General features: G+C 38.8%; 3 protein-coding genes, 1 non-coding gene and 1 pseudogene across 7 annotated transcripts; 1 reads left to right on the top strand and 4 right to left on the bottom strand.

Moving 5' to 3' along the window:
• Positions 1-17,053: 17,053 nt before the first annotated feature.
• Positions 17,054-100,150, top strand: Ints8 (integrator complex subunit 8). 2 transcript variants are annotated; one of them, XM_040293845.2, is made up of 27 exons: positions 17,054-17,351; positions 18,693-18,867; positions 20,194-20,334; positions 20,663-20,734; positions 21,617-21,668; positions 23,313-23,495; positions 27,458-27,565; positions 30,401-30,556; positions 33,187-33,287; positions 33,810-33,951; positions 39,918-39,988; positions 40,363-40,538; positions 41,613-41,746; positions 43,614-43,724; positions 46,146-46,347; positions 50,871-50,992; positions 55,639-55,823; positions 56,485-56,518; positions 57,920-57,976; positions 58,299-58,360; positions 60,525-60,643; positions 62,125-62,228; positions 63,367-63,417; positions 66,338-66,411; positions 66,495-66,559; positions 66,714-66,757; positions 99,797-100,150. In XM_040293845.2, the coding sequence occupies exons 1-27, from the start codon at positions 17,222-17,224 to the stop codon at positions 99,827-99,829; spliced, it is 2,904 nt and encodes a 967-aa protein (XP_040149779.1). In that variant the 5' UTR covers positions 17,054-17,221; the 3' UTR covers positions 99,830-100,150. The 2 variants fall into 2 exon arrangements, with proteins under 2 accessions (XP_040149779.1, XP_005328723.1); XM_005328666.5 differs by lacking the exon at positions 99,797-100,150 and adding an exon at positions 72,689-72,886.
• On the bottom strand, positions 26,498-26,570 carry Trnaa-cgc (transfer RNA alanine (anticodon CGC)). Its single transcript has one exon. It is a non-coding gene; the product is annotated as a tRNA-Ala (tRNA).
• Positions 53,458-53,553, bottom strand: LOC120883843 (small nucleolar RNA U13; annotated as a pseudogene).
• Ccne2 (cyclin E2) lies at positions 72,813-86,004 on the bottom strand. 2 transcript variants are annotated; one of them, XM_040293847.2, is made up of 12 exons: positions 85,666-86,004; positions 84,509-84,546; positions 84,321-84,417; positions 84,181-84,234; positions 83,160-83,311; positions 82,224-82,359; positions 79,199-79,345; positions 77,805-77,900; positions 77,448-77,582; positions 75,471-75,582; positions 74,755-74,912; positions 72,813-74,219 (listed from the first exon to the last, which is right to left on the bottom strand). In XM_040293847.2, the coding sequence occupies exons 2-12, from the start codon at positions 84,520-84,522 to the stop codon at positions 74,106-74,108; spliced, it is 1,215 nt and encodes a 404-aa protein (XP_040149781.1). In that variant the 5' UTR covers positions 84,523-84,546; positions 85,666-86,004; the 3' UTR covers positions 72,813-74,105. The 2 variants fall into 2 exon arrangements, with proteins under 2 accessions (XP_040149781.1, XP_005328721.1); XM_005328664.4 differs by lacking the exon at positions 85,666-86,004 and adding an exon at positions 85,480-85,567.
• Positions 100,151-114,388: 14,238 nt separating the features above from the next.
• Positions 114,389-132,357, bottom strand: Tp53inp1 (tumor protein p53 inducible nuclear protein 1). 2 transcript variants are annotated; one of them, XM_078016894.1, is made up of 5 exons: positions 132,141-132,357; positions 124,458-124,718; positions 123,395-123,752; positions 120,815-120,852; positions 119,118-119,282 (listed from the first exon to the last, which is right to left on the bottom strand). In XM_078016894.1, exons 2-4 carry the CDS (start codon positions 124,567-124,569, stop codon positions 120,831-120,833), a joined length of 492 nt encoding a protein of 163 aa, XP_077873020.1. In that variant the 5' UTR covers positions 124,570-124,718; positions 132,141-132,357; the 3' UTR covers positions 119,118-119,282; positions 120,815-120,830. The 2 variants fall into 2 exon arrangements, with proteins under 2 accessions (XP_077873019.1, XP_077873020.1); XM_078016893.1 differs by lacking the exon at positions 120,815-120,852 and having other exon boundaries at positions 114,389-119,282; positions 132,141-132,356.
• Between the last annotated feature and the right edge of the window lie 1,234 nt (positions 132,358-133,591).

Below are 133,591 nucleotides of genomic sequence, written 5' to 3'. Positions count from 1 at the left end.
CTTATTTTGTTTCTGTAATTAGATTCCTTTATTCATACATGAATTTTTTTCACACTTTTATAGAAATATAATTCATTTACAGTTCACCCACTTGAAAGTGTACAATGCAGTGGTTTTTAGTACATTCACAGAGTTATGCAATTATCACAATCAATTTTAAGATGTTTTTATCACCCCCAGAAGAAAGATCATACCCTTTGGCTACCACTCCATCTTCCTTAGCTTTATACAACTCCTACTAATCTATATATTATCTCTATATTTGCCTATTCTGGACATTTCATACAAATGCAATCATATAACAGATGTTCTTTGTAATGGCCTCATTTTCCTATCCTAACATTTTCAAGGTTCATACACGTTGTAGCATATATCATTCCTTTTTAGTGCCAAATGACATTCCATTATATGAATGTTCTGTTTTCTTTATCCATTCATCAGTTGATGAGCATTTTGAGTTGTTTCATGGAAACATATTTTTGTTTCTCTTGGATATATAAATGGGAGTAGAATCCCTGGGTCAAATTTTGAAGAACTGCCTGACTAGTTTCCAATCTGACTGTACCATTTTACAATCCCTCCAACAATGTATGAGGGTTCCCACTTCTCCACATCCTTGCCAACACTCTTTGCTCCTGATTTCAGCCATCCCATTGGGTAAGAAGTGGTATCTCATTATGATTTGTTTGTTTGTTTTTTGTTTTTGTTTTGTTTTGTTTTGTTTTTGTTTGTGTGGTTGGCTGGTTGGTTGGTTGGGGGGATACCAGGGATTGAACTCAGGTGCACTCAACCACTGAGCTACATCCCCAGCCCTATTTTGTATTTTATTTAGAGACAGGGTCTCACTGAGTTGCTTAGTGCCTTGCTTTGGCTGAGGCTGGCTTTGAACTCAGGATCCTCTTGTCTCAGCCTCCCAAGCTGCTGGGATTACAGGCATGCACCATCACACCCTGCTCCCACTTTGGGTTTTTTTTTTTTTTTAAGTTGTTACTCTAGGGCTTGTCATATGCATCTTACTAATCACTTTAGATTTATACTAAATCCAGTGTGATATAGAAACATTGGTCTTAAAATGCTCCATTCCCTCTTCTGCTTTGGTACTATTATTATACTGCATTTACATGGTATAAATCCAGGAAGTTGAAAGGGGGGGGGAGAACATGTTTTTAGTATTTGTTGTAAGTCTTATTTACCATTTTTGTTCTCTATGGTTCCTATGATACAATCTAGTGTCATTTTCTTACTGCAATACAGCTTTGTTCCTATTCACCTCCTTTATACTGTTAAATACAAATAGTTCCCAATAGTATAGTCCTTATGGTATAGTTATATACAGATTGTTTCATACAATTGTTCTAATCAGAATTTTTTTTTTTTTTGGTATTGGGGATTGAACCCCAAAGACACTTAGCCACTGAGCCATATCCCCAGCCCTTTTCTTTATCTTGAGACATTCTTTCTAAATTGCCCAACTAGCCTTGAATTTGTGATTCTCCTACCTACCTCAGCCTCCTGAGTATTTGGGAATACAAGTGTGGGCCACCTCCCACCCAGTTCGGTAGTTGCCCTTTGACCGATAATTTTGTCTATTTGACTGGATTAAGGACTACCCAGAAACCTGGTAAAACATTATTTTCGGGGAGAGTTGTAAAAGGGTTTCCAGAGGTTACCAGCATGAATCTGAATGAACCAATATTGGGTGGGCACCAACAATTAGGGTCCAGGAGAGAAAACAGAAAACGCAGATGTGTCTGCCTGTAATCCCAGCAGCTTGGAAGGCGAGTTCAGAGCTAACCTCAGCAAAAAGTGAGATGCTAAGTAACTCAGTGAGGCCCTGTCTCTAAATAAAATACAAAATAGGGTTGGGGACATGACTGAGTGGTTGAGTGCCACGGAATTCAATCCCCCTACTCCAAAAAATAAATAAATAAAAACAATTGTATCTATCTCTGGAGCTGGGATACACTTTTTAAAAATATATATGTATATTTTTAGTTGTAGATGGACACGTTACATTTTTATTTATTTTTATATGGTGTTGAGGATCGAACCCAGGGCTTCACACATGCCAGGAGAGCACTCTACCACTGAGCCATAATCCCAGCCTTGGGATACACTTTTCATCCCCTTTCCTTGGACATCAGAACCCCATGTTTCCCAGACCATGAAGTTATAGAACCAGCACCTTCCCCTGGTTCTGAGATCTTCACTTTGGACTGAAGCTGCCGACATTACAGGATCTCCAGCTTGTTGACCCTGTCATTTGACCTCTAGAAAACCTTAATACTGGGCCCAAATGTGTACTAAATAAGTCTTCAGACAGCTAGCTATTCCCTTGTAGGAGCTAAATCTGGTTTCTTTTTTCTTTTATTGGTACCAGGGATTGAACCCAAGGGCACTTAAACACTGAGCCACATCCCCAGCTTCCCCCACACACACTTATTTTTTTTTTTATTGGTTGTTCAAAACATTACAAAGCTCATGATATATCATCTTTCATACATTTGACTCAAGTGGGTTATGAACTCCCATTTTTACCCCAAATACAAATTGCAGAATCACATCGGTTACACACATTTTTACCTAATGGCATATTAGTGACTGTTGTATTCTGCTACCTTTCCTATCCCCTACTATCCCCCCTCCCCTCCCCTCCTATCTTCCCTCTCTACCTCATCTGCTGTTGTTCAATTCTCTCCCTTGTTCCCCCCCCTTCCCCTCACAACCTCTTATATGTAATTTTGTGTATCATTGAGGGTCTCCTACCATTTCCATATGATTTCCCTTCACACTTATTTTTGGAGACAGGGTCTTGCTAAGTTGCTTATGGCCTCCATAAATTGCGAGGCTGGCTTTGAACTTACGCTCCTCCTGCCTCTGCCTCTGGAGCCACATAAATCACCACTCCTTGCTCAATCTGGTTTCTTATCTCTGATTTTTTTTTTTTAGCATGGCTGCTCTATTCTCTCTTCCTATATTTACAAATATCTATGTCTAGCTAGGTGTGATGATGATGCATGTTTGTAGTTTGAGGGACTGAGGAGGTTGAGGCAGGAGGATCTCAAGTTCTAAGCTAGCCTCAACAACTCATGAAGGTCCTAAGCAATAAAATAAAAATGGCTGAGGATGAAAGTGGTAAAACACCCCCAACTTCTGGCCCCTAGTACTCATCTTCCAATGCCCATGCAAGTTAGCCTCAGCTCCGGAATTCATCTGATGAAAACTTGTGGCCAAAATTGTAGACTGCTGGCCAACCAGTGAACTTCCTGCCTTTGAGTCAGATGACTTCCTGGTTCTCCCAAGGAGCTCTTGGGAGGCAGCAAGCTCTAAGCTGCCAGTGTGGCAATCTCACAAATGACCCATGTCTACTCACAGCACAGATGTAGATACCCAAATAAGTAAATCTTTGTTCCTAGTTAGCCAAGAGCAAGGTTATGCGTTTATTTGCAAAAGAGCTCTTGGTAGTCAGTAATGTTGAGTCTGAGTCATTGCAGCATCCAGGTCTCCTGTTTTCCCTCTAGTGACTCAAGCCCTGTGTTTCTTTCCCATAATATGGGTTCTGTGTGTGATGCGCAGCTGGGATGGAAGAACTCTCTTTTGTGTGTGTGTGTTTGTGTGTTTGTACGCGTGCGCGCGCGCACACACACACGTGCAAGTACATACTGGGGTTTGAACCTAGGGCCTGATGCAAGCTAGGCAAGTGCTCTAACACTGAGCTACACCCTCAGAAGACCTCAATCTCTTTACAGTAAGAATTTGGAGTTTGCTGTGATCTTGTGCAGATGGAACATCACATCTGATTCCTACTCTTCAGCCTATCCGCTACACTGTTAGGATTCTTTTTGCTGTGTGCACTTATGGCAGCAGTGTAAGTGCAGAAACGCAGGGCATGCTCTTTCCTTCCTCTCTGCCAGCCAGGATTGAACCCAGTCTCCAGACCAAGTTAATATAATTCCCAAAGAAGTCTATGAAGGGATTGTATCAGTTTCTGTTTTTTTGCTAAAATGACAATTACTTTTTCCCATAGAAATCCTTCATAGATTTTGTTGTTTACTGGGTATGAGGAACTTCAGCTTTGTTAAGTGTGGCTGAGAATTTCTTTCCCAAATCTTAAGACAGTGTTCCTAACTATGATGAAGATTCTATTTTGCTTTGTATTTCGTTATCCAATTTGTTGCAGACTGATAGGTGGTCCTATTGTTTAGGACTAGTTCACAGCTCATACTGCATGTTGAACTCACTACCCAAGTTACCCGACACCTAAACTTTTCTATATTAGACATGACCATTGATCATTCACTTGGATGTGAGGGCAATGCAAAATTGCTATAAGAATTTTTAAATTCATACTCTCAATACCAGTACTTTAACTTGACCCAGACCAGTAACTAACAAGTTACAGGTTGACACTAGTTTGTAAACAATACTTAAAATATCTCTATCCTCTGATTTTGTGTATGTGTTCTAAAACTTTTATTTTTCTGTTTTGATTTTTCTGTTTTGTTGTTGTTTTGCAGTATTGGAGATTGAGCTCAGAGCATCTCACATGTTAGGCAAGCACTCTAAGTTATTTTTTCAAGATTATTTATTAAAGAAGTCACTTTATTTGCTGGTACATTCTCATGTGTGCTAATACTGAAATTGTAAGTGGGGCAGGGGCGGCTGTAGCTCAGTGGTAGAGGGCTTGCCTAGCACATGTAAGGCGCTGGGTTCAATCCTTAGCACCACATAAAAATAAACAAATAAAGACATTCTGTCCATCTACAGCTACAATAAAATAAAATAAAAACCTTTAAATAAAGAAATTTGTATGGCTAATACTTTGAAATCCAGCATGTCCCATAGCTTGATAAGAACAGTGTATCTGCCTTAGACAATTGTGATTTTTCTTTTTTTTAACAGCATGGAGAAATAGAGACCGAAGTAGAGGATGTGTGTCGCGGTACTCTTAATAATTACTCTGAGGCATATATTCAACCACACCAATCATCAAATATAAACAGTTAATGCAAAAAGTGATGGATGTGTGGGAGCACTCCAACTAGCATTCAATGCACACTAATTAACACTATAAGCAAATCACACAATGCTAGGGCAACCATGAGCCCTAAAATACCTCCAATGCCACTTGACTTCTCTTAGCCCAAAGAGCAGATGTTGCCCTTGTCTGATGGTTCTCTCCAGCCAATGAATGGATGTCAGGGAATGGTGGAGTTGGTCCAGGGATGGACAGCAAGGCAGCCAGTCTCACTGATGGCCTTAGAGCAAAACTCTTCAATGTGGCAGGAGCAGTAATTTAAATACAGTTCCACATTGGTGTTGTATATTGGTGATTGGTTACACCCAGTGAAAGTCAATGTCCATTGGTTATGTCCATCGAGGTGATGTAATTGCAGCCTGCATGTTCTTTGTGCATGTCCATGGAGCTGTGCTCCCTATTAGTTGTAACCAGTCATTGCTAAGCATGCCTATGGCTAGTGCCCCTTATAGCTCTTTATCAATTGCAAGCAGACATAACTAAGCAGTACAATGGCTGCTGTTCCTTATGGCTACCAACTTAGTGAGTCCCAGCATGTCCCAGCATGTCTATGGCAGATGCTGCTTACATTTTGGTATACAAATGATATATTAATGTGCCAATATTTCTCTAGCCACTGAGAACATAAGTCCCAAAATCAAATTCTAAAAGCACACCTTGAATTTTTCTCCTATCTGTATGCAGAGTGGGTTTTTTTAAAGATTTTATTTTTCTTTATTTATTATGTGGTGCTGAGGATTGAACCCAGTGCCTCACACATGCTGGGCAGGCGCTCTACCACTGAGCCCCAGCCCCAGCCCTGCAGAGTGGCTTTTATGTTTAAAAAATCTCTAACGTAAAAGTATAGTACTTGGGGCTAGGGATGTGGCTCAAGCGGTAGCGCGCTCGCCTGGCATGCGTGCGGCCTGGGTTCGATCCTCAGCACCACATACCAACAAAGATGTTGTGTCCGCCGAGAACTAAAAAATAAATATTAAAAATTCTCTCTCTCTCTCTCTCTCTCTCTCTCTCCTCTCTCACTCTCTCTTTAAAAAAAAAAAGTATAGTACTTGGAAATAAAAGCAAAAAGAGAGACAAATCCAAGTTTGTGAGTTTTGTTTTCCAGATGCCTGGCTGACAGAATGAAAGTGATAAACATACTCTCAGCCAGTTGGAAAGAATTTACTCTTTCCCCTGAGACCCCTGGCAATGCAAAATGGAGGCACCTGTCTGCCCCAGCTTACTGTAGAGGGTCTCCATACTGGAGATTGAACTCAGGGGTGCTCTACCAGTGTTGTACATCTCCAGCCCTTTTTATTTTAGTTTGTGACAGGGTCTTGCTAAGTTTTCCAGGCTGGCCTGGAACTTTCAATCCTCTGCCCCATCCTCCCAAGTTTCTGGAATTACAGGCTTACACCACCAAGCCGGGCATGCCACTGTAGAGGGTTTATAAAGGAAGGTGGTAGAAGGTCACCATGTGAAAACAAATGACCTCAGAGACTCAGCACTGGCTCCATCATGACAACCAGCATATGACTGTTGTACTTCTTAGGCAAATTCTTCATTCAGTAAAAAGAACTACTCTTTGTCATCCATTCAGCTAGACACTGTATGAGTAGCAGAGACAGATATTTGCTGAGTGTAGTGGCACACACCTGTAATCCCGATCCTGGTGGCTCAGGAGGCTGAGGCAGGAAGAGTTCAAAGCCAGCCTCAGCAATTTAGCGAGGCCTAAAGCAACACAGTAAGACCCTGTCTCTAAATAAAATATAAATAAGGGCTGGGGATATTGTAAAGACAAATGACACACACATGAAACAGAAAACCTCAGATCAGCAGGCTTTTCTTTATTCAGTATTTAGGGGCAGAGTCAATTGGTATAACCCTGGTGTGGCTCATTTTCTGGGCAGAAAATGGTGATGAGCTGAAACAAGGATCTGGGTTATATAAGCTTCATTTAGAGTGGGACAGGTGGGCAATTCCTGGGGTTCATTATATTGGAACTGGCTGACCCATTAGGTCCTTCCCCTACCTTCCCCAAGTCTCCATGCCAATAGTTTAGACCCCACAAAAGAAGTTAGACAGTTCCATAGGTAATTACAAGGGGGAGAAGAGGGCCACAACAGGGATGCCCAGTGCTATGAGAACAGACAGCAGGGTGACTGGTCAAGGAGGCAAAGAAGGTTGCAGAGAAAGTTAATATAAATAATAAGAAAATAATTTTGATAACTGTAGGACTCACTACCTCTTGAAAGATCTGTTTTGGGAAATACTAACATGTGACTTAGTTAGATATTGAAGAATAGCTTATACAGAAAATAGATACTTCAACAATAAGCCTCATGTCATATTCATTTTTTGCTTGTTTGGTTTTTTGGTACTGGGGGTTGAACTCAGGGGCATGTGACCACTGAGCCACATCCCCAACCTTATTTTGTATTTTATTTAGAGACAGGGTCTCACTGAGTTGCTTAGTGCCTCTCTTTTGCTGAGGCTGGCTTTGAACTCACAATCCTCCTGCCTCAGCCTCCCCAGCTGCTGGTATGACAGGCATGCGCCACTGCACTCAGCTTAGATCCTATTCTTATACCGGGAAGAGGTGATTTTGTCTAATCTTTGCTACTGGTAGATACGAACACTACCCCAAGAGGCCACAAGATGGCAATGTAATCAGCATAGTTCCCTCCCCCAAAATATTAAATAAAATTTCAAATTCTCTGTTGATAACAATTCTATTTCTTTTTCTTTTCTTTTTTAGAACTCCCAAAAAGGGCTAGGGATATGGCTCAGTTGGTAGAGTGATTGACTTGCATACACAAGGCCCTGGGCTCAATCCCCAGTACCACCAAAAAAAATTCTCAAAGAAATGAAATGAATCCAAATTTATTTTTTTATGTGATTCTCAGGGAACTTTTATGTTTTAGAATGCAGAAAAGTAAAATTATGCATTGCATACTTGCATTTTGTTTTTCCATGGTAATTCTTCTGGTTTCCTATACTGTGTGTTGGCAGTGTGAGAGGTCCACATTTCAGAAGGAAGAATTTATGCCCTAACAGAAGGAAAAGAAATCTGGGAAGATGTAAAAGAGAACATTTTAAACTATCATGAAGAAAGAGGAGGACAAAATGATTAGTTACTACAGTTTATTATCAACATAAAAACATATACATATAAAATATAAAACATAAAAATGTTTGCTAGAATTTCATTTATTCGTGTGTGTGTGTGTGTGTGTGTGTGTGTGTGTGTGTGTGTGTGTTACTAGTAATTGAACCCAGGGATGCCCTTCCACTGAGCTACATACATCCTGAGCTCATTTTTCATTTTAAGACAGGTCTCACTAAATCTTGAGGCGGGCCTCAAATTCGCAATCCTCCTGCCTGACTCTCTGGAGTCACTGGGATTACATATGTGCACCACCATGCCCAGCACATTTATTCCTATATTCCTATATCTGGTACCATCTCATTTGTGAAATTTTCCTTGATCTGAGCCCAGTAGTTCTACATGCTTTTTGTTGTATCTGGTGGTACTGAGAATTGAACCCAGGGCTTCATGCATGCTAGGCAACTGCTGTACCTCTAAGCTACATCCCCCAACCCTTGAGCCCAGGATTTCTAGGCCAGCCTGGCAACATAGAGAGACCTCAACTCAAAAATAAAACAAAGCCAAGCACTTTAGTACCTTTCAGGTCTTACGTCATCTTTCAGTACATCTTACAAACTAATAGTTAACAATAACCTTCCCTTCCCATCTTCTTTTACCTTCTCATCATCTTCTCCATGTAGAGACATTGGCTCTCAGCATTGGGGCACAGTGAGCAGATGCTGCTGCATAGGCAGCATGCCAGGTGTTAAGGTTTGCCTCAAACTGAGGAGATTACTGATGTGTTGGACTTTCAGTTTTAAACTTAGGTAAGTCCTGGCTAAGTCAAGATGAGTCAATATTATGTTTTGAATTTTTTGGTCCCTTCAAAATTCATATGTTGCAATCTTAATCCCCAATGTATCCTAATGGGAGGCATTTAGATCATGAAGGCCTTGTCCTCCTGAATGAATTAATATCACTATGAAAAGGGTTGGGGCTGGGTATGCTGATGCAAGTCTCGAATCCCAGTGGCTCACGAGGTTGAGGCAGGAGGATCCCAAGTTCAAAGCCAGCCTCAGTGGTTTTAGCGAGGTGCTAAGCAACTCAGTGAGACCCTATCTCTAAATAAAATACAAAATAGGGCTAGGGATGTGGTTCAATGATCAAGTGCTCCTGAGTTCAATCGAGTTGCTTAGGGCCTCCTTGAGTTGCTGAGGCTGACTTTGAATTTGGGATCCTTTTGTTGCAGTCTCCAAAGTTGCTGGAATTTATAGGTGTGTCACAATGCCTGGCACACACCTATAAGTGAAAATTTGAAATGAAAAATTTGGGGGGGGGTACCAGGGACTGAACTCAGGGGTACTCAACCATTTCAGCCACATACTCAGCCCTATTTTATATTTTATTTAGAGACAGAGTTTTATATTTTATTTAGAATTGCTTAGCCCTTAAGCCATTACTGAGACTGGCTTTAAACTTGTGATCCTCATGTCTCAGCATCTGAAGCCACTAGGATTACAGGTGTGCACCACCATGCCTGGCTCTGAAATGAAATTTTTAAAAAAAATATTATTTTAGTTGTAGATGGATACAATACCTTTATTTATTTTTATGTGGTACTGAGGATCGAACCTAGTGCCTCACATGTGCCAGGCAGGCATTCTACCACTGAGCTATAGCCCCAGCTCCTGAAATGAAATTTTTTAAATGAAAAATTTAAAAAGTTTATTTGCCCATTGTTTCAGAAAGTCTTTGATATAGGCAAGTTAAGTCTCTTCTTTGGACATTCAGGGGACATCTTTAGAGAACACTCATCTCATTCTAGGATTGTCTCACAATCACAGAACGCTGCTAACAGAAGCCAAACACATCAAACTTAGGGGAAAAAATGTGGCCAGTGGTGGGATTCCATACTTCACAGAATATGTGTCTTGCATCAGATCAGAAACAGATTATGGGGCTGGGGATGTGGCTCAAGCGGTAGCACGCTTGCCTGGCATGCATGCGGCCCGGGTTCGATCCTTAGCACCACATACAAAGATATTGTGTCCGCTGGAAACTAAAAAATAAATATTAAAAAATTCTCTCTCTCTCTCTTTCTCTTTCTCTCTCTCTCTCTCTCTCTCTCTCTCTCTCTCTCTCTCTCTCTCTCTCTCCCCTCTCTCACTCTCTCTTTAAAAAAAAAAAACAGATTATGATTTCTAGGGTTTTTTCAATGGACACCTTCCACATGTATTGCTCAAAGGGACAAGGGTCCCTTGCTAGAAGCTTGGGTCCAGTAGACTCCTCCAACATTGACAAAGACTTCAAGTGATCATCTCTACAAGCAGAGCTCAAAGTTTGATAAACATCAAAATATTTGTGAGTCAGGCTTGGTAGTACATACCTGTAATCCCAGCAGTTTGAGAGGGTAAAGCCGGAGATTGTGAGTTCAAAGCCAGCCTCAGCAACTTAGGGAGGCCCTAGGCAACTCAGCAGTGAGACCCTGTCTGTAAATAAAATATAAAGAAGGGCTGGGGATGTGGCTCAGTAGTTAAGCACCTCTAGGTTAAGCACCCCTGGTACCAAAAATAAACATAACAACTCTCATTGTCATTTTCATATCTGTAACAATTATTTAATTGTCAAAATCTAAAGTTAATCTGTACTGAGTTCTTAAACTTTAATGATACAAAAGATTATTATTATCTGAACATACTTATTTTATATAGACCACAATGAATAGCTATAAATTTCATGGACTTCCATGATTTTTTCATTTTTTGTAGGGCTAAGGGTTAAACCCAAGGCTTTACACATGCTAGGCAAGTACTATATGATACAGTTACAACCACAGAACTATACTCTGTTTCTTTTCTTTTTTTTAAATTTTTTAGATGTTGATGTACCTTTATTTTGTTCATTTCTTTGTATGTGGTGCTGAGAATTGAACCCAGTGCCTCACACATGCTAGGCAAGCGCTCTACCACTGAGCCACAACTCCAGCCCCTACTCTGGTTTTAATTTATATTATTATCCTATCATCATTATTATTTTCAATGCCAGGGACCAAACCCAGAGCCTTGCACATAATAGGCAAGGATTTTACCATCAACATACATCCTCAGCTCTCCTTTGATATATTTTTTAATTAACTTTGTGACTTCTTGTTCTTTTTCCAGTGGATAGAGTTTTCAAAGTTTGGGCATTTGGGAACCATCTTGTCATAATAGTACATTAGCAGTTATGAATAGTCATTTGTTCTAGCTGGGCATGGTGGCACATTCCTGTAACCCCAGTTATTCAAGAGGTTGAGACAGGAGGATCAGAAGTTTGAGGTCAGGGACTGTAGCTGTGACTCAATGGCAGAGCGCTTGCCTGGCATGTGCGAGGCACTGGGTTTGATCCTTAGCATCATATACAAATAACATAAAGGCATTCTGTCCATCTACAACTAAAAGAATTTTTTTTTTAAAAAAAAGAAGTTTGAGGTCAGTATGGCCAATTTAGTGAGACACTGTCTCAGAAAAAAAAAATCAGAGCAAAAAATCATAACTCAGTGGTTGAGTACCCCTCCCCCTGCAAAATCACTTATTACTTGTTAGCTGTTTTACCTAATGGTGATATAGAAACTCTTCCACCTGAGCTTTGTCTGAGCACAGTTTGAATCATTCCTGTTTTAGCGCTCATTTTGTTATTAAATATTTTTCTGAAGACTTGAGGAAAAAGACCTTCAAAATTGTGGCACATAGTCCTTCCTTCCTTCCTTCCTTCCTTCCTTCCTTCCTTCCTTCCTTCCTTCCTTCCTTCCTCCCTCCCTCCCTCCCTCCCTTCCTTTCTTCCTCCCTCCCTCCCTCCCTCCCTTCCTTCCTTCCTTCCATTTGTTGATTCCTTTCTTTTTTCAATGGAGGAAACCTGTAGAGATGAGGTGAGACACTATTCCCTGGAAGGGAAGATCATTCATAGGCATTGGCAAAATGTCATGATCAAGGACATGAAGAAGAGGGCTGGGGGCCCTTAGAAAAAGGGCTTATTTTGAGAAAACAGAATCCATAAGAAGGGACACTCAGCTACCCTTCAGCTAAGTGAATAGCCTTCCTGAATCTAGATGCTTCCTTTCTACTCCAGGGAAGACACATCCCTTCAGTTAATAGCAGCCTCCTGGCTTGGTAGACCATCTTCTCACCCTTTTTTGCCTTTCAACTGTTCCCTCTCTCCTGGATCTTTACCATCCACAAATATTTCCTAGTAAACAAGAAAAATAAGAAGACAAAGAAGAAAAAAAAGAAAACAAAAAAAATCCCTTAACCTCATAAATTGTTCTTTTTTTCGGGGGGGGGGGGTACCGGGGATTGAACTCAGGGGCACTCAACCACTAAGCCACATTCCTAGCCCTATTTTGTATTTGATCAAGGTACCTGTCTTAAACTACTTACTCTTTTTTTGGTACTAGGGATTTAACCCAGGAGCGGTTAACCACTGAGCCACATCCCTCCAGCCTACCCCACCCTTTTTTAAATTTAGAAACAAGATTTTGCTAAATTGCTGAGGCTGATTTGATCCACCTTCTTCAGACTCCTAAACCTCTGGGATTACAGGTGGGCACCACTACCTTTGCTTTTGGTACTGGAGATTGAACTCATGGACACTCAACCACATCTCCAGCCCTATTTTGTATTTTATTTAGAGACAGGCCTCATTATTGTGGAGGCTGGCTTTGAACCCTTGATCCTCCTGTCTCAACCTCCCAAACTGACGGGATTACAGATGTGTGCCACCGCCCAGCTCAAAACTTTTTTTTTTTTTAACATTTTAATTTTATTTATTTTATTTTATTTAGAGACAAAGTCTCACTGAGTTGCTTAGCACCTTGCTTTTGCTAAGGCTGGCTTTGAACTTGAAAGGACACTTTCAGAGTGCACATGAAGTTCCAGGACCACACCACACACACAGAAGATTTATTGTCAGTAACAGGAAGCATACCCACAAGGCTGTCCCTCCAAGGAGAGCAGCATCCTGTGGGCACTTACAGAGCAGCTTTATAGCCTGCAAGAGGAATCTCATAAGCTGTTCAGGAGTTTAAACTGAGGTGAGGTTGATCGTTTTATAGGCACACGTTCTTAATGAGAAGTTAAGCAGCACTGCCTCAGAATCAAAACTTTGGAACCTCTAGATAAAATGGCTCCTGATCTAAAATGGCAAATCCAATGACAATATTGATCTGATGTCAATAGAACTCGAGATTCTCCTCCCTCAGCCTCCTGAGCCACTGGGATATAGGCATGTGCCACTGCCTGGCTCATACCTTTTTTTTTTCTTTTAGTTGTAGATGGACACAGTACCTTTATTTTATTTATTTTTATGTGGTACTGAGGATTGAACCCAGTGCCTCACATGTGCTAGGCAAATACTCTATAACTGAGCCACAACTCCAGCCCCATAACTACCTATTCTTAACACATTCTAATTCATTGTTTAAAGAGGAACCCAAGACTGGTTGGTTAGTCATGGTGCTAGCCTGCAATCCCTGCTATTCAGTAGACTGAGGCAGGAAGATTGTAAATTCAAGGCCAGCCTTAGCAATTTAGCCAAGACCTGTCCAAATAAATAAATAAACAAATAAATAAATAAAATAGGACTGGAGATGTAGCTCTGAGATAGAGTACCCCTGGGTTCAACCCATTACAAAAAAGAAAAGAAGAAAAAAAAAACAGAGTGTGCAATTTAAAAGATTAATTTTATCTTGTCATTTCTTTCTTTAAAACATTCCAGGGCTGGGGTTGTGGCTCAGTGGTAGAGTGCTCTCCTAGCATGCATGGGGCACTGGGTTCAATCCTCAGCACCACATAAATGTAAAATAAAGATATTGTATCCACCTAAAACTTAAAAAAAAAAATTCCAAAGGCTTCCTGCTCACTATAAATAAGCCCTGCAGAATTAGCTCTCTCCTTCTACCTTGTCTTTTCTCTCCCTGTGAGTTTCAGTGTACCACTGCCTCATCTGTTTCTGGAACTTACCAGAACCTTTTTCACTTTTACTCTTCCCTAACTTGTTCTTAATATAAGTCTATTAAGTCTATTAAGTCAGCCATAATAGACTTAAAAAAAATAAAAAAAAAAAGTCCAATATCTTAACATGGCCTATCTTGGCCTCAGAAAATTTAGTCCTTACTGACCTCTCTATTCTTTCCCCATTCCATGCTCTTTATTTCCATGGTCTGATTGTATCTGAATTATTTTATTTTATTGGTGCTGGGGATTGAACTCAGGGGCACTCAACCACTGAGCCACATCCCCAGCCCTATTTTGTATTTTATTAAGAGACAGGGTCTCACTGAGTTGCTTAGCACCTTGCTTTTTTGCTGAGGCTGGCTTTGAACTTGAGATCTTCCTGCCTGAACCTCCCAAACTGCTGGGATTACAGGCATGTGTATTCAAATTATTTTGATTATTCTAACAGTTCAGGCTTTTGCCTACCCGAGCCTCTATACCCAAGCCTCTATAAATTTTACTGCATACACCCCTATCCCAGAAGAAAGCTCTTTCAGTTTAGGTAATTTCCACTCATTTTTCAAATTTCTTTTTAAACTTCCACACTCATCATTTCCACTCCTCAGATCTAATTGTTTTAGTTAATATAACATCCTGGGCTTCCTCTTTATTAGAACTTCACAACTTCAGATTCATTTCAAATGACTGGCTTTCCCATTACATTGTGAGCTCTATGATGGAGGGATCCCATCGACCATATTATTTATCATCTACATGGTGCCTCACCCAGAGTAGCTGCTCTATCTCACCTTTTGTTGATGAATTGATCCTTCTAATGCCCAATATATAAAAAAATAAGCTATGATTGAAACCGAGGGGAGTTAGCCTACAGTACATCACTGTATGCACATGTTCTTCCAGACACAGTTTTTTTCCTCCTCTAGAGGGCCTCCAAGGAATCCACTGGCTCTAAATAACAGAGTTTGGAAAACATGAATTAGACTCTCAAAATTTGAAGAGCCTAAATTAACAAAATACCAGTAGGGAGATTAAATTGTTATTTTATCTGTGGAAGATTTGGCATCTTTTATTCCTCAACTAGGCATAAAAAGTGACAGGAAGATGACACTCATGTTTCTGACTCCAGTAACAGAATAGATTATAGGAACATATTGTAGTACAGAGAATATCTAAGGGACAGATTTGAAACTCATTTTATAAATGTTGAGTATATGCCACCTATGAGATGGTGAAGTGGAAATATCCAGAAATCCTTTGTTTTTTTCATTGGTTAAAAGGCGTATAACAATTTTGCTTAAAGGACAGAATTAGAATACCGTATATGAAAATGATTTGCAAATACAAGAGTTTTATATATTAGCTATTACTTACCAATTTTTTTTTCTAGGAAACAGCCTCTGTATAAAAAGCTTCCCTGTTGGGCTGGGGTTGTGGCTCAGTGGTGGAGCATTCAACTAGCACGTGTGAGGCACTGGGTTTGATTCTCAGCACTGCATACAAATAAATAAAATAAAGGTATTAGGTCACTGGGGTACTGCCCTCAGATGGGATTATGGAATGAGTTTTATAAATGAATTTTCACAAGAACAAGTTATTACAAAAAGGCCAAACAAGACCCCTGAATCTCTCTGGCTTCCTATTTCCTGTGATATCTTCTCCATAGGTCCTGCCATCTTGGTGTCATCTTCCATGAGACTGTCACTGGGAGTCAAACTAATAGTCATCAGATCTTAGACTTTCAGCTTCCAAAACTGTGAGTTAACTAAAAATCTTTTAAGTACCCAATTTTGGGTATCTTGTTATAGCAACAGAAAACTGATTAACACATGGGTAGTATCATTTACCTGTATTTCCCTTAAGTTTGACCTCTCTTAATTCTGTTATCAACCCTGACTTATGCACTATCATTATTCCTGCTTTCAAATGTGGAAACTAAGGTGTGGAGAGGTTAAATCTCTTATCTCAAGTGTTAGCCAGGCGTTTTGGCACATTCTTGTAATCCCAGCTACTAGGGGACTGAGGCTGGAAGACTGTTAGTTGGAACCAATCAACTAGGCAAATTAGTTAGACGCTGTCTTAAAAAAAAAAAAAAAGAATAAAAGACAGGCTTGATGATGCACTCCTGTAATCCCATCGGCTCAGGAGGCTGAGACAGGACGATTTTGAGTTCAAAGCCATCCTCAGCAAAAGTGAGGCCCTTAGCAACTCAGTGAGACCCTGTTTCTAAATAAAATACAAAATAGAGCTGGGGATGTGGCTCAGTGGTCGAGTGCCCTGAGTCCAATCCCCAGTACCAAAAAAAAAAAAAGTTTTAGAATGGTAGAGTGTGGTCAGTACACTCTAAATCAGTCTACGATCTATGATTAATTGTCTTCGATTTGTACAGCTTGTTAATAAAATATATAGAAACATTACAGAAAGGAGTAAATGTAAAATGGGTTTACCTTAACCTCTAGTGGGGATATCAAGAGGATTAGCCCTGAGGCGCTAAATACTGAAAGCTAGTCATGAGAAGTAGTAGAAAATTTTGATCTCACTGTATACCGTCATCCCTCCTGGAAGATGTCGCGGGCTGGACGGGGGGCGGGTGGGATGGGGTGGGGTGGGGTGGTAAGGGGAGCGGTGCCTAAGGTAGTAGGGGACATCTGCAGAACAGAGGTAGATGGGAGGAAATCTGAGAAATGGAAAGCACCAAATGTAACTTTCCTGAGTCACAACTAGAAACTGTCCTCTTCGTGTTTACGAGAACATTGAGGCCCACTGCACCCCCAGACTAGGTTGCTAGCTGAGGAATTTCCATAGAACTGGGAAAGCGCCTCCGCTACCTAGCGTCAAACTGAGCCGTCTCTCTGGGCAACCCAAAAAAGGCGTGGCTTGAGGATTAGTCCCTCCCCCTTATCACCAACTTAGAAGACGATTGGTCCGGAGGTGGGTGGCGCCTCAGGGAGGCGGATCTAGGAGCTCAGTTCCGGCTCGCGCCGCCATTTTGGCTTGTGTGAGCTTTTTGGACGTTCTGATTGTGTCCTCTCTCTGGGTTGGTTCTGCAGACCACAGGCTCGGGGCCCGCGTTCGAGTGTCAGGTTGGAGCCGGGAAACGCCCCTAGTGGTAGCGGCGGCGGGGGCAGGATGAGCGCGGAGGCGGCGGACCGGGAGGCGGCCACCTCCAGTCGGCCCTGCACCCCGCCGCAGACCTGCTGGTTCGAGTTCCTGCTGGAGGAGTCGTTGTTGGAGAAGCATCTGCGCAAGCCCTGCCCGGGTAAGCGTGGCACCTGCAGCCCTGGGGGGCGGGACACGCCCCGGCCTCCCTCCACTCAGGTTTTCTGGGCCCCCCGAAGCTTGTCAGGGCCTGTAGCTAACCCCCTTATATTAAATATCCCTGGGCCGGGGTGCCGCCGTGGGGCGTCGCAGAGGCCCTTTCGCCCTCTGTAGGTCCTTTTTTACTGTTTGGGGTTTTAGTACGGGTCTGGCGGTGCTTTGGGTCGGGGATGCTGGCCGGAACCCCCCACCCGCGGTGCTGGAGGTTGAACCTAGGGGCGCTCAACTCACTGAGCTACGTCCCCAGCCCTGTTTTGGGATAGGTTGTCACTGTTTCCCAGACCGGCCTCGAACTTCTGATCCTCTTGCCTCAGCTCCCCGAGAAACTGGGTTAAGGGGTGCGACACCGCACTAGGAACCCGAACCCTCTTTACGAAACCTAGGGCGGTATAAATTCAGGGAGGTGGAGAGGAATCCGTTTTGATGCTGAGCCCGACGCTAGTTATTATCTTGGGTTCTTCTTTAACTCTTGTTCTTCAGTGAGAGAATTTTATATTCCAAAGCTGGCTGCGGGTTAAAAATCTTTGAAAGCAGGTACTGCTACATAGTTACAAGGTGGTTATTACATAGTGATGATAATGCTTAATATCCCACTTAAATGGGCTTTATGGGAGAAGGAGAAAAACTTCAGGCATTTCTGGAAAGAGGTATTGGTATGAAAACCTAAGTTTCTTCCCTTAGTTCAAATCCAAATATAGATTGAATCTAACAGGCAGTCCTTAACTAAAGGTCGTCTTCAGAGACTAGTCTGAGAAATTAGTGTACTTTATATAGGCAGACTGTGCTATGTCTTTTTTAGTTCATTCCATTTGACAAAATTGCTTCCCAGAAGCCAGGCACCGTGCTTAATTCTTTATATGTGTCATCTGGGTTAATTCAGTCTTCAGAATAATCCTGCCAGGTAGGTGGTATTATTCTTTTTTTTGCATTGGAGGGAGCAGGTGCTGAGAGGTAACTTGATGGAGATTCCTCTAATTGTCAACTCATTAGTTTACAGCCTGCACCTCTTTCCTCTAATTGGCATTGGTCATTTGCTGAACTGGGAATAACTACTAGGTTCTTACCTGTGAAGTGTTCTTCTGTACTAATGTTCCTTGCCCATTCTTCTAGATCATCTCCTTTAGCCCTCAGATGTATTTCTTATATATTGTATTCCTTAGTCTTTATAGTTGTACAGTTGTTTGGATTCCTTTTATGGCATAACAAAACAGTACAGTGAATTCTTTTTGTGTATCCATAATTAAAACTTAAATTTAAAAATTTATTTTCTTTTAAATCCTAGATCCTGCACCAGTTCAACTTATAGTTCAGTTTTTGGAACAGGCTTCCAAACCTTCAGTTAATGAACAAAACCAGGTTCAACCTCCACCTGATAACAAGAGAAATCGTATTTTAAAACTTCTTGCTCTTAAAGTTGCTGCACATTTGAAGTGGGACTTGGACATATTAGAGAAAAGGTATAAAGATCTACATGAAATTTCATTTGGAGTACTATTTTGATACTTTTGTTTATTTCTGTGTATGTATTTAGGATATTGGCTTTTAAAATGAAAATTTTCTTCCTGTATTTTCTTGGTAAAATATGCAGGTATTTTTCAGAAAGTACGAAATATATTTAAAGTAGGGTGTGTATTGAGTCCCAGCATTTGGAGGCTAAGGTGGGAGGACCAGAAAAAAACCAAAATTATTTTCTTTCATCCCCTTCTTCTCAGTTTAAAAGAAATACTTTATAGGAAATAGGGAAAAGTTCAGGAAAGAAAGAATTCTAGAGAGAAGTACTTTTTAACATTTTTCTTGTTCTTTGTATGTTTTTGTTTTATCAGTGCTGGAAATTGAACTCCAAGCATGTTAGGCAAGTGGTTTAAACTACACCACGCCCTAGCCCTTTATATTTTTCTCTTTTTGGTACTGAGGATACCCAGAGACACTTTACCACTGAGCTACATCTTCAACTCTTTTTTGAGACAGAGTCTCTCTAAGTTGCTTAGGGCCTCACTCTGTTGCTGAGGCTGACTTTGAATTTATAATCCTCCTGCCTCAGTTTTCCAATCTCTGGGATTACAGGAATGCACCACTGCGCTCAGCTCCCATTTTCGTTTTTGTGATTATATTTTGTGTACTGTTTTTTTTTTTTTCACTTAACATATCATTAACTGTTTCTTCATTGACATTCATTTTGTTTGTTTCTAGTTTTTCACTAATATAAATCCCAAGCCCTTAAATATCTGTGCCCACAAACTTTATCTGTATTTTGAGTTATTTTTTAGGATTTTAAATTGCTTGATCATGTGATATAGCCACCCCCCCCCCTTCTAGAGATCAAACCTAAGGCCTCTCTTGTGCTAGGCAAGTATTCTATCACTGCATACAACCCCAGCCCTCCAGACAAGATAGTTGGATTGTTGATGATAATAAGCAAATTTAAAATATTTAGATGTGGAATTTGTACAGTGATTTTGTTAAAAGTTCATTTTTCTGAGATATAATCTAAAATATTTACAATTTGGGAAGTGGAAATTAGAGTAGAAATGAAACATGATGGTCTTTAGTTGATAATTGTGGAAAGTGGATGATGCAGATTCATTTTATTCTACTTTATGTGTATGTTTCTTTTTTTTTTCCTAATAATTTAAAGTTTAAAAAGTTATTTTGAAATGTGATAGATTTGACCTTTTGGAACAATGTAATTAATCATCACTTTATTTTTAGTGATGATTTAGAATTGTGTATTTGTTGCTTCTTAAGCACTAACATGCAAACATGTATCTTTTGCTTCTTTTAAGTTTGTCTGTTCCAGTATTGAATATGTTACTTAATGAACTGCTCTGCATCAGTAAAGTTCCTCCTGGGACAAAGCATGTAGACATGGATCTGGCCACGTTACCCCCAACCACTGCCATGGCTATACTTCTCTACAATAGATGGTAAATTATTTCATAAACCCAAAATGTTCTGGGAAACCTCTGTTTAATTGCACTCTGGCTTTCAGGCGTGTCTTTTTAAGGTTCTCCTGCCCTAGGGGATTCTCAGAGGATTTTTGGAGCTATGAGTATAGAGCAAATTTGTGAATGTGTATATTAAAAGCATGCTGCTTAAAATGTGTGTGTGTGTGTGTGTGTGTGTGTGTGTGTGTGAACATAAATAACATGTCAAAACTTCAGAGAATTTATGCTACAAATCTTCTAAGTAGTATTTGAAACAATTGAAGTGACATTTATTGGTATATTAAATTTTATTTTTTCTTGTCTTCAGGGCAATTAGGACAATTGTTCAAAGTAGTTTTCCTGTCAAACAAGCAAAACCTGGACCCCCTCAGTTAAGTGTGTAAGTTGGCGTATATGACCTTTGTTTGACATTTTTTAAATCAGAATTTTAAAAAATTTAGCAAGTTTTAAATAACCTGTGTTATAGAGGAAGAGGAGCAGAGGGCCTGCATAAAGGTTTATTTGGAAGAGTTAGAAGGTTGGAGAATCAAATAGTGCTCTAGAAATCTAGGATAGAGAGCTCTACAGAGCATTTTAAGAATGCCATTCATCAGAAAGTAGTGTTTATTTTTTTGTCAAATTCAAAGCTTATTACAAAAATTTGAACATGAAGTTTTAATTCTTAAGTTTCAGGTAGCAGTTTATCCTCATTTACTGATCTAAAGCACAGTTTCTAACTTTACAGAAATGAACTTTTGTTAGTAAGTTTTGTCTTGAAAGTTTTTTTAAAAAATTTTTTAAATATATTTTTATTTATTTATTTATTTATTTATTTTTATGTGGTGCTGAGGATCGAACCCAGGGCCTTGCACCCAGGGCCTTGCACCTAGGGCCTTGCACTCACCTATGCCGCTGAGCCATAACCCCAGCCCCGTTGTTTTAAATAAATATTTTTTAGTTGTAGTTGACACATTACCTTTATTTATTTTTATGTGATGCTGAGGATCGAAACCAGGGCCTCGAACATGCTAGGTAAGCGCTCTACCGCTAAACCACGACCCCAGCCCCTTGAGAAAGTTTTGTTATTCAAGACAAATGAGAAAATACTGGTAAATTAATGAGCTTCCATAAGAGAAAGTATTTTTTTTTGTGTGTTTTTTTAAGCATGAAAAGTAGTAGCATTAAAATACTTAAACTTACCTTAAAGAATGATGCTTTTCAATTCAGAATTTTTCAGTCTTGAGAGTAACATTTGAATGATTTTCCATCATTTCTCTTTTAGTATGAATCAGATGCAACAGGAGAAAGAGTTAACAGAAAACATTTTGAAAGTGGTAAGTATTGGCATTAGTTACATTGTAACAGTAGTGGAACACATTTTTAGCATGTATAGATGCATCTTCTAAGGTATGTGAGAGTTGTCAAGGTCTAGGTGCATTGACAGAAATTTTTACTGCCAGAATATAGGTAATATTGCACTATAAATTAAACAAGTTTTCAACTCTAGTGGTAGAGTACTTTTATCACCAGTTCTATTGTTGAATATTTCATGATACTAGAAATCAGTGTTTTAGGTGATATATTTATATTGTGTTTTCTAAAAATTCCACAAGAAATATATATAACTTGTATTTTAAAATTATTCAATAATCAGAAAACTATTATTATTATTATTATTATTATTTATTTTTTTTTTTTTTGAGATGCTGAGAATTGAACCCAGGGCTTCACTCATGGTAGGCAGGCACTTTACCACTGAACTATACCCCCAGTTCAGACTATTTATTTTTAAGATGACCTACAGAAGGATTTCCTGTAATTTAAATATTATCTCTACTTTTTAATACCTACAATATCCCAGAAATGTCATGTAAGGTACAGGGGATGGTGGGGAAATGGACAGTAAATAACCTGTATCTATATAAAAGAAATGTGCTGTAGTATTTTGAATATTGGAAACAAAAACCCTGAGTCATTTTATTGTTATCTAGTGTCTAGTAAAGTGACTGGCACATAGAGGCATACAGATATTTCTTGAATAAATCAAAGTGGAGCAATGCAAATTTGTATTTATTTTTTTATTTTTGGTACTAGGGACTGAACCCAGGGGTGTTTCCCACTTAGCCACATCCCCAACCATTTTTTATATTTTATTTAGAGACAGGGTCTTTCTGAGTTGTTTAGGGTCTCACTGAGTTGCTGAGTCTGGCTTTGAATTTTGCCTCAGCCTCTTGAGCTCTCTGGGATTATAGGCATGCTCTACTGCACTGGCTGCAAATTTTTATTTTTAATTTTTTTTTTTGTATTGTGGATTGAACCTGGCGTGCTTTACTACTGACCTACATTCCCAGCCATTAAAAATTATTATTTTTTAAAGTTTTGAGACAGGGTCTTACTAAGTTGCTTAGAGCCTCTCTAAATTGCTGAGGCTGATCTCAAACTTGGAATCCTGCCTCAGCCTCCTGAGTCTCTGGGGTTATAGACATACACCACCATACTCGGCAGTGCAAATTTTAAAATAATTTTTATTAACTTTTTATGAAAAAAATCAGTTTCTGATTTCGAAGTAGGAACTTAAGTTTTTTCTTGGTGATTTTTAAATTCTTCTTTTTTCCTTTAAGATAACTTCATTTCAACAAATTTAATTGTACTTTTGCTGCGTAGGAAGTTTTTTATTTTTTTATTTTTTATTTTTTTTAAAGAGTGAGAGAGGGGAGAGAGAGAGAGAGAGAATTTTTAATATTTATTTTTTAGTTCTCGGCGGACACTACATCTTTGTTGGTATGTGGTGCTGTGGATTGAACCCGGGCCGCACGCATGCCAGGCGAGCGCGCCACCGCTTGAGCCACATCCCCAGCCCCAGTTTTTTATTTTTGTAACGAGTTCAATACACTAAGCTACTAAGTATCATGTAAATATTTTTTGGCTAATATAATTGCTATTTTTGCATTTTAATTCATTTATTGTATTTTTTGTAGCTGAAAGAACAAGCTGCTGATTCTATTTTAGTACTAGAGGCAGCCCTAAAATTAAACAAGGATCTTTATGTCCATACAATGAGAACTCTAGATTTATTGGCTGTGGAACCAGGCATGGTAAATGGAGAGACTGAGAGTTCTACTGCGGGATTGAAAATCAAAACTGAGGAAATGCAATGCCAGGTATTTATTTCTGTATTTATTACTGCATGGCAAAATGTTTTGTTTCATAGAGATCATTCTGATACTTTTAATTGAATTTATTTCTGCCTTTTCTCTTTGGTTTTGAGTTAAGATGTTATTAAGTTTGCATTTATATTTTACAAATTTTATAAGACTTCACTTGAGATTTTTCTAAAAAGGAAAATATCATGTGATCTATTGTATCTGAAATAGTTTTCCAGTTGAATTTAGAAGACAGTTTAAATATAGAGAATGCAATGAGTATACAGTTGATTTGCGGTTTATTCATGTCATTAGAAGTCTTAATTGGATCAAAACCAAACAAAACCCTCAACTACTATTGTGTTATACTGAAAACTAGACTCCTAGAGAAAATATCTACTTTTTGTTGTTGATGGAATACAGGGGTGCTCTACCTCTGAGCTATATCCCAAGCCCTTTTTATTTAAAAAAAAAAATTGTTTTTGGTACTAGGGATTGAACCCAGAGGTGCTTTACCACAGAACTACATCCCCAGTCCTTTTTATTTTATTTTTTTAATTTTAAGACAGAGTTTTGCTAAATTGTTGAGGCTGTCCTTGAACTTGTGATACTCCTGCCTTAGCCTCTTGAGTCACTTGGATTACAGCGTTCACTACCTTGCCTGGCTTCTGCATTTTACTAACACAGAACCTTGAGTACAATAGAAATTTTAAAGTGTTCATTGAGTATTACCTAAAGAGGTCCATTAGATTAGTACATTTAACCTATATTCTTTGTGTAAATTGGGTGACTTTTTTCATCACCAATTCTGGAAAAGGGCAGAAATAGTTAACATAGTGTTTGAAAGGGGATTTTCAGATTTACTGACTACACAGTTGAAGATAATAAGTTTTTCAAAACCTGGTGAGATAAGAGTTCATAGGGAAAAAAATTGCAGTAGTAAGATATTGATACTTGGTAACCTTTTAAAATCATTGATGAAACTTGCATGTGAGAGTATTTCTAGTGCTGTGTATCTCATAGTATTTCAGTCTTTTTTAAAAGCTTTTGCTGGTGTGGTGGCTCACGCTTGTGATCCCAGTGACTCAGGAAGCTGAGGTTGGAAGATCGAAGGTTCAAAGCCAGCCTCAGCAACTCAGCAACCTAAGCAATTTAGTGAGACCCTGTCTCAAAATAAAAAGTAAAAAAGGCCAGGGATGTAGCCCAAAGGTATAAGTGCCTCTGGATTCAGTCCCATAAAAAAACAAAAACACAAAGCTGTTGACAGCACTTCTGGTCTAATCTTCATAACATGGTGGTTGACATAACCTGAAAAACAAGAGTATAAAACACTTAGATGTGCTAAGTTAGCTTTATCAGATATTCTTTTATACATAGCTGAGTTATAATTCCTGTTTTCTGAGGAATCTGTTGGCTAAGTTTGGTTTGGCAAATTAGTGGTAATACTTATTTTGGGACATGACAATGTTTAAAGTACATCATTATTAAATTACATTTACATTACTAAAATTCACCTAAGACTCAAAAGTATTTACATCATTTACCATAAAACCAAGTGTTGCTGAACTTAGTGGTGCACATCTGTAATCCTCGCTACTCAGGAGATTTAGGCAGGATTGCAAGTTTGAGGCCAGCAAGAAGCAGCTTCAACTTTAATATGTATGAGGTCCTGAGTTTAATCCCCAGTATTACTGGGGTGTGTGTGGGGGAATGTGTTACTGTCCAATGCAAAAAGTTGGTTTCATTATCTCATTTTTTTGTTTTTCAGTCCATTGACCACCTTTTAACTGTAGAATGTTAACTCATTTTAATGGCTTGTCAGTTACTGTAATAAAACTTGAAAAAAACCTTAATTTTTTGTATTTGCCTGGGAAGGAGAATTACATATAACTATATACGTGTATGTGTGTGTGTGTGTGTGTGTGTGTGTGCATGTATGTTTTTTAATTGTTAGTATCCTTCACTCCAGATGTAATGAACTCTCTCTATAATGAAAATCAGCCAGAAATTTAGTGTGGGCTAAATGGTGCAAAGCAGAGGCTGATGAGAATCAATCTTGATTCACTGAACAGGATAAACTATATAAAACATAACGATAAAGTGAGGTTCAGTAATGAGTACCAAATACTATTATAGCTTAGGTATTTGAAAGAAGAATAAGCATCTGTTGGCTAAGTTTGGTTTGGTGTAAATGGAAATAAAGTGTGTAGAATGAAGTTCACTCATTTCTGGGATACCATGTGAATGGGAAATTGAGAAGACTGGTGTGATTAGAGGAAAAGTAAAGACACTTTGAGAGAAAAATTAAGATGTTGGAATTCTTAAAGATTGGGTCAGTGAGATTGTACTTTTTCCTATTTGGAGAGAATAATTGATGAATTTTTTTTTGAAGATATTTTTTAGTTGTTGTTGGACCTTTATTTATTTGTATGTGTTGCCGAGAATCGAACCCAGTGCCTCACGCATGCTAGGCAAGCGTGTTACCACTGAGCCACAACCCCAGTCCCTAATTGATGAATTTTTAAGTCAGCTCAAGTAGACTTATTTGGGAACGGGTAAGCTCAGTGGTAGAGTACATGCAAAGCACTGGCTTCATTCTCTAGCACCAAAACAACTGCTTTCTTAGCCATGTGTAGAATAAATGTGCTGCATAGGAGTCTTCTTCCTAGATCTGAGTTTAAGCCTGGCTCTGCCAGTGTTTGGTTCTGTGTTTTTCATCTCACTTTCTGGAACCTAGTATTCTTGTTTTGGTATTGGAATTTGAATCCAGGGCCCTTTATCACTGTGCTACATCCTGGTCCTTTTTATTTTTTATTTTGAGAAAACATCTTGCCAAATTGCTGGCTTTAAAATTTGTAATCCTCCTGCTTCAGCCTCCAGACTCACTGGGATTACAGTTGAGTGCCACTGCTCCTGGCAGGATCTTAGTATACTTTCTTTTTTTTCCCCTAATATTTAAAAAAAAATTTTTTTTAATTGTAGATGGACACAGTATCTTTCTTTTTTATTTATTTGTTTTTATGTGGTGCTGGGGATCGAACCCAGGGCCTCATGCGTGCGAGGCAAGCACTCTACCACTGAGCCACAACCCCAGCCCAGGACCTTAGTATTCTTTAAATGGCCAACCTGAGTAAATCTGAGTTGACTTTTGATTTGTGTATTCAGTGAATCTGGGCATCAATCTAAAAAAAAGTTCTTGGAAAAATGTAGAAATTCTGCCTTTAGAAAAAGACAGTTGAAGAAGTAGTGTCAATTTTGGCCATCAATTCAAATTCCTCAGTTTATTTAGTCTATTATGATAGATTTTTGCTTTCTTCCCCATTTGGGGGGGATCCCCAACATCTGTTCTCCTCTTCTATGTTAGAATTCCTTACCTTTGGGGCTTGGTGGAAAGCACACCCTTCTCAGAGTAGAAACTCAAAACTAAAATGTGGCTGTGTTAAGCCTCTTCCAGCTTGAGGGTAGACATATCACAGGTGAATACAGGTATTTAAACTGAATTAGCATCCTATAGGTCAAAGTGGGACTGATAGAGAATCTGTTATGGTGGTGGTTAGTAGCAATATCAACAGTTAAATTTAGTTTCCAGGGGCAGTATTTGGGGAATGCAGCTGTTGCTTTGGTGTTAATTACTGGTGGTTGCAGGTGACATAAGTTGTGGTATCTAGTGTTGAGATGGGCTATAGTGGTACCTGCACCAGTTTTGGATCTTGTCCTTACTACCTGCCCTTGCCTCTCTTGTTTTCCTCATCTTATTCGTTGGCCTTCACAATAGTTTTATAGGCTATCTGAAATCTTATCATTAAATGGTTTTCTGCTTAAGTGAGTTGGAGTTGGTTTCTATTTTATTGTTCATCAAAAATTTTTTTTAACCTCATTTTTTCCCCTTTGTTTTCCTGACATAAAGATCATTTTGAATTCTATCAACTCTAAAGTCCATGGAAAATTATTAAACAACTTTGGTATTCATTCCATTTTAGGTATGTTATGATTTGGGGGCAGCATACTTCCAGCAAGGCTCCACAAATTCAGCAGCTTATGAAAATGCCAGAGAAAAATTTTTTAGAACCAAAGAACTAATTGCAGAGGTAAATACAATCATAAATCTATACAGTTTTTTGGCTTTAATTTTTCTGAAGGTTAAAAAAACACTATTTTTGGGGAAAGGGATTGTAGCTCAGTGGTATAAGGCATATGTAGTATGGGGAAGGGCCCTGGGTTCAGCCCCCAGCAATACCACTAACAAAAAACACAAATGTGTTCATTGCACTAGATTTGGAAAGTTCAAAAAGTACTAAAAACTGGTTTTAAAAAAAATCTACATTGGTGGTGTTAGAGAGTGGTGTCAGTGGTGAAGCCTCGCACGTGAGGCACTGGGTTCGATCCAAAGCACCACATAAAATATATAAATAAAAGTACTGTGTCCAACTACTACTAAAAAAATTAAAAAATTTAAAAAATCTGTATTACTACTACTTGGAATTAACTTCTTTTACTTTTTGATCATATTTTCTTTCTGTATATTCTTAAACAGTTCAGCTCATACATACTATTTTGTATCTTGCTTAAGTCTTTGAGTAGGCATTTAAATTTATCATTCTATTATGTGGGTATCCTTTTTTTTTTTTCTTTTTCTTTTGGTACCAGAGATTGAACTCGGGGGCACTTAACCACTGAGCCACATCCCCAGCTTTTTTTTGTATTTTATTTAGATAGGAACTCACTGAATTGCAGTTGCTGAGGCTGGCCGCTGGGATTATAGGTGTGTGCCACCTTACCCAATTTTGTGGATACTCTTTGATTGACTTTTTTTCTTTTATATTTGGGCACTTAGGTTATTTAATCTCTATTTTTTTTTTTGTATTTGGGGTTAAACCCAGCAGTGCTCTACTACTGAGCTACATCCCCAGCCCTTTTTAAATTTTTGTTTGTTTTTGAGACAGGGTTTTACTAAGTTGGCCAGGCTAGTCTTAAACTTATGATTCTCCTGACTCAGCCTCTCAAATTGCTGGGATTATAGGTGTGCACCACCACACCTGGCTAGGTTATCTACTCTTTATTATACTAGTAGTATTATTATACTACTCTTTATTATACTATATTACTAGGTTATTTACTCTTTATTTATTATATTTTATATGTAGCTTTATTATAAAGCTATATTTATGTCTTAAGAATGAACTTCTGTTCAGACTTTAGAACCTTTTAACTACTATAGACTCATGTCATTTACTATTATTATTTAATTTTTTAGTTGTTGATGGACCTTTATTTTATTCATTTATATATATGTGGTGCTGAGAATTGAACCTAGTACCTCACATATATGAGGCTACAACTGCAGCACAGTTATTACTTTTTAAAGGCAATAAATTTATAAAACCAAATTGCTTTCTAGCTTTATTTTTCTGATCAGTAGTGTTTTACTCTGTATTTACTTGAACTGGTGTATTTAATCAGTGGTATTTAAAAAAAATAATTTTTTTTATTTTGTTAATATGATGGGTGAAATACAGTATCTTTAAAATTTACCTTAATTCCTACTAAGGACAAACTTTTAAAAATTCTGATTCTTGCTGGGCATGGTGACATATGCATATAGTCCTAGAGACTGGGAGGCTGGGGCACGAAGATCAAAAATTCAGGACCAGACTTTGCATGTTAGCAAGTTCTCAGCACCTCAAGGAGACTCAAAATCAAAAGGAATGGGATATAGCTTAGGGGTAAAGTGTACCAGCGTTCAATCCTCAGTAGTAGAGCTCTTGCCTAGCATGTATGAGACATTTTGCAGTATTGATTCAGGTGTCTAAATTTTAAGGTTTATACCTAGGTTTTTGATTGCCATTTGCTGGAAACATCCCCGCTTCAATTTCTTCTTTCCTTTAAGAAATTAAGTGACTTAGAAATTTAATTTAGTTTATTCTTTTTTTCTTTTTGTGTGTGTGGTACTGGAAATTGAACTCAGGGCCTCATGCCTGCTAGGCTAACGGTCTCAGACTAGATCTATTACAGATCTATTAGGAATTCCAATTTAACTTTGCCCAAGGAACTCTTCAGATTTCTGATTTCATTGTGTTTTTAAGTATGGTAAAGTAAAACTCTTTCTCAATTGTGTCGTTTAAAAAAAATCTTTTTGGTAGGAGCATTTTTTTTCTTCCTAATTGAAGATTCAGAGTTTTCTAATATTATCTCCTTTAAATTTCTGACTGATATATGTATTTTAAAATGTTTAAGTTTTTTTTTTTAACACTGTTCACTCTTTATTAATGTCTTACTTGTCATATCTAGATAGAAAGATAATAATGTTTATCTTTTGTAATTTGACCCAAAAACTTTAAACCAGGGATTGGCAAAAATATTTTTTTTTGTCAGGAGGTAAAGGGCCAGGTAGTAAATACATTAGACTTTGTGTTCCATATTCAGTTTTTTTTTAACTTTATTATTTTAGTTGCTGATAGAACTTTATTTTTATTTATTTATATGTTGTTGTGTTGAGAATCAAACCTAGTGCCTCACACATGCTAGGCAAGCGCTCTACCTCTGAGCCACCACCCCAGCCCCCAATATTTATTTTTTTCTGATATTCTTTTTGTTATAATTTATAGTTCTAAAAATTGTTTTTGAAACAATAGATAATAGGCTTTATTTGTCCTATAAACAATAGTTTGCTAACCCTTTCTTTAAATACATAACCTTTTCATTTAATGTGGTGCTGGGGATTGAACCCCGGTCCTTGTGCATGCGAGGCAAGCACTCTACCAACTGAGCTATATCTCCAGCCCCAAACCTTTTCATTTTTTTATGATTCCTCTAGATTTGAATTTTCTGTTATCATTTTCTTGTACTGTTAAATACATTATGGGGTACTAGATTATTGTTTATATTACATTAATGGATAATGATATATAACTCTTACTTTACAGATAGGTTCATTATCTCTTCATTGTACCATAGATGAGAAGCGGTTAGCTGGTTATTGTCAAGCATGTGATGTTCTTGTACCTTCTTCTGATAGTACCTCTCAACAGTTGACTCCATATAGTCAAGTCCACATTTGTTTGAGATCTGGCAACTATCAGGTAAGATATATGATGGGAATGCACTGATGTAGCTGAAAAGTTTTGGAAGCCAGACAACACTGAGTTCTAGTCCTGGTTCTGCCGTTTACCAGTTGTACGATTTGGGCATATGACTTAAACTCACCAGCTGGCCTAAAAAAGTAGTGGTAATGGTTGTCACGTTTCAAAAGATTCTTGTAAGAATCAAGTGAGATACACAGATATTCTTTATTATTGATACTATCCTTTTTGACCCAGTAGAATTTGCCCATCATAAATTGGTTATAGGTAGATAGCTTTTACTTTTATGGATCCTGAAGTTTTTAATTCATTTTGAAAGTATATCCTTGTATCATGGCTTTGTTCATCTTTGTAAATATTACAGCAGGAGGAGAATGTGAAATAAGTGGTTTTGTTAGGTTGTGATGCTCATTTGCAAAACACTCTTTGCTACTGAGCTTGGTTATCAACTCAGGATGTTGAGATGTCTTACACCTCAGTGCTTGTCTTTAGCTTTGTAATGAAATCACTGGTAATTAGAGTGTGTACTTTTAAGTATTTATTGGAAAACTTCGATTCTTGAGAGTACACCGTGCCTTCATGTTATTTAACTCACAATTGAAATCATGAAACAACAAAGGTGTAATTTACTTTCAGTTTTGTGTTTCCATAGATGAGGGAGGAGACGATGCTTTGTTCCCTTGTCCCTGACTATTTTTCTAATATTGCTTTCCCTTATGTTAGAAAATTAAATTTTTATTTTTTGTTTTTGGTGCTGGAATTGAACTCAGGGATGATTAACCACTGTGCCACCTCCCCAGCCGTTTTTATTTTTTGAGACTGGGTCTTGGTAAATTGCTTAGGGCCTCATTAAGTTGCTGAGACTGGCTTTGAATTCTCCATCCTCCTACTTGAGCCTCCTGAACCTGAGGGATTATAGGTCTGTGCCACCGAGTCTGGCAGGAAATTAAATTTTCCTGAACATGAATTATAGATATAGGAGAATTTATTTAAGTCTAGAGATCTTTCAGTTAACCACTCCTTAGAACAGGCTTATAGGTGAGGGTCCATAAGGTAAATACACAGAATTCTTTTTTCTCTCTGGGGATCATTGAACCAGGGCCTCACACATGGTAGGCAAGCGATGTACCACTGAACTACAACCCCAGCCTTCCCCACCCCAAAAGTCTTTTTTGTTTTGTTTTGTTTTGTTTTTGGAGACAGGTCTTAGTTGTTTAGGCTGGTTTTGAACCTGTGATCCTCCTGCCTGAGTCTCTCATGTAACTGGAATTTTAGGTGTGTATTGCTGTTTTTGGCACATATAGATGCTTAAGAAGCTTCTGGAAACCACGTATGGTGGTACATGTCTGTAGTCCCAGCTGCTCAGGAGGATAGCAAATTTGAGGCCAGCCTGGGCAAGTTAGCAAGACCCTGTCTCAAAAAATAAAAGGAAGAGCTGGGATATAGCTCAGTTGTAGAGTGTCCTAGCTTTATACCACAAAGGGAAAAAAAAGAAAGAAATCATGTTTAGCCTTTATTTGAATAGATTCCCTTTATATGAACTGTTTCATTTTGTTTTGTGTTGGTGAAGCCTTAAACAGCTGTAACTGTCTTCTCACACTTGGAAAGTGGTAGACTTGATCTTGAGGAGCCTTAGGACATTCATTGTTCATATTTTGCTGTAGAGGAAAACAGTAGTTGGCTATGTAGTTTATTTTTGTTGGTACAGGAGATTAAATCCAGGGCCTATAGTATGATAAGCAGATGTTCTACCAATAAGCTACATTCCTAGCCTTTATTTTATTTTTAGAAGGGCTCTTGCTGAGTTGCCCAGGCTGACCTCAAATTTGCTCTCCTCCTTTCTCATCCTTCCCAGTGTTAGAACTATAGGTGAGTGCTGGGATTATAAGCATGTGCCACCATGCCCAGTGGTTCTACAGTTTTGAAACCACTTTCATCAGCACTTTTGTGGTAGTGGCTGATTACCTTTGTTTTCAGAAATCCTCTTCCCATCTTCCCTCCCCCCTCACCCATTCTTTCTTGTTTTCCATTGCTTGACAAGACTGAGAAAAAAAAAATCTGTAATAATGTGGATGTTTTTGTAATTCACTTAAGTAACACATTTTAAAACAAATTTACTATAGTTGTTTCTTAGTATGTTTTTTCTAGCTGATTTATTTAAAAATATTATTTTTTTGAAATTTGTTTTATGAAGGAAACTTAAGTTTGTTTAAAAAACATTTTTTTTAAAAGAGGTTGCATTGCTTCTTACTGATTTTTTTCCCCCAGCTTTCATTTTTTTATTCATTATTTTCAATTTTAGAAGGAGGATGATTTTTTTGGATACAATTTTTTTATTTGTTCTTTTTAGATATACATGACAGTACAGTGTATTTTGATAAACATATATGTAGTATAATTTAGTCTAACTAGGATTCCCTTCTTGTGGTTGTACATGATGGGGAGTTTCAGTGGCAGATGATTTTTATTTTTAATCTAATTTTAGAATTTTAGAAAAAGAATGTTTTCCCAGTAAGGTATTTTTATGATTTTCTTCAATTTGTATTTTCCAAATATAGAAAGACTTTTTTAAAGTAAAAAAAAATTGCCATGATTTTTGAAATGAATATAATTTTATATATATGTTCTAGGAGGTAATACAGATATTCATTGAAGATAACTTAACCTTCAGTTTACCTGTCCAGTTCCGACAATCAGTGCTAAGAGAACTCTTTCAGAAAGCTCAACAAGGGTAAGTAAATTGAAAAATTACTTTCAGGTTTTGAACAAAAGTGCAAGTCCTTTCTGGTTCATCTCCAACTTATCTACAAATCTTTGACATTACTTTCACTTTTGTTAATATAAGGGAAACTAACATAATCAAAGGATACATTATAAAGTGGGTTTTTCTGGTTTATTTTAAAAGTGATTTCAAGGAGAATGTTACACAAAGCAGAATTCATTCTGTTGCCTAATCTGTAACTAAATTATCCCTTGGTAAATTCAAAACCTGTTCCCCTCCCTGCTCCTGACTTGGTATGTGATATTTACTAGTGTGTTTGAATATCCTAAAATCTTTCCAAGTAAGATTGCCTGGACTGGGGATGTAGCTCAGTGGCAGAAGACTACTTGCTTAGCATGTGTAAGACTGAGTTAGATTCCCAGGACTGGAAAGGGAAAGATAAAAATAAATGACTCATTCTTGTGAATTTATTGTTGTAATATACGCCTTTTAAAAAATTATAAAAATAACAGTGGATCTACTTTTTTACAGAAATGAAGCTCTAGATGAAATCTGTTTTAAAGTCTGTGCCTGCAACACAGTCCGTGATATATTGGAAGGCAGAACAATTAGTGTTCAATTTAACCAGCTATTTCTTAGACCTAACAGAGAAAAAATAGACTTTCTTCTTGAGGTAAGATATTGCTCCCCTTTTGATTCATAATTAATTAGTTAATTAATCAATTTGGTACAGGGAATTGAATCCAGAAGCACTTTACCATTGATCCATATACCCACCCCTTTTTATTTTTAGTCGGGGTCTTGCTATGTTGTTTGAGCCTTGCTTAATTGCTGAGGCTGGCCTTGAACTTGTGATCCTCCTGCCTCAGCCTCCCAAGTTTCTAGGATTAAAGGTGTGTACCACCATATCCGGCCATAATTGATAATTTTGCTTTTAAGTTAACCATTGCCCCTTTACTGCCTTTATCAAACTTCCTTTTCTGTGATGGATAGTTGATATTCTTGACAAACAATACCCTTTAACTTCTCTTCATCATAGCTCTTTGAGTACCCCTTCTCCATATTTCTTCTATAGTTTTTATTGGATTTTCTTTGTTCCTGCATTGACTTTTGGCCTCTTTAGTGGTTTGTTTATACAGCTTTCATCCTTGGCTCATTTATCTTCTCAAGCCATATTTTGTTCTCATACAGAGCTTCAGTTACCTGTTGTCATTGTGCACTAGAAACTCTCAAATCATGCCTCTAGTGTGTCATGTGAGCTGCAGAATCCATACGTTTTTGCTGGATTTCTCTACCTCTTCTTTTTTTTGGTATCGGGATTGAATCTGGGGGCATTAATCACTGAGCTACATGCCAGGCCCTTTTTTATTTTTTATTTTTTAATTTTTTATTACCAGGGTATTGAACCCAGGGGCGCTTAACCACTTTGCCATACCCCCAGCCCTTTTTATTTTTTATCTTGGGACAGGGTCTCACTAAGTTGCTTAGGGTCTTGCTAAATTGCTGAGGCCAACTTTGAACTTGAATCCTCCTATCTCAGCTTCCTGAGCCACTGGGATTACAAGTGTGTGTTCCACCATACCTGGCCTACCTTTTTATTTTTTGTTTTGAGACAGGGTCTTACTAAGTTGATGAGGCTGGCCTCAAACTTGAGATTCTCCTGGTTCAGCCTCTGAAGTTGCTGGGATTGCAGGTGTACAGCACCACGCCTGGCTGAATTTCTTTACCTCTTAATGATTTTGATATAATAGGAACTGAGAGAACTCTGTGAAAAATAATACCAATTAATCAAAAACAGAGCATTGCCAACATTCTAGAAGCCCTTCTTATGCGCTTTACCAAACCCTCAGTTTCATCTTGAGGTAACCATTACCCTTTTTTGTGATAATCACTTTCTTGCTGATTTTTGAAAATACTTGAAAGCATATTGTCTACTTTGAACTTCATGTAAATGAAATCGTACAATATGTATTTTTCATCTTTAACTGAACATTAAATTTGTGGGATTTATTCAAGTTGTGTTTAGATAGTTTTGTGTTTGTGTTTTTTTTTTTTTATTCTCGGAAGGTGTTAAAACTTTATATGGACCATGCCATAATTTATTTATCAAACGATGATGGACATTTGTGTTGTTTGAAACATACTTGCACATATACGCAGGTGCACACTTATATCAGTTTGTTACACATTGAGGGAAAGTATGTCTGCAACATTATAATATCAAAGTGATATGTATCATCAGCATTTTATAATTATTCTCATTGGTCAGTATCTTTGCCAACCCTTTATAGTGTGTGATTTGCCTATCAGATGGTTATTTAACAGTATCTCATTGAAATTTTAATTTCTATTTCAATATTGTCGAGATTGGACAACTTTTCATTTGTTTTATTTATTTATTTCCATGGTTCTATTGTCTGAACCCCAGGCCTCTTGCATGATGGGCAAGCATTCTATCAGAGGTGTATCTCCTGTCCTTATTTTTGTTTATATAAATTTTATCTTTTGAGATAGCTGTTCCAAATGTTGTCTTTCATTTTTCTATTAGGTTGTCTTTTTGGAAGGAGGTTTTGTTTCTTGTTTTTTTTTTTTAATTTTTTTTTTTCTTTGTAGGAATTCTTTATTCTCTTTGACCAGTTTTCAGTGTTGCAGGTATCTTCTCTGAGTTTGATTTCTTTCAATCTTAACAATGTTTCAAAATTTTAATATAGTCAGTCTTACCAATCTTTTCCTTTTTGGTAGTGATGTCTGTGTGTTCAAGAAAGCTTTTCTGGGACTGGGCTGTGGCTCGGTGGTAGAATGCTTGCCTAGCACGCATGAGACACTGGGTTTGATCCTCAGCACCACATAAAAATAAATAAAATAAAGGTATTATGTTCATCTACAACTTAGAAAAAAAAAATGGTGTTGAAGTTGTAGCTCAGTGGTAGGGTGCTTACCTAGCACATGTGAGGCCCTGAGTTCAGTCCTCAGGAAAATAAAATTCTAAAACATTTTTTAAAACGATAGCTTTTCCTATCTTAGGGTGTGAAGATAGTCTTCTGTTTTTGTTTTTGTTTTTTTTTCTTTTAAAGAGAGAGAGAGATGAGAGAGAGAGAGAGAGAGAGAGAATTTTTAATATTTATTTTTTAGCTCTCTGCGGACACAACATCTTTGTTGGTATGTGGTGCTGAGGATCGAACCCGGGCCGCACGCATGCCAGGCGAGCGCACTATCGCTTGAGCCACATCCCCAGCCCCTTGTTTTTTTTTAACATATATATTTTTTAGTTGTAGATGGTGCTGAGGATCAAACCCAGTGCCTCAAGAGTGCAAGGCAAGCACTCTACCACTGAGTCCTAGCCCCAGCCCCCCAGTCTTGTATTTTGTCTTCTAAAAACTTGTCATAGATTTCCTTTCACATTTAGGTGTTTTTAATCCAAAAATCTTTGGTTTTTCTGTATCATGTGAAGTCAGAGGTCAGATGTCATTCTTTTCTTTTTTATATGACTACCCATTTGTTCCAGCACAATTTATTATTATTCTGTTTTTATTATTATTATTATTATTATTATTTTTAACTAGTTTTAGGGCCACTTCTGTTCTGTACCAAGTGTGGGTTTGTCATTGAGCTCTCACTTTTTTTTTTTTTTTTCCTGCTGGGGATATAACCCAGGACCTTGTATAAGCGCTCTGCCATTAAGCTATACCTCAGCCTGACTGATTTACTAGTTAATATTTATTGTTAGTTTTTCTTATAATTATTCCTTATCTGATTATGAAAGTTCCTTTGTATCCTTAATTCACTAAGGATTCTTTTAAATTGTGAATGATTTTAGATTTATTAATTACTTTTCCTATGTATATTGAGATGATCACAGTTTTCTAATTTATAGTTTATTTATTAATTTACATGTGTTATATAGATTAGTTCATCTGTTCATGTTTATATATGTATATTTTAAAATTTTTTTAACATTCACGTGTGAGATTGATACATATATTTTTATTTTCCTATTTGATTTAGTGTTAAACAATGTAAATCAGGGCATATATCTTTTTAAAAAATTTTTTTTGTGTGTGTGAGAGAGAATTTTTTTTTAATATTTATTTTAGTTCTCGGAGGACACAACATCTTTGTTGGTATGTGGTGCTGAGGATCGAACCCAGGCCGCACGCATGCTAGGCAAGCGAGCTACCGCTTGAGCCACATTCCCAGCCCGTTTTTTAAAATTTTTTTAAATGGAGTGTATAAAAATGAAGTTGCTGGTTATTTTATTTTTTTCTTCAGTATTAGATAGAATTTACCAGTAAAGCCTGGGCTAAGGACTTTTTGTGATATTTTTGACATTGATTCAATTTCATCAGTGATTGTAGAGCTTTTGCTTTTCTCTTTTTTCTTGGGTTAGTTTTAGGAAGTTATTTTCTAAGAATTTGTTTATTTCATCTAAATTTTAAGCTTATTAACATTTTTATTGTTTATAGCATTTATAGATGTCTGCTAATTCATGTTCTTAAGTAACTTTTAAAAAGTAAGGTAAAATTCTGCCGGGTGGCACACACTTTTAATCTCAGAAGCTCAGGAGGCTGAGGCAGGAAGATTGTGATTTCAAAGCCAACTTCAGCAAAAGGGAGGTACTAAGCAACTCAGTGAGACCCTGTCTCTCAACAAAATAGGGTTGGGGATGTGACTCAGTGGTTGAGTGTCCCTGAGTTCAATCCCTGGTACCTTCAAAAAAAAAAAAAAACAAAATTAAGGTGAAATTATCATACCATATACTTATTTATCATGCATTAAATATTTTCTGTGTCGTTCCATGATACCTGTACAGTACATCTCTGAATGAGACCAATTACAGGTGTGCACCAGTGCCCCCAGCCCCTTTTTATTTTTTCACTTTGAAACATGGTCTTGCTAAATTGTTTAGGGTCTTGCTAAGTTACCGAGGCTTGCTTTGAACTTGCAATACTCCTACCTTATTGGGATTACAAGCATGCAATGCTGTGCCCAGCATGGCCTTGTATTTCTTTCTTTCTTTTTTTTTTTAAAGAGAGAGAGAGAGAGAATTTTTTAATATTTATTTTTTAGTTTTTGACGGACACGACATCTTTGTTTGTATGTGGTCCTGAGGATCGAACCTGGGCCGCATGCATGCCAGGCGAGCGCGCTACCGCTTGAGTCACATCCCCAGCCCGGCCTTGTATTTCTTGACTCAGGCAATCCTCTGCATATAGTTGGCGCTACAGGCAAATACTACCATGGCTTTTGTTATTTTAATAATAGTTTCATTGAGATATAATTCACATACCATGCAGTCCACCTAAAGTGTACAATTCAGTAGTTTTAGTATATTTTTAGGGTTGTGTGACATCACCTTTTTTCTTTACCTCCACCAAACCTCTTACCATTCACTCCTCATTTTTTTCTAAATACCCCAATCTTAGAATCTACTCTCCCTGTTTTTTTTTTTTTTTTTTTGTGGTGCTGGGGATTGAACCCAGGGCCTTGTGCATGAGAAGCAAGCACTGTACCAACTGAGCTATATCCCCAGTTGTCCCCCCCCACTTTTTTTTTTAACCAGTACATCCCAGACCCTTTTTTTTCTTTTAAAAATATTTTTAGTTGTATATGGACACAATACTTTTATTTATTTATTTACGTGGTGCTGAGAATCGAACCCAGTGCCTCACATGTGCTAGGCAAGTGCTTTACCACCAAGCTACAACCCTAGCCTCCCTGGACCCCCACCCTCCCCTTTTTGAGATAGGTTCTCACGAAGTGTCCAAGGCTGGCCTTGAGTGCTATTCTCCTGCCTTAATCTACAAGTTGCTGGCATTACAGGTGTGGTCCACTGTGTATGTCTGTCAGAATCTATTTACTTTATAGATTTGTCCTTATTGGAATTGTCATATAAATTTATTTATATAATAGTTGGTCTTTTTTAATTGGCTTCTTTCACTTAGTTTAACATTCTCATGGTCCATGTTGCAGCCTTTATCACATTCCTTTTTTAATTAAATAATATTCCATTTTTGTTCATTTATCCATTTGTGAGACTTTAGGTTGTTTATTTATTTCAGTTTAAAAATATTTGACACATTGAGGATAGGAGCCCTTATATTATATTTTATTTTGACTTCTTGTAAGTACTATTTCAGGAGAAATCATAATCTATGAAATAAATGTAGAATAACATATTGTGTGTACATAACTAATATCCACTTAATTAGTTTCCATTATTATTTCATTGTTTATATTTTCAGCTGCGGTTATTTTCTTAACTGTTGGTTCTATGGTTCTATATTCATTAGCTGTTACTGATCATTGTTTTCAACTCTCTTTTCTGACAGGAACTGTTGATTCCTAAAGCTTAATCACTTCATGTAATCTGGTCATACACCTTAAAAATTCTGAGAGAATAACACGTTAAATTATTTGTAGTAAATTATTCTTTACAACCTGTATGTACCCGCAGTTATTAGAACATTCACCTTTCTCTAGTGAATTTTTACTCATTAATCTTAGCTCTTGTCTTAATCAGACCTGTCAGTACTATACTGTTGAAACAGGAAAATTTGATTGTTTTAAATCAACACTTTTCAACCTGATCTACCTTTTTTAAAGCACTTATATTCAATTGAAAATTACTCAAATTCCTAGGTATGTTCAAGATCAATAAATTTAGAAAAAGCTTCAGATTGTCTGAAAGGAAATATGGCTGCTTTTCTAAAGTAAGTACATTTTTCTTTTTTTAACCTTTGAACTTAGTCCCATGAGAAGAGTATCTTTTATTACCTTTTTGTATATGTCCTCTATCTCTTATAATCAGGCAGACATATTGGAAAAACTAGTTAAGTTCAAATTGGTGTAGCCAACTGAAACTTTTGGATTATGTAGTTACTTTTCTAGTATATTGTAGCACTGGTATTAAAATTTTAAATAACAATCAAAGGCAAATTTGAAAATCTATTTAAAGATATTGTAATATAATTTATGAAATGATTAGCTTTTTAAATGGTTTATTAATATAAATTGATTCATATGATTTTTTTCCTCAAACTAAATTATACGCTTTTTTGTTTTATAATATTTCTTACTGATCTAGGAATGTGTGTCTGGGGTTGGAAGATCTGCAGTATGTTTTCATGATTTCTTCACATGAGCTTTTCATTACATTGTTGAAAGATGAAGAACGAAAGCTTCTTGTTGATCAGATGAGGAAGAGATCCCCTAGAGTAAATCTGTGCATTAAACCTGTAACTTCATTTTATGATATCCCAGGTTAGCTCTCCAGTCTGCCAGCTAGACTGTTGGCACATTTTGCCCCTCTATTCAAATTAACATTGAAATATATTTAAGGATCCCCTTTTACTTGTTTTGTTTATAATTTATAGATATTTATGTGTGTGCTCTAGTTAGATTTCTGTATGAGTCATTAAGTGCTAGGACTCTGTTGAGTGTATGGTAAATAAACAATCTTTTATTAGGCCAAGATTTTGGATAATTATATAGAATATTTTAGATGGGGAAATAGATCAAGATAACCCTACAGCTAATAAGTTGTTGGAGGTAAAAACAAGAAGGGATGGGGCTGGGATTGTGGCTCAGTGGTAGAATGCTTGCCTAGAACGTGCGGGGCCCTGGCACCACATAAAAGTAAATGAGTGGAATAAAGGTATTGTGCCCAACTACAACTAAAAAATAAATAAATATTAAAAAAAAAAAAGGGAAGGGGAATAGTGAGGGATAGTGGACCCAGAAAGATGAAAATTTTGATTTTAGCCTTTATCATTGTGCTGCTATGTGTTGACTAAACATTCAGCTTTGGCAACATTTTCATTTTTGTTTATTTATTTAATGAATTCTCCAATTTTTGTCCTTATTCGTAAAAAGTGGAAAATACAGTGCTCTTTATTAATAAGAAACATAAGCTTCAAAATTTAGTACAGATGAGACAAAAGAATTCAGTTGATTTAACATAAGCAAAGTTTTATCTACTTTAAGTGCTTTCATTAACACATTATGTTCAAAAATAGGAATCTCTATATGAATTAATTCTTTCCATATATCCTGAATATTCTTTCCATGAACCAGTTATTGACTTTAACTTTGTTTATATCTTCACTGTTTTTCAAATGGATTCACTTACTAAATTCACATGTATTTCAAATTGTGGTAGGTTTTGTGTGAAGATAAAGTTAATAAATAACTTACATTATGTTGAGTGAATCAGTTCTCAAAATGATAGCGGCTTTCAACTTTGAATACTTACAAATATGTTTCAGTTGTCATTCTCGTACGTTTACATATATCTTTGAGTTAAATCATTAAAATGGAACTCTTATCTTTTTTTAGCCTCAGCAAGTGTCAACATTGGTCAGTTGGAACATCAACTTATATTGTCAGTGGATCCCTGGAGGATTCGACAGATTTTAATAGAATTACATGGTATGACTTCAGAGCGACAGTTTTGGACAGTATCTAATAAGGTAAGAAACTCAAGAACAGGTGTGAATTAATTTTCATTTTCTAATTTATTAAAAGGGCTGTTCCCTGGTCTTTTTGAGGAAAAAGGATCCATTTTACTTATAGTCTTCACCCAACCATAATTGTACTTTTATTGTACATTGTCAGAAAAAATTGAAAATGGGGAAAAAAAACCTTTAAATCAGTAACATCTAAAAATGTTATATTGTTTGTTACTGAAGTGTCTACATGCATTTTAAATATAGCTGTAAATATATGTGTAATGTATACTACCTATTAATAATCTTACTCTTCAGGGTCCCTTTCTCTCTGACTAGTCTGGTTATCAAACCCAGGGATTTGCTTTTGCTAGAAAAGCACTCTATCACTGAATTGTACCTTGGGTCTTTGTTTTTACTTTGTTTATTTATTTTTAAATAATTTTTTTAGTTGTAGATGGACATAATACCTTTATTTATCTATTTTTTAATATTTATTTTTTAGTTATAGGTGGACACAATATCTTTATTTTATGTGGGGCTGAGGATCCTACTGCCTCATGCATGTTAGATGAGCGCTCTACCTCTGAGCCACAATCCCAGCCCTTTATTTATCTATTTTTATGCTATATTGAGGATTGAACCCAGTACCTCACATGTGCTATGCAAGTGCTCTACCACTGAACTACAACCCCAGTTCCTTATTTTTACTTTATTGTGTGTGATTTGTATATTGGGGATCAAACCTAGGAGTTCTCTACCTCTGAGCTATATATCCAGCCCTCCATCTTATGATCATGAGTAACTAAAATTACAGGCATTCACCACCTTGTCCAGCTTGGTTTTGCTTCTTAATACTGTCTTCAAATCTAAAGCCTACACCATGGAATCTCAGTGTATTAAAAGTTCTTTTTTTTTTTTTTAATTTTTTGTAGTTGAGTATGGACATCATACCTGTATTTTATTTGTATGTGGTGCTGAGAATCAAACCCAGTGTCTCACACATACTAGGCAAGAGTTCTGTCACTGAGCTACAGCCCAGCCTTAAAAGTTCTTCATAGAACATTTTTTTGCTTTCAATGTTCTTTTAAGGTCCCACCTAATGTATTTACCTATTTCTGAGGTTATCTATTTAAATTTCTTCCATGGAAAGTGTAAGTGAAAATAGCTTTTAAAGTCCCATTTCAGCCATGCGTGGTGTCACACACCTGTAATCCCAGCAGTTTGGGAAGCTGAGGCAGGAAGATTGTGATTTCAAATCTAGCCTCAGCAATTTAGGGAGGCCCTGACGAATTCAGTGAGACTCTGTCTAAAAATATATAAAGGGTCTGGGGATGTGGCCAGTGGTTAAGCGCTCCTGGATTCAATCCCCGGTACCTATAAAACAAAAAAACATAATTTCAGTGAAAAATAGATTAGAGATAAAAGGAAATAAACCATAGATATAGGAGAAGTATGTGGCAGTGCTTTTAATTAACTGCATAGTGCCCTTCCTGCTGAAGTAGTAGTGGAAAAGCAGCCAGAAAAGTCCTTATATAGGACTTAAGCATACTTAATTACAGTGAAATGAAAATTTTTTTTCTTTGAAAAGGATCTGTAAATGATTTTTTTCCCCAAAATGATTTTTTTCCCTCCTGTACTGGGTCTTGAACCTAAGGGTGCTCTACCACTGAAATATATCCTCAACCCTTTTAATTTTATTTTGAGATAGGGTCTTGCTAAATTACAAGTTGCTGAGGCTGGCCTCGAACTTGGAAACCACCTCAGTTGCTGATTACAGGTGTGTGCCTGGTTTATTAATGATTTTTTAAAAAATGTGTTTGAATGTTATTGAAAGATTCTCATCTACATTTGGCTTTCTCTGTGTGTAATGTATTTTTATTTCTTCTAGTGGGAAATACCTTCTGTGTATAGTAGTGTAATCCTGGGAATTAAGGACAGTTTAACAAGAGATTTAGTGTATATTCTCATGGCCAAAGGCTTACACTGCAGTACTGTTAAGGTGAGTAAAAGTGTACATCAGTGCTTGTTATGAATATACTTTAATAATTTTAGCAAGTGACAGGAATTAAAACCTGTTATCTTTTCCTTGTCTTAAAATCAAAGTGTATAGGCCTAAAAAGATTGGCCTAAAAAGCCATTTGAAAAAGCATTTTAGTCAGTTCTTTTTCTTTTGCCTTTATAATTACATCGCATATGGATACCATTCTATACCTTTTTAAAAGTCTAGAAATCAGGCATGGTGGTGTGTGCCTATAGTCCAGCTACTTAGGAGGCTGAAGCAGGAGGGTCACTTGAGTCTAGGAGCTCAGGGTTAGCTTGGATCTAGGAGCTCAGGGTTAGCTTGGACAACATAGTGAGACTCCCATCTCTTGAATGAATGAATTTAGAGAGCATGAAAAGTTATCATTTGTATTCTTTAGGATTTAGTTAATAAAGATTGTATAAAAGGATTAAAAAATTAAAAAATGTTAAAATTACTTTTGTAGTATATTTAATTTTTATTTTATTTTTTTTAGAGAGAGAGATTTAATATTTATTTTTTAGTTTTCGGCAGACACAACATCTTTGGATGTGGTGCTGAGGATCGAACCTGGGGCGCACGCATGCCAGGCGAGCACGCTCCCGCTTGAGCCACATCCCCAGCCTATGTAGTATATTTTATATAAGGAATTTGCAGTCTGGGAAGTTAAGGCATAAGCACAAATCATATAAAAGTGTAATTTTGAAACTAAAAGTTTTTCTGTTCTATAGGAAGCTTAAAGATAGCATTTGGAAGGCAGAACTCCTGAGCTAAAACTGAGGTTTAAATCAGGTAGCTATTTAAAGAAAGTGAAAGATATTGAAGGCAAGAGGATGATACCATGAGGAAAAGTTGGAAGACAAGAAAGGATGGTATATGAGGGGATTGGAAACAGTTGCCTTTGATTATAGCATTGTTAGGTGAGACAGGCAATAAAGCGTTTCTGGGCCAGCATTCCTACCTAAATCGTGCAGCTAGAAGTAGTCTAAGATATAGACATTGTAGTTTAAGAAGCAGTTCCTAGCTTCTCAACTTGATACTCCTTCCTAAATTAGCCTGAAGACACATACACGTACAGTCCACATGTAATGTCAGTTCTCCATTTCCACCTCTGTTTTCACAGGTGTCCTTTTCCTGTTTAGTATACTAAATTGGGTGGGAGAGCAGCATACAAGTTTTGAAACCAAGTGGTTTAAGTCCTCTGATTTTGTTGTATTTGAAAGTTATATTAACTATTATAGGTAACTTGCTTTTTCATGTAAATTTTAGAATCAGCTTTTTAGTGGCTAAATAGTTTGCTATAATTTTGATTCAGATTGTAATAATTATAAGTAAATTTGGAGAAAATGGCTATTTTAATATTGATTCTGTTCATGTACATAGCATACTTGTTTTATTTGTTTTTATACTCATCAGTTTGTAATTTTCATTGTACAAATCTTGCACGTTGTTGGATTTATCTGTAAATGTATGTTTTAAAAAATATAAAGTGCTGGGGTTGGGGCTCAGTGGTATTGCACTTGCCTGGCATGTGTGAGGCACTGGGTTTGATTCTCAGCACCACATATAAATAAATTAAGGTTTATCAACAACTAAAAAAAAAAATTAAAAATATATAAAGTATAATTAATTATTCAAAAGCCAGTATTTTCACTACACCAGGAATAAACCCTTTGCATTTCCTTAAACTTATGCTTAAAGTTCACATTCATATAGTAAATATTTTTTTACAATAGTAGGAAGTGAGCGAAAATAATCAATCTTTTTTTTTTTGTATGGTATTAGGGATTGAATCTAGGGGCTCTTAACCATTGAGCCACATGCAGCCTTTCCCCCCTATCCCCATCCCTTATGAGTTTATTTTTTCAATGTATAATTTGAGGCTGCAATTGGAAACATAATCCTGGAGCCTGGGGAATGGTCTGGACTAGAGATACCATTGTGGGATTCTGGAAGATAACCCAGGAATTCACAGAGTCTGGAGCTCAAGGGAATGCAACATTGGGTCCAAAAACGAATGGTGTAATAGTTACAGGGACCAGATATGGAAAGGGAAAAAAGAATGTTTTTTAAAAACGTAGTGCACAGCACTGGAAGGTAACTGAAAAATGTTTAATTGATTAGAAAATCTTTGGCTTGTCAAAGTTATTTCTTTGTAGTGATGGGAGTACAGCCAGATTGTTAAAACGAATAAGACACTTGGAGAAAAGTAATGCTTGAAGATTAGTCTTTAGGAAATTTGGGATAAATAAATGATAGAGAAAAAGATAATCTGTCCTCACTTTCTGAGATAAGCATTGCTAATCATTTAAATTAATTCTTTGTTCTGTACTGAAGATACATTTTTTTTTTTAACTCTAAGAAAAGATGACTCAGGGTATTCTGTCATTTCTTTTATAGGACTTTTCCCATGCTAAACAGCTATTTGCTGCTTGTTTGGAGTTGGTAACAGAGTTCTCACCAAAACTTCGTCAGGTCATGCTGAATGAGATGTTACTTTTGGATATTCATACACATGAAGCTGGAACAGGGCAGTCAGGGGAGAGACCTCCCTCTGACCTTATCAGTCGGGTGCGAGGATATCTGGAAATGAGGCTTCCTGGTAAGACTGATTCACAAAGTCAAATTCAGAAATTCAGTACTTAAGTGTGGGAAAAACACTAAAAAAAAAATTGACTTTTTAACTGTCTATAAAAATTATTTTTCTAACAGGATTTGGGTTTGGCATTCACTTGAGAACAGTGGGGAAAATGGAGGAAATATTTCCTAGGATTTCTGTAACACAGTACCACAAACTGGGTGATTTTACAACAAAAATTTATTGTTAGGAGCTAGATGTCTGAAATCAAGGTGTATCAGGCCTTTCTTTTAAAGGCACTTTTATCTCTTCCTTATTTCTCGAGGCTCCCAGCAATCTTTGATCTTCCTTGGTTTGTAGCTGCATCCAGTCTCTGCCTTTGTCTTTACATAGCATCCTCTCTTGTTGTTGTTTGTTTATTCTCTTCTTACAAGGATACCAGGCATTGGATTTGGGGCCTGCCTTAAACCAATATGGCCTTATCTCAATTAGTTTTATCTGCAGAGGCCTTGTTTCCAAATAAGGTCACATTCTGAAGTTCCAGGTGGCCATGAATTTTTGTGGCACTATTTAATGTGCTATAAAAGCTACATTGCAGGGTTTTTGTTGTCATTTTGTTTTGGTTTTGAAGAAGGGTCTTGCCATTTTGCCCAGGTTGCCCTGGAACTCCTGGTTTCAAGTGATCTTCCTTCCTTGGCTTAATGAGTAGATAGGACTGCTGGTATGTATTACCAAACCCAGCTTCTACTGTAGTTTCAAGATAGTCTGGTAAAGAATCATAATGTCCTTACGAATACAGGTTGAAGGTTTGTTTCCTCATCACTGCCCTAAAATGTCCTTAAATTGATTGCCAGTGGGTCAGGAGTTCACTTGTGGCCACTTTAGAACAGAGCTTGAGCACTCAGTTTCATTGATAAATATCTTTTAGTGAAAATGGGCATATTAGGCCAGATGTGGTGGTACACACTTGGGAGGCAGAAGCAGGAATATCACAAGTGTTGAGGCCAGCCTGGGCAACTTAGTGAGACCCTGTCTCAAAAAGGGGTGATGTGTAGCTCAGGTGTACCTCAGGTATAGCATGGTTGCCTAGCATGCATAAGACCTGGATTTAGTTTCTCTTCACCTCTCTTTGATTTTTAATTTTATAGGTTTTAAATTTATTTAAAGGAATTAAATCATAATCTACACATTTAATACTATAACTAATAAAATTGAGTTGTAAAGAAACGTACCTATACAGTAACAACTGTTGGCCAACTAGAGGTCTTATGAGTTAATTACATTTTAATTTCCCACAGGGGCCATGTAGTTATGAATCACATTTTTTTTTTTTAGCATTGTAGGTAGAATACCTTTTTTTGTTTTGTTTTTTTGGTGCCAGGGATTGAACCCCAGAGGTGCTTAACCACTGAGATAAATCCCAGCCTATTTTTATATATATATTTTTTTAATTTTTAATATTTATTTTTTAGTTCTCGGCGGACACAACATCTTTGTATGTGGTGCTGAGGATCGAACCCGGGCCGCATGCATGCCAGGCGAGCGTGCTACCGCTTGAGCCACATCCCCAGCCCTATTTTTATATTTTTATTTAGAGACATAGTCTCACTAAGTTGTTGAGTGCTTCACTAAATTGCTGAGACTGGTTTTGAACTTGAAATCCTCCTACCTCAGCCTCCTGAGCTGCTGGGATTAGAGGTGTGTGCCACCACGCAGGCGTAGGTATGATACCTTTGAGACATTTAATGTATCAGTCCTCTTTGATATCATAATTTTATTTTATTTTTTTGGTATTGAGGATTGAACCCAGAGGGGCTTTACCACTGAGCCACATCCCCAGCCCTTTTTATTTTGAAACAGGTCTCACTAAGTTCCTTAGGGCCTTGCTAAGTTGCTGAGGCTGACTTTGAATTTGTTATCCTTCTGCCTCAGCCTCTGGAATTGCTGGGATTGTAGGCATTTGTCACATGCCCAGCAATACCATATTTTTATAAGAATTGATCTAGTATTATGCTGGCATTAAATCTTGATGGACACATGCTTGTTATGAACATGCTTTTTAAAGATAGTTGGTTTTCATACATGATTTTTCTTAATGAAAAGAAGTTTAAAACCTTAACATTTTTTAGTGTTAGCTACATGTCAAGACATTGCTCTTAAGAACTTCAGTTGCATAACTCATTTAGTCCTCATAGCAGCTTTGTGAAGAAGCTACTGTGCATTATCCCCATTGTGTAAATAAAGTAATTGAGGTGCTGAGAGTTTAAAGCATTGCCCCAAATCACAAAGTAAAGAGAGTTAACTGGGTGTGATTTTATTAACCCCTGAGTCCAGTTTCTAAGTCTGTGCTCTTACTCTTTGAAATGGGTGGAAGTGACTTTAATTAGTAGTCTATTGCACTACACTTTTTTGTGGGGGGCTGGCTGGTGATTGAATCCTGGACCTCCCACATGCTAGGCTAACGCTCTGCCATTGAGCCACCCCCCCATTTCCTTATGACTTTTTTTGGGGAGTGGGGGTAATCAGGGATTAAACCCAGGAGTGCTTAACCACTGAAACACAGGCCCAGCCCTTTTTATTTTTTTACTTTGAGACGGGGTCTCATTAAGTTGCTTAGGGCCTCACTAAGTTGCTGAGGCTCTCTTCTGAACTCCTGATCCTCCAGCATCAGCCTCCCAAGCCAATGGGATTACGGGTGTGAGCCACTGCAACTGGTTTCTTCTGAATGACTTTTTTTTTTTTGGTAGTTGTAGATGGATAGCATGCCTTTATTTTATTTTTTTATGTGGTGCTGAGGATCAAACCCAGTGCCTCCCACGTCCAAGGCAAGCACTCTGCCAGTGAGCTACAGCCGCAGCCCCCTGTATGACATTTTTGATTTAACAGTTTGTCAGTCATATCACTTTTTTCCATTTTGTTTCATAAGAGGCTTATCACTCTGCATATAGTTTATGTAATTTCTTAATTTGCTGAATGTTCAGCTTGTCCTATTGCTTGTACTAGTTACCTGAGTTGAGCATAGACTCTGGCCTCTGCTGTTCTAGCTGTGTACCTCAGTGCCAGTGTAAGAGTTGATGTTGATAGGCATGCTTTCTCCAGAGGTCAAGAGAGGGAGAGGAGAAAGTTGTCATCTGCCACCTTCTCTTCACTCCTTTTTAAAGGAAAAGAGGCCAGTTTTGCACAAAGTAGATGCATGCCCTCTATAGAATACAGAGAAGCATTCTTTTACATGGGTTGACCTGCTTTTATTTTAAGGAACAGGAAGTGATCTTAACTGACAACAGATCCAGGCCTTTCAGTTATAGTAGAAATAAGAGGAAGATATTAATTTTTCTAATACTACTAATGTCTTTTGGCAGAGAGCTCTACTTTTCTGTAGCCAAGTAGGTTAGATTTCTATTCCTTTTTGTTTGTCAGCTGCAGCTAAATTGAATGTTAGGGCAACTCTGGCTGTTAAGAGTTTATGACAAAGCACTTGACTTTGCACTTTTAATGAATAATTCTATTGCCAGTACTTTAGGGGAAATTTAATCTCTAAATCACTGACTCTCAAGCTGAATCAGAATCCAGCTCCCTAGGTTTAAGCATCATTCCTCTGGCAAGCCAGTATTACTGATGAAGAGGTCTGAATAAAGGAAGCCTTGGAGCCAAGTCCTCCCTTCAGCAAAATGCATAGAGCAGTAATAGGCATGTATTTGGGGATCTGATTTCACTTTTTTCTTCATTCTATCTTCAGAAGATGATGCAGATAATGTATTTATATTTTATTTTGCTGTCCTTTGCATATTTTTCATCACCTCACATCCTTTTTTGGAATAAAATGTGATAAAAATAGCCATAGACACTGTCCAAGAAATATAAAAAGACTGAGGAATACAGTTATCTAGAAAAGGGGAGCTCATTTTTCCCATATTGTCTTAACATTGTTAGTTAGGATTTAATTTGGTTTCTTTTTCCTTAAGTATCTTAAAATTTGAAATTATGTACTTTAAGCTACAAACTTTTGCAACGTATTAGGGTATATTTAATTATTTCAAAGGAAATATTGTTGAAAATGGCTGATTTTTCTTGCTACTTTTTTACTTGATATTTTTTTGTAGAACAGTAAATGGTTTTTGAATGAGTAAATGACTTTTATGAGTATTACAGTTGAATCAAAAAACTTAAAAAGATAAATAGATTAACAGATTCATCGCTATTTTATATAGTTTACCTATTTTCTGTAAACATGCTAAAAATTTATACTGTACCATTTTGTACTTGTTTTACTTGTATAATTATTTTCTGCTCACTTGAATTATAAGTTTCTATAGGACAGGTATCAACTTTTACACATTTACAGTGGATTTTTGAGCTCTAAGGGATAATTTACCTGATTAATAATAATGGAGACCATGGACATGTATTGTTGGGAGATGTTAAACTTTATTATAGAAAAGTATAAAATATTAGCATTACTTTATTTTTGTTCTGTAGCTTTTTTTATTAATCATTTGAAATCTGAGCAGATATTATGATGGTTATTCCAATCGTTTGTTTTTTTTTAGATATTCCTCTTCGTCAGGTAGTAGCTGAGGAATGTGTTGCTTTTATGTTAAACTGGAGAGAAAATGAATATCTTACACTGCAAGTTCCTGCATTTCTACTTCAGAGTAATCCATATGTAAAGGTAATTAAGGTTTTTAATCTCAACAAAGTGATTATTAGAATGTTGTTGTACCTGTTTTTTAATACTACTTTGGGAATTTGACTAATTTCTGTGATACAGTGTAAGATGGGACAAATGCTTGTAGTTAAAATCATAGTATTTGACAATACATACACTTGACTTTGCCCTATAACTCTTGAAGATACAAATGCAAATAATAATGTTAACAGACAACACTTTGGTATAATCATAGTGTAGTGCGAGGTTTGTTAAGTTTTGCTTTAAGTTCTATGATTAAAATACAGAACCAGTGATGCTTCTGTACATTTTCTATTTGAACATCTTACCTTTTTTTTTTTAATCAGTTTACTGTTCTAAGTTTGATATTCCTGAATCTATATCATCTTTGCTAATTAATAACATGTTTTGTATATACCAATATGAAAGAATTTACTCATCTAGTCATGGTGGCACATACCTGTAATTCCAGCAGCTTGGGAAGGCTGAGGCAGGAGGGTGGCAAGTTCAAGGACAGCCTCAGCAATTTAGTGAGGCCCTAAGTAACTTGGCAAGATCCTGTCTCAAAAAATGAAAAGGATTGGGCATGTGGCTCAGTGGTTAAGTACCCCTGGCTTCAATCCCTGGTCATCCCATGTGGTCTCCCTGCCTGCCTGCCTCCCTTTCCCCCCAAAAAAGTTTGAGGCCAGACTCTGCAACTTAATGAGAGCCTTGGCAACTTAGTGAAACCCTGTATCAAAATTAAAAATTAAAGGGACTAGGGTTGTAGCTCAATGGTAAAATACTCTGTGTTCACTCCCTAATACTAAAACAAAACAAAAACATTGTTATACTTTATCCTTTTCTTAGGAATTTCAGACATTGGATCAGATCTCTCTATTGAGTGAACTTTCTGGGTTATGAATGAGTCCCTGATATTTAGGGTACTGATATGACTATGCTTAACAGTCTATGCTTAATCTTTAATAAACTCTCAAATGAGAGTTGTTCCAGGCTTATTGTCATTTCCACTTAACGTAGTTTGCTTCACAGTGTTAAGGCACTGAGAACTCTGTGGAGTTGTATACTAGAATAGACAGGCAAATGATTTTGTAATGAATATTTGAAGGCCTGTGATATATAAGAATACAAGAAATTGTGTTGTAGGTTAGGTTATCTTGCTGCTTCCTGCACTTCTCTGGTGTGGCCCAAAAGAATGTGTGGTGACTTTGCCAAAAGTAGTTAGAGATGCATCTCATCAAGTCATCTGATGATTGGGTTTTTTATACCTCTTTCCATAGCTGGCTCCTGCCTCTCTGGATAATGTTAAGGCAAGAGAACTCTGAAGTTCAGAGTAAGAAGAGTTTGTTCTTTAAAAGTAATAGGAGAAATTAATAAGTACTATATCTTGGGAAAGCCTGACAGAATAACATATTTTCTTGATATTGGAATATAGGGTAATTTAACCAATTTTTTTCCTGCTTTACATGTTTTCTTATTTATTTTATATATATATATATATATATATATAATTATGTAATCACAGAAAAGAAAGGAAAAATTGTAAGCATGTGACTAAATAATACCCTTTTGCAATAATGCAGAACTGTCTAGTCTGCCCCGTGGATCAGAATGGGAGGCAGTGTGGCTGGTGGTAATAGTAGATATAGTGTGGGATAAATGTCCAGGTTTTTAATATGACCTACAAGACCTTTTAAGGTATAAGTGCTTCTCCTGTAGGTGTGTTTCCCTGCACCTTGCTATGCCCGCACCAGTATCCTTGCGTGATGTTTTCTAATGCTTTTGTGTGTTCTCTGCTGGGCTGTCCTTCCCATTTTTGCCTGTTTATGTAGTTTCTCATAAGCTTTCCTTTCTCCCTAAATAAGTAAATCACTTTCTCCTCTGAATACTAGTATGCGTTGTACTAGTCCTGCTCTTACTATTGTTGACATATTTCTTGTGTTTTTATGCTTTCTTTGTTTTTGTTTTTGTTTTAGTTGTAGATGGACACAATATATTTATTTATTTATTTATTTATTTTTAAAGAGAGAGAGAGAGAGAAGAATTTTAATATTTATTTTTTAGTTTTTGGTGGACACAGCATCTTTGTTTGTATATGGTGCTGAGGATCGAACCCGGGTCGCGCACACGCCAGGCGAGCACGCTACCGCTTGAGCCACATCCCCAGCCCTTTATTTTTATGTGGTGCTGAGAATCAAACCTGGTGCCTCACACATGTAAGGCAGGCACTTTACCACTGAGCTGCAGCCCCAGCCCCCTTTTTTTGTTTTCATACTATATAAAAAATTATTTGTTCACCTGTTTTTTCCTATAAGATAGTGAGTTTCATGGGCAGTAATTTTTATATTTCCATGCCCTACATGGTGCCCCAAAATACTAGTGCTCAAAAAAAAAAAATACTAGTGCTCGAGGAGGTTTGTAGAATTTAGTTGATTTGGGAGACTTAAATCCTCTGAACCCCTGCTCCCCATCAGATCTATAAACATTGTAACAAGGTTTAGATGGAGGCCATCTCACACAACAGCATGAACACCCTATCATCACACTTGTGAACTGAAAATGATCTGAAAGTTCTTACTTTCATTTTTAATTTATATACTTAGTAAATTTAGTGATCTTCAGGTAAGCATATAATCCTTGACAATAGATAATGAATTTGAGATAAGGAACTATAGTAACCCTGGCATGGTATTGCATAAATAGCTTCATGTATTGTGATTCCAGTAATTGGAGAAGAATCTGTGCAGTGGGCATGCAGAATGAACTGTCCTGTGTATGCCTAATATCTATCACATGGTTCAAGCAGGGTTTGTACATCATTTTCACTAGATTTGGAAAGCACCAGTATTTTTCTTTTTTTATTGTTGATGGATCTTTGTTTATATGCGATGCTGAGAATTGAACCTAGTGTCTCACACATGCTAGGCAAGTGCTCTACCACTGAGACACAACCCCAGCACCAGTATTCTTGTTAATTTTCTTCAGTGTAGTGAGAGTTGTGGTTATATAGGACAATGTCCTTGTCTTTAGAAAATGTATATTGATGTATTAGGGTTGAAGTAATAACCTGTAACTTACTAGTTTAATAAAACAGTGTATGTAGATAAAAAGCAAACTGGCATAGTTTTCACAGTGTATCATTTATTGAATTAAAGCACTATTTTTTTCATAATCTGTCCCCTCCTAAGAGAAGCCACCTTAAGCAGTGGGGACCTCATTAGAATACTTTCTAGGTACAGTTTGGTGGGAACTGGGGTTTTCAGATGAACTTGAAATTATTCTTGTCACTGAACCCCTTAAACGGAGCTGTGATATATAAAATTTAATGAGTAAGGACAGAGGGCCCTCTTTTGTTTGAAATTATGGAAAGAAAATGCTGAATTTGATTTAATCTGGTTTTCTCCTCTGTATTTTGGGCCTTTCTCTTCTCTGCCTGTTGCTTTCAACTCTTTCACTATTTTGGAGTTTTTCTTTTGTCTTAGGTCATTAAGGCTGATGTTAATGAGATCAACCACTTTCTGTAATCTGTCCTTTCTTAATTCTGGCTCAGAATAGCAGTAGGTCTATCCCCAAGTGCAACCATTTTTGTTAGAGAAAAGTTGCTCTAAGGGCTGGGGTTATAGCTTAGTGATAGAGGCCCTGGGTTCAGTTCCCAGCATCAAAAAGAAAAGAAGAACAAGTTGCTTATTCCTTTTTCTGCCAACTTCAGTTTCCTTACTCATGAGTAAGGGTAACAAATGTGTAAGCATTATTTTAATGTCAGAACACAATTTACATGACAATTACCATATTTAGAGGTTTGGTTTATGGTGTTCTCTCTCCAGAAGCAAATCCTCACTTTTGGGTGGTACTAGGGATCAACCCCAGGGCCTCCAGCATGCAGGGCAAGTGTTCCACCATTAAGCTACACCCTCATATGATTTTTGATCTCTTTCCAAATACTACTTCCTACTACCTCAAAAAATTGACTTTTTATTCCTTATCTAACATTTAAAGGACAAATCCTTTGGACTTTCACCACAGTTAAGGTCATGGTGTGTGCTTTCCATTATAGACTTTATTATTATTTTTTAAAATTGTGCTGGGGATTGAGCCCAGGGCTTCATGCATACCAGGTAAACACTGCCACTGAACTACATCTCCAGCCTTTTTTGAGACAGGGTCTCATTAAGTTAACCAGGTTGGCCTCAAACTTGGGATCCTCCTGCCTCATCAGGCTCCCAAATAGCTGGGATTACAAGTGTGTGCTACCACTCCCAGCTTCATAAATTTTCTTTAAAAGATGCATCATACTATGTATATTGGGCAGTTTTATCCACACTTAATCACTTATCTTTTTGTATTCATTATCTCATTTTTTGTTCTCATTAGCTTAGTTTCTATTCTCTTAGATTACAATTCTTCAGAAATGATGAGGTTTATAAGGTAGAACTAACGGATACTCTTCCTCAAATTCAGATCTGTCACTATACTGACAGTGAGTTCTGAATTTCTCAGAAGTTTTATTGAATGCATAGCATAAAATAACTGCTTGGTATGTTTGGACAGTTACCATCTTTCTTCAGTATAACCTAATAATAGAACTGTCATGACAGTATGATATAATGGATTATCTTTTGTCTGTTTTCTTTCTGTTTTTCATGTAATAGCTTGGACAGCTTTTAGCAGCTACATGCAAAGAACTTCCTGGCCCTAAAGAAAGTAGACGGACTGCTAAAGACCTTTGGGAAGTTGTTGTTCAGATCTGCAGTGTGTCCAATCAGCACAAACGAGGAAATGATGGCAGAGTTAGTTTAATAAAACAGAGGGAATCTACATTAGGTATAATGTATCGGTATGTGTTGGTATGTTTCTATCAGTTACAAGTTTTTGCATTCTCTTTAATTTATACTATCTGAACATCTACTTTTATTCTGTATATCATAATCTTAAGGAGTCAATGGCTCTCATTTCTGATGGACTTGTTTGCATAGCCACCTTTGAAAATATTTTCTGTTTAAGAGGACAGCCTATCAATAACTGAATAATCAGCTAGAACTCAAAAATCTGAGGCTGGATAGTACTAAATGTCTGATGTTAGATGATATTAAAGAATTCTATGACTGGATTATGAAGCATGGCTTTAATTTTTGCTTGAAAAAATTAGTGTCATTTATTTAATGGTCATAACTTGGGTTTCATTCTTTAAATATTGTAAGAAATTAAAAAGTCAATTTTTGAGGTAATTGGAAGTACTAGTTGGAAAGAGGTCAGAAGTCATGAGGGAAGCTGCAGGTATAAGTCAGTGGTGGAGCACTTCTCTTGCAAGTTAGGATTATATAGATAACTTTGTGTTTCTCTATTAAAATTGGAAGAAATTTTTACTAGGTTATATTCCTTTTCATACATGTAGAATTGAACAGTTAAGAATGAACCTTCCCATATAATTTTCATACTTGAGTTTGTTTTAAAATCTGATATTAATTGTGTATACAAAAAAATATTTGTTTTTGTAGGAGTGAACTGCTTTCTTTTATCAAAAAATTACGGGTAAGTTTTATTAAAATCAATCTAATTACTTTTGTTGATTTTTGTAGAATGCTAAAATACATTGAGTGCCTCAAATGGCCGAATAGTTACTTGTTAATGTGCTCATCTGCAGCACTTCAATTCTTATTAGGGATGAGATAATCTGAATAGAGAAATTCATTTTGAATTTACCATGTTTTAGTAGTAGAGCAGGTGTTTTTTAAATTGTAAAGAACTTTCCAAGTCAGGTGCAATGGCACACACCTATAATCCCAGCAGCTTGGGAGGCTGAGGCAGGAGGATCTTGAGTTCAGAGACAGTCTCAGCAAAGGCGAGGAGCTAAGCAACTCAGACCCTGTCTCTAAATAAAATACAAAATAGGGGTTGGGGGACCACGGTTGTGATCAGTGGTAGAGCGCTTGCCTAGCATGAGTGAGGCACTGGTTCGATCCTTAGCACTACATAAAAATAAATAAATAAAAATAAAGTCATTGTGTCAACCTACAAGTAAAAAAATTAAAAGAAAAAAAATAGGGTTGGGGATGTGGCTCAGTGGTCGAGTGCCCCTGAGTTCAATCCTACAGTAGGGCTTGATGTGTTAAGCCTGGCTTTAACTTTTGCTTGAAGGATTAGGTGTCATATTTATCTAATGGTCATGACCTAGGATTTGTCCTTTAAATGTTAGATAAGGAATAAAAAGTCAATTTTTTGAGGTAGTAGGAAGTAGTATTTGGAAAGAGATCAAAAATCATATGAGGGTGTAGCTTAATGGTGGAACACTTGCCCTGCATGCTGGAGGCCCTGGGGTTGATCCCTAGTACCACCCAAAAGTGAGGATTTGCTTCTGGAGAGAGAACACCATAAACCAAACCTCTAAATATGGTAATTGTCATGTAAATTGTGTTCTGATTTTTTTTGTTTGTGTGTGTGAGATGGTGCTGGGGATTGAACCCAGGGCCTTGTGCATAGGAGGCAAGCACTCTATCAACTGAGCTATATCGCCAACCCCTCTTGATTTTTTTTTTTTTTTTTTTTTGTGAGATTAAAAATAAAGTTGATCTTGGGCTGGGGCTCAGCAGCAGAGTGCTTGCCTAGCACATGCAAGGCCCTGGGTTCGATCCTTAGCACCACATAAAAATAAATAAGTTGTGTTCGACTACAGTTAAAAAATAAATATATATATATATATATATATATATATATATATATAAAGTTGATCTTTAATATACTCTAAAGTAGATGCTAAATTCCAAAAGACAAGGGTCTTTTGAAAAAAAAATACTTGGTGTCCCTGAGATTGATAGGAGAAATATTAAAAAGATTTATGTGTATAGGGTGTGTGTGTGTGTGTGTGTGTGTGTGTATGTGTGTGTTGTGTGAACATATGCACATCATTTTAAGATTTTTTTTTTCCCTTTCTAGGAACCATTGGTTTTGACTATAATTTTATCACTGTTTGTGAAACTTCACAATGTTCGGGTCAGTATTATTTATTTATTTATATGTTTATTTTTGGCGGTGCTGTTCCAAAGCCTTGTGCATTCCCAGCAAGCACTCTATCAACTGAGCTATATTGCCAGTCCTCCAGGGTTAGTATTTTGTAATTTCATGTTTAAAAGTTTTTGAAAGACATTTCTTTTTAAATCATACTTTTTGGGACTGGGATTGTGGTTCAGTGGTAGAGTGCTTTTGCATAAAGCACTGGGTTTGATCTTAAGCACTATAGGAAAAAAAAACAAAGGTATTATACATCTACAACTAAAAAAAAAAAAATCACCCCCCCCCTTTTTTTTTTTTAAAGGAAGACATAGTGAATGATATCACAGCTGAACACATTTCTATTTGGCCGTCCTCCATTCCCAAGTAAGTAATCATTCTGCTTATGATAGATTAAATTAAATTACTTATATGTTTAATGTATATATTGTACATCATACGTATAATATGTATATTTAGTGTATATATTGTACATTAAATTAGTTTAGAAGTCATCCTGAGTTTTATGGATATCCTTAGGTAATTTAATTGAAAGGTACCACTCTGTTAGGATTCTACATACAACTTTGTGTTTCTCTATTATAGTAATTGTCTTTCTAAAAATAGGTAGAAGGCCCTAGATAGAACATCTAAGAAGTTCTGATTTTCAGTGAATAGAATTGGAAAGTCATCTATCCATTTGAAAATCATGTGTTTCATAATTCCTTATAGATCTCTTCTAATACTATGATTATCAAAGGCTTCCAGTCCCTTCAATTGCTATAGGAATTTCTTTAATTACTTTATGAAATCTGTCTTTTATCACCTGAGAATCTCAATAAAATTATGAGATAATTTTTTAGAAGAGAAAATAATTTTCATTTCTCTGAAAGAGTAAGCTTTACATTTTTTTCTTCTTATATGTAGCAACTTTTCATACAGAAGAGTTCATTTGTTTCCTGTCAAAACTTTCTTTCCTTCTCTACCATCCCTCTCAGTTGGCTTACTTTGTACTTGAAGGGTAGGTCCCTCCAGCCTCATTTGATTGCTCTTAATGGCATCTTTGAAGAAAAAAAAATTTTTTTAATATGTAGGTAAGCAGGCAGTATAGTGAACATAAATAATTTGCTTTCATCTCAATCTTAGAGATTGGAAGCAGCTCTAAATCTCATATTGGGATTTGGAGAGTCAGAGTGGGTGAATGTCCGTGCCCTTGACTTAATAAGGGTTCTTTTCCCCCCAAAGGATACCATGCTTCATGAAGCAAATGTGCATGCTCTGTAGCATTCTTGCTGCAAATTCTATCATCGTATCTTTCTAATTTTTGTGTAAGAATCAATATGTTAGATAGCAGTTCAAGAATCAAGTAAAGAGAATTTTGTTTGATATGGGGGTGGGGTACTGGAGATTGAACCCAGGGCCTCACACACACTAGACAAGTACTCTATCACTGAACAACAGCCCTTAGTTGTGCCTTTTTTTTTTTTAATAGTACTGAGAATTGAAGCCAGGGAAATTTTACCTCTGGGCTATACCCCTGGTCCTTTTTATCTTTTATTTTGAAACTGGGTCTCACCAAATTGCTGAGACTGACCTTGAACTTGTGATCCTCTGCCTCAGCTTCTGAATCCTTGGGATGACATATATGCGCCACCATGCCCAGCTGAGAGTCTCTATTGGTTCCAAAAATAGCATTCCAAGAATAATGAGAATGGCATAGGATTAAGTATTAACTATTTTAAAACTAACTGCTGTGTAAATAGAATTCTTAGACTTAACATTTTGTAGATATCTGTAAAATATAATCATAAACTAATCTAACTTATTGTCAGTAAATAGGGATTTGCTGCTAATGCCACATTTTCCCCCCCTATTGGACAGTGGTATTATGGTAAAGTCAAACACTTACGGGCAACAGAAGTACTTTGTCCAAATTTACCTTATATATGATAGAACCGTGACTTGAACCTTTTGTGTGTCTGAATCACTTTTTTTTTTTCCCCTACCACTGAGCCTTACTGCTTCTAGGAGGGAGGAGCCCTCAGCCATGTTTCTGACTTTTATCCTCACTATTCCGTCTTCTGGTTCTGTATTTCCAGATCTCCCCTCTTACCCAGGTTCAAAGTGGCTGACCTATTTCCTACCCTTTTCTTGACTCTTGCTACTACCAAAAGTACCAAAGTGTTATACTTATCACAAAATAGTTTTTCACCCCATTAGGAGCAGTATAACATCTAATCCAGGAATCATTCTCTCACAAGAAGCCATAGGTAGATTTAAGGTTACATGGCAGTACTAGTGTTTGTTTCTTCTAGAAGAAGCCCTAGTTTTTTGTGGCTTCTTCTAGATACTAGAACTTAAAAAGTATTTGGGGAAATTTTATGAGCCTCTCTCTTTTGTTGACTATAAATTATCCTCTAATAGGTAAAGGTAAGGGTTTATCACATTTATGGCCATAGAACTTTAGGCTTTGACTTTTTGTTTTTAGTAGGATATGGTTTTTGAGGTTGACTTTTAAAATAAAGATTAATGTTAAGTATCTTTCCTTTAGCCTTCAGTCTGTGGACTTTGAAGCTGTAGCAATCACAGTGAAAGAACTAGTTCGATATACACTCAGTATAAATCCAAACAACCATTCCTGGTTAATTATTCAGGCAGACATTTATTTTGGTAAGTAAAATGTTTGGTTGCCTATTTTGCTTTGGTAACACTATTAGAAGTAAATGTAAATATATTACACAGTTTATTACAGTATTTATTAAACTCTCTAGGTACTCTTGCTATTATTTGTATTCTTGGAGATAGATTCCCCTCCCCTTGATTATATTGATTATATGCTAAAATTGATTATATTGATTATATGCTAAAATTTTCCAAGTTGATATGAAGTTTTTAGTATTTCTTTTATTGTATAGATTGAATGAAAATTCAGACTGGTATCATTTCAGGATCTTTTTTCTAGAAGTCGATTTTTTAAAAGAGAAAATTCAAAATTTGAAGGTGGAAGGATAGTATAATGAACTCCATTCAGCTTTCATAATTTACTCATGGTCAGTCCTATTTCTTCTGTACCCTTATCTAGATCTTTCCACTCTTCTCCAAATTATTCTAAAGTAAATAATTGCTAACTTTAAAAAAATTATTTATTTTTAGTTGTTGAAGGACCTTGATTTTTTTTATTTATATACAGTGCTGAGTCAAACCCAGTGCCTCACACATTCAAGGCAAGTGGCGCTTTACCACTGAGCCACAACATCAGCCCTAATTGCTGATTTTTAATGTTCATTTTCACCCCAGCCCGCAAAGAGTTTAATCACCAAGACCTTAAATGTTTATTTGCAGAATAAATATATTGATTCTGGGGTCTGCAGTTGTGGCTCAATGGTAGAGTGCTTGCCTAGCATGCATGAGGCAAACTGGATTTGATCCTTCGCACCACATAAAAATAAGGATACTGTGTCCACCTAGAGCTAAAAAATGAATATATATATATAAAATTCTGAACTACCTCAAAAAATTAGGATATGTTTTTTTAGTTTGAATATTTAGGAAATAAATACCTCCAGATACTGAATTCTGTACTAGTAAACTTGGTGAGAAATTGGAAGTAAATTTTTGGTTTATCGGTTTTAGGAGGCAGAGAATCTACTGAATCACTTTTGTTTTGAGTGGTGATGATACTAGAGATTGAACCTAGGTACTCACACATGCTGTACGAGTGTTCTACCACTGAGTTACATCCTTAGCTCTGTGTTTTTTGGGGTACCAAGGATTGAATCCAAGGATGCTTAACTATGCAGCCACATTCCTAGCCTTTTTTAAATTTAGAGACAGAGTCTAAGGTGCCTAGGGTCTTGCTAAGTTTCTAAGGCTGGCTTTAAATTTTCGATCCTCTTGCCTCAGCCTCCCAAACTGCTGGGGTTATGTGTGTGCATCACCACACCCAGCTATTAATATAATTGATTTTTTTAAAATGTGGCTAAAAAAAAGGTTTTCTTGTTATTTTCCTGAATAAGTACAAAATTTTATCCCCAGATCTATCTTTTGAATCTGCTTTTGTTAACTAATGACTCTTCACAAAAGAGACCATTTTTTTTCCCCAATCCTATATCTAATGACAAGTAATTCTTTATCTCTGTTTACTTCTTCAGCAACAAATCAGTATTCGGCAGCTCTTCATTATTACCTTCAGGCAGGAGCTGTGTGTTCTGATTTCTTTAATAAGGCTGTGCCTCCCGATGTTTACACAGACCAGGTAAGTTATTTTGTGTGCTTCCTTTCTTCTTACCTACCTTTACATAGTTTTCTTCCTGGCCTCTTTTTGACTAAATTTAGCCATTTTCATGTACATGATGGTGAACTCCCAAATTGATGGGTCCAGGCCAGATTGCTATTTTTTTTTTAAATTTTTAAATTTAAAAAAAAATTTTTTTTTGCTGTCAATGTTTTCAGTGCCCATATTTCCAGTGCCTATTGGTGTTTTGATTTTCCCCAAACACCTCAAATTTAAATCTATCTACAATTTGGTTGCATTTCTTACTTTACCAGGCTCCTCTCCTAATAAATTCACCTGTCCTTCAAACAAAAAAACCTCTCCAGAATACCAAATACTTTTATTTAAACTTTTGAGACAACTAGGCTCAAATCCTTAGCATTGTCCTTGGCTTTTTTCCTTACTTTCCTTTTACTGATTCTGCCACCAATATCCATTCAGCTTTCAAATCATATTGATTCTCTCCCCTAAATCCCCAATTCTTTCCCTTTTGTGTGTGCTTAAGTCATACAACACGAAATACAGATATATTAGTCAAATCCATTATCTTCCATAGTTATTCCTCCCTATTTGTGCTAAGAGCATCTAAAATCTATTGTATTAGCAGATTTTTAACTATATATTATTATTTTTGTGTGAGTGGTGCTAGGGAGCAAACCCAGGCTTGCATGAGCTAGGTATGTGCTCTACCACTGAGATACATCCCTCCCCCACCAAATGCTATTATATGCCTTATACAGAATATTAGATCTCTAGACTTATTCAGATTGCAAATTTGTGCTGTATTTCTTCCTGTTCCTTGATTCTGTTATCAAATTTTGTTCCTTTTCTTTTAATATGTATTGCTGCTTTTTCTGATTTGGCCATTAGTATACTTGATGAATGTGTTTTTCAGTATTCAGATAGTTTTTGAAATGATTTAGCATTTTTATTAATTTTTGGGTTTTTTATAGCACTTTTATATTATCAACAAAATTGAGTAGAAATTGTAGAATTCCAATATACCTTCTATCTTCTCCACTTGTACAACTTGTCCTCTGTTGACCTCATACCAAAATGGTGCATTTATTATAGTCTGTTATTAATAGTTTTTTAAAGTAATCAGTTTTGATTTTTATAGGTGATAAAACGAATGATCAAGTGTTGTTCTTTGCTGAATTGCCACACACAGGTTAGTTTATAATATGGCATTGGCTTATTTTCATATATATTAGTGTTTATGATAAGTATAAAGCATTGCATTGGGAAGCAGCTTTTTTAAAAATTTCTTTTTAGGGAAGCAGCTTTTATTATATCAGAGTTACTTAATTTTATGGTGTTAGAAATTTTGCATAATTACATTTTTTTAGTTTATAGAATTTTAACTAAAAGTATGAAATAAGAAAATGTTGACTTTTGAAATCTTGTGAATAGAAAGAGAGCATTCTCAAGTATATATTCTTATATTTAAGATTAGATTCATTAGCCATTAGGGAAATGCAATTAAAACCACAATAATAAAATACCACTTCCCACCCACTAGGATGACTGTAATCAAGATATTTGACAATAGCTGTTGGTAAGGTTGTAGAGAAATTAGATTCCTCATGCTGGTAGAAATATAAAGTGGCACAGCCTCTGCAAAAGAGTTTGGCAGTTCCTCAGAATGTTAAATATAGAAGTTGGGTGAGGTGGTGTATGTCTGTAATCCCAGTGACTTGGGGGGCTAAGCCAGGAAGATTGCAAGTTCAAAGCCAGCCTCAGTAACTCAGCAAGAACCTGTCTTGAGGATTAATATTAGAATATATAAAGAACTTAGGTTGGGGATGTGGCTCAGTGGTTAAGTGCCCTGGGGTTGAATTCCTGGTACTACCCCCCCCCCCAAAAAAAGAGAATTTGTAAAGAACTCAAAAATTTTACACCAAAAAAATCAAGTAACCCAATTAATAAATGAGTAAATGAATTAAATCCACACTTCTCAAAAGAAGAAATACAAATGGCCAACAAATGTGTATAAATGTTCAAAATCATTAGCAATTAAGGAAATGCAAATCAAAACTAATACTCAACACCAGTCAGAATGGCAGTCATCAAGAACATAATAATAAATACTGGAGAGGATATGGAGAAAAAGGATCACTTTTACACTGTTGGTGGGATTGTAAATTAGTACAACCACTATGGAAATCAGTATGGAGATTCCTCAAAAGACTAGGCCTGGCACTACCATTTAACTAAGCTATACTACTCCTAGGTATTTATCCTAAATTAAAGCTGTCATAATACAGTGATACTAGCAAACACATGTTTATAGTAGCTCACTTCATGATAGCCAAACTGTGGTACCAGCCTAGGTGTCCATCAACAGACGAATGGATAAAGAAAATGTGGCATATATACAATGGAGTTTTATTCATCCATAAAGAAAAATGAAATTGTCATTTGCAGGAAAATGGATGGAACTAGAGAACATTACATTAAACAAAATAAGTGAAACTCAGAACGTCAAGGGACTATGTTTTTCTTTCATGTGGAATCTAGAGAGGAAAAAGGAAAAGAGGTGGGGTGGATCTCATGGAAATCAAAGGGAGATCAGTAGAGGAAAGGGACCAAGGGGTCAAGGGGGAAAATTGCTTAGAAGTGACATTGGCTTAATTGTTATATTATGTGCATGTAGACATATGTAACAACAAATCCCATTATATGTACAACTATATTGCACCAATAAAAGTGGAGGAAAAAAACCTGTCTCCAAAAAGAAAAAAGGGCTGTGTTTGTAGCTTGGTGGTAGAGCCACTCCTGTGTTCAGCCTTCAGTACAAAAAAAAAAAAAGACATAGAAATGATCACATGACTTTAACACTTGCATTTCTATGTGAATATCTAACAGAATTGAAAACATATGGACTGGGGATGTGGCTCAAGCGGTAGCGTGCTCCCCTGGCATGCGCGAGGCCCGGGTTCGATCCTCAGCACCACATACCAACAAAGATGATGTGTCCGCTGAAAACTAAAAAAGTAAAATAAAAAATAAAATATTAAAAAAAAAAAGAAAACATAAATCCACAGAAAAAGTTGTTTATATGAATGTTCATAATAGCAGTATTTATAGTAGCCAAAAAGTAGAAAAAACCCACAGTGTCCATCAAACAATGAATGGTTTAATAAAATGTGGCATACGATGAAATACTATTCAGCCTATGTATGGCTACATCTTAAAACATGGAGGATTCTTGAAGACTATGCTAAGTGAAAGATACAAAATGCCACATACTGTATGATTGCATTTATATAAAATATCCAGAACAATTTTTTTTTCTTGTACTAGAGATTGAACCCAAGCTACATCCTTAGCCCTTTTAATTTTTCATTTTTGAGACAGTGTCTGGCTAAGTTGCCCAGGCTGGCCTCAAACTTGGCAATCCTTCTTATGCTCCTTACCTGGCAGAATGGGAAGATCTTTAGAGACAGAACATAGATAAAAGATTATCAGAGTCTTGAGGGATGAGAAAATGGAGTTACTGCTCATGAGTGAGGAGTTTTTTTTGGGGGTGGTGGTAATGAAAATATTTTAGAATTAAATAGATAATGGTTGTACAGTTTTATAAATATACTAAAAACTATTGAATTGTCCTTTTAGAGGGTTATTTTTGTGGTATGTGAATAATATCAGAAAAAACTTTTTTTTTTTTTTGAGATGAACATTATGACATATATACCTGATTGAAATGGATGCTTTTTATGTTAAGCAGACTGGCTGTGAAAGGCTTAATTTTGTGTTCTTCATGTCCTTGAATGTCATGACACTTTGACTTAGTAGTTTTCTATCCCCTACGGTTCAGTTTTCTGAACTGGCTTTTTGCCAACTTATTGAAATAGTTATTAGAATTTTGTGAGCTAGGTCACTGATGAAAAAAATGTTTGATAAGACAGACACTTGGGTAAAGGTTTTTGAAATTAAAATGAGATAGAATTAATAAATATGAACTGACCTATTTGGTGTGATCTGCAAGGCTTCTTAAAGAATACGTTCTTCATATAAAAATAATTAAAGGTTATCCTCCAAATCCAGGAGTGTCATTGTTAAATGAAACCATTTTCAAATCTTTGTAGGTAGCAATTTTATGTCAGTTCCTCAGAGAAATTGACTACAAGACAGCCTTTAAGTCACTACAGGAACAAAACAGGTATGAATGATTTTTTTAAATAATAGAAGTTGAAGTTTTTCTGCTTAAGGAAAAAATAATAGTAACTGAATTCTATTTTTTAGTCATGATGCTATGGACTCCTACTATGACTATATTTGGGATGTTACCATCTTGGAATACTTGACCTGTATCCTTCCTTCTACATATTTGATATTAGAAGCCAACTTCTATGGATTGGATTTTCATTTTCTGTATTTTCTAAATAAACTGAAAACCAGATGAGATTCTATGATATTTAATACTATACTATCAGATTTATTATTCTTAACTGATTCACGTAGATCTTCATCATAAGAGAGGAGAAACAGATAAAAGACAAATTGCGGTAAGTTACCTTATGCTTTTCTTCAATGATGTACTTAATTTTCAGAATATTAAATAATTAACATTTATACCACCAACAACAAAAACTTTAGTGTGCCCAATCACTGCCAGAATTTGGTTATCAGTGTTTACTTTTTAAAAGATCTGTCTTTGATATTTTGAGCTATTCCATCTCAGTTTCTTTTTTCTTTTTTTTATTTGGGGGAGTGTGGTATGGAGGATTGAACTAGGGGCACTCAACCATTTGAGTTACATATCCAGCCTTATTTTGTACTTTATTTAGAGACAGGCTGACACTTGAGTTGCTTAGGGTCTTACTTGCTGAGGCTGGCTTTGAACTCATGATCCTCCTGCCTCAGCCTCCTGAGCCACTGGGTTTATAGGCGTATGCCACTGCGCCTGACCTGTTTCTTTTAAAATGTTAGATCATATTATTTCTGTTGGAAATCTTCAAATGGCTTCTCCTATCACACAAAGTCCTTTAGATGGCCTAAAAGGCCACATATAACGTGACCTTCTGCTTACTTAGCTGACTTCCCCCCTTCCTAATTTCTGCCACAGATAACTCTACTGTTCTTTGAACACTGATTCCCTAAAGATCTTTGGAATTTTCTCTTCTAGGAACTGTTAACTTCCCTTATGCCTATCCTTAATTGTCACCTTCTTAGTAGTCATTCTTTACTAATCATCTTATACCATGTCCCTCTTTTTCCCTCTAATTACTTTTATTTTCATTCCCCTCAAGTGTTTCTCTGTAACACTTACCAGTATTTGACATACTATATATTATTGTCTCTTTCCCCATGAGGATAAGGACTTGGTTTGCACATAGTAGAAAACTAGAATGATACGGCCGGCACACAGTAGCTACCCAGTGATTGGTTGGTTTAGATTTTTTTGTCTGTGATAGGAATTGAATCAAGAGGTACTCAGCCACTGAGCTACATATCCCTAGTTCTTATTTATTATTTATTTTGAGACTGAGTCCCACTAAGTTGTCAAGTAGGCCTCAAACTTGGGTTCTTCCTGCCTCCTGAGTAACTGGGACTATGGAGGTACACAGTATACCCAGCATCCAGTGGTTTTTGACTAGATGAATTATTTATTTAAATTTGGCTATGTGCCAAAATATTTTAAATTTAATGCTTTATATTATAACTTGATTGCTGAATCAGTATCACCACAGATAATTTTCTTTGCTCTGACTCATATTAATAAAACTAACTAAGCTATTAGTGTCTTTTAAAGCTTTGTACTTGAACAAAATTGAAACAAAATTGAAACAAAATTGAAACAAAATTGAAAAATTAAAGCTTTGTACTTGAACAAAATTGAAACAAACTGATGATAACATTAAAAATGCCCCCTAGTTTGGGGGCCACTCATGCTGCCATTTCCAGTTTACCTGGGGCTAGAAGACAATATTGAAATGTCCTTAGCTCTCCCTTATTTCCAAGCCATTTCTACTTTTTTTATGTACTGATGATTGAACCCCCTTAGCTCTCCCTTATTTCCAAGCCATTTCTACTTTTTTTATGTACTGATGATTGAACCCAGCAGTGTTTTACCACTGAGCGAGCTACAGCCCCAGTCCTTTTAACTCTCCCTAGGTTTACAGGTTTTTGCCAGCCTCAGTTATATTTATTATCACCTTAACTGTTTGCCAGCCACTCAAACCCATAGCTTGTCTTACTGTTAGCCACAGTTGTTGTATGTGAGGTTTTATACTGAAATCCACTCTGCCTTTATGTCTCTTTTGCTCCTTCCTGAGACGTTCAGGTGTGTGACTAGTTTTTCCTCCACTTTGTTAGCTCTTTGTCTTACCTTCCTTCCCTACTTATCCTCAATACAGCAAATACCAGTCAGTGTTCTCTCAGAGATCCTGATGTAGGCAGTTTGAGGTGGGGCTTGGGAATATAATTTTTAAGTTTCCAGGTAATCTGATGATAAACCAGGTTTGGGAACCCAGCTAACCATTATTGACAGTCAGAACTATTCTTTGGTCATGTTTTTTTTTTTTTTAAAACCAGAGATTGAACTTGAGGGCACTCAACCACTGAACCACATTCCCCACCCCTATTTTGTATTTTATTTAGAGACAGGGTCTCACTAAGTTGCTAAACACCTCGCCATTGCTGAGGCTGGCTTTGAACTTACCATCCTCCAACTTAGCCTCCCGAGCCTCTAGGATTACAGGCATGCAACCTGCACCCGGTTGATCATGGTTTTTATTAGCTTTAGTACCTCTTCTGGAGAAGTCCTGATCTAAATCTTGGTGGAAGTTTGAGTCCTACAACCATGCCACTACCAAACGATAGTCTCCAGCACTGTCTCCTTAGCTCTTTTTTTTTTCTTTTTTAGAATTTATTTATTTATTTTAGTTCTCGGCGGACACAACATCTTTGTATGTGGTGCTGAGGATCGAACCCGGGCCGCACACATGCCAGGCAAGCGCGCTACCGCTTGAGCCACATCCCCAGCCCCTCCTTAGCTCTTTTAAGTAGTTTACATTCTTTTCAGGACATTCTTTTCAGGAACTGTTTTAGACTTTTCCCATTAAGCCCCTATCCTCTCTACCTTTCCATGCTCAGTAATTTCCTTGGCTCTTATTTGCTTGGGAATAGGCTGGGAAAAAGACCAACTAGACTTCTTCTCATGGAGGTTATAGTTTCTCCACCTTTAAAATAATCTACAACTGGGGCTGGGATGTGGCTCAAGCCGTAAGTAGCACGCTCACCTGGCATGCGTGCGGCCCGGGTTCGATCCTCAGCACCACATACAAACAAAGATGTTGTGTCCGCCAATAACTAAAAAATAAATATTAAGATTCTCTCTCTCTCTCAAAAAAAAAATAATCTACAACTACACTCATCTTTAAGTCCACTCTTCAGTTAGTAGGAGGCCATATTATTCTTTGTTGAAGGCAGATACTTAATGCTTTTAATTCTGTCCCCTTTTAATCATCATTTTTTCCTGGATTGTTAACCTTTTCCATGGTCTATAAACTATTTCATCCTTAATAAATACCTTTCTTGACCCTGCCTCTACCTGGAGCCACATCTCATCCTTCTCTAGTTTTTTGATGCTCTTTAGCTCAGTACAGTTTGACTTTTGCCATCATCACAACTCTTAAAAGTGTTCTTAAGAGTTACCAAATGCAAATGCCAGTCTAAACTTTCTAATCCCTTTCCTACTGTTTGTTTTCTTCCTTCTTGAAATGCTTTATTCCTTTGACATCTCTGACAACTTTTTTATTCAGTTCTTTTTCCTCCTCTTTCTTGTGGACATTTCCTCTCTACTTGTAAATCTTAGTTTTCCCAAGATGTTAGTCTTTGGGTTATTTTCTAATCATCCTTTGTTCTTCCTAGTTAACCCTATCCACTCATGGTATGACTACCACTCACATGAATTGTATTATTTCTCTCAGATATCAGACTTCTATTTCAGCTTCTTATACTTTGGACTTTATAACCAATTATCTTTTGGATATTTTGTTTATTTGAAATTACTTTTTAGTTATATCCCACTACAGTGCCTTTTTTTTTTTTTTTTTTTTTTTTGATACCAGGGATTGAACCCACTGGGGGCTTAACCATGTCCCCAGTCCTTTTTTTAAATTTTCAGACAGGGTCTTGCTAAGTTGCTGAGACTGGCTTTGAACTTGTGATCCTTCTGCCTCAGTCTTCTGAGTTACTGGGATTACCAGCAATCATCACTTTCCCCAGTCCACTAGCAGCTTTTGCAGCACGTCTTCTTTCATATTGAAGTGACATTATCCAGCAATTTCTTTCTTCTTTTTTTCTTGGAATTGAACGCAAGGGCACTCAACCACTGAGCCATATCCCCAGCCTTATTTTGTATCTTATTTAGAGACAGGGACTCACTGAGTTGCTTAGTGCCTCACCATTGCTGAGGCTGGCTTTGAACTCGGGATCCTCGAGTCTCAGCCTCCTGGGCTGCTGGAATTATAAGCGTGTGCCACTGCACCCAGCTTCATCCAGCAATTTCTGTTCCCTAACCTCTCTTACCTACCTGATGATCATTTCTAAATATTCATAGCTCCTTTCAAGCCACCTATGAGAATTCTTTTTTTTTTTTTTTTTTTAAGAGAGGAGAGAGAGAGAGAGAGAGAGAGAGAGAGAGAGAGAGAGAGAGAGAGAGAGAGAGAGAGAGAATTTTTAATATTTATTTTTTAGTTCTTGGCGGACACAACATCTTTGTTGGTATGTGGTGCTGAGGATCGAACCCGGGCCGCACGCATGCCAGGCATGGCGCGCTACCGCTTGAGCCACATCCCCAGCCCCGAGAATTCTTATTATTAGTTTTTGTTTTGTTATTTTAAAATGCAAAAGGTAGGCTTTAAGGTCCAAAAATGTTCTCACTAAATACTCCATAGCAGTAGCATAGCACTCTATGGATATTTAATAGGTTGAAATAGTTCTTTTTAACAGGGAAGTTAAGTCACAGTAGACTTTTATAGTGCTAAGTAACTTGCTATTTTTGCATATTAAAAATGTAAAGCCCTAAAACATGACTTGTGAGTTTCCCAACTATTTTTAGCCCTTTTTTTCTGAGCTATTTATTTTTATTAGAGCTTTATAATTATACATAATAGTTGGATTCATCCCGACAAACTCATACATGCATGGAAATGGGTTTCAGTTCCATGATCCTCCACTTTTCTGTCTTCCATCCCCTCTCCCATTCTCCTATTAGACTTCCTTGTGTTTGTCTACTAATTTGTATTTGGTTCTTTATGTGATCTTATTCTTCCTTCCCCCTTTCCTTTATTTTACTCTAGCTTCCGTATGAGAGGAAACCATTCTACCTTTGAGTTTTGCTTATTTCATTTAGCATGATAGTCCTCATTTCCATCCATTTTCCAGAAAATGCCACGATTTCATTATTTATGTATGAAGTAGAACTCCATTGTCTATATACACACCACAATGTCTTAATCCATTCATCTATTGACCAGCACCTGAGTTGATTCCATAGTTTAGCTGTTGTGCTGCTAATAACGTTGACGTGGTTGTATTACTGTAGAATGCCGATTTTAGATCTTTTGGGAAAATACCAAGGAGTGCGATAGCTGGGTCATATGGTAGTTCCATTTCTAGGTTTTTGAGGAATCTCCATATTGCTTTCCAGAGTAGTTGTATTAGTCTGCAGTCCCACCAACAATGTGACAAGTGTACCTTTTTTAGGAGTCTTAACTATAAATTAAGGTAATCTGATATCAAAATATTGAAGAGAGTTTACATAACCAAACCTGGATTTATGTAATGTAATAAAATGCAACTCAAGATAATTTTATAAACTATGGTGCAACAATCTTTTTCTTTTTGGTACCAGGAACTGAACTCAGGGGCATTCAACCACTGAGTCACATCCCCAATCCTTTTTTTGTATTTTATTTAGAGACAGGGTCTCACTGAGTTGAGTTGCTCAGTGCCTTACAGTTGCTGAGGCTGGCTTTGAACTCAGAATCCTCCTGCCTTAGCCTTCTGAGCTGCTGGGATTACAGGCATCACCACTGGATCTGGCAATCTTTTTTTTTAAGAGAGTGAGACGAGAGAGAGAATTTTTAATATTTATTTTTTTTAGTTTTCAGCGGACACAACATCTTTTTTTGTATGTGGTGCTGAGGATCGAACCCGGGCCGCACGCATACCACGCGAGCGCGCTATCGCTTGAGCCACATCCCCAGCCCGGCAATCTTTTTCTTAAAGAGTGGCTCAAAACAATCATGTTAACTTTTTCTCACAGCTCCTGAGTTTTACAATTAGATTCATTTAGAGATTCAATTAATCATTAAGCTAATTTCATTACTGTTTATATCTAAGTAATTATATATTAGCTAATATGTAAATATTAGCAAGACTTAATATTGACCAGACCTTTAATAATACCATTTTTCTGTTTTGAGAAGATCAAAGCCATTGGCCAGACAGAATTGAATGCAAGCAACCCAGAAGAAGTGTTACAACTGGCAGCACAGAGAAGGAAGAAAAAGTTTCTCCAAGCAATGGCAAAACTTTACTTTTAAGCAGTCAAAGTTTTTTAAACTTTTATTTTTTAAACAATGGGCTAAAAATAAACAGTATTAAAAGATTAAGTTTATATAATACATATGTACACATTTAGTGGTGTTTTCTTTTCAGACAATACAGAAACAAATAGTTTAAAACTATACAAAAGACTTCATACTATAATAGTAACTTTAATTTACAGTTTCTTCAAAGGGAGAAGAGATTCACATTAGGATAATGCTTTAGTAATTAAATCGACTTTTTGAGGCAAAAGCTAATTTAAGGTAAGTAGTAGCTAGTCTATATACAGCAAGTTCTTATGTCTTTTTAATAAATAGACTTGTGGTATACATTTAATATTTTTCTGCCTTAAGAAAATAAGTGTTAATCTTTATCATTTTGACGCTGTCCTTATCTCATAATGTAGGAATTTAAATTGGACCTTAACAGTTTTATAAACATAAATAAAGCCTTAGTCACACTAAATTAAAAAAAAAAAAAAAAGCCTTAGGGATATCTTAGAGTAATAAAGTGACTTTCTCATATAAATAGTTTGAAAAGGTACTTAAGACTTCACCCAAATTGTGATATACAGAAAGGTCATTATAAAGCGACCTATATATCAAGATAAAGCTCCAAGTAGGAGCCACAGCATTTACCTTATTTTTAATTTCTTTGGTACTCCCACTGTTTAGAGCAGTTTAAAACATCCTATTCATTGAAGCCTTATTGGTTAAAGAATATGATGGCAAGGCAATTAAGAAAGTTAAAAAATACATTAAATCTCACCATTTGTAAAAATTCAAGTTTTATAATAGTTTGCTACCACAGGTTTAGATAAATTAGTCACCTTATTACAAAACTAAGTCTTGGTAAACAAGTTTAAATTTTATTTTCAAGAACCAAATTGCACTAGTTAAGAGTATAGGAATTTGAGAATCTAAAGCTAGATTCAGAATATATCAATGTACCCTTTACGGTAGCACCTATCTAGTCCAAAACTGCAATGATAAAATTCCTTGTTTATCAAAATAAACATAGTAACACTGGATCTAAAAATAATTGTGGCTGGCTTCTCTCCAGTAGACTTGTGAATGAAGTCATCTTTGTAAACATGTTCAGCCTTCTTTAATGGCTAGTATAGGAAGTGAATATCTTCTTTAGTGCCAATTTCAAGTGGTTTTTCAAAGAATGGTTGTGTCACTTCTGAATTGCCAAGGATAATCACAGCACTATTTTCCTGTAAAAACTTTAGTTCAGTTGTATGAAATTCTAGCAATACTTGCTCAGTTTCAATTTGTTTGTCAAGTAACTCCTTTAGTGTTTTCCTGGTGGTTTTTCAGTGCTCTTCGGAGGTGTCATAATGCCCCCATTGCACACTGGTGACAGCTGTCCCCCTTTTCTAAAGGTGTTTACATAATTTACTTCATCCTATACATGAAAAGAAATTATATAGTGATTAACAGCTAAGATAAAGCATTGATATAGTAAAACAGTCTAACCAGATTTCTAGTATCTTTTTGAGATTATTCTGACCAAATGCAATGGTCCTTTTATGTCTTTCAACTGTGAATTCATTCTGAAGGTTCAGTAGTTTGAACTGTACTGTGTGTATATGTGAATCTTAAACTCTTTTGACTAAAAAAAAAATGTTCTTGGGTACTAGGGATTTAACTTAGTTTATCATTGAGGTACATCCAAGCCCTTTTTCATTTTTTATTTTGAGATAGGGTATGCTAAGTTGCTAAGGCTGGCCTTGAATTTCTGCTGCTGCTTCTGAGCTGATGGGATTGCAGGCATGCACCACTGTGCCTGGCTAAAATAATTTTATTAACTTCTCTACACTCTGAAAACATGGGGCCCATTACTTTCTCTTTATAACCGCTGAAGTTGCATTCCATAGTATGCTGTCAGTTTCAAGGCTTACTAGATAGCAAAATCAAAACAAAAAACCCACAAGACATACCAGCATAGCCAAATAATTTGTATGTGTCTGGATATTATGTCTGTCTTCCATAGGTATCTTCTTAAAAGTCTTTAGCTTCACTGGACTAGTACTTTTTACTACACTGACAAAAGGCACCATCCAGTCTACGCATTCTGAGATGATGTCCCATTCCAAACCTAGATTGAAAAAGTTGGAAAATTCAAGGCTGTACATCATAAAATTTCTTATATATACCTAAAGTAGTTATTTAAAAAGTCATTTTAAAACAAAATCAGTAGGTCAAAACAGATTATCATGCTCAGACTATTTTTTAATAATATAACTAATCTTAAAGGGACTTCAGATCAATTTTAACCAGTGTCTTCTACATATGAATTTGTAAATTTTTTAAAATTATTTTTTTAAATAGTTTTTAGTTATACATGGACACAATATCTTTATTTTTTTAATGTGGTGCTAAGGATTGAACCCAGTGCCTCACATATGAGAGGCAAGTGCTCTGCCACTGAACCACCACAACCCCAGCCCTGGATTTGAAACTCTTAAATTCCAAAGAACTCAAAAAGCCAAACTATAATTGTGTTGATTCATTTCAAATGGACTTAAATTTTATTTTGCCTTTGTGAGTTGTGGAGACTCAGTATTATAATGTATTTCTAAGAGAGAGATAATCACTAAACTGCTAACTTTGGCAGAAGTTGTGAACAGGTAAGAAGAAAAAAATTGTGTCTTACCTGAGGCTTTCTTAACCACTTCAATGGAGGTAAAATGGCACAAGGCAGCAGCTGCCAGTATTCTGTACTGGAACTCTAAGGAGTCAATGGCTAAAATACACAGATCTAAAAGCTAACAAATGAAAAAAGTATAAATAATTTGGGAGAAGGATGAGTACTACATGTTACTACTAAAATCAGCTAACATTTTTTAGGGTATATTGGACCATATGCCAAGAATTGTTAAATTGCTTAAGGATTAAAAATAATAATAATAATAAGTTACCATCCTGAAGGAAGTCAGGTTTTGGGGTAGTAGGTCAGGGAGTAACTACTAGAGTAGGAAAGGACTGTTGTGCTGCAGTATGATGGGAGAAAGGGCATTTAATCCAGATTGGAAAAGGTAGTAAAGACTTCTGATGCCTTACAAGACTGTCTTAAAGAGGGTAGCTGGGAAGATCTGAGGTAGAATAATGTGACTTGGAACTGAAGTAGTTTGGAAAACCAAAGGTGGAAAGAAATAGGAAGTACTTTTCCTTTATTTCTTATCCAAAAAAGGGGGTAGCTAGAGGTCCAAAGGTGGATAATTAAATCTACTTGAAGACTTTAAGTCACAAAAGTTACATTTCAAGAAAGAAATCTTCAACTGCAGCCAAATGGACTGAATAGAATGCAACACGTTTAAAAGTTACAAAAAGGCACAATCTAGGTAGTAAGAGAACTGAACAAGTAGTGCAATATTTGTTCAGAGGGCTACATTTCAGAGGTTTAAGGTGATATGACAAGTTCAGTAGAATAAAACTTTTAGAAATGAGTTAGAAGTGAAATATCACCACAGACTAAGCACTGGAAGTACTTGGGACCAGAAATGTCTTGAATTTCAGATTTTTTAAAACACATTTCATTTGTTTTATATATAATACCTTATACACACAGCCTGAATTTTTTTAAAATATATTTTTATTTGTAGATGGACACGATACCTTTATTTTATTAGCCTATTTGTATGTGGTGCCAGGGATCAAACAACTCCGGCCCCCATAACCTGAATTTTATGTTTTTGGGGTGCCTACAGTTTACAACCTGCTATGAGGTCACTGTAATTTTCCACTTGACCATGTCAACATTTAAAAAATTGCTAATTAGGAGCATTTCAGATTTTTGGATTAGGGATCTCAATCTCTGTTATGTACCTCTAGATATATCTATCAAAAGGGCTTAGCTACCTATGAAAATCTGAGGTACTGGGAATTGACTAAAAAGTAAGCCTTTCTTAGAAAGTGATAAGAAATAAGCCAATTCCGCCTATATTGGTTATCTAATTTTAGTATTCATAATGTGCTTGTTAGATTTGACACAAAATTTAACCCAGGTAACTCAATACTCATCCCAAATCCACTTTGATTTCTATTCCATAGATAAGATTTTCATATCCTACATAGAATTAAAAAATGATTTTCTTAACTACTGATACTTCAGCCTTAAGATATTATTTTAAGCAATAGGCAAGAAAGAATGGGATACTCCTCTTCTAGTACCTTTGTTAGACTATTTGTTATATGCTGACCTAGGAAATTTAGTTTGCAAGTTTTAGAAAAAGATCCTATAAAATAAGTCTGATGAAATGTAACTTAAATAGATAACATGTGCATTCAAGTATACAGCAAACAAGAGAATCATACAGAATAATTCCAAAATATTATAAAGTTAATGACAACTAGCTGAAAAGTGCTTTTCATCATTTGATATCAAAAAGAAGTATTTAACTCTATTTTGGACTCCTAAAAGAATGAAAGTACTTGTGAAAGTTTAAGAACTTTGTTGTCTAGAATTATTAAACAACAAATATTGGGACATAATTTTACATGTCCAAAATTTTGTTGTAGTCAAGAGTATTTCAATATACCAGTATTTTGTTGTGTAGTCTATTTAAGACTATATATACTTTAAACCTGTAATAAAAGTACCATTAAATATATTCAATAACAGTGTAAATACCTGAGCTATTTGAATGAATGTTTCCTGAGAATACTGAGGTAGAAGAACTTTAGGAGCATCCTTAAGAGCATCAACTTGGAGAAAGAGATTTAACCAGGAGATGACTGTTACAGGACAAAGTTCCCATTTTAAAGCCTGTTAATGAAATTTTAAAATGCCTATTAATGAATGTACATACCTATGCAGAGGTTAAATAAATTTCCCTCCCAGCCACAACTGTTTTGTTTTAATGTATTATTAGAACAAGATGCCTTGTTCTAATCTAATAATACATCTAAAACCTTAGTTTTGACTACTTATAGTATTCTGAAATAGTTACAAAGTCACAACTAGAAATAAGGACATAATTATTATTACCTTTAATATAACGAGTTCCATCCTTAAGATATCCTCTTCACTGCAAGCACCATCAGTGACATAAGCAAACTCTTGGAGTTTTGGAGCATAGATTTCCTTTAAATTAGAATTTTTTATTAGGCCCAATTGAGATTGATATTAAAAGAATTCTATACAAACCACATACAGGCTTCAGTTTTAAGAAATTCACAAAGTGATTATAAATCTTAGTAAAATTACTCTGTAACTCAACCTACCTTAGTTATTTTTCATATCTAGGTATCTAAATTGGTAACTGTTATCAAGATTTATTTTCTTAGAATTCACTTTGAATTTTAGTTGATAAACAACTGGAGTATCTTAACCAGTTGTTTCAGTTAAAAAACAAAATCCTGCTGCACACAATGGTGTATGCCTGTAATCTGAGCTACTTGGGAAGTTTAGGCAGGATGATGACAAGTTAGAGGCCAGCCTTAGCAACTTAAGAAAGATCCCGTTTTAAAACAAAAATAGCTGGGGATGTAGCTCAGTGGTAGAGTTCCCTTGGGTTAAATCACCAGTACCACACATACACAAAGCTAAACTTGTTTTAAGATTGGTCTTATCACACACTTGTGACTTTGTTAGAGCATGCCCAAGCCCTGAATTAAATCCCTAGCACCACAAAACAAAAACAAAAAAAAAAATTGAAATTTGGCTGACAGGTCTTAGCTCAGAGAAGATCTGGAATGATCAAAGGATTAGAAAAGTATCTATTGAGACTTGCAGGTTTGAAGCCAGCCTTGGCAATTTAGTGAAACCATGTCTCAAAAATAAAAAATGAAAATGGGCTGGAGATGTAATTCAGTGGGAAAAAAAGTTGAGATCTGCCATATAGGACAGGTTAAATATCGGGTTTCAGTCTAGAAAGACACCTCAAATAGTGTGATTTCACATAAGAACAAGTTGAGTGATGAGTTGACTACAAACTGATGTGCCAAATTTGGCAGAACTTGGGAATAGCCCTTATGCTCAAAAGAGACAGAAGGAAAATATAGTTCAGGAAATTATATGATCATTTCTTTCATTTGATTGGCTCTTTAGTTTTCAAAGACCATTCTGTTGCAACCAAATGTCATAATTATGTGTATAAAGACAGCATTGATATCTCATTTGGCAGAATAAGCCACAGAACATTTCACCTAGATACTAATCTCAGAGTCTAAATGAGAGACTTAAATAGGCTCAGACACCACAGAAGAACTATGATATATATTTTTTCCAATTCTGTCATAATGTTCAGAAAATGTATTAAAGAACAAAACCATTCACTCTAAAGAGTAAATATAAAAAATTATGGTATTCTCTGGGATTCATGTGTTAACTGGAAAACAAGTTTGGGATCAATATATTGTGGATGAACTTTGAGAACTCACCTCAAGTTTGGAAGCAATGAATAATGAGGTAATTCCAATAAGTTGAAGCATATTTTTGTTTATATCCTTTTGTGTCAACATAAATCTATCAAAAAAATCTTGAGCAAGATAAAATGTTTCCCTATGAAGTGTGTATACTTCACATACCTAGAGAAAGAAAGAGTCCAAACATTTCATTGTTACTCTCATATTTTCTCCAATTTAGAAAGTCATCTCAGCATACCAGACTGTAGAATGTTTTTAAGCCACATTTTGCTTTTTAGTACCAAAGATAGAGAAAAATATTTAACATGTACTAATAGGATAAACAAGCCTACTATGGTTCTTGTTTACTCTTCAGTACTTTTATAGTTTTTATCTTTTTTTAGTACCATAGATTGAACCCAGGGGTCCGTTACCACTGAGCCACATCCTCAACCCTTTTTTATTTTTCTAACTTTGAGACAGTCTTGCTAAGTTGCATGAAACTGTCTTTGAACTTGGGATCCTCCTGCCTCAGCCTCCTTGAACTGTTGGGATTGCAAGCATGTGCCACCATACCCAGCTTTTTTTTTTTTTTCCTTCACATTTTTTCTTCAGTTATTTTTCATATTTTATTGCACTGGCTAATGGCTAAGAGTCTAGAACACTGAGTAACACCGGTGCTAAGCAAAAATCTTTTGTTGCTGACTTCAATGGAAATTGCCAAATGTTTCACTTTTGATACTACTAATAACAACTAGAAACATTGCCATACTTAAAGGGAGATAACTCCAGAAAGTAGGTGGTGTGATCTCCATTTTAGAGATGAGAAAATAAACAGAAATATGAATTCCTAATAAACAATGACTGTTAAGGAAATCTCTTATTCTTAGCTCACTCCATCCCCCCTGCCCCTTCTGGGGAATGAGCCTAGGGGTGCTCTATCCTGGGCTACATTCCCTAGCACCTTTTATGTTTTCACTAAATTGCCCAGGTAGCCTCTCCTTTCTCAGCCTCCAGTTGCTAGGATTAAAGGCATACACCACTGCACCCCTTGCTCATTACCTATTTTAAAGTCAGGAATGGATGTTGAATTTTGAAAAAAAATTTCTTGCATCTGAGATCTTAAGCTTTTTCTTATTTATACTATTAAGGTAACAAATTAATAGATTTTTTTTTCAAATGTTAATCATCTTTACATTCCTAGAATGAAAGAATGTTATTAAGACAGATTTTTAAACACTGTTGGATTTGGTTTTATGTTTGTAGGGTTTTGTATATATGTAATTGTATTTAAGGAAAAATAGGAAACACTGGATAGAACAGTCCAACCACTGATAAAAATCAGTATAAGGTAAAAAGTAAAAACATTAACTAGATGCTCAAAAAAAGTCAAACCCTGACTAGGAGTGTAGCTCAGGTAGAGCATATGCTCCAAGTGTTCATTGTCTAGCACCAAAAATGAAAAAAAATTAAACCCCAACAACCTAACTACCTTGGCTAGGCATGGTGGTGCAAACTTATAATCTCAGCAACTCAGGAGGCTGAGGCAGGAGAATGGCAAGTTGGAGGCTAGCCTCAGCAGCAACATAGTGAGACCCTGTCTCAAAAATAAAAAGGGCCAGGCACAGTGGTGTAGGCCTGAATCCCAGTGGCTTGGGAGGCTCAGGCAGGAGGATTGCCAGTTTAAAGCCAGTTTCAGCAATTTAATGAGGCCCTAAGCAACTCGGTGAGACCCTCTCTCTAAATAAAATACAAAAGGCTGGAGATGTGGTTAAGCGCCCCTAGGTTCAATCCCTGGTTACTCCCCCGCTCCCCCCAAAAGGTCTGGGGTATAGCTCAGTGGTATAGCACCCCGTGTTCAATCCCTAGTTTACAAAAACAAACAAAACATCAAACTACCTTATATATATTCACACTATTAAAATATAATCTCTCCTTGAGTCAGAATAAGGAAGATAACCTGACGTAAAAGAACATTTTGTAGTTTTAAAACTTTGCTGTTAGCTTCTCAAATCTACTTTGCCTTGTGCTACTCCAAACATCCTAGTCTCTCTCCTTTAGATGCATCATTTCTAAGATTACAGGGCAAATATCTAAGGATTGGAGAAAATCAGTGTCATCAGTGTCACGAACACAAGTACTCATTTATAATAAGTTTAGATTGCCCAGAGAAAGGGAATGGGCCTAAACAAGAGAGAAAATGTTGTCACAGATTTATAGGGATTTCAGGATTACTATATTCCTTTAGATTGATGGTACACACTGGGTATGGTGCTAGAATCCTAGTTACTCAGGAAACTTGAGGAACACAAGTTTGAGGTCAGCCTAGGCAACTTAGAGCCTGTCTCAAAAAAAAAAAAGGTCTGGGGATGTAGCTCAGTGATAGAGTGTCACTGGGTTCAATCCCCAGTATTGCCAAAGGAGAAAAAATTGCTCATACAATGTATCTCTGGAAGGAATACAAATGCATTATAAAAGGGAGCTACACAAAACCAGAGTGCATAGGCTTCAGGGTATCCAAAGCCTCATTATGGTTTAGGGCATAGAAGTCAAGATTCCTAATCATAATTTGCTTTTGGTAATGCAGAAAAGGACTTCTCAGGGCCATGAAGCCTAGTCTTGGTTCATTGCTTAGCAGTATCCAAAACCTAGTCATCTATGCATTCCATTCATTAATTTCATTCATCTTGAAAATAAAAGCCCTGAGCACCTAGAACAGTGCCCAATACACAACAATATACACCCAAACCAGGAATTCTGAATTGGGTTTGGGTTGTATGTAGTGGCTGTATCCTTCCAACTTTATCCTTTGTTTTGGTGCTGAGGACTGAACCCAGGGCCTTGAGCCTGCTAAGTACATATTCTACCATGAAGCTACACCCCCAGTCCCTGAATTTACTGATATGAAGTAGTTTTACTTCACTTTGGTTACTATCAACTGTAGAAGTACCCCCTAAAAGATGGCTTACTGGCAATGGATAATATATCCTGAGGGCACATTTACCTTTAAACATTTTTCCATTATACAGAGATAAAAGCAATTTATTTTGCTGGAACATACCTCTAAAAGCCAGTCTAGAAGTATTGACCTCATCTGTGGTTCCAAGTCAGAATGTAGAACTTCAAAATGCTTGTCATGAACATATCTGCTCTCTTTTTTTAGCATGTTTAGCCAGACCTCCTTTGAACATCCCCAGCTATGGGAAGGGGGGAAACATTATTTAAATTATGTGATCTAAGCAATATACAAACTCTGTTTACATAGCATAAATCTAACTTTCAGTTAGAATCTGAAAGAAGCTCTTAAATTAGAAAAAGATTTCTACCTTAATTTTTAGAAACCATTTCTTTTGAATGAGAATTAAAGCCAAAAATAATCAGTAACCTGGATTATGATCATGTAAGTTGATAATTTTCAAAGAATGCTTTTTCATTCCACTTATAAAAAGGGTACTGTTTCAGATAACCATGTTTTCTGAAGAGCAATTCTAAAATGCTAAATATTGAAAGCATATGAACACAGTGAAGGCAAGTCTTAATAGCTGCAAACAGATCATCAACAGTAGAGTCACCTACAGTTGGGGAAAGGTAGGACAGAGTTTAGGGGAGGAGGATTGATGTGTTTAAATATCTGATTTCATGAATTTGCTTATCAAAGTCAAACACAAGTTACTACTCTGTCTTATGTAGGCTGTACCTCTTAGTCATACTCATGGACTAGAAAAAAGAATTAAGTATAGGCCTTACTAAGCTCGGTAAGCATACATCAATTGAAAATGCTGTCCATGTTAAAATACTTTCATCTTAATTTAGATAAATTCCATTAAAATGAGTGTTTTAAATACCCATGTCATTTGCAAATAGCAATACTCAGATTAAAATATGTGAATTATTAATCAAGAAAGCAATTTTTGAACAAGTTTGTTTTATAATAAAGGCAAAAGATAATATATGACACTATTCTGTACAGTTTAATCTTTGCTATAAATTTTCTTACCTTAAATCTGGCAAAGGTGAAGGATTAATAAAAAGATTTTTAAATCTGTAATTTGTAAATCTGGAAAAGTCACTTGTTTCTATTTCTTTGTGGGGTGTTTCAATGATAATGCAAGGACTGATTCCCCCGGATAATACAGGTGGCCAACAATTCTGTCATTAAAAGAAAAAGAAGATCTATTTGTGTAACAGGAAACCTTAGCTTTTGCCTGGATCTTTCATAAATGAAAGTTAATATTTCTAAACCGTTTGTAGTTTCAGCTGACATAGCTGACAATTAGCTAATCTGACATTAATATTTTATAAAAAGCTATAAAACTCATTTTGATATTCATAAAGTTTTAGATAAAATATAGTTCTGGTAATACAAGACATAAGGTATTGAAAGAGTAATAACAAAATGCTTTTGTAATATAAGACACCAGTCACTTTGAAGGTAAGAAGCAAGAATACCTTTTTAAATTAAAACAACAAAACAGCTCTTTTGAAGTTAAGCCTTTCCCATAATTTAGAATACTTAAAGGCAGAAACCTTAAAAATGGAACCGAGTGAGATGGATCACTTAGGGGACCCTTTCTCCAATAATGCTGGTTTCAAAGGGAATCACTGTCTCTAAGGCTGTCCATATAACACATAGGAAGAAGAGGTAGCAAAGGGCTGGGTGCCAGGCTGTCAGTGATCTAACATTCTATTTATGCCAAAGCAGCAGCTATTAGGACCCTTTGCTACAGTATGAGAGGGAACAAAGAACAGTATATCAGACAGATTAGGCGGGCCCTAGTGCACCAGTCAGCTCCAAGAGGAGGGATTTACAAAAAGAAACCAGCTGCTTTAAGGCAAATTTACTGTGCAGCTGTGGCTGAATTCGGGAACATATAAATGTCCTTCCTTGCTGGCCTCTGGGGGCATTAAAAGTAAAAATCAGAGGAGACTTTCTATTGCAAAGCAATAATACCATTCTACTCATTTGTCCTCTCCTGCATTTGTTTCTCCCAAACCCACCCAGTCCAGTTCTGCATTACCCTAATCTCATATTGATGTTTCTTGGTGACCTCCTCTCTCCTTTTTTTTACATCCTGAAAAATAGAAAAGACCATTGACTGGTAAGCTAAGGTCATAGCAAAGAATTTCCTCCCTCCCTCTTTCTTTCCTCTTAACTCACCTGTGCTGTTTTTCTCTTCTTGGCCTGGATTATCTGGATTTCTTGGGGAGAGTCTGGCTGGCTGGGCTGAGCATGCTGCTTAGCTTGTAAACGGCTACTGTAGTGAATTTTTAAAAAGGAAGTTTAGTAAGTCATGTGTTTCAAAAGTAGCAGCTAATTTTGAAGCATGTCTCTAATACAAATATTACCTGCGTCTTGACATTCTTTTTCAGGTGTATGAATCCTCCTGAAGGAGTGGGGGTAGAAAAACCAGAGTTAAGTACACAGTCATCCATATTTTCCAAGTGCCCATTAGAACTGATGCAGAGGTTAAAGTTAAGTCCTTCAGAAGGCGGCCTGGGTCATTTTACCATGCTGTCTTCTGCACTATATTAGTTATCCCATAGTAATTAATTTTGCACACATTTCCTGAACTGAATGTACAGCCAGAACGCGAACGTCTTCAAAAAATTTACAAAGCACCTCCAGCACCTTAAAAGCACAGGGTAGCAGATCTCCCCCAACGAGTTTTTCTGGGACCTCCACCCTCTCCCCGTATATCCAGAGTGGAACTGGGGCAGCGCTCCCACATCCCCCTCCCGTCCTGGACGGACTGCGCCGAGAGGGGGTTGTGGAGGCGAAACGCAGTGGAGAAGCCGGTTCCGCGCCAATTTGGAGAGCGGCAGTGGCGGGGAAGCAGGGGGCGGAGGGAACTGAGACTGGTGTCACGTCCTCCAGTCTCCTTTCCCTCCTTCCCAAACCCATCAGGCTCTGCCCGCCACTTGGAGGGGCACCAATATTTTAGCTCTAGCTGGTGGATGGAGGGAAGGAAAAGGAGTTTAAAGAAAGGGTGAAATGGGGCAGGTCAGTAACTTTCTCCCCGTGAAGGGAACCCAGATCCCCATCCTCTCTCCCACGAAGAGCTCCCTAAATGGGGGTTGGATAGAGGAGCCCATGGAATGAGGGGTTTTGCTGTGGCCTCTGTTAGGGCTGCCTTCCACTCCACCACCGCTTCCCCATCCCCTGCCAAGGGTCCTGCCAAGATCGGAACTCGGGGGCCCATTCTCCCCATTCACCTCGTTTTCTGCCTTCCCACCTCCCCTCCCTTAAGGCTCCCGCCCGTAGGGTGTCCCAGGCTTTCTTTCCTCCAGCATCCCCCCTAAACCCAGCAGCTCCTCACCGCCAGCCCCGCTACCGCTCCGCTCAGCTGGCGCCGGCGCCAACCCAATATATAGGCCGAGCCGGGCCCGCCCCGCACGCATGCGCCTCAGACTGACACCTCCGACTGCGCGCTCCCCTCCCCCGTCCGCGCGCGCGCCCCTCCCGCCTGCGCACCGCGCCCTGCCATCAGTGCGCGCGGACGCACCGCGAGTGACTTCAGGATCTGCTGGCTTAGGCCGGCGTCCCACGTTCCCAGCGCTCCACTTCACCTGCCCGCGCGGCCGGAAAGCAGCCAGGAGTCTCGGAGAGGCTCCTCCTCCAGGTTGGCTTCTAACCGCTTGGCTCCCTCATCTCCCGCCAGTTTGCTTCTTTCCCCTCCCACTGTAACTCCCGAATCTTGGAGACTTCGAGCGGTGCAGTTCCGGCGTTCACCCAGAGATAGGTGACTTGGGTGAGCACAGAATGGCCATGAGGTGGCCAACCTCTGTTGCGCCCTGGTTGTCCCGGCAGGGCCTTAGAAAGCCAAGTCTTTCGTGGGAGACGCGGGGACCAGGAGGGCCCGCCCCTCCGGGAGGAGCAAAGCTTCTGCTGACAAGCTGGCCAATGGGAGGCGAGAACTACTGCACAACGTGGAGCGGCTGCAGAATGTAAACACAGCCCCCGCGCTGCGGGCCACGTGCGCTCTAGCGCGCCGCAGCTCCTGGCTGGCGCTGCCATCCCACGCGGCCACACTCAGGGGAGACTTCCCCAGCTTGCCGGCTAAGGTACGTATCAACCCTAACCTCCCGGTTCCTGCCACGCCGACCCGGTTACCCTCTCCGAGGGTGGGATTCTTTCCCAGCAGCCGCCCAGCTCCTACCTTGCAGCTCGAATCCCGCAGTCCCCGCGCGGGAAACGCTGGCGCCACGCTGATTCTTTCTTTTCTCTTCCTAGCCTTCAGTGCCAGGGCGCCGAGGGCAGAACCCCTCTCAGGAGAGATTAAGAAGCGTTCTTCATCCCCACGAGTGTTGTGGCCCTCCAAGAACCCAGCCGGGGGGGGGGGGGTGAACAGCTAAAACCACGTGCAGGCCCCTGGCCCGCCCGCCGCGTCCCGCCCCGCCCTGCCCTGCTGCCAGCGCGCCCTGCGGAGCCCGCGCGAGCCGCCTGGGCGGGAGGGAGCCGCCCAGCGCGCTAATGGGAGGCGGCGAATCCCGCTCATTTCCTTTCCTTTATTCCTATATTTAAGTTTATGGGTCTCCTAGCTACTTCTCTTAGCGCTCCCATCCCTTCGCCCCCTTGCACTTCTCCGGTTCGGACACGCAAGTTTTGCGGCGGGAGACAGTTCCCGGAACAAAGACCTCTGGGTCAGAGGAGCCGTTTGAAGGCTTCCTGGAACCGTGGCAGCTTAAGTTGCAAGTCAACTGGGCACTTTTCTGTCCTGGCCTGGATGAGTCGTGGGAGAGAGCAGAGAGAAGACCCCACACACGATCCCCGCAAAAGCCTCTCCAGAGACTGACCCAGAGGCGGCCCGCCAGAGGGACCCTGGCTCCCAGTCCAGGCTTTTTTTTTTTTTTTTTTTTTTTCCTGCTCCGCTCGTTAGGGCCCCAGATCTTAGAAACCAGCGCTTTTGGGGCAGGCAGAATCCTTTCTCACAGTTTCCCTTTCGATTCTTAGGACAGTCTCATGATGCTAGCCAAAGAATGATTTCCCTTCCAATTTTACACGGAATAGCCCTGCCCAGGTTGACATAGAAACAAGAAATCCATGCCTTGTCTGTTTCAAGAAACTTTATATCATTCATAATGCTTATGATGGCTCCCTTTTGCAGTCGCTCAAACCCTTTCCTGTGTAAAGCTTAGCAGTCTAACTCATGATGTCAGAAAGGGAGGGTGTCTTCCAACAAGTATGTTTTAGTCCAGTATGAGCAAAACTGGTGACCTGTATGAGTGAAGTTGATCATTAAAATATGCTGAAAACCAGGGATGTCATTAACATTTGTGGGATTAATCTTTGAGTACTGTGTGCCCAGCACTGGCATACACTAAATTAATTGTAAGCAAGCCATTGTTATTAGATATGTACTTGGGTCATATCCTTGACTATTATATGAACCAAGTGCAATGTAGTAAGGAAGAAATTAAAGTGGTCCCCAAACAGCTTTGTAAATGAAGGAATGGGGTGAATGCTACCATTTTATAAATACCTGGTTAGTGGACAAATGGGTCTATAAAAACCATGGGCTTTCAGACCAACTAAATTCCTGTCTTGTGCTGCTTCAAGTTACCAATCACTCTAACATGGGTTTTCTGTAGAAAAGTTGTAAGGAGGCATTCATCTCAAAGGTTATTTTATTTGTTTGTTGTTTTTTTTTTTTTGGAACTAGAAGTTGAACCCAGAGCTTTTTGCAAATGCAAGGCAGATACTTTGCCACTGAGCTACATCCCAGCCCTCAGTGGTTATTTTAAGATTAAATTTAATAATGTACATAGAGACCTCCCTATGTGTACCTGTCACAAGGTATGGATGCTCAATAAGTACTGGTTCTTCTTACTCTTAACTTCTCTTATCTACCTCCCCTTACCAGTAGAAATTATAATTCAGCATTCTGAATAAAATAGAAAGCTGAGTTATAAAATTTATGTTTCCCAAAATTTTGTTCATGTAGTTTTCCTTTGTTGGACACCTATTGGGAGGGTCATCGTTCAATATGTCATCTGTTTTATAATTTTATGTGCTCATTTTTTGACTTCCTCTTTTTCCAGTCATCCCAGTTTTAAAATTCACCTACTTTGAAACATATGAAATTCCTTTATACTTTTTAATAATTTTAGAAATTTTGGTTTTTTCTTTCTTGTACTGGCGATTGAATCCAACACCTTGTGAGGCTAGGCAAGTGCCCTACCACTAACCTACATCCCCAGCCCTTTATTTTGAGACAGAGTCTCACTGAGTTGCCAAGGTTGACCTCAAACTTGATATCCTCTTGCCTCAGCCTCCCAAGTAGCTGAGATTATAGGAATATAACCCTTTATCTAGCCAGAAGTCTTGACATTTTCTAAAGTATATTTTTCCTGTTGTGTATGTCCTAAAATACCATGGCAAATAAACTCTTGACCTCTGTAGTGCTTCATTTGCACAATGCTTTTTAATTCCTATTTATTTTTGTGAGGGTGATGGTAAGATTTTTTTGGGGGGCGGGAGCGGTGGTAATAGTGTTGGTGCTGGGATCAAACTCAGGAACTCTGAGCTACATCCTCAGCCTTTTTACTAGTTTTTGATTAAAGATAAGCAGCTAAATTGCTGCAGCTGGCCTGAAATTTGTGATTTCCCTGCCTAAGAATGTCTGGGATTATGGGCATGTACCACTCTGGCTGACCCAGAAATATTCTTTTTCTTTTCTCTTTTATTTGTTTATTATTCTAATTTGTTATATATGACAGCAGGATGCATTACAATTCATATGACATATATAGAGCACAATTTTTCATTATCTGTTGGGTGTTCTCCCTTCTTGGAGAACATCTTGGAATCCCTTACCCCTCCTGCTCCTCTCCAAAGGGCGCCAAGCCAAGAATGCCAAATTCAAAGGTTTCCTCCACCAATCCCCGCAGGACACAATGTCCGCTTGCTGAGTCACCCTACCAGTAAGCACCCACCATGTCCCCTGTGCAACCCTTCTTTAGCCGAAGCTTGTAAGCACATGTTCCTCTCTCTCTTTCTGCCCCCCTCCTCTCTGCTCTCTACTTCTCCTTTGGGCAGCCCCCCAGTAAAATCTCTTGGTTGAATCTCTGTCTTGGGTGAGTCACTTGCCTTTCAATATCTTTGGTTGTACACAAAGTAGAGTCACACCATTTGTTTCTTCATACATGTACTCAGGGTATGATGTCCATCTCATTCCACCATTTTTTTTTACCCCCGTATCCCCTCTGTTTCCCTCCCACACCTTTGCCCTATCTAGAGTTCATCTAATCCTCCCATGCTCTCCCTCCTAACCCCTCCTTATATCAGAGAAAATATTCAACATTTGGTTTTTGGGATTGGCTAACTTCACTTAGCATTATATTCTCCATATTCATCTATTTACCTGCAAATGCCATGATTTTATTCTCTTTTATTGCTGAGTAATATTCCATTGTGGATATATACCACATTTTCTTTATCCATTCATCTACTGAAAAGCATCTACGTTGGTTCCACAGTTTAGCTATTGTGACTTGTACTGTGGCTATGTCCCTGTAGTATGCTGAATTTTTAAGACCTTTGGGTATAGACTGAGGAGTGGGATAGCTGGGTCAAATGGTGGTTCCATTCTCAGTTTTCCAAGGAATCTTCATACTGCTTTACATATCGGCCACACCAATTTGCAGTCCCACCAGCAGTTATGAGTGTGCCTTTTTTCCCACATCCTCACCAACACTTATTGTTTTTGTATTTTTAATAGTTGCTGATTTGAATCATGCATGGGCTACCCTATAGTAGAACTTTGTCTCCACAGTAGAGGGACAAATGAGAGATGACGGAATTAGTCCCAATGAAAAAATCAGGATTTTTTTTTTCTATTAACAGACTATTTTTTAGAAAAGTTTTACAGAAAAGATGAGCAGATGGAACAGTTTCATCTGCTCATGTTGCCCTTCTTCATACAGTTTCCCCTATTATTGACACCTTGTATGGCCCTTTCATTACTCTATGATACATTTGTTATTAATGAATCAGTGTCGATGCATTATTACTAACTAAAATCCATACTTTCTTTAGGTGTCTTTAGTTTTTACATAATATGTTTTTGTCACTCCATGTTGTCATCCAGAATACATTACATTCAGATGTCATGTCTCCTTAGGTTCCTCTTTGTGACAGTTTCTCAGACTTTCCTTGTTTTTGATGACCTTGGAAGTTTTTTTTTTTTTTTTTTTTTTTTTTACCTTGGAAGTTTTAAGGAGTGCTGCCAAAGCAATTTGTAGGCTGCCCCTCTTTTGGAATTTGATGTTTTTCTCATGTTGGACTGGGGTTATGGGTTTAGAGGTGGAAAATCAGAGGTAAAGGACCATTGTCTATCCCCGCCCCCCCACCACCACAGTATTGGGTATTGAATCCAGTGTGCCTTACCACTGAGCTACATTCCAAGCCATTTTTTTTTTCAATTTATTTTTTGAGACAGGATCTCTCTAACTTACCAAGGCTGGTGTCAAACTTGTGAATCCTCCTGCCTCAGCCTCCCCAGTCAGTAGACTGTAGGCATGCGCCACTATGCCCTGCTACAGTACTATTTGCATCACCTTGAGTTAAGGGTAATGCATACCGTCATCATGATTTATCGCTGTTGCTGTTGACCTTGCTTACCTGGCTGAGGTAGTGTTTGTCCACTTGTGCCATTGTAAAGTTACTCTTTTCCTCCCATTCTATACTGTGCTCTTTGGAAAGAAGTCAGTGCCTAAGTATATACTTAAGGAGTGGGGGATAATGCTTCTCCTTCAAAGTGAAGTGTCTGCATTATTTGAATTTCTTCTGCATTGGAGATTCATCTCTTCTGTTTAACTTGTTCAGTCGTTTATTTATATCAGTATGCACTGATGGATATTTACCTTATACTTTGAATTATAATTCAATATTTATCTTCTTGTTCAAATTTTTCAAAGCTTTGGCCATGGTATTTTTAATCTTTTATATTTGATTTTTAATAGTTCCTTGTGAAACTGATTTGAGGCTAAGCAAAAATGAATCACGCCTGTTGAGAATCAGTGTTTCTCACATAAGAAAGGAATAAAACACTTTTTCCCATTTAATAAAACTTGTTTATCACCTGTGCTTATCCAAAACACATCTGAAGAGATAAAAATCTAGCCAGCTGTGGTAGTGTATGCCTGTTATCCCATGGCTCAGGAGACTGAGGCAGAAGGATCCCAAGTTTGAAACCAACCTCAGTAACTTAGAAAGGCCCTAAGCAACTTAGCAAGATCCTGTTTCAAAAAATAGGACTGGGGAGTGGGGATGTAGCTCAGTGGTAAAACATCCCTGGGGCTCAATCCCCAGTACCAAAAATGAATGAATAAGTATGATATAAATACATATTGTGTGCATGTATATATTTTTTATTATACCAGGGATTGAACTCAGGGGCTCTTAACCACTGAGGCACATCCCCAGCTCTTTTATATAAATATATATACACATATATGTGTGTGTGTGTGTGTGTGTATCCTCTTTTTTTTTTTTTTGGTGGTCTCAGTGAATTGCTTAGTGCCTCACTGAGTTGCTGAGACTGGCTTTGAACTCACAAATCTTTTACCTCAGCTTCCCCAGACACTGGGATTACAGGCATGTGCCACCACACTCAGCTATGTATTTTATTTTATGTATAAAGGCATTTTATTTTGTATAAAAATCTATCCAGATTTTAGCAGTGGATTACCATTTTTTTGGAGGGGGAGAGGTACCCAGGATTGAACTCAGGGGCACTCAGTCACTGGGCCACATCCCCAGCCCTATTTTCTGTTTTTAAAATTTAGAGATAGAGTCTCACTGAGTTGCTTTGTGCCTTGCCGTTGCTGAGACTGGCTTTGAACTCTGAATCTTCCTGTCTCAGAACTGTACCAATTAAACTGTCCCTTTTATTGCCTCATCAAGTGCATTCTTAAGTGAAACTGCTTGTTTTGTTTTTTAATTGACAGTGAATGGCCGTGAAGAATATGACTACTGGGAAAGTTTGCTTTGACTTTTGCCAAGGCACCATTGTTTCTGCATCATCACAATAAATGTTAGCATAGTAAAAAGGCAGATGTGTTAATCTTATTATTATAAGAAAATAAATTTTTTAAGATCGGTTTGACTTTACAGTTCATCTGAAAGAATCTTTGGGTTTCCCAGCAGTTCATAGAACATGAGAACTGCAGATGTAGTTGTTCAAACCAGAATTCTAGGAACCAACACAGTCACTCCTTTATTCTATTTTCTGGGCTCCATAATCACGGTTAACATTTCTTGAGTAAGGCAGTGTGCTATACTGAGCCCTGAGCATTAACTGCTTTAGGTCCTTTCCCAGTGCTGTGAGACAGGAGCTGTTACTGTCATCCTGTTTTATGGATGAGGGAGCTAAGGCACAGAGGTAGTTTGTCCAGGATCCATGGTGGAGTCCGACTCTAGTGCCCCTCCAGTTGTCACTAAGTCATTTTTCTGTTTCCAAGTTATTTCCAGATTAAACTTCTACTCTCTCTGCCTTTCTCATTGGCTTTCCAGATAGGTGTTGCCCCTTCCATTCGGCTTTCCAAACACAGATCTGCCCATCCTGCCACCCTGGTTAAAACCCATCTGTGGGTCACCTCTGGCTAAAAGTCAAAGCCTCTAGGACACAAGACCTCTGGCACTGGGGAAAGCAGTCTGGCCACATGCTGTTCTCCACACCCTCTACCTTTCTCACCTTTGGACTTCAGCACGCACCCCTCATCCTTCCCACCTCCACTGCCTCCCTCAGCTAATCCCCATTTATCCATTAATTCCCTAACACATACCCTCTCCTCTAGAAAGCTGTGCAGCTTGCCCTAAAATGGGGACTTATCCTGTACAGTCCTCCCTCCTGGACTGCCCTGGCCTGGTTGTGAGAAGCTGCTGGGGGGAGGGACTGTCTTTTTTATTGCAGGCCTTGGGGGCTAGCTGACCCCACCCCGCTTGTGGGGTAGGAGAGGGGCAGCAGAGGTGTGCACACTGGGGTTGGCCGTCCTAACCAGATTCCAGCTAGCACCTTAGAGGGCTCATCAGGTCTTTCTCTGTAGGAGCAGAGAGGCTCTTGGCCTCTTGGGACTCCAAAAGGATAGCGTCGGGAAGTGGTCTGGCTTTGCAGAGCTGCCTGTGGCCACAGCACCAGAAGGAAGTCCCTGGAGAAGGAAGCCTGGTGGAGCTAGAGCACACCTTATGGCGGGTCCAACTCCCTCCATAGTAAAGAGGAGTAGAGGAAACCAGGGCAGCATTAGAAATCCACGCGCTCTGGGTGGAAGTTGATGCAGGCAGAAGGGTGAGAGTGCTCTGGGCAGTCCTCTCATTTACCATAGGGGACACTGGCAGTTAGCAAGGGGAATCACTGCTATCCATCCAGTTTACATCCCATAGGGTGGGGACAGAATAAATGTGCAGCAGTTTATTCTTAAGCACTACAGAAAAGACAAAATAAGGTGCTGTGGTTGAGGAGAGCCGGGTGACATTCATTACTTCAGCAAATGTTGGGGACACAGTAGTAAAGTGAACAAAAATATCTGACCCCCTGGAGCTTCATTCCAGTTGTGGGGGAGGGTCATAGAATGACAGACCCTGCAGATGGCCATAAGAACCAAGAAGGAAAAGAACAGCAGGGTGAGGGATGTGACGGGAGGAGCAGGACGTTCAGGGAAGCCTTCTGGAGTGAGAATCTTGAGGTGGGAATGAGCCATGCAGATAAGGAAGAATGCTGCAGGCAGGGGCTAGGCAAGCCCAGGCGCCCTGGCATGTTTAGTGACCAGGAGGTCTGTAGGCTGGAATGTCCGAGGGAGAAGAGCTGCAGGGGGTGGGGATGTTTCACAAGGTTCCAGCCAGCTGCGGTGTGGAAAGAGCCCAACTGGGGTGAGCCAGGAGACCTGACAGCAGTGGGGGCCAGGACAGTGCCATTCTGAATGTGTGTCAGGGGTACAGGTGGAAGGAAGACGGTGCTGATGGAACAGATGCTGGCAACAAAGGGGCCAGTCAAGGGCCAGCAGCAGGATGAATGGTTGTCACGGGGAGGAGGAGCCATAGAGCAGGAAGAAATCAAGAGTGGGTCTGGGGCAGGTTAAATGTTAAAACTCCTCCTCTGTTATATTATGAAAAATTTTAAACGCTAAGCCACGTTGAAAGGATTTTGTAGTAAGCACCCACATACCTACCACCTAAATTCCACCATTTATCTAAAGATACTTCCTTTATCTCTTCTCTCCCCAGCTATTGTTTCATCTTATATTTTTGGTCCCTTAAAAAAAAATGGAGAAATCAGTACACTTCCCCCTAAATATTCTAGCATGCATACTATTAACAGTTCAATATTTGTGTAGTTTTTCTTTGGGGAGGCCAAACTTATTTTCAGTGAAAATATAATTCTTTTTTTTTTTTGAAGTGCTATGGATTGTTCCAAGCATCTAGGTAAGCATTCTATTACTGAGCTTTATCCTCCAACCTGAAAAGTATAAATCATAGTATATATGCCTTTTTTTCTGAGACAGGGTCTAAGTTGCCCAGGCGGGCCTCAAACACACAATCCTCCTGCCTCAGCCTCTCAAGTAGGTGTGAGCCGCTTCACACAGCTGTGTGTGTGTGTGTGTGTGTGTGTGTGTGTGTGTGTGTGTGTGTGTATATTAGGGATTGAACCCAGGTTTTTTTTGTGTGTGTGTGTGTGTGTGTGTGTTTTATCACTAAGCCACATCCCCAGCGCTTTTTATTTTTAATTTTGAGACAGGGTCTTGTTAAATTACTGAGGCTGGCCTGGAACTTATAATAATCTTCCTGCCTCAGCCTCCTAAACTGCTGGTATTATAGCAGCTGTGCCACTGTGCCCACTGGATATACTCTTTTTTTTTTTTTTTGTACAGGGATTGAACTCAGGGGCACTCCACCACTGAGCCACATCCCCAGCCTTGTTTTGTATTTTATTTAGAGACAGGGTCTCACTGAGTTGCTTAGTGCCTCACTTTTACTGAGGCTGCCTTTGAACTCATGATCCTCCTGCCTCAGCCTCCCGAGCTGCTAGGTTTACAGGCATATGTCACCGTACCCAACTGGATATACTCTTAATACACTTGTGTAACCCAAATTCCTCTTGATGATAGAACATTACTATCACCCCCAGAAAGTCTCCTTTTTCATTTTTACCTCCCTAAAGGCAATCACTGTTCGATTTTTTTCTACTACAGATGGTGCAACCTATACTGAACTTTATAGATATGGAACATATATACTACTTTATGCAAAACTTGGCACAGTGTTTGAGTTTCATGTGTTGCTCGTTTTTTATACCTTGTTCCTTTTCATTGCTGGGTGGTGTAGTGTATATATGTGCTATGCTTATTTTTTTAGTTTTTAGTTATGATTAAAGGCGCCATGAACATTCTTTTTTTTATTGGTTGTTCACAACATTACAAAGCTCTTGACTTATCATATTTCATACATTAGATTCAAGTGGGTTATGAACTCCCATTTTTACCCCAAATACAGATTGCAGAATCACATCGGTTACACATCCACATTTTTACATAATGCCCTATTAGTAACTGTTTATTCTGCTACCTTTCCTATCCCTTACTATCCCCCCTCCCCTCCCCTCCCATCTTCTCTCTCTACCCCATCTACTGTAATTCATTTCTCTCCTTGTTTTTTTTTCCCATTCCCCTCACAACCTCTTATGTGTAATTTTGTATAACAATGAGGGTCTCCTTCCATTTCCATGCAATTTCCCTTTTCTCTCCCTTTCCCTCCCACCTCATGTCTCTGTTTAATGTTAATCTTTTCCTCCTGCTTTTCCTCCCTGCTCTGTTCTTAGTTGCTCTCATTATATCAAAGAAGACATTTGGCATTTGTTTTTTAGGGATTGGCTAGCTTCACTTAGCATAATCTGCTCTAATGCCATCCATTTCCCTGCAAATTCCATGATTTTGTCATTTTTTAGTGCAGAGTAATACTCCATTGTGTATAAATGCCACATTTGTTTTTATCCATTCATCTATTGAAGGGCATCTGGGTTGGTTCCACAGTCTAGCTATTGTGAATTGTGCTGCTATGAACATCGATGTGGCTGTATCCCTGTAGTACACTCTTTTAAGGTCTTCAGGGAATAGTCTGAGAAGGGCAATAGCTGGGTCAAATGGTGGTTCCATTCCCAGCTTTCCCAGGAATCTCCATACTGCTTTCCAAATTGGACGCACCAATTTGCAGTGCCGTGAACTTTCTTGAATGACTAAAAAGAAATCATTCTGCAGACATACATATTCATTTCTCTAATACCTGAGAGTAGAATTTCAGGTTCATAGGGTAGGTATATGTCTTAGTTTTATTTAGAACAAAACAAAAACTGTTGGACCTTTCTCTAAGGTCCAGCAATGAAAGAAAATAAAAACTTTGTGGTATGGCCATATTATGAGATACAGTGTGATAATTAAAATGAAGTAGAACCAGACGTATCAACAGCAATCAATTTCTAAAAGGATGTTTGGCCAAAAAAAAAACAAAAATCAAATTGTGGATCAAAACATTCTATATGATACAGTTTTTATGAAGTTTGAAAGCATGGGAAACAAATATTACAAATACTCATGGATACATGCTTATGAAGTAATTACAGAAGAGCATGTTTGCAAAAGTAGCCATTAATTTAGGATAGTGGAATCTCCAGAGAGGTTTGCAATAGGCTTCAACTATATCCCCCCAGATTATATTTTTTTGAAAACATCAAAAGCTGGTATGGTAAAATGTTAAGATCTGATAAAGCTAAGAGATGATACATGTTTCATCACAGATGAAATTTCTGCATTTTCTGTTTCTGGTGGCTGGTCCCAGGGACCTCCTCCTGAACTGTCTATTACTTCATCTCTGCTGCTGAAGGTAATTGAGGTGGGGCATCTCATTGTCATCTCCTTGTGGTCTCTCCCTCCTGCCTGGCTGTCATGGCCACCCCTGCTGGGAACAGCTCCTTGGAGGCTGCAGTGGGGGAGTGTCCTGGGACCAAGAGCACCTCTGACCTGCTCCCGGTCTGCAGCCTTGAGGCCACCTCCGGGCCTTCCTTCCCTTGCAGTTCCTGAGTGGAGCTCTGTCTTGTGGACCAAGCACTCCCTCCAGTCCCAGTTCCAAACCTTACCGGAAATTGAACCATATTTTAAAGATATTTGTTCTGTTCCATTGTTTTGCTTTTTTTCTTCAGGGACTTTACATTTGTGTGATGTCATTTATCATCTTCTCTAGCACTTCCTCCCTCATTTAAAATTTTTTTTTCTCCATTATTTTCTTCACTTTTCTTATTCCTGTTCTCTATGTCTCTCACAGTGGCTCTGACAGTGGTATAAAGCTTTCTCCCTTGGGTTTCTTGTGATGTGATGTTCATTTCTGAACATTTTTGTCTATTTCCCCATTTCTTTTCTAAGACTCCCAGTTTCATGCCTGTCACCTTGTGTGGCCTTGACCTCCCTTCCTGAGGTTGTTTCTGCTTGGTCATTTCCTGCATGGTTGCCATTGCCTCCTTACATTTTTTTTTTTTTTTAAAAACTCACAATAGAATTTTGGATTAAAATTGTCTTGTGCTTGGTGGCAACATTTTCCTGGTGATTTTTTTTTTTTCTTTTTTCAGGGAAGGGTCACTACTCCTTTTCAGTTGCCCCCCCCCGCCCCCCACAGTACCTTTTAAGGACATTTTTATTATGATGCCTGTGGGTGGATGTTGAGTTACAACTTTTATCATTTGATTTTGGATGAGTTGGGTTTTTCTAAATCCACAGTTAGCAGGAGAGTCTTCTGATGGGGAAGGAGAAGTAGCCTTCCTGGATCCTCAGGCAACAGCTCCTTCCTCCATTGTCCTAATGGTGTGTACTCCCTTTATGTGGCACCCCAGTGTAACCAGGCCTCCTCTCACTTCCGGAACCCGTCACTGGTGGGCTTCTCTCCAGTTGGCAGTGGTACTCCCCTCGGCTGCCCTGTGAGTCTTCCCGACACTCGCCTGATTGCTTGCTTCTTCTCCTGGTATCTGACTTCTTCTTGGTCCTCCTCACAGCAGTCAGTTCCCATCCAGGGCGAGTCCTGTCCCCCTTGGGATGCTGGGAACTGCCACCTCCTGGATTTCCATGCCGCTTGTGGTAGTCCCTTTGGTTTACTTGCTGGGAATGATGCTACATGCAGTATGAAATAAGTGAACTTTCTCACTTCCTTGTTTCATTGGAGACGCAGTTTGTAGTCATCTCAGATCCTTCGTTCATGTTGTCCTGTGCTCCCTTGGGTTTTTCTCTGTGCTCTTGGCTCCATCCACTTTCCAGCCAAATGGATGGACTGGCCATCCCAGGCGCTCATCCGGCACCTTCCTTCCTCATTGTTCCTGCCGCTTTCCGTGCTGCAGTGCCCACTTTGGGGCTTTTTATGACAGCTTTTGTGTTAGTGACCCAGCCCACATTTCTTTCCTCCCCTTCTCTGGGATCAGGATCTAACACCACTACCCTCATGGGGCCAGGTGCATGAGCCCCGATTTTAAATCATGATTCCCTTCCCGTGGCAACAGTGATTGTTTCAAGTCTAGATACGTGTCCACGTGGCGCTGGCCTCCTTCCCTGAACCTTCCCTCCACTGCACAGAATCTAACCACAGGAAGTCTGACCAGCAGGAATGACTTTACCAGGCTTCTAGGGAAGAGAGATTCCATTGTGTGGCCCCGCACATCACTCTTTGAATCAGAACCAGACAGGAAGATCACAAACTTAAACTTTAGAAATGTGATGAAACATGTTTGTTTTTTTTGGTCCTGGGGATTGAACCCAGGGGTGCTTAACCACTGAGTTACATCCTTGGTCCTTTTTATTTCTTTTATTTTGAAACAGGGTCTAAGTTGCTGAGGCTGGCCTTGAACTTGCTATCCTTCTGTCTCAGTGTCCCACGTCTCTGGGATTACAAACATGTGCCACCACACCAGGCCCATTTTTAAATTTTGAGACAGGGTCTTACTAAGTTACTTAGGGCCTCACCATTTTGCTGAGGCTTCCCTCAAACTAGTGATCCTCCTGCCTCATCCACCTGAGTTGCTGGGATTATAGGAATGGGTCACCATACTCAGCAAAACACTGTTCTCGAACCACCAAATAGACAAAAGAAATTAAAGGTATTTTGTGCAAGAAAATGAGCATTCACTCATACATTGCTATTGTGAATGCTGTCTCTCTATTGAAATAAAAATACAGATATTACACTTAGTAATGTTGCTTTTTTTAAAAAAAAATATTTGTTTCAGTTGTAGGTGGACACAATAACCTTTATTTTATTTTTATGTGGTGCAAGGATTGAACCTAGTGCCTCACATGTGCTAGGCAAGCACTCTACCACTGAGCCACAACTCCAGCCCAGTAATGTTGCTTTTGTTCATTTATCAAGGTGCCCATTTGTGAAGATATGTATTCAAGACAGTTTATTTGTAATAGCAATTTGTATTTTATTTTAGGATGTGTAAAACAAATTATGGTTCATCTGTAGATATCATGAATATCTAGAATATATCATGCAGTTATTTTCTTGGGAAAAATTAGTAAGATGACCTTGGGTGCTTGAAGAGCTTTCTATGATATAGTCACAACTGATAAAGTGCAGAGTGATCGTTTCTTTTTTTTTTTTTTTTGCAGAGGATTAATGATCTTCAGGGGAAAAAGAAATAAAGATCTGTGTTTTACATGATTGAGTCTGGAGAAAGAAATGTCAGGACACCATCTCAGCTGTTAAAATTTGTTAGCTTGGGGTTAGAGTTGGGCTGGAGAAGAAGCATGGAGACATCTACACTGTTCTACAAACATGAGTTGTATTATGATTTTTTTTAACAAAGTGAAAATTTTTGAGAGAATGGCTTTGACTAAGATGGATGGTTATAATCTAGTTTCTGACCCTTAAGACTTGTGAGAGGTTTGGCAGATTGCTTCACCTTAGTCCTCTTCTGTAGAATATCCCCCTCCCATGTCTGATTAAAGGATAGAAAACATGAAGCCCATTGTAATCCTTCTATAAATGTTGGCTTCTTTTTTCTGCTACCCAAGTAATTTGCTGTTGAATATTAACACAAAAGCACATTGGCTGTGCCACTGGTGAGTGTTCTCCTGATGTTCTTATCTTGGCCTGGGCCTACCAAAGAGCTGGATTAGTGTCTGTCTGGGGAAAAAAAAAAAAATACCAGGAGGTAATCCCTCCCCTACCCCCAAATCCTTTTAGAGATAAAATAAGAATAATTTACTGTGGTGCCTTGGCCTCTAGGGGTTGTTTACCTGCTACTAAGCCAGCTGAGAGGTGGGAGGGAAGGAAGAGGGCTCTGAATAGCTGACCCAGCTGTCTGCATTTGGGCTGTTGCCCGATGATCTACTGGCGTTTTAGACCACCTAAAGAACCTTCTCCAGCCTCTGCACAGTGGGGAGGATGTGAGGATAGGCACCCAGAGAGCAGCCAGAAGTGACAGCCTGGCTCAGCCCAGGGCTGCACAGAAGACTCAAATAAACTCAGGAGCCTGGGTGGTTCACAGGGAAGAGCTGTGTTCATCACGACCATGCCACTCATTGCGGGGACACTAATGGATTCTTCATCTGCTTTTGTAAAGGCCCCTGTTTAAAGTGACACCATCTAAAAGTATTACCCCCCCCCATAGGATAGTCTTTCAGTTTTGCTTATTAAAAAGTCTAGTGCTTTTTATACTATGAGGGGAAAAATATATAGTTAGAAATCTGCCTAACCAACTGTGACAGGCGTTAGAAATCGCTGAGAAAGGATCACAATGGAGTGATTTCCCACAAGTGCATTGTTTGTTCTTTGAGTAAAATAGGGTTCACAGTCTGTAGTCCCAAGTCTCTGGAGCCTGATAAGTTTTGAAATTCAGCACTTTTCAGATGTTTTGAAAGGTGGCATGCACGTGGAGATGCTGTTTGTTATATGACAGCCCTGGCAAGGGTAAAGCAACACATCACAATCAAACACGAATATTCCTACAGTGAAATGTCTGGGACACTAGTTAGGACAAATAGTGTAATTTACTTAAATAATAAACTAGTCAATGAAGCAGTGGAATATGTACAGATTGTAAAATATTTTGTGAACCTTTCATTGTATTCAGGGTTAAGTTCAGCATACACAAATCTCAGAACAGAGTTACCTGTGATTCTTGTGCCTCCTAGAGGAGAGGAGAATCTGCCTGTCCTCATCAGAAGCCAGGGTAGATGTCCCATGCCAGCAGGAACAGGGTTAAGGACTTTAAGGACTTTCCCTCGGCCATATGGATCGTTTTTTGGCTTTCCATCTAAGCAGTCTCTAATTATGGAAACTGCCATAACCTCACGTTCACTGATAAAGTGTGCGTAGTGAAGGCCACACTGATCACACATTTTCACTATCATCTAGTGTGTTCCTTTCACCTGTTTTCAATTTCCCCTAATCATCATTATCATCCTCATGATTAACTACATTTAAAACCATTCTGTAGTCTCCCCACTGCAGACATGTGCATAATAGGAGTCTTATTGTCAATGTGGAAACTTCTGTTTTTTTTTCTTTTTTGAACCTTATTTTAGTTGTAGATGGACATAATACCTTTATTTTACTTATTTTTATGTGGTGCTGAGGATCAGACCCAGAGCCTCACATGTGCTAGGCAAGTGCTCTGCAGTTGAGCTACAACCGTAGCCTGGAAACTTCATTTTTTTTCTTATTTTTTTAATGTCAGTTTTACTTATATCTTAGCTGATCAACTTTCAGCATAAGGTAGTCTTCTCATTAGTGATGTGAAATCCTTCAAATTATTTGTCTGTAAATTTGCTTTCAAACATCAGTGTAAGACAGATCATGCCACACTTTAAACTTCTCAGCTGGGTTAATGGTAACTGATGTACCAGGTAAATAACCTCTGAAGGGTCAGGTACCATAGTATGCTATTCTTAACTTTGTCTCTAAAGTTATTGGGGAGGGGAGTAGGGATTCTATATCCTGATATTTTTCCCCTGGGGAGACACTAATTTACCTTCATTAGCCCCAGTCTCACCAGCAGCACAGTCAACATATTTTGAAATAATTAGCTTTACAGGAAAGTTGCAAAGCTAGTAGTTTCCACATACCCCATATGTGTCTTCTACTAATGTTAAACAGCCATGACACGTTTGTTAAAAACTAAAAATTGACAATTATATAACACTACTGAATAAAGCCTATACTTTGCAGAATTTACCAGTTTTCCCATTGTTTTAATCAGACTTTTTTGCTGCTATGACTAAAAGACCCAAGAAGTACAATTATAGAGGAGGAAAAGTTTATTTTGGGGCTCACAATTTCAGAGGTCTCAATCCATGGACAGCTGGCTCTACTCCTCAGGGCTTGGGGTGAGGCAGGACATCATGGTGGAAGAGTGTGGTGGAGGGAAGTGGTTCACATGAGGATCAGAAGGCAGAGAGAGACTCCACTCTGCAGATACAAAATATATACCTCAAAGGCCATGCCTCCAGGGAACCAACTTCTCCAACTACACCCTACCTGTCCTCAGCTACCAATCAGTTAATCCTGTCAGGAGATCAAGTCACTGATTGGGTTAAGGTTCTCATGACCCAATCATTTTCCCTCTAAACCTTCTTGCATTGTCTCACAGATGAGCTTTTGAGGAATACCTCGATCCAAACCATAACACCTACTAATGACCTTTTTCTGTTCTAGGATCCAATCCAGGGTACCCCATTACATTTTGTCACCTTGTCTTATTTCCCTTCCTACTCTTCTCCTTTAGATATAGCACTTATTTTAATTTAGTTGATTGTTAAATTTTATTTAAAATTTTTAGGCCAGGGTACATTGAAGCAATTTTGGGACACATTCTCTTTGGTCAGATAATTCAGCTGCAAAAAGCAAAACAACAAACAAACAAACAAATGAACTGAAAACTAATTTTATTCATGTTATAGGGAAAGTAAATTCCTCTCTTTTAGGACTATTCCTTTAAATCTATATTATTTCCAGCTTAACCTGAAAAATGTCACCCTACTAGATGTACCAGTGTAATTATTTGAATAAAAGCCTTTTTTGGAGTGGGGAGGTATCAGGGATGGAACCCAGGTTCACTTAAACACAGAGCTGCATCCCCAGTCCTTTTTTAACTTTTATTTTGAGACACAATCTTGCTAAGTTGCTTAGGCCCTTGCTAAGGTGCTGAGGCTGACTTTGAACTTGTGATCCTCCTGCCTTAGCTTCCTGAGTTGCTAAGGGAAGGGGGATTTTAAAAGGGGCTACTGGGGGATTATGGAATTAAGCTGACAAAGGGCCAGTTCTGCACCCTGATTGTATATGGTCTGCTTTTGGTGTTGACTTCCAGAAGGAAGTCCCCACCATCGAGGCTGTTTACTACATTGTCACTGGAGTCCCAAGCCACCTGGATCAGTTTCCTTACATATATTCCTGGCTCCAGATTGCCCAGATTCTGCCCCCATGGGTGTGATTCTGTGTTAACTCCAAGGGCCAGTGTTGACCAGAAACACAACCACTTCAAAGCCTGCCAAACCCATCCATTCAGGGGCCCCAAAGAGGAGCCACTGCTCCCTCCATCCTACATACCCAATGCTCTACCTGGGCCCCCAGTCAACCAGCCTTGCTGCCTGATACCCCCTACCATGTGTCTTGCTGGCTGCATCCCCACCTCCACCCTAGTCTAGAAGATCCTAGTCTAGAACCTGTAAGGAGATGACTCAGATCCATCCAGTAGACACAAACTCTACAGCTGCCCTTGCTCATGACTCATGGCCCCTACAGGTCAATGCAGATAGCACCATTCAAGAGGAGTGCTCCATTTTCTACTATCAGCCTTTAGCATTACTGACCTCCCAGACTGGAGCACCATACCCCTCCTTGCTCAGAAAAGCCCCAAGCACGAATAGATCTCTTGGAGTCAATCTTCCAAACCCATCGACTTGAGGAGACTGCCATCAGCTCCTCCTCACCCTCTTCAATACCAAGGAGAGGAGACACGTTTTGAGAGGAGCTGGAAAATGGCTCTGGGAACAGGCCCCAGCACAAGCAGTAGATGATGAAAACTGGGCATGAACAGCAGCCCCAGAGGAGGACCCTGCCTGGGACCACAACTCCAAAGAGGAGCGCGACTAGCTTGAACAATACTGAACTGCCCTCCTTTGAGGGGTCCGGTCAGGTGCAAAGAAGCCCGTCAGCATGTCCCAAACAGCCACAGTACTCCAGAAGCCAGAAAAGCCTCCTTTGGAGTTTTACAAAAAGCTCTGAAGACTTTCAAATTTTTACATCACTTGATTCAGAAGTCCCAGAGAATCAGTGCATGGTCAATGCAGGCTTTGTGGCCCAATCCAGTCCAGATATCAGGAAGAAACTCCAGAAGTTAGATGGGTTTGCAGTTATGAACACTTCTCAGCTGCTTGAGGTGGCTAACAAGCTTTTCATCAACTGGGAACAAGATGCACAGAGAGGGGCAGACAGATATGTGAAACAGAAACTGCCCCTCCTGGAGATAGCACTTGGATGTCTGGACCCAGTCAGGTGGTCCGAACCACCTCGCAAGAACGGGATGCCTGGAAGTTACTCCCGCCCTTGCCCCCCAATGCAGAAGGACCAGTGTATTTACTGCAAGGAACTAGACCATTGGAAAAATGAATGCCTAAACTGTAAAAAGGCTAACTCCCTTCATAAAAACCTACTGCTGTATCAGGAAGGCTGATATCAAGGGGAACCTGGCACCAGCAGTCTTATTGTCCTGGCCAGGATGGACTCTGAATAGGGAGGACTGGCCTCTCTGATCCTTGGCCCCTGGGAGACCATGGTCAAAATGACAGTGGGGGCCACCCAATGACATTCATGTTGACATGGGTGCTAAACATTCTGTGGTCACCCAGCCCATCGCCCCATTCCCTGGATGAAAGATTACCATAATTGAGGCAACTGGCACAAAGACAACTAGACCTTTCTATAAATCCTGCACCTGCAGACTCAGGGTATATTTGGTGTTGCTTAAGTTCCGGTACTTGCCAGACCTCCTGGTTCCCATCTTTGGAAGGGATCATCTCTCAAAACTGGGAGCCCAGATCACCTTCACTCCGGATGGTCCCACCTGTTTGACCCTAGGAAAAGAACCCAGGTCACACTGTGCTGAGATGAATGGAGGTTCTATGCTAAAAACAGGCTACCACTAAAAATCCTAAAAATACTTTCTTCCTACTTCAAGGATTCCTTGTGGTCTGGGTAGAAAACAACCTGCCGGGATTGGCCAAGAATTCACCCCTGATAGTTGTTGAACTGAAAGAGAGAAATACCAGAGTTCTTGGGAGCAGCTGGCTTTTTGTTAGATCTGGATTCCTGGGCATTCAGGGCTGGCTAAGCCACTTTTTGAGGTCACCAAGGGGTTGGAAAATGACCCCCTACAATGGCAAACAGGAATATGCTTTCCAGGAGATTAAGATGCAGTTAACCTTGGCACCAGCTATTAGACTACCCAGCATAACAAGGGCATTCAACCTCTTTGTGGCAGAGTAAAACAGGACTGCCCTTGGGATCCTCACCCAAGAACTTGGTCCCTGGTGGTGGTGGCCAGTGGCTTACTTATCAAAACATTGGACCTGTATCAGTGAGATGGCTCCTATGCCTAAGAGCTCTGGCAACCACTGTGATCTAAGTTCAGGCAGCTAACAGGCTAATGCTTGGGCAGAATATCCATGTAAAAGTTCCCCATGCTATAATTGCCCTGATGGACCGCAAGGGACACCAATGGCTGACCAGTGTCAAGATGGCCCACCATCAAGGGCTGTTAAGTGAGAACCCCCTGCGTAAAATTGGAAACTGTGCACACTCTAAACCTTGCATCCTTCCTGCTAGCTGGTTTGTGGCTTTGGAGAAGGTTGTAAATTGGGCACTGGGACCCCCGTTCACTATTGTGAAGGCCTGATAGTTGGAGTTTATTCCAGTCGGCCTGAATCTGGATCTCACCCTGTTCACAGGTGGGAGTAGTTTCCTACAGGATGGACAAAGGATGACCAGACATAGTAACCTCAGAGAGATGTGTGGTGGAAGCAGGAGTGCTGCCTCAGGGGTGGTAAGCCCTGATCAGAGCTTTAGAGTATGATGCTAACCAGCAAGTCCCCGTTTGCACTGACTAAATATGCCTTTGCCCTTTTGCATGTGCGTGGGGCATCTATAAGGAAAGAGGATCTCTGACAGCAGGAGGTAAAGAAATAAAACACAAAGAAGGAATACTCGGGCTCCTAGGGGCAGTCTGGAAACCAGCATAGGTGGCTGCACTGCCCTGAGCACCAGAAAGGGGCCGACCAGGTGAACAGAGGAAACAGAATGGCCAATTAGGTGGCCAAAGAAGCTACTCAGCATCAGGACATCACCCCTAAGGCATCCTGGCTGCCTTAAGTGTAAGCTTCCCAGACTACCCAGAGTACGCTATTGAAGAACATTAACAGATCACCATAGAAGGAGGACAAAAACTTCTGAGGGATGGTGCCTACTGCCAGACCACTGAGTATTCATCCCACATAGTCTGGGAGGTCAGATGGTTCTTCAACACCAGGAAATGGGTCACCTAGGAAACTAAATTGGATGCTTTGCCTAGCAGGTATTACTACATAGCCAAACTTCTTACTCTAAGCAACCAAGTCAGCCAGAGGTATGTGATTTGTGCCAGAAATAATGCTCACCAGCATCCAGCTCATCCTCCAGGGGTCCGGTTCATTGGGACTTCACCTTGTGAAGACATAGAGGTTGACTTCACTAAGTCAGACCAAGTAGAGGGTACTAATACCTGTTGATCATGCTGTGCACCCACTCAGGATGGGGAGAAGCCTCTTGTAATCAGCTTTTTTCTCTGCTGTGACTAAAAGACCTGACTAGAACAATTGTAGAGGAAGAAAAGTTTACTTAGGGGCTCATGGTTTCATATGTCTCAGTCCATGGAAGGCAGGCTCTATTCCTTGGGGCTTGAGGTGAGGCAGAACATCATGGTGGGAGAGTGGCAGAGGGAAGCAGCTCACATGGTGATCAGAAAGCAGAGAGGGGGCTGGGGCTGGGGCTGGGGCTGGGGCTCAGGCTCAGCAGTAGCGCATTTGCCTGGCATGTATGAGGCACTGGGTTCGATTCTCAGCACCACGTAAAATAAATAAAGGACTATCAACAACTAAAATAAATAAATGAATGAATGAATGAATGAATGAATAAATAAATAAATAAAGGAAAAATTTTAAAAAAGAAAGCAGAGAGAGACTCCACTCATGAGATGCAAAATATATACCCCAAAGGCATGCCCCCAATGACCCACCTCCTCCTGCCACACCCTGGCCACCTTCAGTGAATCCCATTTGGATTAATTCACTGATTAACCTTCATCTCTGATCCTTCTTGTATTGTCTCTCACACATGAACTTTTGGGGGGACATCTCACATTCAAAGTCCATACCCACATGGACTTCTGGACAGAACAGACCCAAGAAGTGACTAAAGCTCTGTTAGAGGAAATCATCCCCAGGAATGGTCTGCCTCTGTCCATCAGGTTGGACAATGGATCTGCCTTCATCACTGAAGTCATCCAGAGCTCACCCAAATATTGGGAATCAAATGGAAGTTGCACGCTGCACAGAGTTCAGGGAAAGTTGAACAGATGAACTGCACCCTAAAGACCACTCTAGCTAAACTATGTCAGGAAACAGGGATTTCATAGGTAGATCTCCTCCCTGTGGCTTTCCTCTGGGTCTGTACACCTGGAAGCACACATATTCCACATTTGAGATCCTGCTTAAAAAAAATAAAAAAATAAAAAAATAAAATAAAAAGAGATCCTGCTTGGATGACCCCCACCTGTAATAAATAACTAAGGGAGGGATTCCCATCAGCTAGGTGAGCTGAGCCTATTCTGGCCGCTCCAGGCTCTAGGAAAAACCCTTTACCAGATTTCTAGAAGTGCCCAGGAGAGGGCTCCCCTCTCACTCAGAAACCAAATACACCCACATCAGCCCAGAGACTCCACACGGACTAAAAACTGGAAGCAGCAGCCACCCAACTCAATCCTCTTCAGTGAGGCTAGAGAAAAAGCTCTTTTTTTTTTTTTCTCAGTAATTGTTTTACTGAAATCTAAGAGGATATATGAACGGCTTAAGTCACAAATGTTGGAAAACCCAACCCAATCAAGCTTAGGCAAAAAGAAGATTTAGCTCATGATTCTCCTAGGGTAGAGCTTGATCAAGGTATTAAATGATGTTACCAAGGTCAAGTCTTATCTTTTCCTCCTTTACTTTTGGTACTTGGCTCTGACAGCCTCCATCCTGTGGAGCAAGATAGTCACTGTAGTTTTGGATAAGGTGTTCCTTACTGATGTCAAGTGGAAATGAGTCTCAGTTTTTATCCCAGAGTCCCAGAAAGAACCTTAGTGCATCTCATGAGCTCTGATTGGGGCACAGCCCTATCCTTGAGCTAGTCCCCTGTGGCTGGGGAAACAATCTGATTGGTCAGGCCCAACTCATATGCTCACAGTCGAACAGGGAATAGTTACTACCAAGTGAAATTAATGTGGAGGGAGTGATTTCCCTACAAGAAAATTAGGATGCTATTGTCAGAAGAAGGGAAACGTTGAGGATTGTCCACAAAACATATTTGCTTCACTTGATGTTTTAGTTCATTACACATGTACTTTTTTTTCTTTCTGGTACAGAGGATTAAACCCAAGGATGCTTAACCACTGAACCACATTACCAGCCCTTTGTAGTTTTAAAAAATATTCACTTTTTTAGTTTTGGGTGGACACAATATTTTATTTTTATGTGTTGCTGAGGATTGAACCCAGTGCCTCATGCATATTGGGGGTGCGCTCTACCACAAAGCCACAACCCCAGCTCCCCCAGCCCTTTATATTTTATATTTTGAGACAGGGTCTGGCTAAGTTGCTGAGGCTGGCCTCCAACTCCTGCCTCAGTCTCCCATGTTGCTGGGATTACAGGTGTGTGACATCATACCCAGCACAGCTGTACTCATTTAATAACATCTGTCAGTGCGATAATCCTGAAATGAGGGAAAAGCAGATTCCACAGGAGCCTACACAGGACCTCCTACCTATAAACCTCAATTGCCTCTATGAAACAAGGTACAGAGGAGGCTAGTGTGGATTAAGGTGATGGTCTCAGAATGTATTCCCTGGACTAGTTGTAACGGAATTACCTGGGAATTTGTTAGAAATACAGATTCTCAGGCCCCGTCCTAGACTTACTGAACTAAAATCTTCTAAGGTGGACCAAGCCCTCTGGGTTACTGTGATGCCCACTGTCTGAGAACCATTGGTGAGGGCTTTGCTGTTCAAAGGGTGGCCCGTGAGCTAGCAGCATGAGCATCACCTGGGAGCTAACTTGTTAGGATTGCAGAGTCTCTCTGGCCCTACACCAGGTCTGCTCGATATGAATCTGCATTTTTTATAAGATCCCTCAGATGGACTGTATGCATATTAAAGTTTGATAAATACTGGATTTTTTTTAAAGATAGAGAATTTTATTTTTTTAATATTTATTTTTTATTTCTCGGCGGACACAACATCTTTGTTGGTATGTGGTGCTGAGGATCGAACCCGGGCCCCACGCACTCCAGGCGAGTGGTGCTACCAGTTGAGCCACATCCCCAGCCCCATGAGCCACATCCCCAGCCCCAAATACTGGATTTAGGAGTGTTGAAGAGAGCAGAAAAGGGGACTAAGATACAGTTGTCTAGTTGCACACAAATGATCTGCCAAACAGTGTCCTCCTGGGCATGCACACCCTCAGTATGTCATGGCCCCCATTCCCACAAAGGTCTGATCTTGCAGACCCTGAAGCAGTTCAAGAGGAGAAATGCATCCTGCCTTCAGATTGCCTGGAAGTTGGAAGTTTGTAGAGCAGGCAGGTCAGAAAGACTCCTCCTTACCTTTCCCCACAATCTTTTCAGCTCAGCTGAGGGCTTCAGAGATAATGATATGTTTTGTGATAGGCTGCAGCTATGGAGTATGGGTCTTCCCTATGGATTCAGTCACATGGAGTTTTTCTTTTTAGGCTTCCTGTTCAAGTATTCTGAATTTTACTGGACAATTCAAACGGGCTGCTTTAATTGCATAGGGAAGGCCCATACTGTCCTAAATGTTTCTGCAAGATTATGTCTCTGTTTATCTGGGAGAAAATACATGAAGAATTCACCAAGCTAATTTTAACAAGGCTAAGAAATAGTTTTGAATTCTATATATATTTTTTAAAACTTTTTTGAGAGAGAGAGAGAATTTTAATATTTATTTTTTAGTTCTCGGCGGACACAACATCTTTGTTTGTATGTGGTGCTGAGGATGGAACCCGGGCCGCATGCACTCCAGGCGAGTGGCGCTACCAGTTGAGCCACATCCCCAGCCCCTCTATATTTTTATTTGATTGTATATTTATCATTTATTTTTATTGATGAATTATAATTGTACCTAACGGTGGGATTCATTGTGCCATATTTGTACATGCACATAATTTGCTCAGTCTCATTCCCCAGTATCTTCCTTTCCCTCTCCCTGATCTGCATGTTCTACTCTACTGATCCCCTGTTGTTATCATTATTTTAATTGGTGCATTACAGTGTGTGTGTGTGTGTGTGTGTGTGTGTGTGTGTGTGTGTAGGATCCATTGTGGTATTCATACATGGATGTAATTTGGTAGATTTTATTCCCCAGTACTTCCCTATACCTTCTCCTCCTCCTGTCTGATCCCCTTCCTTTCTTCATTGGTCTCCCTTCTATTTTCATGAAATTCTGTGCCTCCCTTCACCTTCTCCCTTTTTACTTCTCTCTCTCTCTCTCTCTCTCTCTCTCTCTCTCTCTCTCTCTCTCTCTCTCTCTCTCTTCACACACACACACACACACACACACACACACACACACCTGCATAAGAGTGAAAGCATACTACCCTTGACTTTCTGAGTCTAGCTTCATTCATCTAGCGTGATGTTCTTCAGTTCTATCCATTTACCAGCCAATTACAAATTTCATTCTTCTGTATAGTTGAGAGTAAAACTCTATATTTGTATATATAGACCACATTTTCTTTATCTATTCCTCTGTTGACAGGCACCTAGACTAGTTCCACAACTATTATGAACTGCACTGCTATAAATAGGCACGTGCCTGTATCATTGTAGTATGCTGATTTAAGTTCTTTTTTTTCATTCTTTTAAAATGGACCTTTATTTTATTCATTTATTGATACATCATGCTGGGAATCAAACCCAGTGCCTCACACGTGCTAGGCAAGTGCTCTACCTCTAAGCCACAACCCCAGCCCTGATTTTAGTTCTTTTGGATAAATACCAAGGAGTTGGGTAGCTGGGTCACATGGTGGTTCCATTCCTAAGAACTCTCCATACTTCTTTCCAAAGTGATTGTACTAATTTGCAGTGCACCAACAATGTATAACTGTACCTTTTCCTCCACATCCTTGACAACATTGTTATTTGTATTTTTTATGATTGCCATTTTAACTTGCAGTAAGGTAAAATCTCAGTGCAATTTGTTTTGACACTGAGGATTGAACCCAGGCTGCTGCACCATCGGGCTATATCCCCAGCCCTTTTTATTTTTGACACAGGGTTTTGCTAAGCTGTTTAGGGCCTCACTGAGCTGCTGAGGCTGGCCTTGAACTTGTGAACCTCCTGCCTCCGCCTCCAAAGACACTGGGATTACAGGTGCACACCACTGTCTCCAGCTCAGTTTTCTTTTGATTTGCATTTCTCTGATGGCTAAGGATGTTGAACATATTTTCATGTATTTGTTGACCATTTATATTTCTTCTTTTGAGAAATTAATCTTTTTGAGAAACTATATTAATCCTATATTTGAAGAGGAGCTGGCAAAGATTTTCTCCCATTACAAAGGCTGTCTTCACACTTGTTTCCTTTGCTGTGAAGAAGCTTGCTAATTTGAAGCCATCCCATTTGTTGATTCTTGGTTTTATTTCTTGAACTTTAAGGATTAATCTTGTTAAGGAACTTGGTGCCTGCACCAGTATGTTGGAATGTTGTCTGTGTGTTTTCTGCTAGAAGTTGCAGTGTTTCTGGTCTAATTCCTGTGTCTTTGATCCACTTTGAGTTGATTTTTTTGTGCAGGGTGGGAGATAGGGACTTAATTTCATTCTTCTACATATGGATGTTGTTTTCCCAGCACCATTTGTTAAAAAGGTTAACTTTTCTACAATGTATGTTTGTTGCACTATTACGGTTTAGATATGAAGTGTCCCCCAAAAGCTCACGTGTGAGACGATGCAAGAAGGTTAGAGGTAAAATGACTGGGTTATGACAGTCTTAACTTAATCAGCGCATTAATCCCCTGATGGGGATTACCTTGGTGGTAACTGTAGACAGGTAGGATGCAGCTGGAGGAGGTGCATCATTGGGGGCATTCCTTGGGGTATATATTTTGTCCTTGCTGAGAGGAGAAGTCTCTTTGCTTTCTGGTTGTCCTGTCCTGAGCTGCTTTCCTCCACTGGAGTCTTCTACCGTGATATGCTGCCTCACCTCCATCCCAGAGCAATAGAACTAGCTGACAGTGGAGAGACCTCTGAAACTGAGACCCAAATCAACTTTTTCTCCTCTAAAATTGTTCTTGTCAGGTCTTTAGATCACAGTGGTGAAAAAAGATGACTAAAACAGGCATCTTTGTAAAGGATTTACACCTGTGTCTATCTGGATTTGTCTGGTTTTATGCCAGTACCATATCACTTTTGTTATTAAAGCTCTGTAGTATAGATTAAGGTCAGGTATTGTGATGCCTACAGCATTACTCTTATTGCTCAGTATTGCTTTGGCTATCCTGGGTCTTCTATTCTTTCACATAAATTTTAGGACTTTTTTTTCTAGTTCTGTGAAGAATGTCATCAGTATTGTGATGAAAAGTGCACTGAATCTGTGCATTGCTTTTGGTAATGTGGCCATTTTAACAATACTAATTCTGCCTATCCAAGAACATGGAAAGCCCTTTCCATTTTTTGAAGTATTCAGTTGCTTTCTTTGGTGCTCAGTGATTTGGAGATCTTTCACCTCCTTAAATTTATTTTCAGGTTTATTATTATTTTTTATTCGTTTGGGAATGGAATTGTTTTCTTGATTTCTTTCTCAACAGTATTATTGGAGTATAAGAAAGGTATTGATTTTTGTGTTTATCTTGTATCCTGCTACTTTGCTGAATCTGTCAGCTCTAGAAGTCTTCTGTTGTTTTGGGATCCTCTAAGTACAGAATCGTGTCATCAGCAAACAGATAGGTTGACTTACCCCTTTCCTATTTGTATCTTTTTAATTTCCTTCTCTTGCCCACTTGCTCTGCTAGTTTCAAGTACTACACTGAATAGAAGTGGTGAGAGTGGACATCCTTGCCTTGCTCCTGATTTTAGAGGAAATACCTTTTCCCCATTCAGTATGATGTTGGCTTTGGGTTTGTTGTCTATAGCTATTAAAATATTGAGGTAAGCTCCTTCTATCCCTAGTTCTTTCAGTGTTTTTAACATGAATGGGTGCTAGATTTTGATGAAGGCTTTTTTTTTTTGCATCTATTGAGACGATTATGTGATTTCTCCCCTTAAATCTATTTATGTGACAAATTACATTTATTGATTTGTGTATGCTGAACCAACCTTGAACTCCCAGGATAAATCCAACTTGATCATGGTGTACAATCTTCTTCATTGTGTTTCTGAATGTGGTTTGCTAATGTTTTATGAAGGATTTTTGCACCTATGTTCATCAGAGATATTGGTCTGTAGTTTTATTTCACTTGATGTGTCTTTATCTGGTTTTGGTATCGGGTGGTACTTGCTTCATAGAATGAATTTGGGAGTATTCCCTTCCTTTCTATTTTATAAAATAATTTGAGAAGGAATGACCTTAGTTCTTCTTTAAATGTCTGAGAATCTGTTTGGCCCTGGGCTTTCCTTTATTGGAAGGCTTTTATTACAGCTTCAACCTCATATATTTTTATTTTTAAATATAGGTTGGTGGATGGAAATATAGAGGTTGGGGGATTCACACTCAAATTCCTGTTCACTTAAATGATTACTCATTCATATACTAATTTTACACAAGCTTTTTAAGAAGTATTTAAAGTGCATGTTAAACAGATCTTTTGTACAAGTAAAACTAAACAGCAAGTATTTTAAATTAGTTATACCTACTTTCAAGACTAATGATCATAAAGATTAAATAAAACAATCTGACAAGTGTGACGTTAAAGGACATTTTATTTACTGACAGAATAAAAACTATAACTCCAGACAGTGCAAAATGCACTATTGAACCCAATTACAAAGAACTGGTATTAATACACAATGTTTAAGCAATGCTACACTTATTTTTGGCAAAGTGCTGTATTGTTCACTCTGTATAAAACTGACCTTCTATGAACCAATCCGTATAAAAAATTTCCATAAAAACAAAAAAATTTAGACAGTGGCTCAAGAAAACAAGCTGCCATTTATGCATAGATTGATGTACAGTATATAACCTAACCAAATGTCCCTTTTGAGTTTTCAAGTTGATGAAAAAAAAGGTGTCCAGGAATACATTAAGAAGGCACATAGTACAATCTACAACACTCTTCAGTCTTCATAACTTATGCCCTGCCCTTGAAAAGCAAATGTGTTCACCATTTTATTTGAGGAAAACATAAATCCACTTTTTAAAAAATAACACACACAATTATTAATTAAAGTTCAAAACCTCTGGAGGAAACAACCAAAAGGCAAACAAAACCACTCACACACTCCAAGCCTGAACACACACCAACCTCCCCAAGTACTCTAAGTACTGGTTTGGTTTTTTTACACAAGTCCACCTAGAAAACTAAAACTTCAGGTAAATACAGAGCAAAATTGGACATTTAACAATTATACATTTTAAAAAATGTCATAAGGAAATTTTTCAACAATATACAAACATTATCCACATAAGCTGCCTTCCTCTGAACAGGAACTTCTCTTTCCACATAAAGGATACTGTTGCAAAGAAAAGTTCTCCTGATCTGTACCTTGTAGGTACCCCTTTCCTCCACTTAAACCTCTTTAATTGGTGTCATATTTCAAGTGAAATTGCTACATGGCAAGACTGACACCATTTTATTATGTAAGTTTTCTAAATAAAGCATTTTATATAAAATTTTAAGCTTTAAAATAAGTACATAGGGATGTCATTAATAATACATCAGCATGGCTGATAGCTGTGAAACTATCCATGATAGGAACCCATCTTTAAAAGAGTCTAACTAGTATTTATGGGCCTTATAAAATAAAAGATAATTTCAAGGTAACATAACAAACATACTAGTATCTCCTAGTACAAGGAGCAGTCTCTTAACTGATTTGAAAACAGAAACAAATACTTGGAAACTTTTCTCACTAATCTATTTAAATGCAGATATCTGTCTTCTAGTTGGGTTCCTTCATTTTTTGCTTCCAACTCAAAGAAAATAAGAATAATGAAGATGTCCTTCCTTGCTCTTTTTTCTTAAGAATATAAAAAAGATAATATATTTCCTTAAGGAGGAAGAGAGAGCAAGGTAATTCAAATTTCAACAAACTAGCATTACAAAACCAGTCTACTATACAGATCTGAGAAGCAAAAACAACAGGTAATGCTGAATGGCCCTCTCAAGTTTTAAGTAAACTATCTTCTTGCTAGAATCAAAGAACTGATAGAACAGAGAAGGTATGTAAACAGGAACAGTCTGTATGGGAATTGGAAAAATATACAGGAAATTAATGTGTTTGTGCGTGTGTGTGTGTGTGTGTGTGTGTGTGTGTGTGAGAGAGAGAGAGAGAGAGAGAGAGACAGAGAGAGAGAGAGAGAGAGAGAGAGAGAGATATCTCCCTGTAACAGGAAGTCTAAATCATTTTGCATTTTCTGCAAAAAACTTCCCACCCACCCAGCCATATAAATGCATTGCTACAGAAGATAAATAACAGATAGCTAATCTTCAACTTATAGTGCAGAACATAATTTGATTAGCTGAGGAAGAAAAATAAACATAGGGTACACATTATAAAATATTTTACTAATGAAAATATAAACTTTGAGGAATGTGGTGCATTATAAAAAGTCGGAAATCTATTCATGAAGCACTGCCTGTGTGCACCACACATTCCAGACTTTTTCCAAGTAACATTCTATGGTATCAGTTTAGAAACAGTCAGAGCTCCCAAATTCAGAGGAATCTTATTTCTCACTGCCTGAACTTTTAAGTAATATGCACAAATATGCATTGTAAACCACTAATAATCACAATAGCAAAAATAGCAATCAATTCACAAAATGCTTTTTGGCCATGTTTTAAAGAATATGTAATAAGTCAACATCATTCTTTTGTTGGCCTTATGTCTTACACATGGTCAATACCTCTTAAACATCTCATGACCAAGAATTTCAGCTGAATTATATAACCATTTTATTCAATTCTTACATGTACCAATTTTAGACAGAAATCTTAGATACTGACACAAAACCACAGTCTTTCATCACAGGTGGTATGGTAATCCTAATTCTGAAAAAAAAAAAAAAAAAAAGTCCCAGTGACTGAATTTTTTTGTTTTCCAGGTACAAAGCATAAAAAAACAAGGCCCAGATAAGGCAAACAAAAAGTCAATAACTGTTAGAGACATAAATGTATTTAAGGTATCAAGAAGTCTGAAATAAAAAGTAGTTTTAAAAAAAGATTATTGCAGTTTTATATACAAATCTGTTCATGCCGCCTAACAAATTCTCATGACTGAACTTCTGTGGCTTGTGGGGTACTAACGACTCTCATGCACTGTATGAAAGTGGCCCCATGAAGGCAGAAGTTTAGGTCCAAAAGACACCTCTCTGGTTTGTTTTCGAGTCACCAGAGTAGAACAGACGCGGTGTAACACACACACTTTCATGAAAACTCTCCCAACTCTGATAAACACAAATATTAACAAATAACTTCTCAGTTTGACAAAACTTTACAGACTTGGCCCCTAATTAGAAAACAAATAAATAAAAGGGGAAATCCTTAGAAAAGGGGAATAAAGAAAGAAGGGGGATCTAGACTCTTGTTCTAAAGAGACGTCTGGCACTTCATCACAGCCAGTGGAAGAACAATCTAAACCACCAACTAACTACATGTTTGACCTTTTCCAACTCAAATGCCCCAGTCGTGTCAGAAAAGAGCACAGCTCTTCCCTGGAAGTCTCCCAGGGTTCCCTGCATCAAGCTGCTGCAGGGTTAACGAAAATATAATACTTCACAGGACTTTATGCTGCTTTTTCCTTGAAAACATTTCATAGACATGTGCTCATCTACTAGGGTTGCAGAGGAGATGGACAAATAGGCTGATCGTGCAGGCAGTGCTACTGTTTTGTGAGTAGCATGAGCTTTCAACCGTGAATGCATTTAAGTTAATTTCAGAGGAAGCTAGCAAGGGTGTGGACAGTTCCGAAGAAGCCATCACCAGAGTGAAAAAATGAAGCAACTGGCTAGAGGTACGGAAATAGATTTTTCTGTGTCGAGTTAACTGGCCTTCGTGTGAGTTGAACCCTGCACCCTGGCCTCATTAGCACCAACACTGTGAAGAACAATGGTGGCAGAAGAACTGCGACAGCCCGCCATCACTAGATTCAGTAGAAAGGCCCTTGGAAGTTCACACGAGGTTCAGTTGTGGACAGCCCCATTTCCCATCAGTATGCGATCCTCACAACGACCCTGTGAGGGAGGTAAATGTTACTACTCTCCTGTTGTGGAGGAAACAGAGGCCAAAGTGGTTCAAGATTTTGCCTGAAGTTAAAACAAAAAATGAAAGCTCAAGGAAGCCACCTGTCACTCTTCTCACAGGCACGATGAAGACATCACCAGAATCCCTCTTCACCCTTGCTTGCCCCTTGGCAAGACCAGCTCCATGTCAGAGGGTTTTCACTGTGTCTAGAAATAAGAAGTCCATCGCTTTTCTTGTGGGCAGATAGAAATATGAAAAGTCACTCAAGTGTCTGGACAAGTACATCTGAATTTATAGCTGCTATGAGGAGGAGTGAGCAGAGATGGCAGGAAAGAATCCAAACAACTTAAATATGGACTAATGGGTTACTTATAGACATGGGTTTTTTCAACTATAATTTCACAGGTCTAATTTCTTCCCTCTGCACATGAGACAGTGCTTTTGTCCATGACACCTGATCTGTACCACATCCATAGTCCCATCGGAATTGCTGAATGACTGTTCACTAAAGCTTAATGTACCTGAATTCCACAATGAACTGCATGACTAATCTGGAAAAAAATAATCACATACAGAAAATATCAAGTTTTCTTTCAAAAGAAAGTCCAGCCATAATTCCATTATATCCAATGGCAACTATCACCTGTTAATGCTCATGTTAGTGTGTAAAAATGTATTCATATTATACAGAAAAGATTATCAAGTACTGGTCAATAAAGTGTATGGCTGACCCTGAGAATAAATTTTTGCTTACTCAAAAGATTAAGTAATACAAAATAAAATGAAAATTGTAAGATGCCTATTCTTGCACTTGGGGGAAGAAATGTCTTTAAATTGCTGACTAACCTGTGTACACCTTAATAAATTTAAAGACATCCCCAAACACCAAACACTGTAATTGTATTGATATGTTTCCAAAAATATCCTGAAAAATTTTACAAAAAAGTACATGTTAGGAGCAAGGCATTATGTGAAACACAGCATAGAAATCTGGTTTTTAAGATAGTGTCTAAATACACTGATAAACTATGTGATTGGTCATCAATTGGCTATAAAGAGACAGCATTTTCATTGTACATATACGTACATTCCCACACAGGTGCACAAACCAAGAGAAACCAACCAGCAAAACTTGAAATTCTTAGTAATTGTACTGACGCGGGCAGGGCTGATGAACCACCCAGCCACTGTGCCTGACTTGCCGGGAGTGGCAATCCCTGGTAAGATTTTGGCGACGAAGACTATTTCTGTTCAGAGACTGCCTTTCACCATGTTCTTTTATCCACTGGGAAGGGCGAAAGCTCTTGGGTTGTTCCAGAAAAGTTGTATGAGCAGCAAGAGCTGCAACATAGCAGTGGATGTGTTGCCCCACTTCATTTTGGGCTTCCACTCTGAAACAGAAAAGTAGGATGCATTGAAGAGCAAAGTATGTGATTAAGGAAACGCAAAAAGACATTTCACAATTCAGTTGGACACATTGATTTGTGGTTGGATGAGTTTATATTTTGTTACCATACTGACTGATAGTGGTGGAAAGGAGAAGCCAAAAAAAAAATTTTTTTTTTTTTTTTTGGCAGTGGGGTACCAGGGATTGAACTCAGGGATACTAGACCACTGACCACATCCTCAGCCCTATTTTGTACTTTTAATTTAGCGACAAGGTCTCACTGAGTTGCTGAGCACCTTGCTTTTGCTGAGGCTGGTTTTGAACTCGCAATCCTCCTGTCTCAGCCTCTGGAGCCACTAGGATTATAGGCGTGCACTACCCTGCCTGGCAGAAACCAACTTTTTAATAGTTGGTTCACAGATGAAGCAGACTGTACTCTAAAAATATGCTTTATACTTTGAATGAATTAAAGCAAGTTTTTCTAGTCAGGGAACTAGGGCAGTCACTTTATCTTAAAAAGAAAAAAAAAGATTTTTTTTTTTTTTTTGTCCTGGGAATTGAACCCAGGGACTCTTTACCACTGAGCTACATTCCCAAATCTTTTTATTTTTGATTTTGAGACAGAGTCTCACTAAGTTGCCAAGGCTGGCTGTAATCCTCCTGCCTCAGCTTCCTGAGATGCTGGGATTAATAGGTGTGTGCCACTATGCCTAGCAGGAAAATATTTTAATTCTCAAATTTTACTTATCAGAATGAACCATGCCAAGAGCACATTCACAGATGCTTTCTGCCTACAAATAAAATGTTCTAGGAAGTATATTTTAAGCCCATATTTCATGGAAGTATATGCATAAGGAAATTCTACTGACAACATTTTTCTAGCCAGAAGCAATGGCTTATTATAGAAGACAACTCCAAATTTTATTTATATATGATAAGGCATATTCTGGAATGGCATTTACTGTTGAGGTTTCCAGACCCTTGAGGAACACATCACCTTAAAACATAGCCATACACCACTACGGTTATCGTGTCTTCTATATTAAAAGTTAACCAAGTAGGATTGGTCTAGACTATATTAATATATATCATAAGAGTTTAAGTTTCTATTTTTTGTAGTGCTGGGGAATCAAACCCAAGGCCTTGCACATGCTGCCCAAGTGCCCTCCACTGAGCTAAACATCTAGCCCAAGTTTCAAAATTGTTAAGGGTTATTTTACACAGGAAGGGCAGTTGAATTTTTTGCCTAAAATCACTTGAGGAAAATACTTTTAACACACAAACACATGTATTTAAATTTGAATTAAATCAGGTTTCATTAAGAAACTGATAGAGGGTTGGGAGTATAGCTCAGTGGTGGAACACTGGCCCAGCTTGTCCAAGGCACTGGATTCATCTCTAGCACCACTCACAAAACAGAACTAATAGGAGTCGAAATAAAGAAAGTGGTTTATAAAAGGTGGGCATTTGGGTACCTAGCCTCCCTATGCAAACTGGTAACAGAGATCACACAGTCTCAAAGTTGAGTATACTTACTCTGTGCCCGTGAGTCTTATAAGCAGCTTTTCCTGGCCCTACAAATGTTAAATGGTGAACTATTAAATCACTAGTAAGATTTAAAATGCTATTTTAATTTTATTGTTAGGACGTGGTCAACTTTTCTTTATTAAAACTAATTTACTATAGGTCATTAAAGGCACATATATTAAAATTATGAGAGCTCATAAACTTTCACAAACAATATTCATAAAGGCTAAAATGCACATGCCAAAGCTCATTATAATTATAAAGCACCTTATTTTTATGTGCTTTATGGTAATATCCCTGAGGACAGAAGCATGGTAGCAATTTAACTTTTGAAAGATATATGGTTTATTGCCTTCCTAAAAAACAGATTTTTGTTGTTGTCGTTATTGTTGTCTTGTGGTGCTAAGGATAGAACCCAGGGCTTCATGCATGGGAGGCAAATGCCCTACCACTGAGTTCTATCTTCAGTCCCTAGAAAACACTGATGTTTACTACATAGCTAGCCTCCTGATTTTTCAAACACCTGATTCTATCTGGATATAGTGGGCCTTAGAATTTCAAATCCAAAAATATGAATGTTAAAAAAATTTAGCTGCTATCATTAAACTATAATAATCTTCAGGATTTTCCTATGTGCAAAAAAAATTCACATAAAGTTTAGTGCATTCTTTTGATAATTTATAGAAAAGTACCTATTTAACTATTCTATATAACATGTGAATGCAAAAACAAACAAGATAGAAAAACAACATTCTCACTGCATCAAAACTACAAATGCATAACAACCAAATGCAGTACATGGTCCTGGATTAGATGCTGGTTTTGGACAAACTTGAAATAAGAAAATGTCAGAATAATTTGGCTAGCAGTATAAAAATTTGTTGAAGCAAAATGGGTACCACTGTCTAAATAAACAGGTTTCAAATAGTATATACAGCATGGTCCATTTGGGGTAAAAGCATGTGTGTGGTTATGTAGGTATGGGTACACACAGGAAAAACAATCTTGAAGGATCTGCCCTAGGGTATGTATATACCTTTGGGTCATGAGAATGTCATTTCAATTTTTTAAATGTTTGCATATTTGCATTTCCTGGGCTTCTGTAATACTGAGTTATTTTACAAAGCTGCATACTACAGACATATACATGTACTTTTAAAAATGAAAAGTAAATATACAAATGCCAATAAGTTTAAAGTTAATTATTAATCATGCTGAATTCTTGAGTGAAATTCCTCAGAGGTGAGACCAGAATCAAAAGGGAAGAATATTTAAGAACTGAAGAAATTTTTAAAAACGACAAAGCAACTAAATCAAATATCACCTCCAAAAAGTTATAGTTTGAATTTTTGTTGGAATGCCTGAAGCACCTCTTGATAAAATTATGGGGCTGAATAAGTGCCAGTTAGATAAACATCTCTCACCAAAGATCTTATCCAGTCTACAACCTGTATCACTTAACTATATAAACACATTGTTTTTCATTTTGGTATAAGCAAAATGAAATATGTTTAACCTCAAAAAAGATCATTACAATATTGAGACTTGAGAGGGCAGCAAACTCTGGTAAGGTTAAAGAGCTTCCTGGGCCTTGTTTATATTGGCAAACAGGAAACAGAATATACACACAATGGTCTTGTTAGTGGAGCCAGGACCTGGACAATGTAGAAGAGGCCCTTTAGATAACAGTGAATTGCTCTAAAGTATCCAAATTCACCTGGACCTTTGACTTATAAGTTGGTGCCAATATCCCCCAAATGCTTCAATGTCACAGGGAACATTTTATTGAAATGCATAATGGATTAGCTGGACTGGGCTAATTAACATGGTAATGGGGCTTTATTTTAGTGGGTGGGGGCAATCTCAAATATATTCCTTTTATGTTCTCTGATAAAAGCCACATAATATCTGGAAGTCTGTTTTGAAACATCATAATCTTTACTCACTGGGTACCTGCCAGAATTTACCAGGCCCTCTCTCTCCCCATCTGCCATTTAGACAGAACACTCAGACCACTTGGACCCCCCGTAAAACAAAACATCATTTTGGTGTGAAATCTTTCCTCTGTAAGGCAGAAGATAATTCTCTGAACAAATATTTTGGTAAAGCAGCTTTTGTACTTTATGTTTAAGATTTCTTAGGTTTTCATTGTTAAGCACCATTTAATGTGGCCTAGCTAGGAATATGTAGAAAAAAGTAAAAGACATAAGACATACTATACTGTTAAGTGTGTTAATACAGACTGTTTTGGCTGAATTTGATACTCTAGATGATCTAGTGTATAATGTGCCAGAATTATATTCTAAAATACTTGGCAGAAATGCCAGTCTTTTATTTTCCTTCAGTAGCAGAATTTTATCATACAATTTTATAAATGAGAGCTCTCTGTTATATAACCATGCTACTACGTTTCAAAAAATCTTAAATGAACAAATTTTTATACCACTGACCACCTGTGCACATGCCTTCCTAAATCTCTAAACGAATCACTTTTGCATCTCCTAAAAATTTATCTTTGAATTGTAGCAGAAATAAAGAGAACAAGTGCTCAGCAGACTATCTGCAGAGAATAAATTATTTGCAACATACCTGGGACTACTTGGGTTATGAAATTCATCAGTCCCACAGCTGGCCTCACTGAGTCCAGGGCAGGAGTTATGCAAAGCATAGACAGACATGCTGGGGTGTTCGATGAGAAGGTTTTCCATAGGACTCGTTTCCACCTTGATAGTGGTTAATCCACCTGCAGTAAAACATGGGGGAGGGGTGATAAACCAGCTCTCCTCCATTGGACAGGACTCAAACTGGAGGAAACAGGAATCAGTTGTATCAGCCAAGCACTCCAGAGATGCAGGTAAACAGGAAAAGACTGAAGGGTGTTCTGTAGGTGACTCTTCACTGATGTCTTCTTCTTCCTCTTCCTCTGCTGAGAAACCAGTGCAAGTGTCTAGATAGCAGTCCACATTGCAGTTCACATCCACGGGAGGATGATTATCACAATGATCAGTCACAGTGGAGCCACCCATCAAATTCACAGCACAGAAAAGGAAAGACAATACTGTTAGCTGATGCTCACATTCCTCCCTTTATTTAGTTCAGAAACAAAACCATTTATATTTATTCATAATTATTATAAAATAATTTTCCAGTACTGTGTATATGTTGGGGAATGGGGGAATATTATATTGGCTTTGCAGGAATGGTTTTAGGGCTGTTTCTATTCCACTAAATAAACATGTAATGAGCCATTAAGGTTCCTGCTTGTCTAATATGAGGTTTTTCTATTAAAGGGCCTCTGATTGGATCAGGCTGTACAAGTGACAAAACTGGAAAGTGTGACATCAATCAATTTTACTGACTGATCATCTGGGCCAAAATGTTTGCCAAGTTTTGTTTCTTTAGACAAATGTTTGTTTACTCACTTTTTTTTTTTTTTTTTGGTGCTGGGAATTGAAGCCAGGGGCTTGTGCATGTGAGGCAAGCACTCTACCAACTGAGCTAATTTCATAACCCAAATAGTCCCAGCTAAACCCAGCCCTGTTTACTCACTTTTAAAGCTTAAAAATCATCAGTTACTGGTTTACTTAGGCAAAAAATGACATGTGAGACTTTCTACTTTTATTGTGAAGATTTACCCTTGAGTATACCTTACCAATGAAATCAACAAGAATCCATTCATCATCTTCTTTCTCGCTAAATTCTGGTTCATGGTTGGAAGAAGTATTAACTTCACCCACAAACATTTTATTCAGCCTCTGGAACATTATTAAGGCAAGATTGAGACTTTGGCTGGGTGTCTTTATAGCTGAGATTTCAAAATCCTATCTTCAGTTAGCCCAACAGCGCAGACAGGTGATTAAAGTGCACAGGGTGCTTATTCAACTTAGGTGAGAAGCAATAAGAATCATCATCCCTAAAACAAAACAGAAGGAGGAGGTTATTTCAAATCAGCATATATTTCTATGTGGACATTTTACAAGTGCACACATACCCTAAGATGAAAGCACACACTTTAGCCTACATTCTACAGCTATTCTCTTCCTGCAGGAGCCAAACCTGAGACATGCAACATTTCTTATTTATAAAAAATCATGAATTGAGTATCCAAATGCAACCTTCACATTATCTTAAAATAAAAAGGAAGGAGTTGTTTTTGACACACTTGTGCTTTTTTAAGGGATGACTTTGAAAAATATATTTCAAACTACAGGGCTTAGGGTATAGCACAGTAGTAGAGCTCTTGTTAAGCATGTATGAAGCCCTGGACTAAATCACCAGCACTGTCAAAACACACACACACACACACACACCATTTTTATCTCAGACAGTAGTACCTCTCTGGTATAAGCAAAACTACATATGAAGGATCTTGTTATATAAGGCTCCAATGCCCAGAAGTCTTCCAGTGAACATAGAAACTGTGCCATGTGACCACAATTATACCTGGCCCCAGTCTTCCCCTGGCTCTGTTTCCCTTCCATCCTGTACTTCTTGTCTATGACTACATTTAAAATCTACAAGCACTGCACACTCTGGCCTCTAAGACAATTCCTATATCTGGCTTGGAGAGATCTACACTGGAGAAAACTGAGCTGGGCAGCAAGTGGAGCTGGAGACACCATTCCCTGTGGAGCAGCTCAGCAGGGGGTTCAAACCCTGGCTCTCTGCTTACTCACTATGAGATATAGAAGCTATGTGACTTCAGTTGTTAAGAGTTCCTACCTCAGGGAGTTCTAAAGGAGGAAATCCAGTTTGCTTGATCTTATCAGAGATGCAGATTTATTTACCCATTTTTACCTGGTTACTAGATAGTATATCAAACTGCTCACATATCAAAATGAATTTCAATTTCCCCCCCACACACTTATTCATCAACACTGCTCTTTGTCTCTTCTCAGTAAGCAGCAGTTGCCCCGGCAGTCGTTGAGGCAGAGAGCCAAACAGTTCCTTCATTCCTTTTGCTGGCTCCTGCCCACTCAGCTCTCATCCAAACTACCAGCAAGCTGTGTGAACTCTGGGCTGCACAGGTAGCTCAAATCTACCTACTGTCTTTCATCACTCTCACCCTAGTTGAAGACAACTTCCCCAGGACTTTGCCAAGACCATCTTATAAAAAGTCACCCTGATCTTACTTTTGTTAACTGGGTTAATGCAGGCAATATGCTTAGCACATATGTACTTGGCACAAACTTCTCTGTCTAGGTCAACTATTCTACAGATATTTACTGGGCACCTATTAGGTATAAGGCATATACTGAGCACAGGGGAGATGGCAGTGAACAAGGCCCTCCCACAGCAGGTGACACAACCTGGTGGGATGAAGCCATGCAGGAAGAATACTGGACAGTCCTCGACCTTCCTGGGTGTACCCCTGCAGTAAGGCTTTAACCTTGAGGAGTAGACAAGACTAGGCAGGGAGGGGAAAACAATAAGGAACACTATGGAAGCCTGTAGATGAGCGAGAATGTGGCTCAAAATCCAGATGGAAGGTGATAAGAGCAGACTGCAGGCTAAGCAGGAACCAGAACCTGCAAGGCTTTGGAAGGCAGAAGTTAAGGGCAGAGTGGGGAGACAGACTGGGTTTCTGATTTGGCCTATTAAGAGATGGTGGCACATTTAGGGGAAATAGTATTGCAGAAAGAACAGGTTGGGCATTGTGGACATGCTGCATTTGGGGAGTCTGCATGATAATGCATCTGGAGATGTCTAGTAGGCAGCTGAATATGAGACACTGGAGTTCAGGAGTATGGCATTAGCTGGAGAAGCAGAGCTGGGACTTTTCAACACAAAGGGGGATAGAAACCATAAGAATGGATGAGATTACCCAAGGATGGTGAAAAGAACCTGACTACTCAGTTCTTATGGCAAGAATCAGCTTTGAATAACTTCAGACTCTTGACCTTTTACATTCAGAATAATCATCTTCAGCTATGAAAGTAGTTGAGAGATGTAGCTGATGAGAATTTTGCTGGGTTTAACTTGTGTACAAACAAGACTGTTCCAATTGTTTGGCACAAGGGTAAAACATTTTAAGTAAATGACATTAGGATACTTTGTGGTCACAATTCATCATCCTCAGCCATTAATTAAAAGTGGGTAAACAGGAAGTATTACTTGCATAACCAGTCTTCCTGAAACCTCTGGAAAGCAACATAGCCAAATCATGAAAGCTGGAGCTCTAGCATGAGAACTTAAATTTGGCTGTATGGTCCATGTAAGACATTAAAAGTGGGCTCAGCAGACTGAGGTTGTAGATCAGTGGTGGAGCACTTGCCTAGCACATGTGAGGCTCAACACAAAAATAAAATAAAAATATTGTATCCATCTACAAAAAATTTTTTTAAATGGGCTGTGTAATTTGCATGACCTACTGCAGTATGACAGTTATGTCCCCAAAGATGAACCATTCCAAGTTCTGATATAAATGAATATTTTTGAGCATGAAGCTAGGAAGAAAAAAGTTTTCTAATAATTCTGGAGAGCACAGTATTGGATTCTGAGTCCATATCAGCTAAGTAGCTGGAGCTGCTGGGTGAGGAGGGGTGCACCCCACAGAGACCCTTGCTAGAACTGAATGAGTGCCTTGTCCCCCACTTGTGATGTGATTCCTGAAGGCAAGGTACTGGGGCCCAGGCCAGACTGGTGGCAACTATAGGGCAGAAAATGGAAAACATTGCTGGGGCAGCTGCTGAGTTCCTAAGTACAAAATGTCCCTCTAACTACACCTCCAAACCCATGGAGTGGAAACTGGCTTGTGCCTGGAACACGTGCAGCTCTGCCAGAGGAAAGGGAAAGGCTCTGCCAAAAGAACTGAGAAGCAGCACAGGCCAGTGCTTTTTTTAATGCCTCCAGGTGTCCCACGTCTCTTCAAGGACAACCAACCTTAGGTGGGCAGAATGCTGAAGCCTAGTCAAGTGAGGGAGGGAAGAGCTCATCCTTCATCTCCCCTGAGTCACTACTGGGTGTTTGTTTGGAAGGACACAAAATGGAGTCCTGGGGGAAGAGGAGGAACACTGGCCTGGGTACCAGCAGAAGCTCTGGCTCTAACACAGGTAGTTGGAATTATACAATTCAGCCCTCCTGAGGCTTAGCATCACTGTTGGAAAAATAGGCAGTCAGCACCTGATTGTCTAAAGGAGATCCCCACAGACTTCTGGCTCAGTGAAGAAGTGAGACTGGTCTAACTATGCAAAGTAAAGTTCCTTCAGTCTTGCTTTCTGTGGGTGTCACAAGGGACAAGGAGCTTCTGGAGAGACCCTCATACACTGAAACTGTCCAGTGCAGAAGCCACCAGGCACAGAAGGTGAACAAATACATGAAATGTGACTAGTGCAGTTGAGGTGCTTAATTTTTCATTTAAATCCACTTAAATTAAAAACTTGATAATGGAGTCAAATTTTGGAAAATTTTCAAGTGTGTCTAGAACAATTAGGGTGTGTGAATCTGCTTTTTCAACTGTAATCTTCAGATACCTTAATACAGACCAAGTATTTCCTATGAAATTCAATTGCATCTGAATTGATATGTTGTGTATAAAGTATACATTGCAGTGCATTTGAAAGACTTAGAACCAAACAAAGTAAAACAGCTCCTTGATGATTTTTACCTCAATTACCTGTCAAAATAATAAATGTTGGGCACATTAGGTTAAATATTGATAAAATTCATTTCTTTTGCCTCTTTCAACATGGCTACTAGAAAGTTTAAAACACACGTGGCTCATGTTGTAATTTCTGTTGAACAGTGAGTGCTGTTTCAGGAAAATCTCCTTAAAATCTTAAGGGACTCTCCTCCCACGGATGACCCAGAGACTGTCCCTGCATAGTCACTGCTCCTCTTGACCTTGGCTCCCACACAGGGGTGGAGACTCTCAGTGAGGGCTGGTCCTACTTGGAGCTAAAAAGCAAAGCAGGGCTTTAGACTTTTCTTTACCCCACAAAGCCACTGACTCTTTGATATTTACAACTCTAGGATAATGATAAAACTAAAATGAAAGCTCCAGAATACCATGAGTCCTAGAAGACACATTTACAACTTTGGAATTTAGCAAAGAGGTAGGTGAAAAGAAGGCTGGGTGGGGCAACACTGCTTTTCTTTGAGACACCTGCAACCTCTAAGCTAGAGGCAGCCTCAGCCCAGCAGGACCTCAGGGGAGAAAAAGTATCCTGACAGAAGCATTTGGTGAAGGCTGCTCTGTCAGGGTCCTGTCTGGCTCAAAATACCTCCACCCCTCCCTTTAAAAAACAAATCATATTTTTTATTATAAAATAAGCAAAGCCATATTAGAAAGTTGAGAAAGCAAATAAGTTATTATTCCATTATCTTGTTGCAATTGTTGTTAGCATGTTGGTATATTCTAATTTTTTTCTTCTACAAGGTTTCTCTTTATCATAGTTGTAGCCTAGTGAATGCACAATTTTGTATCTTGCTTTGTTACTGAACATTTTATCATCGATGTTCTTCATATTATCACATGAATAGGAAAGCTCTATGGGTAGCTGAGTTTAATACTTATGGATAACAGCATTCTATTTGAGAACTTAGAATGCAGTTGCTTGTTTGCAAGGTCTTGTAAGTATAACTTATCTTCTCATTTTTGGGGAGGGGTACCGGGGATTGGACTCAGGGGTACTAGTCACATCCCCAGCCCTATTTTTATATTTTTTTTAAAAATATTTATTTTTTAGTTTAGTTGGACACAATACCTTTATTTTATCTATTAATTTATATATGGTGCTGAAGATCAAATCCAGGGCCTCACACATACTAGGCGAGTGCTCTACCACTGAGCCACAACCCCAGATCCCTATTTTATATTTTATTTAGAGACAGGGTCTCACCGAGTTGCTTAGTGCCTCACTCTTTGCCAAGGCTGGCTTCAAACTTGTAATCCTTATACCTCAGCCTCCAGAGTTGCTGGGACTATATATAGGGATGTGCCACTGCTCCTGGTTTATCTTCTCATTTTTTTTTTACGTAATACACAAGAGGTAACATGTGGTACCTAAAGGTGGCCTGCTCCCTTTGAAATTTTGGCTCTGTGCTGCAACCCATGTGAATTCAGGATATTTAGTAACCTCTTGGTGCTCCAGTTTTCTCATCCTTAACATAAGGATGATAGTTATATTACCTACTTCTTAGTGCCAATGTGAGGATTAGGTGTGTAACACTTAGAATAATGCCTGGCACATAACAGGCATTTGTAACTATTAACTACAAGTTCATTCCAAGCCACTTGTGAGCATGTGAGCATCTCTGGGTCTGCTTTACCTGTAAAGTATCTATCTAATAATTAGAGCTACGATCTGTAGAATACTAATCATATGTGACAGGAACTTGAGATACTTGTTCCATTTTACTGATGAGGCAATTGAGGCTCAGAAATTAATTGCTCTGAAGCGACAGAGCCAGTCACAGGTGGAGCCAGCGTTACAGCAGAAATCCCTTTGATTTCAACCCCTTTCTTTTTCTCTGCAAATGATCTCTCAGTCTCCTCCTAACCACAACTCTATGAATTTCACAGAAGAGCACTTTTCAGTTGATTTTAGCTGCCAGTAGGCGGCACCAAAAAAGCAACATTTTAAAACTTAAAAAACAAAACAAAAAACAACCATAACTTTGATGAGTGCAGCTGTGGCTCCTTTACAGTTTCAAAATATCAGGTGGCTAAACACACCTTCATTGAAAAACAGCCTCAAAAGTATTCTACCACTAGTTTCAAAAAATAAAGATGCTGATTAAATTAAAAAAAAAAAAAAGTCTTGAACTGCCAAAAAAAAAAAAAAAAAGCAAAAAAACAAGAAAGTGGCCTTTGCTTGTTCCAAGTCTACTCAGTCTGTTCACCCAGTTTACATTGGAGGCTATCTCCCTATGGATCCTGCTGTCTTTCCTCAAAGCTGAGCAGTGGGCAAAGGCATCAGTGGGATGTAATTCATAGCCTGCTAACCTTGAATTTTGAAAGCAGAGCCATGCCTAAAAGAAATACACAAGGGGACAGAAAAGAACAAAAGGTAGCCTGAGAAAACAAAAGAGACCTTGGTCACAGAAATTATGTCCTGATTTCAGGCAAGGGCCTTTGAAAATTATGCTGCCGGTTCAGAATTACAATGGTTGCAACCTAAAATCAAAAGCTTCCCAGTACTTTTTCCACCTACAAATGAAAAACATAATTCAATTGCGAAGCAAGTGATTTCAGGATCTTGGGGGCGGTCTTTATGACCTCTGTTTAATGACAGAGAGTCACACCCTCCCCCCTTTTTTTCTCAAAACTACTTTGCATTTAGAAAAGACTCTTTTAGCTAGGGATGCCCAAGTCCTTAGGAGCTACAGATGGAAAGGGGCTCCTCCTTAATCTACTCCAAACTGGAATTAACATACTGAGCAGATGTGCTCAGAAAATACAAATCAAAACCTAGAATGCCCACGTCAAATTCATCTGCAACTTTGAAAGAGTAAATATCATTTTCTTTTAATGGGCTGCCTGGCCCTTAAATTACTTAATTTCTTTGTGCCTTGGGTCTCCTTTCTATAAATAAGCAGGCCCGCTACGTAGGCTTATTGTGAAGACCTTCTGGGATTATGTATTTAAGCCCTCGGCTTAGTATATGGCACATTCTAAGCACCAGTGATCAAAATGATTAGGATTTAAATGACGGGTAAGAGAAGTCCTCCTTCCACGGGTGCAACCTCAAACCGTGAAGTGCAAGATCGGGTGGGGTCCTGGAAGAAGCCACCGACAGTCGGACACTCAGGCGGGGGCGGGTCCCGAGTAACGGAGCAACTTTCCCGGTGCTGAGCTACGGTGCGCGACCCTTTGCTGGAGGGCAGGCCGAGGGGACCGGGAGCCTAGGGAGGGGAGGGGGCCGCTGTGTCGGAGCGACGCGTCCGGGGCAGCGGCCGCTCCTCTGGAGCCCCGACGCCGAGTCCCGAGTCCCGAGTCCCGAGCGGGCAACTCCATCCAAGGGCCGAGCGCCGAGCGCCGGAGGGCAAAGGCAGCAGAGGGATGGAGGAAAAGCACTGGAAGAGGGTGAGGAGGAGGAGAAAGAGGGGGAGGTCCTGCCGCGGCCAGAAAAACAGGCCACACTCGGGGGAGGAGGCAGAAACCGAACACCCAACCGCCGCCCAGCGCCGGGGCTCGGTCCGGCTCGTGTCCGCACGCCGGGCCGCGGGGGCCGGCTGAGCGCCAGCCAGGGCTGGGCGGCGGCGCGGCGGCGGCGGCGGCGAGCGGGGGAGCGAGAGCCGGCGCCCCCCGAGTGCAGGGCGCGCGGCCAGACCCGCGGGGCTCCGGACTCCGGACCCCGCCGCGGCCCGGGACTCCGGCCCCGCCCGCACTTACGTGGGCCGGAGCTGCAGCGGGGACGCGGCACCGAAGCACCGCGAGCTCGGGGCGGGCGCGCGGCGGAGGCTGCTGAGGTAGCTGCGGCGGAGCCGGGCTGCGCCTCTTTCGGGTCCGGGACCGCGGGCGCGGGGCCGGCTCCAGCCCTCCCGCTGCTGCTCTGGCCGCCGCCGGCCCGTCCAGGTCCTTTTGTTGTTGTGCAGCCCTCGGAACAGCTGATCGGCCGCTCCGCCCGCCGTCGGGCCCCGCCGCCCCGCCCCGGGGCCGCACCAGGCTCGGCCCCACCAATCGGCGGCGCGGGAGCCCCGGGGCCGCCCTGCGAGAGGTTGTCACCAACGCACGTGACCTGGCGCCGAGCCGGCAACGCTCTCGACTCAGAAACAAGCCCGGGCAACAAAGCCCGGAGTCTAGCGTGCAGACCTGGGCGAGTGGGAGGGCGAAGAGGGGCGCAGGGCTGGGGCCCCCCACACTGGAGCTGCTGGGAAGGAGAGCAGGAAGGAGGGCGAGGAAGCACGGGAAGAGCCGGGGCTCACGAGTTCTTGGGGGCACTGGGAACATGAAACACTTTTATCTTGTAAGAGGAAAATTAAGGTGGCCGAGGGTGACGAAGACTAAATTTAGACTCCAAGACCCCCTCCCGTCCGGTGTAGGGTAAACCTGTAGACACCGTGCCCAAGGCAAGCCCGCTTCTGGGCCTTCCTGGTAAGGAAGATCTGGGCCGGATAGAGAGGGTGCCCTCTCTCAAAACCTTTTAAGACAGGAAGCCGGGCCTCACCTGCTGTGTTAACACACTGGGAGGTGACTGAACTTGCCCCTAGAATCCTGCCTATGGACAGGGCAGAAGCCAGGCAAACATACTGTGAGCCGAAGCCTGAAGTCAGAGCCACAAGGGCCCTCTGTTCCAGTAGAAAAGAAGAACCCTGCATGAAGAAGAGTTAGAAGAACTTCTTCCCCCAGGCTGTGCAGCTAAGCTCTCCTGTGATCCAAGGAGGTTATGGCCTCTCTTCTGCTCACATACCTGCAAACTGTGGCTATTCACAGCCTACCTTCTCACTGGACTATTTATAGTGAGAAAAGAGTAAGACAGTGACATAAAAATACAAACCAAAGCTCTGTACACATATAGGTAGATTAATTGTTGGCAAAGAAATCATCTTGAAGCCTATCAGTTCTCTGGATCCTGCTTAAACAGAGATGTAGACCTCTGACCCAAGTGAAATGTATAGCAACCCTTCAGAGGTCTGCCTACCATATATTACAGTATCTGAAAGATTTTCAAGCTCCGGCCCTCACAAGGATCATGTGATCAGTCCATTTCCAATAATATTGGTTTTAAAAGAGTATAATTTAAAGTTCAGGGAATTGTCTGACAGGAGTAATGATTAAAATATGATAGTCATCTGACCTTACAAGTTACAAGACTGTAGTTTGTGGACTGGATAGTCTCACAG

This window comes from Ictidomys tridecemlineatus, chromosome 7, assembly GCF_052094955.1.
Source record: "Ictidomys tridecemlineatus isolate mIctTri1 chromosome 7, mIctTri1.hap1, whole genome shotgun sequence".
NCBI lineage: Eukaryota > Metazoa > Chordata > Mammalia > Rodentia > Sciuridae > Ictidomys > Ictidomys tridecemlineatus.
Note: the sequence above shows the minus strand (reverse complement) of the source record. Positions and strands in the feature narration are given on the sequence as shown.

Coding starts and splice junctions, on each gene's coding strand:
- Ints8 (XM_005328666.5), top strand. CDS start 17,222: ATGAGCGCGGAGGCGGCGGACCGGGAGGCGGCCACCTCCAGTCGGCCC. Junction 33,288..33,809: donor TTTCAGAAAGCTCAACAAGG/GTAAGTAAATTG, acceptor ACTTTTTTACAG/AAATGAAGCTCTAGATGAAA. Junction 50,993..55,638: donor AGAGTAATCCATATGTAAAG/GTAATTAAGGTT, acceptor TTCATGTAATAG/CTTGGACAGCTTTTAGCAGC.
- Ccne2 (XM_040293847.2), bottom strand. Junction 84,235..84,320: donor AGAAGAGAAAAACAGCACAG/GTGAGTTAAGAG, acceptor TCTATTTTTCAG/GATGTAAAAAAAAGGAGAGA. Junction 77,901..79,198: donor TCATTGCTTCCAAACTTGAG/GTGAGTTCTCAA, acceptor TCTAATTTAAAG/GAAATCTATGCTCCAAAACT.
- Tp53inp1 (XM_078016893.1), bottom strand. CDS start 124,569: ATGTTCCAGAGGCTGAATAAAATGTTTGTGGGTGAAGTTAATACTTCT. Junction 123,753..124,457: donor GATTCTTGTTGATTTCATTG/GTAAGGTATACT, acceptor ACTGCTATCTAG/ACACTTGCACTGGTTTCTCA. Junction 119,283..123,394: donor CATAACCCAAGTAGTCCCAG/GTATGTTGCAAA, acceptor TTTCTGTTTCAG/AGTGGAAGCCCAAAATGAAG.